Source organism: Callorhinchus milii, unplaced genomic scaffold, assembly GCF_018977255.1.
Source record: "Callorhinchus milii isolate IMCB2004 unplaced genomic scaffold, IMCB_Cmil_1.0 Scaffold12, whole genome shotgun sequence".
Taxonomy (NCBI): domain Eukaryota; kingdom Metazoa; phylum Chordata; class Chondrichthyes; order Chimaeriformes; family Callorhinchidae; genus Callorhinchus; species Callorhinchus milii.
The window spans coordinates 10,277,981-10,389,964 of NW_024704753.1; the positions used below are offsets into that span (position 1 = coordinate 10,277,981).

Sequence of the window (111,984 nt, forward strand, 5' to 3'; positions counted from 1 at the left end):
TTTCACGTCGGGAGGACGTCCCAAGGCGCTGAACAGTTGGGTCGGACCCGAGCAGGGGGAAATGGTCAGGGTGAGGGGAGGGAAGGGAGGGAGCGAGGAGCGGGTAGAGAGTTGAGAGGGGAGCTGAAGGCCCGGTCGAAGAGAAAAGTCTTGAGACCGGCCTTGAAGGGGGAAAGGGAGGAAGCAAGGCAAAGGCACTGGGGGATGGAGTTCCAGAGCCTAGGGGCTGAAAGGCTGAAGGCCCGACCACCGATGGTAGGGCGGTTGGGGCGGGGGATGTGGAGCAGACCGGAGCCAGAGGAACGGAGGATACGAGCAGGTACTTAGGGGGATAGTAGGTTCTAGAGGTAGGAGGGAGCAAGGCCCGTGAATGGTCTTGTAGGTGAGGATGAGGATCTTGAATTCGATCCTCTGGGGGATGGGGAGCCAGTGGAGGTGAGCGAGGGTGGGAGTGATGTGGTCGCGAAGCCTGGTGCGGAACAGTACATGAGCTGCAGAGTTCTGAATGACCTGCAGCTTGTGGAGGGAGGTGCCGGGAAGGCCGGCGAAGAGAGAGTTCCCGTAGTCCAGCCTTGAGGTGATAAAGGCGTGGATCAGTGTTTCAGCAGCATGAGGGGTGAGGTAGTACCATAGTCTGGCGATATTCCGGAGGTGATGGAAGGTGGTGCCAGCTGTCACAGCATGAGTTCAAGGCCACTCTGCATGCTATTGGGCAACTCAGGTACCTCCATACCTGTTCTGTGAGAAGAGCAACCTGAACAGTCACAATATTCCTCAGCTAAAATTGTAAAAATAAGTAGTTTTGAAGATCTGATGCAAAGGGTTCAAAACTTCTAACCTTCAAACATTAAATCTATCGAGTTTTTTCCCACAGGAAGTTGTGACTGAAAGGTCCATGAGAATGCCTGAGTACTTATGGTTGGATGAGTCCACACCAGAAATGCAAGGTATTACCCTTGGAAAATTGTGTAAATAATAAGTATAGGATCTGGAAAAGTAAGCAAGCAAAGAAAAGGTACATAGATAAAGGATTGAGGGGAAACAATATGAGGATCTGCACCGAATTACAGATAAGGCCGAGTAATTCGGAGAAGCGAGCCGAAGAGACTACAGGATGGAGTTCCGGAGGGTGGAGCAGAGCGGCTGAAAGCCCGTCTGCCAATGTTGGGGCGGGCGAGGTGGGGGACATGAAGTAGGCCAGAGCCCGCGGTGCGGAGGGAGGGGGAAGTGTGGTAAGGGGTTAGGAGGTCGCAGAGGTTGAGGGCGACAAGGCCATGGAGGGCTTTGAGGGTGATGACCAGGATCTTGAACTGTATCCTCTGTATGATGGGAAGCCAGTGGAGTCAGATGAGAATGATAGGTGATAGGGTCACAGAACCTGGTGTGGGAGAGGACGGGGGCTGCAAGGTTCTGGATGATCTGCAGCCTATGGAGGGAGGAGTTGGGGAGGCCGACAAGCAGGAAGTTTGCAGAGTCGAGCCTGGATGATATGAATGCGTGTATGAAGGTTTCGGCAGCCTGCAATGTTGCAGAGGTGGGAGAAGACAGTGCAAGTCATGGCACGGATATGGGGTAGAAAGATAGTTGAGGGTCAAACAAAATACCAAGGTTCCAGACTGGCTCAGTGAGGTGGATTATGCATCCTTGGATGGTGAGCCAATCAGGAGGGCCCCTGGTCTTGCTGACATTCAACTGAAGAAAGTTAAGAATGTCATTGACAGGTGTAGAAGAGAAATTGAATGTAAGCATCAATGGGGAAGATGGACTTAATCATTTAGGACCATTCCCAGTTGATGTTAGAGATGTTAGACCTCCAGTAAAGAGAGGATGGAATAGATCAGATAGACCAAGAGGAAGCAATTTGAATTATGTAAAATGAAACCTAAAAAACAATCATAAGAGAACATGAAATACTAGTGGAACATAACATAACATAGCATAACATAACATAACATAACATAACATAACATAACATAACATAACATAACATAACATGTAGGAGCAGGAGTAGGCCATTCGGCCCTTCAAGCCTGCCCCGCCATTCAATCATGGCTGATCTTCTAATCTAACTTCAGCTCATAACCCAACCCTGCCTTATCCCCATACCCCTTAATCCCTTTTGCAATAAGAAATCTATCTATCTCAGTCTTGAATATGTTCAAGGACTGAGCATCAATAGCCCTTTGGGGTAGTGAGTTCCAAACATTCACCACCCTTTGAGTGAAGAAGTTCTTCTTCAACTCAGTGCGAAAGGGCTGCCTCTGATTTTAAGGTTGTGGCCCCTGGTTTTAGTTTCTCCAACCAGGGGAAATAATCTCCCACTATCTACTCTATCATGCCCTTTGATGATCTTATAGATTTCTATAAGATCCCCTCTCATTCTTCTATACTCTAGAGAATATAGGCCCGAATTGGTCAGCCTATCCTCGTAACTCATCCCCTTCATCCCTGGTACTAACCTAATAAATCTACTCTGCACCCCCTCCAAGGCAAGTACATCCTTCCTTAAATAAGGAGACCAAAACTGCACACAGTATTCCAGGTGCGGTCTCATCAGGGCCCTGTACAGTTGCAGCAAGACTTCCCTACTCTTATACTCTAATCCTTTCATAATGAATGCTAACATACCGTTAGCCTTCCTAATTGCTTGAAGCAGGAACTGATTTGATAATGCCCATAAACTACCATAGCCCACAAAGAAAATGGTGGGGTTATTGATATAAAGGGAACAATGTAATCAAAACAATAACACAAGACAATTGTTTTAAAAAAAAACCTGTGGTATCATGTGATGTGGATTCAGATTTTCCTTTACTTTTTGGAATTTCAATATCCAGAACATTGTTGATGAACATTATAAAGGCCAAGTACAAATAGATGTCAACACATTAACACTACAAATCTCTAATGTAATTCTTGAAGATTCAGGAATATATTGCATTTTTGTACAAGCAGAACACTACCAAAACCTGGAAGTGGTACCTTATAAAATGTTACCTTTAGACTCATCAAGGGGGAACTTAGGCGTCAGGTTCAACACACAACTGTCCTTCCTTCCCCACATCCTGATCAGGTACTCCTTCCTCCACCTCTGCCACATTGCCCGCCTCCAACCGTGCCTTACCCCGGATGCAGCCGAAATACTCGACCATGCGTTCATTACTTCCTAACTTAACTTTTTAAATGCCCTCTTCGACGGTCTCCCCATCTCCACCATGCACAAGATCCAGCAATCCAAAACTCTGCTGCCCGTATATTCACCCTTTCTAATCTCTGTACCCCCATCACACCAGTTCTAGCCAGGCTCCACTGGCTCCCTATCACCGAATGGATCAATTCCAAGATCGTCACACACGTTTTCAAATCCCAGCATGCCCTGGCACCTCCCTGCCTCTTCGACCTGCCTACTCCACCAACCCACTACCTGCTGTCTTCTATCAACTGGCTCTGGCCTCCTGTAGGGGTAATAATTCCTTCCAAAAATAAACAATCATTTGGTCACTCAATCCATGACTGTTTGTGGGACACTACTGTGCGCAATTGGCTGCTGCGTTTCACCCACAAAATATACAGCCAATTCACTTTCACTTTACAGTCTGTGAAGCACTTTGAGACATCTCGAGGGGTCAAGGTGGAGGCGATTGAGGGAGAGAGTTCCAGAGTTTCAGGGCATTGTGACTGAAGACACGGCTACCAACGGTGGAGCAGAAGGGATGAGGAATGAACAGGGGGCCGTAGCCGGCTGAGTGGAGGCAGCGGGTGGGGTAGTGAGTGGGATTAGCAAATCGGATAGGTAGGGAGGTGTGAGGGCATGAAGGGATTTGAAAATCAGTGAGAGTATCTTGAAATCGATCCGTTCAGTAATTGGGAGCCAGTGGTGCATGACAAGGACTGGTTTGATGGGGGCACAGAGTTTTGTGTGGGTGAAAAACTGGGCGGTGGATTTCTGAATTAGTTGTATTTTGTGTATAGTGTAGCTGGGGTGACCAGCAAGGAGAGCATTGGAATAATAATCCTTGCATTTGATGTAGTTTTCACATCTTCTAGACGTCTCAAGTCCAGCCGGGAAGTGACGAAGGCGCGGACAAAGGTTTTGGCTGCATTCGTTGTGACGGACGGAGGCAGGCAATGTGATGGAGGTGTAAAAAAGCAGTCCTGGTCAAGGAATGCATGTGGAGTAGAAAGGAAAGTTGGGGATCAAACCTGATGCGCACAGGTTCGGTGAGTCTGAGGGAGAGACCGGAGAGGTTGAGGAGTTCAGACCCACAGGAGAGAAGACATTGATGGAAGCCAATGAGTATGGCCTTCACCTTGCCAACATTCAGCTGCAGGAAGTGTGCACTCATCCAGGCCTTGATGTCCGTCAAACAAGCTGACAGGGCATCAGTGGACTGGGAGTCGCAGCTAGAGGAGGAGAAGTAGATTTGGCTGTCATTCGTATACATGTGGAAGTTAACTGCATGTCTGCGGATAACATCGCCGAGAGGGAGTGTGTACATCAGGAAAAAAAGTGGGCCAAGGATGGGCAGATGGACCATGTGGTCCCACTAGGGTGCATAAGGGTGCATAAGGGTGGTGGAGGAGGATGGTGTGATCGACTGTGTCGAATGTGTTGGAGAGGTCGAGGAGAATGCAGAAGGCAGAGGGAGCCCCTGGTCAGAGAGAGAGAGAGAGGATGTCATTCTACTTGTCCATTTGCAACCTGGGGTCCCTCTGCCTCCTTGTCCTCCTCGATCTCTCTACTGCCTTCGACACTGTCGACCATTCTATCCTCGATCGCCTCACCTCCCAGTTCAATCTTCATGGACCTGCCCTTGCCTGGTTCAAATCCTACTTCTCCCACCATCCCCACTTTGTCTCCAGCAACGACTTCTCCTCCAACCCCTGCATCGTCAAGTGTGGCGTTCCTCAGGGCTCTGTCCTTGGTATCCTCCTTTTCAACATACTCCCTCTTGGTGACATTATCCGTAGACATAGGGTCAATTTCCACATGTATGCGGATGACACCCAACTCTACCATCACTCCGCCTAGCCCCCTCTCTTTCCTCATTCAAGACCCGTCTCAAGACCCTACTCTTCAGTCTTGGGTCACCCTCCTGCCACTACCTTCCCCGCCCTCCACCTCTCCTGATGCCAACCACAAGCTCGGGTGCGGATCCCTTACTGTCCAACAACTTGGGGTATCCTCCTGACGTGAAAGACGCTATACAAATGTAATTTGTTGTTGTTGAGAGAAATCTAGAAGAACTTGCATTAATGTAGCGCCCTCCACGCTGGGAGGCGTCTCAGAGCACTTACCAATTCTATTTGATTCTCTACTGTGTTATGAACCTGGCGTTTATCATAATCCATCTTTTTCTGTTTCATTTTAATGCCAATTTCTTTAGTCATCCAGGGAGCACTAGCCTTGGATGCCTTACTTTTCCCCTTCATGGGAATGTGTTTTTTGACTTTGTGGATGACCTGTCATTGTAGGAGGTCACAGCTACAACGGCAAATGAGCTAATGACGGGTATCTCCATAATATAGGTCTGAGACTCTTCCTCAATTCCTTTTAAGCCCATCTAAACATGAGGTTTCATGAGAGATGAACCTGTATATGTTCCCAATGACTTCTGTTTTTGTTTCAGATTTCCAGCGTCTGCAGTATATCGTGTTTTATACTGTAAAGTGAAATTGACTGTATATGTTTGTGAGCAAAACGTGGTAGCCAGTAATATAATTATAGAAGCATAGAATCATACAGCACAGAAGGAGGCCATTTGGCCCATCGTGTTTGTGGCACTAAATTGGAAGCTCTTTGAAAAGAGCTTCCAATTTAATCCCACTCCCCCACGCTTTCCCCATAGTCCTGCAAATTTGTCCTCCCCAAATAATTATTTACTTCTCTCTTAAAGGTTGTTATCAAATCATCTTCCACCACCCTTTCAGGCAATGCATTCCAGATCCGAACAACTCACTGTGTGAAAAAATTTCTCCTCATTTCCCCTGTTTCTTTTAACAACTATTTTAAATTGGTGTCCTTGTTACTGACCCACCCATCAGTGGAAATAGTTTCTCCTTGTTCACCCAATCGAATCCCCTTATAATTTTGAAAACTTCTATTAAGTTTCCTCTTAACTTTCTCTGTTCCAAGGAGAATAATCCCAGCTTCTCCAGCCTCTCCTGATAACTGGAGTCCCTCATTCCTGGTACCATCCTGGTAACTCTCTTTTGCACCTGGTTTGAAACGATTCCCACTAACCTGCCAGTACTTGGTACTCACTGGCCACTGGACAATCTTTTGCACAATTGCGCACAGCAGTGTCCCAGAAACAGTCGTTGGTATGGTCAGTGGTAGCCTTTTTTGAAATCGGAAACACCATCTTATTATATTTTCTGGAATTTATATAATTACGATTGGAGAATGGTGGAACCAAAGTCATTTGTATTTTATAATTAAAGCTTGTTTACTTAATAAGGCAAATAAGTTGTTAGTTCAATAAACATAGTTACAATAGCAACAACTTACTACCAACAATATTGGCTGTTATGCTCACATGTATAGCAATGTTGCTGTAATGACAATGTCAACGTTCATCAAACGTTCCTAAATTTATAAGATTCATAAGCAGCAGAGGGGAAATCTCAGGATTTCTTGCTTCTCTTTCTTGTGAACTGGAACTGGCAAGCACTATCTCTGGAGCTGTCACTCTGGTAATAGCAGGCAGCACATTAAAGAATCAAAAGTTCTCATCTCTCGCAGTTGTGTCTCAGCTGCAGTCCTGCCGCTTTTCTTGACTTTTACTTTTCTCTAATATCGCAGAAATCACTGGGACAATGGAGGTTGATTGGTTGATTTGCAAGGCCAGCGGACACCGGCTGGAGGTCACGGGGAGCAAGGCCAGTGGCCTGTGAGTACCGAGTACTGGTGGGTGAGTGGGAATCGGTTCGCTCCAGGTGAGGAGACAACATTTTCAAAATCTCTCACTTGAACCAATGGCCAAAACAATGACGCCATTTCCACGCCTTAGTTTAAAAAATCAGACAAAGTATAGCTTTTTTATATATTATTTTATATACATTAGAGTAACCGAAAAGCAAAGCTAGCATTCAATTAATCAGGTCACAACTATATAATAAACTAAGGGTCCACTAAATATAGGAAGTAATAGAAATAGGAATTAATAAGAGGAGGTAAATAAACAAATAAACAAAATGAATTAAACAAAGAGTAGTTCAACTTCTGGGAGTCTGGCAGGGCAGCCAATACCCGTTGCATGCCATCCTGTGCCATGTGGGAACTTCAGGACTCTTTGCGTGCCCTAGACAATCATATGTGCAAGAAGGGCCTCCGGCTACTCGAGCTCAAGCTCAGAGTTTGAGCTTGAAAGGCTGGTGTTACTACAGAGGATACGGGGAGTGGAAAGCTTCATAGATGACATGTTTCAGGAGATGGTCACCCCTCAGCCACAGGAGGAGAGTGAGTGGGTGACCACCCATTATGGTAAGAAGAGACAGGCAGTGAAGAAATCCTCTGGGAGTGAGGCACTCACAAACCAATTTTCTGTGCTGAATTCTTCTGTTAGAGGGTGACGACACCTCAGGGGAGGGCAGTTGAAAATAAATCCACAATGCGTTGGGGCAAAAAACTGCATTGGGGAGCACAGGGAAATGTAGCAATGCAGTTGTAATAGGGGATTCATTAATTAGGGGGACAGACAGGCATTTCTGTAACCACAGATATGAATCTTGCATGATGTGTTGTCTCTCTGGAGCCAGTTCAAAGGATGTCACCGAACAGATGCAGAACATTCTGTGGGGGAAGGGGAACAGCCATGTTGAAACCAATAACAACAACAACAACTTGGACTTATATAGCGCCCTCCACGCCAGACGGCATCTCAGAGCACTTCACAGTAACGGGTCCGGGGCCGAGCCAGGGGAGTGGGGGGAAGGTGACCAAAGGCGCGGTCGAAAACAAAGGCCTTCAGCCGAGACCTGAAAATAGGAAGAGAGGGCGTGAGGCGAAGGGTGTGAGGAAGGGAGTTCCAAAGCCTTGGCGTGTAGTGGTTGAAGGCACGGCCGCCGATGGTGAAGCGGAGGATTCGGGGGACAAGGAGAGGGCCAGACCCGGTGGAGCGAAAGCAACGGCCACTGTTGTGAGGAGAGAGGAGGTCAGAGAGGTCGGGGCGTGCAGAGGAGCGGAGGGATTTGAAGACAAGGGTGAGGATCTTGAATTCGATCCTCTCTGGGATAGGCAGCCAGTGCAGTCCGGCAAGGACTGGGGTTATCGGGGAGTGGAGTTTGGTGTGGATAAGAATGCGGGCGGCAGAGTTTTGGATGATCTGGATTTTATGGATGGTAGTGGAGGAGAGACCGGCGAGGAGGGCATTTGAATAGTCCAGCAGAGAGGTGACAAAGGCATGGACCAGGGTTTGGCGGCTTTTGAGGTGTTGGTGGAGACGGACGATAATAATAATAATAATAATAATCCTTGCATTTGATATAGCGCTTTTCACGTCGGGAGGACGTCCCAAAGCGCTTCACAGAACACACTGTAAAGTGAATTGACTGTATATTTGTGGGCGAACGCGGCAGCCAATTGCGCACAGCAATGTCCCACAAACAGTCATGGATTGAAAATGACCAATTTTTTTTTTTTATTTGGTTTTGGAGACGATGCGTCGGAGGAGGTGGAAGAAAGCGGTGCTGGTGAGGGACCGGATGTGGGGGAGGAAGGATAATGGGGGTCGAACTTGAAGCCTAGGTTGCGTACAGGTTTGGAGAGTTTTAGGGGGAGGTCAGGTAGTTAGAGGAGGTGAGAACCATGTGATTTTAGATGTTGACGAATGCCAAAGAGTATGGCTTCCGTCTTGTCAACATTTAGCTGAAGGAAATTCGCACTCATCCAGCTCCTGATGTCTGACAGGCAGGCTGACAGAACATCAGGGGACTGGGGGTCACAAAGTGAGGTGGAAAAATAGAGTTGGGTGTCATCCGCATACGTGTGGAAGTGTACTCCATGTCTGTGGATGACATCCCCAAGAGGGAGCATGTAGATCAGAAAGAGGAGGGGGCCAAGGATGGATCCTTGGGGTACCCCACAGGTGACTGGGTGAGAGCGGGAGGAGAAACCGTTTGTGCAGATGTACTGCTGGCGGTTTGTGAAGTAGGACTCAAACCAGGCGAGTGCGGTGCCACTGAGGTGGATGATGGACGAAAGGCGGTGGAGGAGGATGGCGTGATCGACTGTGTCAAAAGCAGTGGAGAGGTCCAGGAGGACAAAGAGGCAGAGGGAGCCCTGGTCACAGATAGAGAGGATGTCATTTAAGACTTTCACAAGCCCAGTCTCTGTACTGTGGGCGGAAACCGGACTGGAGGGGTTCAAAGAGGGAGTGGGAGGAGAGGTGCGCGTGGAGTTGATTTGCAACAACGCATTCTAGGACTTTTGCGAGGAAGGGCAGGTTAGAAATAGGGCACTACTAGTTAGGGTTTGAGGGATCTAGGGAAAATTTTTTGAGGAGGGGGCTGATGACAGCAGTTTTGAGTGGGGCAGGGACTGCTCCAGAGGAGAGGGACTGGTTGATGACGTCAGCCAGTAGTGGGCTGAAGAGGGGGAGCTGGGTGACCAGCAAGTTGGTGGGGAGGGGCTTGAGGGAGCAGGTGGTGGATTTCATTGAGGTGTCAGTGGGTGAGAGGGAGGAAGGAGAGATGGGGACGAAGGAATATAGGATGGGGGTGGTGGTAGGAGCTGATGATGGGGAGGGTGAGGGGAATGGAGAGGGGGTGGTGGTGGGTGACAAGAAGCAGGAGGATGAGGCTGCCTGGCGGATGTTATGTATTTTGGATGAAAAGAAATCCATGACCTCCTCACACTCGGCATTGGATGTGAAGATTGAGGAGGCTTGAGGGGGTCACGGAGAATGTAGTGGGTGGTGGAAAAATGGACTTTGGGATTGTTTTTTGACTCCAAGATGATGTTGGAGTAGAAGGCCATTTTTGCGCACGTCAAAGAACGGCGATAGCTATGGAGATGCTCGAGCCACAGTTGGTGATGAACTGTCAGGCCAGTTTTCTGCCATCTGTGCTCGAGCAGCCGGGTTTGGGTTTTTAGGGAGCGGAGATGATTGTTATACCAGGGGAATTGGGTGGGTTTGGAGATAGTCCTGGATTTCAGGGGGACGAGGGAGTTGAAAGTGGAGAAGAGGCGATCATGGAGCAGCTGGATGGCAGTTTCTGAATCTCTGCAGGTGGAAAACCAGAAGGAAAGGATATTTGAGGATGTGAGGGCCTTTGTGAGGGTCTCGGGGTAGCTTTTTCCACACGCGGTAAAGTATAGTTGAGGGCTTGGTGGAAGAGAGAGGGATTTAAGAGGAGAAGGAGATGAGGAAGTGGTCCGAGATGGCCTTGTCCACTATGCTATGGTTGGAAATGTCAAGGCCGTGGGTAATGAGGAGGTCGAGGGCATGACCACGAACAACCCCAGGCTACTGTTTTCTACCACATCCCGACTCCTCCGTCCCCCCCGCCACCCGCGCAGGTCATCTCCTCCAACCTTCACTGCAAGGAGATGCTGGATTTCCTTGAATCCAAAATCAAGGGAATTCGCTCCGCGGTCACTTCCCTTCCCACATCCACCCACCCCCTCCCTCCCACACTCCGACTCCTACACATCCTCCCCTACACACTTTCGTACCCGTTTCCCCACCCTCTGTCACCAAACTCATCCTATCCCTGAAAGCCACCACCTGCTCCCTTGACCCCATCCCCACTCCACTCCTTATCTCCCAGCTCCACCTCCTTGCCCCACATATCACAGACATTGTCAACCTGTCCCTCTCCTCTGGCTCTGTTCCCATTCCCTTAAAAACTGCCACCATCACTCCCACCTTGAAAAAACCTCCATTGATGCGTCGCAGCTATCAAGCTACCGGCCTATCTCCAACCTCCCCTTCCTGTCCAAGGTCCTGGAACGAGTTGTCGCCTCCCAGCTGCGCTCTTTCCTCTCCAACCATTCATTACTCGAACCCCTTCAGTCGGGTTTCCGTGCTGCCCATAGCACAGAAACTGCCCTGGTCAAGGTCACCAATGATATCCTGACCATCTGTGACCAGGGCTCCCTCTGCTTCCTCGACCTATCAGCAGCATTCGATACGGTCGTCCATGCTATCCTCCTCCACCGCTTGTCCTCCCACCTCAACCTTCAAGGCCCTGTCCTTAAATGGTTTAGGTCGTACCTCTCCCACCGTCTTCACTTTGTTTCCACGAATGGCTTTTCCTCCACCCCCCGCACTGTCTTCTGCGGTGTCCCTCAGGGCTCTGTCCTCGGTCCCCTCCTCTTCACCCTCTACATGCTCCCCCTCAGTGACATCATCCGCAGACATGGGGCTAACTTCCACATGTATGCGGATGACACCCAACTCTACCTTTCCTCCTCTACCTTCAACTCCACGACCACCGATGTCCTGACAGCTGCCTGTCCGACATCGAGTCCTGGACGAGAGACAACTTCAGCTCAACGTGCGTAAAACTGAGGCCCTCCTGATTGGCTCACGTCAGCGCCTCCGCAACTCAGGCGCTGACAGCATCAGCATCCAAGGCTGCACTCTCCACCTCTCAAAGCCAGTCAGGAACCTCGGGGTTCTGTTAGACCCCGAGCTGTCCTTTCTCCCTCATATCCGCGCCACAACTGGCACTGCCTTCCATCACCTCCGGAATGTCGCAAGACTACAGCACTACCTCACCCCTCACGCTGCTGAAACCCTGGTTCACGCCTTTATCACCTCAAGGCTGGACTATGGGAATTCTCTCCTCGCCGGCCTTCCCAGCACCTCCCTCCACAAGCTGCAGGTCATTCAGAACTCTGCAGCTCGTGTACTGTCCCGCACCAGGCTTCGCGACCACATCACTCCCACCCTCGCTCGCCTCCACTGGCTCCCCATCCCCCAGAGGATCAAATTCAAGATCCTCATCCTCACCTACAAGGCCATTCACGTCTTTGCTCCCTCCTACCTCTCTGACCTACTATCCCCCTACCTACCTGCCCGTACCCTCCGTTCCTCTGGCTCCGGTCTGCTCCACATACCCCGCCCCAACCGCCCTACTATCGGTGGCCGGGCCTTCAGCCTCTCAGCCCCGAGGCTCTGGAACTCTACCCCCCAGTGCCTTCGCCTTGCCTCCTCCCTTTTCTCCTTCAAGGCCGGTCTCAAGACCTTTCTCTTTGACCGTGCCTTCAGCTCCCCTCTCGACTCTCTACCCCTCCTCACTCCCTCCCTTCCCTCCCCTCACCCTGACCATTTCCCCCCTGCTCGGCTCCTGACCCAACTGTACAGCGCCTTGGGACGTCCTCCCGACGTGAAAGGCGCTCTATAAATGGAATCTTGTTGTTGTTGTTGTTGTTGTGGGCCAGTGAATTTATGTGAAGGGTGAGGTTTATGGAGGAGAGGAGTACAGTGAAGTCAGAAGAAGTGGTGCCAGGAGAATTTAGGTGGAGGTTGAAATCGCCCATTATGAGCAGGTGTTTGGAGCAGAGGAACATGGAAGAGAGGAGAGTAGAGATGTCAGAGAGGAAGGAGCCGGGGGACTTAGGGTTACGGTAGACCAGGAGGATATTCAGTGGGAGAGAAGGATGGAAGAGGGTGAGGCGCTCAGAGAAGTAGAAGTAAAGACCAAGGGAGGCTTTGGAAATGAAGGCCACCCCGCAGCCACGTTGGTTTGGACGGGGGGTGTGGTGGAAGGTGTAGCCTGAAGGGGAGGCTTCCACTAGGGGAAAAGGGTCATTGGGGGAGAGCCAGGTTTCTGTGAGCCCAAGAATGTCGAGGTGCTCGTACAAGATGAGGTCATGATGGTGAGGGCTTTGTTAGAGAGGGAACGGACATTTTGAAGGGAAATGCGGGTGGGTTTCCTGGTGGGAGGAGAGGGAGGAGAGAGTGATGTGGAGAGGATTTTAGGGTGTACATGGCATAGCAATGACATAGCAAGAAAAAGGGTTGAGGTCCTACAGACAGAGTTTCAGGAACTTGTGGGGAGGCTAAAGAGCAGGACCTCAAAGTTGTTATCTCTGGATTACTCTCAGTGTCACATGGTAGTGAGTGTAGGAATAACAAGATAAAGCAGGCTAATGTTGGCTGGGGAAATGGTGGAGGAGGGAGAGCTTCAGATTCCTGGGCCATTGGATCAGTTCTGAGGCAGGTAGGACCTTGACAAGGTGGACAGGTTGTACCTGAATCGCGCTGGGACCAATGTCCTCACAGGCAGGTTAACTAGAACTGTGAGGGAGAGTTTAAATTAATTTGGGTGGGTAGAATGAGGATGTAACATCAGAGAGGGAAAACAAGGTGCACAGAGTAACGGGAGAGACAAACAGCCTTGGAATAATGAGCAGTCCAGAAACAGGAGGGATCAGATGGGGAGAAAAGCAAAGCAGACTAAGGTGTGTTTAGAGTGCATGTACGTAAATGCATGGAGCGTGACAAATAAGGTTGGTGAACTGCAGGCACAGGTTGCCATATGGGGTTATGATATCGTGGCAATAATCGACATCTGGCTCAAATAAGGGCAGAAATGGGAGCTTAACATTCCTGACTACAATGTATTCAGGAGGGATAGGGAAGGAAAAAANCAAGGGAGCGGGGGAGTTGCAGTACCGATCAAAGATACGGTTACAGCCCTGGAAAGGGATAATGTGCTAGATGGTTCAAAGACAGAATCTATTTGGTTAAAGTTAAGGAGCAAAAAGGGAGCTGTTACTCTGTTAAGTGTATACTATAGACCACCACATAGTGGGAAGGAGATAGAAGAGGAAATCTGCAAGCAGATTTCAGAAAGCTGTAAAAATAATAGAGTAATAATGGGGGACTTCAATTACCCTAATGTAGACTGGGGAAAAAAAGATGCAAAGGGCAAGGAGGGAATGAATTCTTGAAATATGTACAGGAGAACTTTTTTGATCAGTACATACTGACTTCCAGCCCAACGAGAAAGGAAGCAGTGCTGGATCTAGTTCTGGGGAATGAAATGGGGCAAGTGGAGAGTGTGTCAGTGGGAGAGCATCTGGATAACAGTATCACAATATCATCAGGTAGCCATGGAAAGGTAGAAGAACAATCCAATGTGAAGAGACCCAGTTGGAAGGGGTCTAACTTCAGAGAGTTGAATAGGGATCTGGCCCATGTGGATTGGAAACAAAGATTGGCAAGTAAAACAGTAAACAAGCAATGGGAGGCCTTCAAGGAGGAGATAGTTTGGGCACAGACTAAATACAACAACAACAAATTGCACTTGTATAGCGCCGTCGTGGAGTCCTGTATCTCAGTGGTTAGAGCACTCGCGTTGCAAGCGAGAGACCTGAGTTCAATTCCAGGCAGGGCAAAACCTTGGGCAAGTTTCCTTACTCCACACGCCTAATAATAATCCCTCCAAAAAAAACCAAAAAACAATAATAAATTGGTCATTTCAATCTACGACTGTTTGTGGGACATTGCTGTGCGCAATTGGCTGCCGCGTTCACCCACAAATATACAGTCAATTCACTTTACAGTGTGTTCTCCATCCCCCAGTGCCTTCGCCTTGCTTCCTCCCTTTCCTCCTTCAAGGCCGGTCTCAAAACCTTTCTCTTTGACCGTGCCTTCAGCTCCCCTCTCGACTCTCTTCCTCCTCCTCGCTCCCTCCCTTCCCTCCCCTCACCCTGACCATTTCCCCCTACTCTCTCCCTCCCTTCCCTCCCCTCACCCTGACCATTTCCCTCCTGCTCGGGTCATGACCCAACTGTGCAGCGCCTTGGGACGTCCTCCTGACGTGAAAGGCGCTCTATAAATGGAATCTTGTTGTTGTTGTTGTTGTTGTTCTGTGAAGCGCTTTGGGACGTCCTCCCGATGTGAAAAGCGCTATATAAAAAACGAAAGGATTATTATTATTATTATTTCCATCTCGGTGCATGGATTACCTACAGATATATTTTACAAGCCCATCAACTCCTACAGTTGCCTGGACTACACCTCCTCCCACCCCACCTCCTGAAAAGACTCCATTCCATTTTCCCTGTTCCTCCGCTTCAGCCGCATCTGCTCTGACGATTCCACATTTCACACCAGAGCAGCTGAAATGTCTTCCTTTTTCCTCGACCGATGATTCCCATCTACTGTAGTAGGCAGGGTTCTTGACTGTGTCCGCCCTATTTCCCGCAACTCTGCCCTTACCCTTCTTCTTCTTCCCAGAACAGTGATAGGGTTCCTCTAGTCCTCACCTTCCACCCCACCAGCCTCAAAATCCAACAAATAATTCTCCGCTATTTCCGGCACATCCAATGTGATCCAACCACCAAACATATCTTTCTCTCCCCTCTCACCATTGTGAAGGGATCATTCCCTCCGTGAATCCCTGGTTCATTCCTCCATCACCACCAACAGTTGCTCTCCTCCCTCCAGCACCTTCCCATGTCATAACATAACATAACATGTAGGAGCAGGAGTAGGCCATTCGGCCCTTCGAGCCTGCCCCGCCATTCAATCAAGGCTGATCTTCTAATCTAACTCCAGCTAATTCCAGCTAATAACCTGACCCTGCCTTATCCCCATATCCCTTAATTCCTTTAGCAATAAGAAATCTATCTATCTCAGTCTTGAATATGTTCAAGGACTGAGCATCAACAGCCCTTTGGGGTAGCGAGTTCCATACATTCACCACCCTTTGAGTGAAGAAGTTCTTCTTCAACTCAGTGTGAAAGGGCTGCCTCTGATTTTAAGGTTGTGACCCCTGGTTTTAGTTTCTCCAACCAGGGGAGACAATCTCCCACTATCTACTCTATCATGCCCTTTGATGATCTTACAGTTCCTGTAAGATCCCCTCTAATTCTTCTATATTCTAGAGAATATAGGCCCGAATTGGTCAGCCTATCCTTGTAACTCATCCCCTTCATCCCTGGTACTAACCTAATAAATCTACGCTGCACCCCCTCCAAGGCAAGTACATCCTTCCTTAAATAAGGAGACCAAAACTGCACACAGTATTCCAGGTGCGGTCTCACCAGGGCCCTGTACAGTTGCAGCAAGACTTCCCTACTCTTATACTCTAATCCTTTCATAATGAATGCTAACATAACATTCGCCTTCCTAATTGCTGCTGCACCTGCAGACTAACTTTCTGTGATTGGTGTACAAGGACACCCAAGTCCCTCTGGACGTTAACACATTCCAATCTCTCCCCTTCTAAAAAATAACCCGCTCTATTGTTTTTGCTACCTAGGTGGATGACTTTGCCCTTCCCTACATTATACTTCATCTGCCACCTACCTGCCCAATCACCTAACCTATCTATGTCTTGCAGCATTTTTTTAATGTCATCCTCTGTGTTGACACTTCCTCCTAGTTTTGTGTCATCCGGGAATTTACATATATTAACTTCAATGTCCTCATCTAGATGTGGAGTCCTGTAGCTCAGTGGTTAGAGCACTCGCTTTGCAAGCGAGAGACCTGAGTTCAATTCCAGACAGAGGGCGAAACCTTGGGCAGGTTTCCTTACTCCACACAGAGCCTAATAATAATCCCTCCAAAAAAATGAAACAATAATAAATTGGTCATTTTCAATCTACGACTGTTTGTGGGACATTGCTGTGCGCAATTGGCTGCCGCGTTTGCCCACAAACATACAGTCAATTCACTTTACAGTCTATTCTGTGAAGCGCTTTGGGATGTCTGGAAGACGTGAAAAGCGCTATATCAAATGCAAGGATTATTATTATCGTTGATGTAGATGATAAATAGCTGAGTCCCAAGGACTGATCCTTGTGGCACTACACTTGTCACATTCCGCCAATCCGAAAAGGACCCGTTTATCCCTACGCTTTGTTTCCTACCCGTTAACCATTCCCCAATCCACGTTAATATGCTCCCCCCAATTCCATGGGCCCTTATCTTTTGGACTAACCTTTTATGCGGCACCTTATCGAATGCCTTCTGGAAGTCCAAATTGACCACATCCACTGATTCACCCTTATCCAGTTTACTGGAAATGTCCTCAAAAAACTCTATGAGATTTGTCAAACATGACTTCCCTTTTGTAAAGCCATGTTGACTTGGCCTAATTATATTGTGCTCCTCTAAATACCGCACTACCACATCCTTAATCAACAATTCTAAATTTTTTCCTATTGCTGATGTGAGACTAACTGGCCTACAGTTCTCCATCTTTTCCTTTCCACCTTTTTTAAATAGTGGTGTAACATTTGCGATCTTCCAATCCATGGGGACTGTTCCAGAATCCAAGGAATTTTGGAAGATCAGACATAAGGCCTCCACTATCTCATAAGCTACCTCTTTTAAAACCCTGGGATGCAAGCCATCCGGACCAGGGGATTTGTCACTTTTTAGTTCTAACAGTTTCCCTAGCACAAATTCTCTACTAATGAAAATTTCCCTAAGTTGCTCCCTGTCCAGGAAATGCAATACCTGGCCTTTCACCTCCTCCCGTACCACTGTCCAGGGCCCTACACACAGTTTTCAAGTGAGACGTGTACTACCACCAATATAGTTTACTGCATTCGCTGCTCATGATGTCTCCTCTAACCAAACGCAGATTGGGTGACCGATTTGCCGAACACCGCCATTCTGTCTGCAAGCACAACTTTGAGCTTCCGGCTTCTTGCCACTTCAACTCTTCCTCTCACTTGCACTCTGATCTCTCCATCCATGGTCTCCTACGCTGTTCCAATGAGCAAAAGATCAAGCTCGAGGAACAGAACCTCATTTATCTGCTAGGGACCTTACAGCCCTCTGGCCTCAATATTGATTTCAATAATTTCAGACCAAAGCAACTCAACTTTCCCCTCACCCTCTTCTGTGACCATTACCAGATACACCTTTTCTTTCTCTGGTCCACCTGTTTTGTTGCAATTCCTCTCCCCTCCCTTTGTTTTGCATTAACACCTCTTTTCCCCTGTTTTCCTGCAATCCCGCCTTTGTTTTTCATCATTAACACCTCATCAACCCTGTCCTCTACCCCGTTTTCTCCTTTATCTTCCTTGCCCTGCCTCCTCTCTGTTAGCTCTTAAAAGCCTCTTCCTCCAAACGTGCTCCAGTTCTGACAAAGGGTTGTGGACCTGAAATGTTGACTTACTTTCCTTTCTCCATAGATGCTGCCTGACCTGCTGAGTGTTCCCTGCAGCTTCTGTTTTTGCTTCACTTTACAGTATATTCTGTGAAGCACTTTGAGACATCTCAAGGTCATGATAAGGTGCTATATCAAATGCAAGGATGATTATTATATATTATTATATTACTTTCAAACCCAACAGAAGCACCAATCAGATAGACAAGTCTTCCTCTCCTGTAATGTGTCTAGGTCTGGAAGAGAAGAGAGATGCCAGAGGAACCTCCACATGTAAGGCACTATCCAAACCTTAGACAAATGGGCTGTGTAAAGGTAAGAGAAGTTGAGGAGTGACGCAATGTCTGTAAGGATAGAGAAACTGAAGCTTCTCAGAAGGTATAAGATTACCATTTGAGATCAGAGGAGATAGCAAGGCCAAGATTGGTTAAATGTAGGACCATCAAAGACAAGAAGGCAACTCTTGTTTACATTTGTGGAGATATAAAGAAACTTCACCTTGAAACCAGGATTTATATTGCCCCATTGAGAAGAAATCGAGGTTTAAGGCAAGAGATTGTGATTGATATGTTTAAAACGACGAGGGATTTTGCTGGGGTCAATAGGGAGACATTAATTCTACTGGTCCGTGAGTCAGTATATAGAGGGCATCAATTTAATCTGGTTAGTAAATGAGAAAATGGGGAATTTAAGAGAATTTTGCACGCAGAGCGGTTACAACAACAACAACAAGATTCCATTTATAAAGCGCCTTTCACATCAGGAGGACGTCCCAAGGCGCTGCACAGTTGGGTCAGGACCCGAGCAGGGGGGAAATGGTCAGGGTGAGGGGAGGGAAGGGAGGGAGCGAGGAGGGGGAAATGGTCAGGGTGAGGGGAGGGAAGGGAGGGAGCGAGGAGGGGGAAATGGTCAGGGTGAGGGGAGGGAAGGGAGGGAGCGAGGAGGGGGAAGAGAGTCGAGAGGGGAGCTGAAGGCACGGTCAAAGAGAAAGGTTTTGAGACCGGCCTTGAAGGAGGAGAGGGAGGAAGCAAGGCGAAGGCACTGGGGATGGAGTTCCAGAGCCTGGGGGCTGAGAGGCTGAAGGCCCGACCACCGATGGTAGGGCGATTGGGTCGGGGACGTGGAGCAGACCGGAGCCGGAGGAACGGAGGGTACGGGCAGGTAGGTAGGGGGATAGTAGGTCAGAGAGGTAGGAGGGAGCAAGGCCGTGGATGGCCTTATAGGTGAGGATGAGGATCTTGAAATCAATCCTCTGGGGGATGGGGAGCCAGTGGAGGTGAGCGAGGGTCGGTGTGATGTGGTCCCGAAGCCTGGTGCGGGACAGTACACGAGCTGCAGAGTTCTGAATGACCTGCAGCTTGTGGAGGGAGGTTTGGATATAGAAAGTCCTGCCAGGAGTGATGGTTGAAGCAGAATCCATACTAGTCTTCAAAAGGGAACTAGACATATCTTAAAAGGACTTAAACCACAGGAGTATGGGGAAAGGACAGGTAAACGGGACTGAAAGCAATACAGATACGATGAGCTGAATGACTTTCTATTCTAGTTCTATGGTTCTATCGTCTGTACTGCCGAGCTGTGACCTGGTAGGTGGTGGTAGACGTGGAGTGCGTTGGTGTGGACGGCAATGGAGGAGGATCAGAATGGGAGCACGGACCCAGCCCTGGGGAACCCCTGAGGGGACAGTTAGAGAATTATCGGATGAACTATTAGCCACAGGACAAATAGAAGAATATGAGAAGTGTAATAATCATGAACATAATCTTGATGGAATAGCATAACATGGTGACATCTGCCACCTTGTCAATCCTGACAGCTCTTGAGATATCTGGGTTGATAGTTGAATCCAGCAGAGTTGCAGAGGTGTGTAATAGACAAGGAGATCAGCAGTGATCAGGCCATGAGGTAAACTGGAGACTCATTCTGTAATTCACACAATGCTCCTGTAAACGCAAGCATTTCCATTTTTAACAAGTTTTTTTACCGACGTGAAATGTGCAGATATAAAAAGGAGCCACAAAGATCCATTACTCATTAATGTCAATACTCTGAGCAGTGCATAGGTTGTTCAGGATCACCCAGGGGCAACAGCAGCTTTGATGGAAACACTAATAAACTCTGGCTGCTTCACATCTAAATGAAGTGCACATTCAGACCCGACTGTTAGTCGTGGAAATCAGCTCCACAATGTTTGTTCAAGTGTCCCTAACCCTAAACCTGAGGGGACGTCCTCCCGATGTGAAATGCGCTAAACAAATGTAATTTCTTTGTTGTTGTTGTTGTTTGTGCTGGCCTGTGTACGGCAGCTCACTGATTACATGCTGGACATGACAACATGAACATTTCTCAGTGCTGCACACACAAACAACAACAATAACAAGATTACATTTGTATACGCCTTTCACGTCGGGAGGACGTCCCTCCCCACATGAAAGGTGCTGTATAAATGCAATTTGTTGTTGTCTGTTGCAATAAACAGAAAATTGCAACCTAATCTCACTGTAGTTCTAAATTTTGGGATTGCTTTGCCTACAGGCAGCCACCTACCCCCATCCCCAGGCACCTTAATAATAATAATAATAATCCTTCCATTTGATATAGCGCTTTTCACGTCTTCTAGACGTCCCAAAGCGCTTCACAGAATAGACTGTAAAGTGAATTGACTGTACGTTTGTGGGCAAACGCGGCAGCCAATTGCACACAGCAGTGTCCCACAAACAGTCGTGGATTGAAAATGACCAATTTATTATTGTTTTTTCTTTTGGAGGGATTATTATTAGGCATGTGGAGTAATGAAACGTGCCCAAGGTTTTGCTCTGCCTGAAATTGAACTCAGGTCTCTTGCTTGCAAAGCGAGTGCTCTAACCACTGAGCTACAGGACTTTGAGTCACCATCACTGTGACTCTCACCAACCCCTCAGGGGTTTCCCAGGGTTGTGTCCTCACTCCCATTCTGGTCCTCCTCCACCCCGAAGCACTCTGCGTCCATCACCGCCAGCTGGTGTAAATCCTGTGAAGCACTTTGAGATGTCTTGACAATGTGATCGGGCGCTAGATCAAATGCAAGGATTATTATAACAAATACTCCCCTGCCCTGATAACAACCTTCCAGATAAGCTGGGAAACTCTGGGCTGTCTATACCGGCTGTAGAGCTTATCTGGAGGTTCAGATGACATTGACAAACCCGCCAAAGCTTCAGTCATGTGATTGCTGATGTCTTATTAGTGTAGCCTCCGTAGTGTATCAACAGCTTGTGACAGACCTCGATGTTGGTCTTGCTCCATCCTGCAGGTTATCCTCTAAGGAACAACTCCCGTCCCCCGGACAGATCCCTCAATCCCAACCAGACGTTTTTATCCAGAAACAACCTCCTGTATATTTTGTTATATTCATTTGCTTTCCCGCTTCACTCATGAACAGGCATCATTGAGAAAATGACCCATGTTTCATTTCCTGACCAACAATAACAGCTGGGACACACAATGCCACATAACTACATAAGTGGTAATATTTAAACCAGAGTCAGCTTATTCTCAACACGCATTCAATTGTATAGTATCGACAGAGTCACACATTGTCCTCATAATAGACAATCAACTTGTCCTACAGCAGGCATAAAGTCCCTTTGACACACTCTTGATCAATGTTGGTTGACTATTTTTGGTTCTGACTCTGTGTCTTGACACCTCTCTGATCCTTTCTTCACCTCTTCCTGGTGTTTGTTCCTGGTAGGTGATTGGTACGAGAGGGAAGCTTCTACCTGGTGATGGTGGTGCAGTTAGAAGATCAGCAAAAGGAAAGGCATGTTTCTAGTTGCAGAGTCCTGACCAGCGAGATCAAAGCTTGGTCAACGAGGGTTTAAGCAGCCTGAGGGGTGAAGCAGTGGCATTGATATGGGGTAGAAAGGACAGTTGAGGGTCACATAAGATGCCAAGGTTCCGGACTGACTTGGTGAGATGGAGTGTGCATCCCTAAATGGTGACGCTGCTGTGAGCCAATCAGGAGGGTCTCGGGCTTGTGGACATTGAACTGTAGAAAGTTAGCTCTCATCCAGGACTTGATGTCTGACAGACATTCTGGAGCTGAGGGTGGAGGCAGAGAGATAGATTTGGGTGTCATCCGCATACATAAGGAAGTTGACCCCATATCTGTGGATGATGTCACCAAGAGGGAGCATGTAGATATTGAAAAGGAGGGGACCAAGGATAGAGCCCTGAGGAATGCGGCACGAGACAGTGCGGGGGCTAGAGGAGAAGCCGATTGTGCAGATGAAGTGGAGATGGTGTGAGAGGTAGGATCTGAACCACTCAGGGACAGAACCATGGAGATTGAGGTGAGAGGAGAGGCGGTGGAGGAAGATAGAGTATTCAACGGTATCAAAGGCAACAGACAGGTCAACCAGGATGATGAGGCAGAGGGAGCCCAGATTACAGATGGACAAAATGTCATTTGTCACTTTGACCAAAGCTGTTTCTGTGCTGTGGGTGGTACGGAAACCCGATTGGAGGGGTGAGTGGAGGGAGTGGCGAGAGAGGAAGGAGCAAAGCTGGGAAGCAATGACTCATTCCAGGACCTTGGAAAGGAAAGGGAGGTTGGAGATAGGGTGGTAATTTGAGAGCAATGATGGGTCCAGGGAGGGATTTTTAAGGATAGGTGTCATTCTGGCTGTTTTTAAAGGGGTGGGAATGGTGCCAGTGGATGCCTACATTTACCCACAAAGCACCAGTCACTCCACTTTATAGGGAATTCAGCAGTTATCCCAATGCACACTCTGGGGTCCACAAGCCTTCGCTCTTCTCAACCTGCATCTAATTCTCTGTGGAATTGTGTAATGTGGGTGCATCCCTCCAGATAATGCATATTCCATTCCAGACTCAGGGAATTTTCCACACCTGTGTGGAACTTTGTGTAGTTTTGTTTTGATACTCTTAAGCGGGTGTTGGATTTCCACATGTGTCAGACACCCCACTCATCCAAAATATTCAACCATCTACAAGTCATCATCTTTTAGGCATTTCATTGGTTTAATAATCCCTGTCTTTAATACCGTGCCTTACCACATTGTTGAAAATGTCTTTACAGTAACTCTCTGGAGTAGTGTATAGTGTAGTGTATTTGTATGTGAATGCTCCAGCCAATTTGCTAGAGGAAGTGAATATCTTGTTGTTGTTGTATGTGAATGCTCCAGCCAATTTGCACCCAGGAAATGAATAACTGGTTTTATTTGGAGAATTGTTGGCCAGAACACCGGGAGAGAGAAACTCCCTTCTATTTTTGAATAGTGCCATGGGATCTTTTAACATCCATCTGAACAGGATCTCAGTTCAATATCTCATCTGAGGGACAACCCCTCAGATAATCCAGAGCTCCCCCAGCACTGTACTGGAGCTTCAGCATAGACTGTATGGATTCCGAGTCCTGACATACAGATGTCAAAGCAGCAGCAGTCTGCTAGCTACCCAATCCCTCCTGGGACATTTGGTCAGGTTTCTGGTGACGAGGAGACTCCAGAAACCATCTGAAATAATGGCAATGACTTTTTCTAGGTCTTAGTTTATGTCTAGATGAAGGTAGTGACAATCCTTGCTCCCTCCTACCTCTCCGACCTACTATCCCCCTACCTACCTGCCCATACCCTCCGTTCCTCTGGCTCCGGTTTGCTCCACATCCCCCGCCCCAACCGCCCTACCATCGGTGGCCGGGCCTTCAGCCTCTCAGCCCCTAAGCCCTGGAACTCTATCCCCCAGTGCCTTCGCCTTGCCTCCTCCCTTTCCTCCTTCAAGGCCGGTCTCAAGACCTTTCTCTTTGACCGTGCCTTCAGCTCCCCTCACGACTCTCTACCGCCTCCACGCTCCATCCCTTCCCTCCCCTCACCCTGACCATTTCCCCCCTGCTCGGGTCCTGACCCAACTGTACAGCGCCTTGGGACGTCCTCCCGACGTGAAAGGCACTCTATAAATGGAATCTTGTTGTTGTTGTTGTTTTAAGATGGTGTTGTGTCTGAAACGATATCAGACCTGATTGTAACCTGATTGCTGGTCATACCAGAGGTTTCAAGAAGCTGAAGCTAAAAGGCATGGATACGTAAACGGTTAATTTAACAAACAGCCATCTTGGACAAATTCGGCAAATGAGGCCAGTGGTGATTGTGTGCTCATTGATTCATCACTGCGGTGTGGGGTGGGGGTCCTGTCTTTGAAGAGTCAAGTGAGTCAGAATTAAAGAACTAGATAATCAAAAATGGAATAAATGTTTCCCAGACAGTTTGGGCTAATGGAGGGTTAAACCAATGAAACACCAGTAGCTTCTGTCATCGCTGAAGCTCTAATGCAGTGCCAGGGGCAGTATCAGAGGTGCATGCTTTAACAGAGTTGTTAAACTGAGGTTTCCTCAGCCTGTAAGGATCATGACCCTATTCAAAAATTTACTGGATCCCATGTCCTGGCCAGCAATCTGCCAGATACAGTAGTCATTCACTCCTGGGCTGTGTGAGGGACATTGTTGTGTGCAAATTAGTTGGTATGTCTGCCTACAAAAACAGTCACTACACTTCATAGAATCATAGAATTTTACAGGACAGAAGAAGGCCATTCATTCCATCGTATCTGTGGCGGCTTTTTGAAAAGAGGTATCCAAATCAATCCCATTCCCCCACGCTCCCCTTTAGCCTGCAAACTTGTCCTCCCCAAATAATTATCTACTTCTCTCTTAAAAGTTGTTATCGAATCAGCTTCTACCACCCTTTCAGGCAATCACTTGACAATAATTACGTACTACAAAGCATTTTGAGACATTTTGAGGGAATAAGTTATTCTGTCAGCTCATTAAGGCACACTCCAGGGTACAGCAGTTGTCTGATGACAGTTTTACTTCATTCAAACTACTTGGCTTTATCAAAAAGGAAGTTGATGAATTCTTAATTTCAAAGAATTATAGAATTTTACAGCACAGAAGGAGGCCATTCAGCCCATTGTGCCTGTGCCAACTAGTCCCACTCCCCCACTCTTACCCCATAGCCCTGCAAATGTTTCTCTTTTAAGTACTTATCTAATTCCCTTTTGAAAGCTATCATCTAATCTGCTTCCACCACTCTTTCAGACAGTGCATTACAGACCATAACAACACTCTGGGGTAAAAAAAAATGTCATCACTTCCCCTCTAGTTATCAACTCACCCACCAAAAGAAACAGTTTCTCCTTATCTACTCTATCAAAACCCCTCATAATCTTGAACACCTCATTAACTCTCCTCTCAACCGTCTTTAGTGTCTCCACATAATTGTAATCTCTCATCCTTGGTATCAACAACAACAACAAAATTACATTTGTAAAGCACCTTTCACATTGGGAGGACGTCCCAAGGAGCTGGACGGACAGAGTTAAGGACCCGAGCTGGGGGTCAGGGTCGGGGAGGGTGGGGGGCAAAGAGGGAAGTGGGAGATCGAAAGCATGGTCAAAAAGAAGGGTCTTGAGATGGGTCTTGAAGATGGCGAGGGAGGGGGCAAGGCGGAGAGACTCCGGGATGGAGTTCCAGAGGGTGGGGGCAGAGTGGCGGAAAGTCCGTCTACCAATAGTGGGGCGAGCGAGGCAGGGAACGTGAAGCAGGCTGGAGCCCACTGAGCAGAAGGAGCGAGCAGGATGGTAGTGGTTTAGGAGGTCGCAGAGGTAGAGGGGAGCAAGACCATGGAGGACTTTGAAGGTGAAGACCAGGATCTTGTACTGTATCTGTGTGATGGGAAGCTAGTGGAGTCGGGCGAGGATGGGGGTGATAGGGCCGCGGAGCCTAGTGTGGGAGAGGACACTGGCTGCAGAGTTCTGGATGATCTGCAGCCTGTGGAGGGAGGAGTTCAGGAGGCCGACAAGCAATGCGTTTGCATAGTCAAGCCTCAATGTAATGAAAGCATGTATGAGGGTTTCGGCAGCCTGTGGTGTGACACAGTGGCGGAGCCGGGCAACGTTGTGGAGGTGGGGGAAGGCAGAGCGGGTCATGGCGCAGATGTGGGGTAAAAAGGATAGTTGAGGGTCAAACGAGACCCCAAGGTTCCGGACTGGCTTAGCGAGGTGGAGTGTGCAACCATGGATGCTGTCAGCGTCTGAGCCAATCAGGAGAGCCTCAGTCTTGTTGACATTCAACTGAACAAAGTTAGCTCTCATGCAGGACTTAATAATAATAATAATCCTTGCATTTGATATATGGCTTTTCACGTCGGGAGGACGTCCCAAAGCGTTTCACAGAATATACTGTAAAGTGAATTGACTGTATATTTGTGGGCGAACGCGGCAGCCAATTGCGCACAGCAATGTCCCACAAACAGTCGTGGATTGAAAATGACCAATTTATTATTGTTTTTGGTTTTGGAGGGATTATTATTAGGCTCTGTGTGGAGTAAGGAAACTTGCCCAAGGTTTCGCCCCCTGCCTGGAATTGAACTCATGTCGCTCGCTTGCAAAGCGAGTGCTCTAACCACTGAGCTACAGGACTCCACGATGTCCACTTGATGTCCGACAGACATTCAGTCAGGACAGCAGTGGTTAAGGAATCAAGAGTGGCGGCAGAGAGGTAGAGTTGGATGTCATCTGCATACATGTGGAAGTTGACCCCATGTCTGCAGATGATGTCACCAAGAGGGAGAATATAGATATTGAAGAGAAGGGGACCAAGGACAGAGCCCTGAGGAACACCGCACGAGACAATGCAGGGGCTAGAGGAGAAGCCGTTTGTGGTGATGAAGTGGGGCGGTGTGAGAGGTACGATCTGAACCAGTCAAGGACCGAGCCATGAAGGTTGACATGAGAGGAGAGGCGGTGGATGAGGATAGAGTGGTCAATGATGTCGAAAGCAGCAAAGAGGTCAAGGAGGGCGAGGAGGCAGAGGGAGCCCTAGTTGCAGATGGGCAGAATGTCATTTGTCACTTTGACCGGGGATGTTTCTGTGCTGTGGGCGGCACAGAAACCCGATTGGAGGGGTTCGAGAAGGGAGTGGCAGGAGAGGAAGGAGCGAAGCTGAGATGCAACAATTTGTTCCAGGACCTTTGAGAGGAACGGGAGGTTGGAGATGGTGCGGTAGTTAGGGAGGAGAGAAGTGTCCAGGGAGGGTTTTTTAAGGATAGGAGTGATGATGGCGGTTTTTAATGGGGTGGGAACAGGACCAGAGGACAGGGAGAGGTTTATCAATCTTGTAAAACTTCTCTGCACTCTCTCCAAGGCCCTGACATCTTTCCTAAAGTGTGGTGTCCACAATTAGACACAATACTCCAGCTGAGGCCTAACCAGTGATTTGTAAAGGTGCAACATAACATTTGTTTGTAGTGGAATCATATCAATTGTTGAGTTTAGATGCCCAAACATTAATCAGAGGTTGTACCGTGCTCTGATCAGGCCACACCTTGAACACTGCAGACAGTGTCACTGCTGCTCAGGCCCAAGAAACAGTGCAGAGGAGAGCAATGAGGCTGATCCCCAGGTAGAGGAATGAGCTGCGAGCAATGAGTAGACAAGCTAAGACAACTTAGAGGGAACCTCATGGAGAGTATAACATTCTAAATGGGATTGAAATAGTAAACTCAGATCATTACTTTAGGTTGCAATGAGACATAGAACAAGAAGACACAGTTGTAAAGGGTAATTTTAGGACAGAGTCCAGAAAGTTTTCCTTTACTCAAAAAGTAATCAACAGGTTGTCAGGAAGGACGGTTGAGGCCAGGACACTGAGCCTCATTTAAAAAGCAGGGCTGGACTACACTAACTGCCTGCTCGCTGGATTTTCCAACTCTTCCCTCCACAAGCTGCAGATTATTCAAAACTCTGCAGATTGTGTGCTCTCCCGCACCTGGCTCCGCGAATCAATCACCCGCATTCTTGCCCGGTTTTACTGGCTCCTCATCCCTCGGAGAATGGAGTACAAAATCCTCGTTCTCACATTCAAAACCCTCCACAATCTTGCTCCCCCCTACCTCTACAACCTCCTAACCCCATATCAGCCTGTCCACTTCCTCCACTTGGTGGACACTGGCCTGCTTCATGTTCTCCGCACTTCCCGCCCCACCATTGGTCGTCAGGGATTCAGCATCTCTGCCCCCACACTCTGGAACTCTATCCCGCAATCCTGCCACCTTACCTCCTCTCTTGTCTCCTCTTCAACTGTGACTTTGGCCACTCTTCCACCCCCACCTTCCCTGACCTCCACCCCTCCTGACCCAACTCCAAGCTTGGGTGCAAAAAAACCTGACTCACCAGCACCCTGGGACATCCGACGTGAAAGGTGCTATGCAAGTGTAATTTGTTGTTGTTGTTGGTAGGGTGGGTATTCTGGAGGGATGAGACTGGATGGGCCAAAGAGTCTTCATCATCCTGACTGATCTTATGATCTGGCCTTCTTGTCTTTTCCTCTCCAGCCTCGCTCTGGTGCTCTCAGGGCTGCTTTTTGAATTGTTATTGTTTTGTATGTTCCAATGTTTTCTGTGTTCAGCCACTTCCACAGTTTGATCTCATCATGGCCTAAACTCAAGTCAGTCAACAGCAACGACAACTTGCATTTATATAGCGCTCTTCACGTGGGATAGTGTCTCACAGTCGTTCACCACACAACTGTTTGTGGGACCTTCCAACATGCAAATTGACTGCTGTGTTTGCCTACAAATCCACAGTCATTACACTTGATGGCAATTACCTGGGAAGCACTTTGTGACATTTATAATCCATGTGTCAAACACAAGGTAATTATAATGGTCTCTGCACCATTTCATCCAAGTGGCTTTTGCGAGTTGTTTGGCTCATTCTGCTGCCACTGCTCTCACTTTCTCTCTTTTTCTGTATTCTCCATGTGTTTATTGAAGATTGACACTGAGACAAGCCCACAATAATACCCTCCCCCCCAACCCTGACCCTCTCCATGAGGCCGATCGTCACCTTGTGGTGACTGCTATGTTGTGGGTGGGTTCCAGAGCTTCATTCCAATTGGCTCCTCTTTTCACATTCAACTCTGACCTTTTCAGAGTCAAATTATAATTACATTTGAACAGCACCTTTCACATGAGAATGACATCTAAAACACTTCATAGGATTTACTGTAAACTGCAGTGACTGTGTATTTTGTAGTTGAATGCTGCAACCAATTTGCAACGTCTTCCAAACAGTCACAAAGTGAATAACTTGTTGGGGATTGTTGTGAGCCAGACTGGTGTGAACCCTGTGCTGTGTTACTGTTTGCTGAAGAGACAATAAGAAGTTACATTTTCTGACAACAGGAGCGAAGCCTTTATATATGTGGCCTGAAAATCAATGGTTTAAGTTTAGTTCCAACATATTATTTGTGAATCTATTCTTCTTTAGGGGAGATAAGCAAATTCTCCTTGGTAACGGAATGTAGGAATAGAGCCAACCCTCTGCGGCCGACTCAGTAGTTTGGTTCCTGAGCCAGGCAGGTCCGCAGTACTCCAGGGCACTGCTGATGACAGCACAGCCAGTCTAGTTCATCAGCACTACCTGGTAGGGCAGACCAGTCACTGGGGGCTGGGAGGCATCCAACTCAGCTTCTGTTAACCCTGCAAGCCAATGCCCTAAACATGTAGGGTAGTCCTAGCTGGACCAGCAGCAGGAAACTTGTCTGACAGTGATATCAATGGCAAGCAGTTTCAGCTGGTTAGACTCCAGCAGTTAAACTCAACACACCCTCTGGGGTCCTCTCACCTTGGCTCTTGCCAATCTGCACCTAATACTTTCTGGAATTAGGTAAGCAGAATGCGTCCCAACAGGGAGAGAGTGCATATTCCATTCCAACAATCTAGCTCTGGAATTTCCACATATAGGTGGGATGCCTTGTATTCTCAGTTTCGTCTGAATGCTAAGCATAGAATCATAGAATTATACAGCACAGAAAGAGGCCATTTGGCCCATCTTGTCTGTGCCGGCTCTTTGAAAAGAGCTATCCAATTCAATCTCACTCCCCCGCTCTCTCCCCATAGCGCTGCAAACCTGTCCTCCCCAAATAATTATCTACTTCTCTCTTAACAGTTGTTATCGAATCGGCTTTCACCACCCTTTCAGGCAATGCATTCCAGATCCAAACAACTCGCTGTGTGAAACAATTTCTCCTCACCTTCCCTCTGTTTCTTTTAATAGTTATTTAAATCGGTATACTTGGGTTACCGACCCACCCACCAGTGGAAATAGTTTCTCCTTGTTCACCCTATCAAACCTCTTCATAATTTTAAAAACTTCTATTAAATCTCCTCTTAACCTTCTCTGCTCCAAGGAGAATAATCCCAGCTTCTCCAGCCTCTCCTGATAACTGAAGTCCCTCATTCCTGGTACCATCCTGGTAAGTCTCCTTTTCACCCTCTCCAATGCTTTGACATCCTTCCTAAAGTGTGGTGCCCAGAACTGAACACAGTCTCTCGCTGAGGCCTAACCAGTGTTTTATAAAGGTTCATTAAAACTTCCTGACTTTTGTATTCCATGCCCCTATTTATAAAGTATAATATCCTGTATGTTTTTTTAACAGCTTTATCTACCTGTCCTGCCACCTTCAAAGATTTACTTATATGAACCCCCAGGTCTCTGTTCCTTCACCCCCTTTAAGATTGTACCATCAGCTTATATTGTCTCTCCTCATTCTTCCTCCCCAAATACATCACTTTGCATTTATCCACATTAAACTTCATCTGCCACGTGTCTGCCCATTTTACCAGTCTGTCTATGTCCTCTTGCAGTCTGCTACTATCCTCCTCACTGTTTACTACTTTTCCTAGCTTAGTATCATCTACAAACTTGGAAATTGTACTCCCTATACCCAAGTCCAAGTCATTTATATAGATCAAAAACAGAAGTGGTCCCAATCCCTGGGGGACACCACTGCACACTTCCCTCCAGTCAGAAAAACAACCATTCACCCATCATGGTGATGTATTTCTGCATGTATCAGACCCTCGGCTGACCAAAAAAATATTTATGCACCCCACAAATTTTCACTGCAAAAATTGTGTTCTACGTCACGTCTGCAGAATGTGACCACACAGTGAGGGCTGTGTGAAGCCCCAAGCTTCTCAGTGCCAATTAAGAAGAATGAGTCTCGGTATTGGACTCTCTCCACGTCCCCGGCACCATAGCAACCCTCATGGCCAGTCAATCACAACCAGTTAATATCACTGGCTGCAGAGATCTCAGAATGGAAATCTCAGGAGGGAGTGAACTTAGCAACAACACAACCTCAGTCTCCAAACCCCAAATTAACAATCTCCTCACATATTTACAAACACTGACAGAAAGGCTGCAACTCAGTATTTTTTCCCAAAATATATCGCTCTGACAAAATGTTGTCAATAAGCGGGGTGAAATACAGCTTGTGGTTGACACAGATACACACGTAGAGCGACACTGAGCAGGTACAAGCTACGCTCGATGTATGAGAGGCATCAACATGGCGTTCTCCACAAATCAAAGGCACGTGGATTTTCTTACAGGTTTGTCCAAGAGGGGGACGAGGCATGACGAGGGATCAATGAAACATTGTAGTGGTTAGCGCATTCGCCTGGATTCAATTCCCAGGCGGGATGAGTTAGGCAAGTTTCCTTACTCCATGCGCTTCTAATTACCTACTAGTAAGTATAAACCCGGTTGTTACTTGATTCATGGATCACTTTCTGGGGGTAATAATCTCTCAAAAAAAATCACAACTGTTTGTGGGACACTGCTGTGTATGATTGGCTGCCACATTTAGGGCCCACAAAATATACAGTGAATCCACTTTACAATATATTCTGTAAAACGCTTTGAAACGTTTCAACGATCTGATAAGGTGCTACATCAAATGCAAGGATTATTATTTTATTATTATAAGCAGATAATCATCATGGGGGAAGGGGAATTTGACATGTAGAGAAGAGATTGGTTTTGGAATATCAAAAACAAACGCTGGAGAAGGGTGGAGTCTGGAAGTGCTAAAGAATGTTCAGTGATGATCTGAGGTCAGCTATGGTTCATCCCTGGGATCAGACATCATTTCTGATTTGGGAACCATACTGCATGGGGTTTTGTGAGGAAAATATTTTTTTCTGGATCGGCTTTCACCAGGAAACCATGTGGCAGTGGGGTTGAGTTCAATTGTGTTTGAGTTGGGTTGGGGTTGGATTGAGATTGGGTTGAGTTGGGTTGAGTTAAGTTGCAGTGGACTTGGTTGGTTTGAGTGAAGTTTGGCTGGGGTTAGGGTAGGGTTGGGGCTAGGGTTGGGGTGTGGGTGTGGGTTGAGTTGGTTTGGGATAGGGGTAGGGTTGGGATTGAGTTGAGTTGGTTTGCATTGATTTGGGGTTGAGAGTTGGGTGAATTGAGTTGGGGTGCGTTGTATTAGTTTGGGTTGAGTTGGATTGTAGTTGGACTGGGGTTGGGTTTGGTTTGGGTTGAGTTGGGTTTGGGATGAGTTGGGTTTGGGATGAGTTGGGTTTGGGTTGGGCTGAGGGTTGGAGTTTGGTTGGGGGTGAGGTTGACTTGGGGTCGGGCTGTGTTGGGGCAGAATTAGATTGAGTCAAGAATGGGGTGGGCTGGGGATGAGTTAGATTGAGGTTGGGTTGAGGTGGGTTGAATTAGATGGGTTGGGTGGGCTGAATTAGTTGAGTGCGGTTTGGGGTTTAATTGGATTGGGATTACGGTGGGTTGAGTTGGGGTTAAGATGGTTTGGGGTTGGGTTTGGGATCCCTTCTAAAGGATAGAGGGATTACGGGATATGGGGATAGGGCGGATAAATGGAATTAAGTTAGAAGATCAGCCATGATCTTATTAAATGGCGGGGCAGGCCGAATGGCCTACTCCTGCTTTTACGGTCTTATGGTCTTATAGGATGGGTTGGGTTAATTTGGGGTTGAGCTGGTTTGGGGTAGAGGTTGGGATTGAGTTGAGTTGGGTTTCATTGAGTTGGGTTAAATTGGGGTTGGGCTGGGTTGAGTTTGAGTTGATGTTGGGTTAGGGTCAGGGTTGGGATTGGATTGGGGTTGGGTAGAGTTGGGTTAGATTGTGGTGGCTGGGTTTGGTTGAGTGGAGAAGGGCTTGGGTTGGGGTAGGCTTGGGGTGTGTGTTGAGTTGGGTTGAGCTAGGGGTAGGGTTGGGATTGAGTTGGGTTGTATTCACTTAGCTTGAGTTGGATTGGAGTTCAACTGTGGTTAGAGTTGGGTTTGGTTTGGGTTGAGTTGGTTTTGGGGTGAGTTGGGTTAGGGTTTGGTTGAGATTGGGGTGGGGTTGAGTTGAGGTTGTGCTGGGTTGAGGATGAGTTGGGTTGGGGTTGAGTTGATGTTGAATTGGATTGGGGTGAGGTTGGGTTGGGGTTGTGTTTGGTTGGGGTGAGATGGGGTTGATGCTGTAGTTGGGTTAGGGTTGGGATTGAGGTTGGTTTGAGTTGGGTTGGATTTAGTCGGGGTTGGGTTGGACTGAGTTGGATTGGAATTGGTTTGGGATTGAGTTGAGTTGGGTTTCGTTGGGTTGGGGTTGGGTTAGGGTTATAATAATAATCCTTCTATTTGATATAGCGCCTTATCACATCTTTGAGACGTCTCCATGGGATATATTGGAAAGTGTTGTAACTGTGTGTTTTGTGAGTGAAATGCGGCAGCCAATTGTGCACAGCAGTGTCCCACAAACAGTCATGGATTGAGTGATCCATATAAGGGATTATTATATGTTTATCTCTTTATACATTTTGTGTATAAAGAGAAACAGTCATACACAGTATAATGGAAAGAGGAGAGAGAGAGAAATTAATACGAGAATGAGAGGTCACAGAGGATAAAGAGAGATAGCCACACAGTGGAAATAAGAGTCACAGAGTAGAAAGAGAGAGAGACATTCACACAGTATAAGAGGAGTAATGGAGTATAAACACACATTAGTGTGAAGACACGCTATAATATGAAGCAGGTAAAGGGCTTCCTGTGTCTAACCCACTGGTGTTTGTCAGTCTTGGTGTGGATCCCACCCTCTTTAGCCTGTTCTCATTATCCCAGGGTGAGACTCTTAGAGCTTGAGCTCTCAGTTGGGTTGGGGTTGAGTTAGGGTTCGGTTGGGGTTAGTTGGGTTGGAAATTAGTTGGGTTGGGGTTGAGTTGGGTTGGGATTGGGCTGGGTATGAGTTGGGTTGGAGTTGAGTTGGGATTGGAGTGGGATGGGATCAGGGCTGTGGGGTGATGCTGAATTGGGTGTTGGGGTGGGGATGGGATTGGATTGATCTTTGTTGATTTGGGGGTGGGGTGGGATGGGGTGGGTTGGGTGGTGTTTGTTTGGTTTGGATTGGGTTGGGGTTGGTTTGGTTTGAGTTGGATTGTGGGTAATTTGCATTGAATTGGGATTGGGTTGGGGGTGGGGTGGGGATGGAGTTGAGGTGGGTTGGGTTGTGTTGAGCGGAGTTAGGTTGGGGTATGTTGGGTTGAAGGGGCATAAATGCTCTGTACTCCTTTCTGCCTGCAACCCCACACCTGTTATTTCACTTTACAACCAGTTGTCATCAGTCTGCAATTCATGAGTCACCAGCTATCACATTACCCACTGTGCTTCTGCACAGCTTGTAAATCAGATGCCTCTAGATATTCACTTTCACAGTTTTAAATGTATTCTTAACTTATTCTCAATACTTAAAATCAAACTGAAAGTTACTGTGAAACCAAAAACCATGCTGTGTAACACTAGCCTGTCTCAGTCCCTCGCACTGTGTCATGCACCACGTCAGAAAGTCACAGTTTAGGCTGATGTTCCAATGCATTACTTTGCCGGGGGAGTGGGGGGAATGGGGGGTGTTCGTCACTCAGGTGCATTGCTAAACATGCTGCCTGTTCAGTTGGAAGTTAAACATCCCTTAGCACTACTGGAAAAGAGAAGGCAGTTCCTCCCAGTGGCTTGCCCATGGCTGCTTGTGGAATGTTGCTGTGCTCAAATGGGCTGCTACATTTGCCTACAAATACTTAGTCACCCCACTTTAAGGTTCACCGTCCTGTAAAATGATGGCAGAGCCGGGACTAGTCCACCTGTTCCCTGTGGAAAAGGGAACAGAACGCTAGCAAGGATGTTGGGTATATAATGTATGTGTATGGATTTGTGTGTGCGAGGGAGAGTTAAGAGTTGGCTTTAGGACTGAGTTGGCAGCTGATGACAGGCTGGCAATGGAATATCACAAACGAGTCAGTCCTCTGTGCCGGTGGACGGTACCCGAGCCAGACAGGGTGGCAGTATTGACAGGCATTGTTGGGCTGACAGTCAGACTGGCTTGTCAGTGGGACATGCAGGAGCAGGGGGTAGAAAATCTTCCTCCTCAAGCCTGGAATTTAAAATGTAGTCCAAGCTGGAAAGCAGTAGGAAACTTACAAACACTCTCAATGGTTTATCTGGTAAAACTCCAGTAGCTACCTCAACACACCGGCCGGTGTTCCCAAGCCTTGGCTCTTGCCTACCTGCACCGAATACTGTCTGGGATTAACTGAGCAGAGCACATTCTTCCAGGCAGAGTCCACACCACACACACAAACCACATATATGTGAATTCTGTTATTTGGTTTGTAGACCTTTAAGCATAGTGCTGGGTTTTCACATGTGCCAGACTCTCAGCTGATCACCATGATGGGTTTCCGTGTATGTTAGACACCGGCTCGTTATGGTGATGGTTTCTGTGTTTGTCACACCCCCTGATCCCGGTGATTCTAAGTATATCAGACACTTCCCCAAATACTTGGAAAGTAGGGAAATAAAGGGAATGAAGAAAGCGGGGAAATGTGAATATAACAGTCGGAGTTGGCTGTTGTAAGTGTCCAGAGGGCGGATGGGCTGAGTGAGGCAGTGGTGGGTGTTAGTCACACTGCTCAGTGGGGGCTGTTAGCCGAGAATTCTCAGAGCAGCTCTCGACACTGCCTCCCGGCTCTGTCCTGAAGGCAGTTTGTATTGAAAAACAAGTCAGAAATAAGAAAAAACTCTTTCACTCCCATAAATGGGTGAGATTGGTGCAGGGAGGAGAGAGTGGGGATTGGTGTTTATATTTTGCTCTGTGTGAGTGTGTAAGCGGGTTTGTGTTGGTCTGCGTGTGTGTGTGTAAGCAGCTCTGTGTCGTGTGTGTGTAAAGGTTTGTTTTGTGTAGGAGTTAATGAATGATATGACTGTCCTGTGTGTGGTGACGCTGGGGGTGTGGGGGTGTGTTAGAGAGGTGTGAGTGACAGGAGCGGTGTGTGGGGGGTGGGGGGCGCTGACACGCTCACACACTCGCGCTCACCGACAGCGGCGGTGCACAGGGGACAGATCGCGATCCGCTGCCGAGCGCTCAGTTGTGAATCGTTGTTTGAGAGCACCAGAGCACAGTGTGAGGCGGCTCAGCACAGCTCAGCTCAGCACAGCTCAGCACAGCACAGCACAGCTCGGCACAGCTCGGGCTCAGCACAGCACAGCTCAGCACAGCACAGCACAGCACAGCTCGGCACAGCTCGGCTCAGCACAGCTCAGCACAGCTCGGCTCGGCACAGCACAGCACAGCTCGGGGTAAGTAAGAGGCGTTATTTATTGCTTTGCAATGCTAATGCTAAAATGCCATCAGCAAACTTGAGGGTGAAATCTGAAATGGGATGTTTTGATCCATTTATTTTTATTTTTGCGGGAATATATATAACATAGTGGGTGCCCAACCCAACACGGGGACACGGACGACGACAACAATTTGCTGAAGTTCTTTGTAAAATTCGTGTCTCTACTGAAGTATCTAAAATCAGTAACAGCCTCAACACGAGCTTTGTGTTAATGCTATTCCTGACCCAGATAAGCCCAGCAATCAGAAGAGATTAGCCGCAAATGTTAGCTAAGATGTCAGTCAGTGTGAGGAGCTCTCACCTGACCCCGGGCTCCTTATCTTGTGTGGTATGAAATTCAATATGTGAACTTAATTGAACTTTGTGTGTCAGTGTCTCTGGGTGTGTGTCCAAGACTTATCATAGCCCCTGGGCTACCCTGAGATGCTGACTGTTAGCCCACAAACCACACCACACCACTGGCTGGCTGGCAAGCCTGGCTGGCTGGCAAGGCTGGCATGCTGGCTGGCTGGCAAGGCTGGCATGCTGGCTGGCTGGCTGGCTGGCAGGCAAGGCTGGCATGCTGGCTGGCTGGCAAGGCTGGCATGCTGGCTAGCTGGCTGGCTGGCTGGCAAGGCTGGCATGCTGGCTGGCTGGCTGGCTGGCATGCTGGCTGGCTGGCTGGCAAGCCTGGCTGGCAGGCAAGGCTGGCATGCTGGCTGGCTGGCAAGGCTGGCATGCTGGCTGGCAGGCAAGGCTGGCATGCTGGCTGGCTGGCAAGGCTGGCATGCTGGCTGGTGCCACACTCTGGGCACTGTCAGTCTGTCCACGAGAAAGAGTGGCAACAAATGATCCTCAGTGGTGTGTGAGCAGCCAATGCAGAGCTTCTGAGTGACGATAGTCTGGCTGTTTTGCCCACTAATATTAATAATAATCGTTGCATTTGATGTAGCGCCTTTGAGATGTTTCAAAGTGCTTCACAGAATATTGTGGATTGACTGTATATTTTGTGGGCGAAACTGTCGCCTGTAAACTGTAAACAAGAGACGTGTGTGTGTGGGGTGGGGGGGGGAGTCTCTTGCTCATCACTTCTTGGTGGTAGGTAAGGATGGGGGTCGAAGTACAGGTACCGTTGGTGGTCTGTTGTGACATTGTGCCGCACCCCGCTGATGTCCCCCCATTACCCACCCCCACTTCCCCAGCACCCCACTCCCTCTCCCCCACTACTCCTTCCCCCCCCCCCCCCCCCCGCTCCCACTCCTCCTCCCCCCGCCCCCACCTTGCTCAGGACTGATGCTGTAGGTCGGTGCTGAGGGCAGTCAGGCTGTCATAGCTCACAGGCACCGCTTGCTCAGTTCCTCTGATCACAGCCACCCCAGTTCCCGGGACACTCTCTCTCTCCACGTCATTCTCTCCGTGTCACTCTCCCTCAGCGACTTCTCCCCTCTCCCTATCCCCACCCCCCATGACTACAGTGAGCAGTGGAGATATTTACAATGGAGTCTTTTGAGTTCAAGATCCTCAACATAATTTTTAAAGCCAGAGTCTTGCTCCACACTACTGACCTTCTAAAAGCAAGCAACCTCTCTCAACTTGGCAGCCACTGGCCTGTTCCACATCCCCCACCCTGCCAGCTCCACCATTGTGGTCAGGTCTTCTGCCTGTCTGTCCCCACAGTCTGTGAAGAGTGTAGAGGCGGCCAATTTATACACGTCATCAAAACGTCTTCTGTGAAATCACTTCACAGGACTGTTCCTGTAGAGTACTGGTGGCCAACCTTTATACATTTTCCTGATTGAATATTTCTCGATTGATGCCATAAATCCAAAAATATTCAATCAAGAAGAAACAAATACACTACCAATTGAACATGGGTTTACCTAGACTCGTGTGAATGTTCGGTGGGGGGGTAGGCGCTTCTTGACGCCTTGTGGATGACAGGTTGGCCAACACTACTGTAGACTGTAGAGGCAGCCAATTTGCACACAGCAATGCCCCACAAACAGCCATGGAATGAGTGACCAATTTTTTATTTGGGGGATTGTTGGTCAGGACACCGGAAGAGAGAAACTTCCTTCTCTTTTGGAATAGCGCCATGGGAACGTTCACCTAACAGCCAGACGGGACCTCAGTTTAATATCTCATCTGAAGTACAGCACCTTCAATAGTGTAGTGCTTCCCCCTCCAGCCCTGCACTGGAGAGCATCAGCCTAGACTGTGAGCTCAAAGTCCCAATGTGGGGCTTGAACCCACATACTTCTGACTCAGAGATGAGAGTGCGTGAGGCTGAGCTGGGCTGTGACCTTATTTATACAATGGCTTTCACGTAGATAAAAGTCGCAAAGTGTTTTGCAAAGTGCATTATAACGATGGAGTGTGAGCCTGAGCAGGCTGGGAGTTGGGGCAGGAAAGAGAGGACTGAAAGGTGCAGCATCCCAGGTTATAATGTACAGGAGAGGAGAACAACAACAACAAATTACATTTGTATAGCATCCCTCTGTGAATGACATGTTCACGAGTGACGGAGAAGTCACTCAGTAAGTGCCACAGAGCCTCAGTAATAAAAGGCTCAACATCAGAATAAAGGGAAATCTGCAGTGGGAAAAAATACTTGTGAGACTTGTGTGGCTCTGGTTTGCAGATGCTTCATGTGGCAAATCATTACTTTACAATGCACCAATGTAGCAGAACACAGGTTTAGCGTTGTAAAGGGAACTTTACACCACAAAGTTTTTCTTCACATTAGAGCATAATTAATGCCTGGAACAAGTTACACGCTTCGGGACGCTACCCTGCATGAAGGGCACTATATAAATGCAAGTTGTTGTAGTTGTTACCAGGAAGAGTGGTTGTGGCCAGAATACTGGGACTGATTTAAAAAGCACGATGCTGTGTTGGTGGGCCGGTAGGAAGGTGTCGTTGGCTGTCGCGTTCGCCCACAAATATACAGTCAATTCACTTTACAGTGTGTGTGTTCTGTGAAGCGCTTTGGGACGTCCTCCCGACGTGAAAAGCGCTATATCAAATGCAAGGATTATTATTATTATTATAAACTAAACTTGGGATCTTGTGAACAATCTGTGTGACGACTGTCTAGAGAGCCACAGGCCTGTCACCCAATCTTAGCCTACAACAACAACAACACCTTGGATTTATATAGCACCCTCCACGCTGGACGGCGTCTCAGAACGCTTTACAGTAATGGATCCCGGGACCGAGCCAGGAGGAGGGGGAGGAAGGTGACCAAAGGCGCAGAGCCTTCAAGACCATTTTGCATACAAAATTTTGGATAATAATAATCCTTTGATGCAATGCTTTTCATCGAATCATAGAATTATACTGCACAGAAGGAGGACATTTGGCCCATCATGTCTGTGCTGGCGGCATATCATATTGTGAGGACATCTCAAAGTATAGGATATACTGTAAAGTGTAGTTTCTGTCTATATTGTGGAGAAACGCGGAAGGCAATTTGTATCATGGAATCTTTAACATCTTGTTCATGCCTTCATCACCTCCAGGCTCGACTATGCAAACGCCCTGCTTGTCGGCCTTCCCAACTCCTCCCTCCACAGGCTGCAGATAATCCAGAACTCTGCAGCTCGTGCCCTCTCCCGCATCAAACTCCGTGACCCCATCTCCCCCATTCTCGCCCGACTCCACTGGCTCCCTATCCTTCAGAGGATCCAGTTCATGATCCTGGTCCTCACCTACAAAGCCCTCCATGGCCTCACCCCACCCTATCTCTGCGACCTCCTAACCGCCTACCAACCCGCCCGTTTCCTCTGCTCAGCCGACTCAGGCCTGCTCCACGTCCCCCACCCCACCATTAGCCTTCAGCCACTCTGCCCCCAACCTCTAGAATTCCATCGCCCGGTCTCTCCGCCTCGTCTCCTCCTTAGCCTCCTTCAAGTCCTGCCTCAAGACCCTCCTCTTCAACCATGCCATCGACCATCCTCCTTCCCCTCCCCTCCCTTCCTCCCCCAACCCGGGTCTGAAATGCTGTACACTATCCAGCGCCTTGGGACATCCTCCCGACATGAAAGGCGCTATACAAATGTAATCTTGTTGTTGTTGTTGTTGTACCTGAACAGGCAGACGTGACTTCAGTTTAACGTCTCAACTGAAGGACGGAGATGTTGTGAAATAATGGAAAAATTGTTATGTTGGAAACCAGATTTGCGAGTTCTTAGAACGAATCAATTGCAAAGGCAGACTGAATTTAAACATCTCACATTTGAAGACAAAATGTTCTGCCGGTGGCATGTTCACCCTGTTTAAAATCTCAGCTCAGCCATTCTGTGTCTGTTACACAGCCTATCTCAGCCCTTCCTCCCTGTATAATTTCCAGCCACCTTGGGGGCAGGTATCTCAATGGGATGCACATCACCAGGGGCTGCAGGTTTCAGCCTCACACTGTTAGCGAGCACAGAAACCTGTGAACAGTGATACTATTCAGGCAGGCTGTAAAGGCAGCTCTTTCACACCAGTAAACACAGGCATTGTGTTTATCACAGCCTCCACAATCATTAGTAACCATTCCAGCCTTCTGACCTGTCCTGCTAGGCGCCCTGAATGATACAGAACCTGAGGAGTGGGGTAGAGGAGAGCAAGGGCCCCGGTGGGGAGAGGATGGGAGTGAAGGGCGGGTAGTGGGGGGGAGAGTAAAGGGCGGGGGGGCAGGAGAGTGAAGGACTGGGTGTAGAGGTGCGATAGTGAAGCCCTGGTGGGGGGAGAGAGTGAAGGGCACAAGGCACTCTCTCCTCCAGGGAACCGTCTCCTCCAGGGCACCCTCTCTTCCAGGGCACCCTCTCCCCCCTGGGCATGCTCTCCCCCGGGCACCCTCTCCCCCAGGCACCCTTTCCTCCCCTGGGCACCCTCTCCTCCCCAGGCATCTTCTCCTCCCCGGGGCATCCTCTCCTCCCCGGGGCATCCTCTCCTCCCCGGGGCATCCTCTCCTCCTGGGGCACCCTCTCCTCCTGGGGCACCCTCTCCCTGGGCACCCTCTTTACCTTGTTTCCCCGATGGCGAGGGCGATGTGAGGAAGGTGCATGATGTTTGGAGAGAACGAAGGGCATTATGCCCGAGCCCTGGCACCAATAGTGTGATTGGGACTGGCAGCTAGAGAGGAAACCACAGGAACAAAGCCTGTGTGTAGTGTGTGGGCTCACAGTTTTGAGCTTCACAGGACCTTAGATCCTGCTGCCCTGCCCTGCCCTGTGGTGGTGGTGGTGGGGGGGGGTGGGGGTGTTGTGCGAGTGGGGCAATTCATCTGCTCTGCTAAAGGATTATATAACAGGGAGAGAAGCAGAGACAAGGGAGGACCTAATCATTCCCTTCTTTTCATTAATTAATGACGACCTTTGCACATGATTTACACATGGTCTACACATGGCCTACATACGGTGTACATAGAGCTTACGCATGGTTTACATCTGATTTAAACAAGGCTCATAATGGACCCCAATGACTCTCCAAACCCAAACTGTTCCCTGGGCTCTAATTGTTGACTAATGAAGAAGGAGTGTTTTTATTACAAGTAATGCCTCAACACAGCAATACATCTGAGCCACTAGGCAAACTTAGCAGTCCACAGCAATGTCCCACAATCAGCCTTAATGACCATTTTTTCTGGAGAATTGTTGGCCGGCACCCTGGGAGAAATTTTCTTCTCTTTTCAAGTAAATGTCCACCCAAGCAGGCAGACACAAAGTTGTTTTAACATCTCCTCTAAAGGACGGCTCCTCCAACAAGGTTCCCCAGCACTGCACTGTTGGCTTAGATTGCGATCACAAATCACAGTCTGAGATCTCCACTTTAAGCAACATGAATCTGAGAATGGCAAGTTAGAGCAGAGGTTAGGTCCCTGGCTGGTAAAATGAGCAGCTCAGTCACCAAGTGTCTTATGTTACATTGAGCTGAGCAGAGCCACCAGGTCTGTGTTACACTGAGCTGAGCAGAGTGCAGTTAATACAGGGAGCACAGCATTAATGGAAAGCAGGACCCCAGCACTGGCAACGGGGTCACAAGCAAAGTCAAGGATTTTGTTCAAGTGAAAGAAAACAACTTTGTATGAACGTGATTTACAGAGAGAGAGAGAAAAAGAGAGGAAAAAAAGAAGGTAAACAAATAGTTTGGAGGCGAGGGTTCATGAACAAGGCAGTCAGGCTCCAAAGAGAAAATGGTAGAGTTCGCAGACTCAGCATTGAACTGTTCAAATATTCATCCACAAACAGCATTCCGTTCTCCAACCAAACCTACGCACATGGGAATGGATGTGACTGACAGGCTGTCATCTGACCGAGGGCTGCAAATAAATACAATAATAATAATAATTTGGTCACTCAATCCACGACTGTTTGTGGAACATTGCTGTGCGCAATTGGCTGTCGCGTTTAGCCCACAAAATATACAGTCAATTTATTTTACAGTCCATCCTGTGAAACGTTATGAGACGTCTCAATAATGTGGTTAAGCATTATAGCAAATACAAGTATTATTATTATTATATGGTTGATATGGAAAGCAGTGAGGTGGATTTGTGGTAAACATGGGAAGCGGTTACAGGGAAGGGAGGGCTCCAACCTACCATTGAGCTCCCTGGGGGCGGAGTCATCTTTACAGTGGACACCTCTTTTTGCCAAGGCCCCTCGCACGAGAACCTGGATTAAGCAGCTGGTGCTGAGTAAGCCTGGTATGACAGTTGAGGGTCGAACAAGACGCCCAGGTTCCTGACTGGCGGTGAGGTGGAGTGTGAATCTGTGGATAGAGAGCAGATTCAGCTAATGCCATGATTTATAACAAGTTATAAATAGGAACATTTTTGGAAATTTGCTACATTGCAGAAGTCAACGGTGCTAAAGTGCAGACATTCCCCCAAATAATATCATCCATTCATTTTGTGGCTCTTTATGGGCCATTGCTGTGTACAAATTGGCTGTAGTGCTCGCCTACAAAATACACGCATTACACTTTACAGTAAATACTGTGAAGTGCTTTGAGACATCCTTCTGGCGTGAAAGGTGCTGCATCAGATATTATTATAAAGTTCTCCAAAAAATAATATTGATTTGGTACTCAATCCACAACTGTTTGTGGGGCACTGTGGGCGCAATTGGTTCCTGTGTTTCGTGCACAAAACATACAGTCAATTCACTTTACAGTATATTCTGTAAAGTGCTTTGAGACGTCTTGAAGACGTGATAAGGCGCTATATCAAATGCAAGGATTATTATTATGTCCACAGCAAGTTACACACTGGGAGATCATCCCAAAATGATTGACACTGCGGATTGAGCACTCAAGCTGGGTGGGAGCTGAAGTGGGGGCGAAGGGACAAATAGGTAGGTCCTGACAGTGATTTTGAATGAATAGAGGGAGGCAGGAAAGGAATAAGTCAGAGGGAGTCCAGGTTGGAGTTCCATGTAGCAAGGTCAAGTTAGAGTTTCTGCTTTTCCTGAATCTCATCCATTTAATTCACAAAATGCTGTGGAGTTCAAAGCAAAGTGAAGATCAGGATGTGTTAGAATCTCAATGAACATTGGGCCTGTGATTGTTTAAAGCTCTTATTATAGAATCATAGATTATACAGCACAGGAGGTCATTCAGCCTTTCGTGTCTGTGCCGGCTCTTTCAAAAGAGCCTCCCAAATCAATCCCACTCTCCCGCTCTCTCCCATAGCCCTGCAAACTTGTCCTCCTCCATAAATTATCTACTTCTCTCTTAAAAGTTGTTATCGAATTGGCTTTCACCACCCTTTCAGGCAATGCATTCCAGATCGAAACAATTCGCTGTGTGAAAAAATTTCCCCTCACCTCCCCTCTGTTTCTTTTAACATCTACTTTAAATCGGTGCCCTCGAGTTACCGACCCACCCACCAGTGGAAATAGTTTCTCCTTGTTCACCCTATCAAATCTTCTCGTAATTTTGAAAACTTCTATTAAGTCTCCTCCAAACTTCTCTGCTTCAAGGAGAATAATCCCAGCTTCTCCAGCCTCTCCTGATAACTGAAATACCTCATTCCTGGTACCATCCTGGTAAATCTCCTTTGCACCCTCTCCAATGCCTTGACATCCTTCCTAAAGTGTGGGCCCAGAACTGAATACAATAGAACTGAACTAGCTGAGGCCTAACCAGTGTTTTATAAAGAAAACAAAAACAGAAGTTGCTAGGAACTCTCAGGTGTTCCCAGCGACTTCTGTTTTTGTTTTCAGATTTCCAGCATCTGCAGTATTTTGTGTTTAGTGTTTTATAAAGGTTCATCATAACTTCATGACTTTTGTATTCTATGCCCCTATTTATAAAGCCAAGTATCCCGTATGCTGTTTAACAGGTTTACCTACCTGTGCTGCCACCTTCAAAGATTTACCTATATGAACCCTCAGGTCTCTCTGTTCCTTCACCCCTTTAAGATTGTACCATCAGTTTATATTGTCTCTCCTCATTCTTCCTCCCAAAATGCATCACTTTGCATGTTTCCACATTAATCTTCATCTGCCCCCTGTCTGCCCATGTTACCAGTCTGTCTATGCCCTGCAGTCTGCTACTGTCCTCCTCACTGTTTACTACTTTTCCTAACTTAGTATCATCTACAAACTTGGAAATTGTACTCCCTGTACCCAAGTCCAGGTCAGTTATATAGATCAAAAACAGCAGTGATCTTAATCCTGACTCTGGGGGACACCACTGGACACTTCCCTCCAGACAGAAAAATGATTGTTCACCACCACTCTCTGCTTTCTGTCTCCCAGACAGTTCTGTATCCGCTGCCACTGTCCTTTTAATACTGTGGGCTTCTATTTTGCTTACAAGTCTCTTATGTGGCACTTTATTAAATGCCTTTTGAAAATCCATATAAACTACATCAACTGCAGGACCTTCATCCACCCTCTCCGTTACTTCATCAAAAAACTCTTTCAAGTTTGTGAAACACGATTTGCATTTAACAAATCTGTATTGGCTGTCCTTTATTAACCTATATTTTTCTAAGTGAAAATTTATCTTGTCCCAGATTATATAGTCTCTAGAAGTTTCCTCAGTACTGATGTTAGGCTGACTGGCCTGTAGTTCCCAGGTTTATCCTTCTGCCCCTTTTTGTACAGGGGAGTAACATTTGCAACCCTCCAGTACTCTGGCACCAACATAGCATCCAAAGGTGATTGAAAGATTGTGGCCAGAGCCTCTGTTATTTCAACCCTTACTTCCCACAGAAATCTAGGATGCATCCGACTTATCTACCTTGATCAATGACAAGCTTTTTGGTACATCCTCTCAGCTTATTCTTATCTTATCCAATTTTTCTACCTTCTCCTCCGATACTGTGGTATTGGCTGCATGCTCTTCTTTTGTGAGGACAGATGCAAAGTACTCATTCATTACGTCAGCCATGCCCTCCACAAGAAGATTTCCTCTTTGGTTCCTAATTGGACCCACCCTACCTTTGACTAACCTTTTATTCTTTATATGCTTACAAAATACCTTAGGGTTCCTTTTATGTTACCCGGTAATCTTTTCTCATACGATCTCTTTGCCCTCTTATTTCCTTTTTCAGTTCTTCTCTGTACTTTGTACTGGGAATGTGTTTGGTCTGCTCCTGGACTATCTCCTGCTTGAAAACTTCCCATTGCTGTTTTATCTGCCAATCTTTCCTTCCAGTCCACCTTGGCTTGGTCCCTTTTTAACTCACTGAAATTAGTCCTCTTCCAGTTGAGTATCTTCACCTTTGATTGTTCCTTGTCCCTTTCCATACACACTCTAAACCTAATGATGTTGTGATCACTGTTGTCCAGCTGCTCTCCTACTGAAACCTGTTCCACTTGCCCCACATCATTCCCCAGAACTAGATCCAGCACTGTTTCCTTCCTCGTTGGACTGGAAACATTATGATCCAGAAAGTTATCCTGCACACATTTCAGGAATCCTACCCCTCCTTGCCCTTTACATTGTTATTTTGCCAGTCTATGTTAAGATAATTGAAGTCCCCCATTATCACTACTCTATTGGTTTTGCATCTTTCTGAAATCTGCTTGCAGATTTGCTCGTCTACCTCCTTCCCACTATTTGGTGGTCTATAGTATACACCGAACAGAGTAACAGTTCCTTTTCTGCTGCTTAACTCTAACCAAGTAGATTCTGGTTTTGGACCCTCCAGCACATTGTCCCTTTCCAGAGCCGTAACTGTGTCTTTAATCAATATTGCCACCCCATCTCCTTTTATTGCTTCCCTATCCCTCCCGAATACATTGTCGCCAGGAATATTTAGCTCCCATTCAACTTGATCCTGCAGCTCGCTAATCTTATTTGTCACACTCCGTGCATTTACGCACATGCACTCCAAGACTGACTGAGTCTGCATTTCTCCCCCATCTAATCCCTCCTTTTTCTGGACTACTCCTTATTTCATTGCTATTCGTCTCTCCCAACCTTCTATGTAACTTGTGATGTCCTCCCGACGTGAAAGGCGCTATACAAATGTAATCTTGTTGTTGTTGTCCTCTCTGATGCTACATCCCGATTCCCTTCCCACCTTGAAATTAGTTTAAACCGTTACCCACAGCACCAGTTAAACTCCTTGTGAGGACATTGGTCCTAGCCCTGTTCAGGTGTAACCCATCCACCTTGTACAGGTCCCACCTGTCTTGTCTTGTGAAAGACACTATAGAAATGTAATTTTGTTGTTGTTGTCTTGTCTTGACAGTGATTTGCAGCCGTGTTGAGGACACAGAGCAGACTCCCTCCACCCTACCCCTCCTCATTTCATCGCTATACGAGGTGACTGGAATGGAGTGCGTGCAGGGAGACAAGGAGCCGGATGCGGTGGAGATGATCCCAAACGGGAATCATATGGAAGATTTGACCGTTCCCATAAAAGTGCCCACGGAGCAGGAAAGGTCAGTGACTGGCAACATCTGTGGTTTAATATGTGGTGATGATTCAGCACTGAGTCAGAAGGTTGTGGGTTCAAGCCACCTTGGGGACTTTGAGCCCACAGTCAAGTCGGAGCGTTGCATTGTCAGAGCTGCGATCCTTCATATGAGATGTTAAACCAAGTATCCATCTGCCTGATCAGGTTAGAGATCCCATAATACATAAATAATAATAATCCTTGCATTTGATATAGCGCCTAATCACATTGTTGAGACGTCTCAAAGTGCAGAATAAACTGTAAAATGGATTGACTGTATATTTTGTGGGCGAAACGAGGCAGCCAGTTTCATGTAGCAATATCCCATAAACAGTCATGGACTGAGTGACCAAATAATTTTTTTTTGAAGGGATTATTTCCCCCAAAATGCGATCTGCCAATCAACTTAATTACTGGGTTCCTACTTACTGCTAGGTGTGTGGAGTAAGGAAACATGTCTCAGGGAATCAAACCCAAGTCCTCTCACTTGAGGAGTGAGTGCTCTAACCAATACGCTACAGGACTCCATATGCCATGGCACTATTCAAAAAGAGAAGGGAGTCTCTCTCTCCCAGTGTCCTGGCCAACAATCCCCCAAGTAAAACTAGTCACTCACTCCATGGCTGTTTGTGGGACATTGCTGTGCGCAAATTGGCTGCCATGTTTGCCCACAAAATACACGGTCACTACACTTCACAGTATATCCTATGAAGCGCTTTGGGACTTCCTTCTGATGTGAAAGGCTCTATTATCAAATGCAAGGAGTTTTATTATTATTACTTGTGTTGTAAGAGATTTAGATGGAGACGACCAATACAGTGGTGTAATAATCCAAGGTTTATTAAGTAATACAAATAGCTTAATTTATTCTTAAAACTGAGACCATAGATACAGTAGAATCGATATTAATTTCACTGGGAAGTGTGCTGACCCTCTACACAACTCCCAACGATTCGAACATTACCTCTTTCATTTATACCCCAATTGAGCCCATGTGACCCTTACAACCAAAAATGGAATTCAAAGGTTGTTTTGTCCAATCAGATCCAAAATTCGATTAACCAATCATATTCCCAGACTGGTCCATCCAATCCCGTTTCCTTACTCAGGGTACCCCATAGGTTATCAAGGTTTAATCTCGGGAATTTGAGAGTTGTTCTCGAAGTCTCTGTTACCAAGTGTGAAAAGTTCACTCCGGCAGTTAATGGTTTTAATTGACACCTTAAACTCATAAAATCTTCTCCCATCCAGACTGCAAAGCACCAATTTTCCAAATAAGTAGAAAGGAACTAAACCCATCCATCAAGTTTTGATCAAACTTGTCACAGAACCCAAACACACAGACCTCAACTCCCCTTTCTGGTCCACGTTTTGTAACACATTCCTTAAGATCAATCAAGATATTGTTCTCAGTCCTTATACACATCTGAGTATCAAACTTTATTCCCTGTCAAGATTTCTTCATAATAACAATAATCCTTGTATTTGGTATAGCGCCTTATTACGTCTTTGAGACTTCTCAAAGCACTTCACAGAATATACAACAACAACAAAGTTATATTTATAGAGCCCCTTTCACGTCGGGAGGACGTCCCAAAGCGCTGAACAGTCAGATGTCGGGGCCCGAGCATGGGGGAGGGGTGATGTAGAGGTGAGGGAAGGCAGAAAGGTGGGAGGGAGACCAAAGGAACGGTCGAAGAGAAAGGTCAGTGCCGGTTATGGCGCGGATTTGGGTGAGAAAGGACAGTTCATGGTCAAGTAAGACACCCAGGTTCCTGATTGGCTTAATGAGGTTGTGTGCAGCAGTGGATGCTGATGCTGCCAGCGCCCGAGGTGCAGAGGTGCTGGCGCGAGCCAATCAGGAGGGCCTCGGCCTTGCTGACGTTGAATTGGAGAAAGTTGTCCCTCGTCCAGGACTTGATGTCGGACAAGCAGTCGGTCAGGACGCCAGTAGTCCTGGAGTTAAGGGCGGAGGCTAAGAGGTAGAGTTGGGTGTCATCCGCATACATGTGGAAATTTACCCCATGTCTGCGGATGATGTCACCAAGGGGAGCATGTGAAGAGGAGGGGACTAAGGACAGAGCCCTGAGGAACACTGCATAAGACAGTGTGAGGGATGGAGGAGAAGCCATTTGCCGCGACAAAGTGGAGGCGGTGTGAAAGGTAGGACCTGAACCAGTCAAGGACAGAGCCTTGAAGGTTGAGGTGGGAGGAGAGGCCGTGGAGGAAGATTGAGTGGTCCACGGTGTCAAAGGCGGCGGAGAGGTGGAGGAGGACGAGGAGACAGAGGGAGCCCTGGTCACACATGTTCAGGTTGTCGTTTGTGACATTGACCAGAGCACTGCTCTGTGGGCAGCACGGAAACCCGATTGGAGGGTTTCATGGAGGGAGTGTGAGGAGAGGAAAGAGCGAAGCTGGGAGGCAACGGCTCTCTCAAGGACCTTGGATAGAAAAGGGAGGTTTGAGATGGGCCGGTAGCTGGATAGCTGTGATGGGTCAAGGGAAGGTTTCTTCAAGGTGGGGGTGATAGTGGCTGTTTTGAGAGGGGAAGGAACAGTGCCGGATGACATGGAGAGGTTCATGATGTTGACGAGTAGTGGGGCAAGGAGGTGGAGCTGGGATTTAAGGAGAAGGGTGGGGATGGGGTTGAGGGAGCAGGTGGTGGATTTCATGGAGGTTGCCGTGTTGAAGACAGAGGAGGGTGTGACAGGTTCAAAGGTGTGGAAGGAGGGATGGGTAAATGTCGGATGGGTAATTGTGTGGGGTGGGGGTAAGGAAGGGTTGGAAGTTGGGGGGCAGTGGCAGCTGAGCGGATTCCCTCGACTTTGGACTCAGAAGTCCAGCATTTTCTCGCAGTGAGAATCGGAGGAAAGTATCTGCGAGGTGTGGCGGGGAGGAGCCTGTTAGTGGTGGAGAACAGGAGCCTGGGATTGCCCTTCACCTCCAGGATTAACCATGGAATAGAAGGATGATTTATTTGGCTGAGGCAAGAGCAGAGCGGTAGCTCTTGATGAGGTCCAGCCAGATGTGCCGGTGGACCGTTAGGCCGGATTTGAGCCAAGTGCATTCGACAACCTTCACTTAGCCCTTAAGCGAGTGGAGGTGGCTGGTGAACCAGGGTGAGGAACGGGAATAGGAGGCAGTTTGGGAGGTGAGGGGGGCAAGGACGTTGAGTGTGGTGGAGAGGGTGCTGTGGAGAAGAGTGAGTGCAGTGAGTGGATTGTTGCGAGAGGTGGGCCAGAGGGGGATGAATTCAGAGGACTCCAGGCAGCAGAGAGGGATTGCGGGGAGATCTTCTTCCACGGGCGGTAGAAGATAGTGGTAGGTTTGGAGACAGCGGGGAGAGGGATATAGGAGTTGAGGGAGATTAAATGGTGGTCAGAGATGTCCTTGTCAGTGATGGTGACATCTGAGACGCTGAGTCCCCGGGTGATCACCAGGTCTGTAAAGTGAATTGACTGTATATTTTGTGGGCGAAACACGGCAGCCAATTCCGCACAGCAGTGTCCCACAAACAGCCGTGGATTGAGTGACAAAACTTTATTATTATTTTTGAAAGGGATCATTACTCCCAGGAAAGTGATCTACCAACCAGGTTGCTGCTTACCTTTAGGTAAACAGAGGTGTGTGGAGTAAGGAAACTTGCTTTACGTTTCGCCCTGCCAGGAATCTAACCCAGGTCTTCTCGCTTGCAAGGTGAATGCTCTAACCACCAAGCTACAGGACTTTGTATTGTTTTTATATTAACTTTAGGACCTTTGCTGCCTCCTCTGATTCTGCAGTTTCCCCAACAGACATCATACTCAGGCTGTACAATGCTTTAGTCAGATCAAACCTAGAGTACTGATTACAATTCTGGTATGTCCAGAGGCAGACACCAGGAAACTTTATTTTACCCAAAGAGTCATGTAACTCTTTTACACTGGGTCTGCAAATCTAAGTACAAGTTAGTTGTTTTCAAAATTGTCTTAAGTCCGGCTCATTGTCAGTTTCCACCATGATGTGAGCCCGGGGTGAGGGGAGAATAACAAATAACAACACCAAATTACATTTGTGTAGCACCTTTCATGTCAGAAGGACGTCCTAAGATGCTGAAGGAAGAGGGTGGGCAGCACAGAGGAGATGAACGCTTGGACGTGGCACCTTTGATTAAAGATTTGATGTTTAGCAGGAATTTCACATTTTCACAGTTTTCCTCTCGCTCTCACCTGTAGGTACGAGGAAACCGAGGGCAACACAGCGGAGTGTGATGAGTTTCTGCCTCACCCAGAGACCGGCAAGAAATCAACGCGATTCATGGATGTACGTGTCTCCGCAATGAATATTGACTTTTTTTCCATCTTTAATTGGGGGGATTTTCCCCTGGTTTTCAGTGATCTTCTTGCCTCCAAGATGACTGACCTCTGGCTCGCCACAAGGTCACTTCCTGCATGACAAGGACAGGCAACACAGCTCATGCCACTGGGCAGGAAGTTAGGCATTTGCTTTTCTCAAAACGATAAAAAAGTGAAAATCTGACCATCCAAGGGTTCAAGCAATGTGTGATTGAACAAGTCTGTCTCAATTTTGTTTCTTTCGTTGATCTCATTTGCCGATTTACCTTGACGTTCACCTGGGCAGTGTTTCGGATCGTTTAACAATGGCAGACTTTGAGCCTGAGCTGGGGAGAGAGGGTAGGTGACCGTAGGCCACGGTCAAAGAGGAAGGCTTCAGGTGTGGTCTGAAGATGGGCAAGAGAATTCCAGATTCCTGGGGTGTAGTGGCCGACAGCATAGCTACCAATGGTGGAGCGGAGGGGATGAGGGACCCCTTGTCTCTTGGTACCTAAGGGCGAGAATGAGGTTGAAACCTGTGTGACTATTTAACTATTGCATTTCTTTTGCAGTTTGAAGGGAAGACTTCATTCGGGATGTCAGTGTTTAACCTGAGCAATGCCATCATGGGCAGCGGCATCCTGGGTCTCGCTTATGCCATGGCGAACACTGGCATTATTCTCTTCCTGTAAGTACATATTTCACATCAGGTCACCTCCACCATATTTCCTGCTCTCCTCTGGTTTACAGAACCAGTCAGTAACCTATCCTTGTCTCTATGTCAGGAATTTCACACTCTTTGAGCGCCAAGTGTAATCACAGTTTAAAGTGTCGACCTGTCTCAGTTGGTAACACTTTCACCTCTGGGTCTGGAGGTTGTGGGCATAGAGCATTGAGCGCATGGTCCAGGCTGATACTGATAGGCGGTGATGAGGACATGACATTGCTGAGGATTCCTTAGTTGTTCCTCAGCTGAGGTGTTAAACACAGATCCCATCTGTCTGTTCTTCAGAAGGAACATTAAAGAGCCATTTGATATCATCAGAAAAGAGAAAGGACTTTCTCCCAAACATTCTGGCCAACAAACCTTCTGATAATTAGATGAAGAGTGGAGGGAAATGCAATGGATGCAGTGTATTTGCAATCCAGACAATGCTGCTTTCACATTTCTCCCATTTAAATTGGCTGCATCTTTCGTTTACAAACACATCTCAAAGATAAGGCGGGGATAATAATACTTTCAAAAAACAATTGGTCACTCAATCCACGACTGTTTATAGAAAACTACTTTGCGCAATTGGCTGCCGCGTTTCGCCAACAAAAATATAGTCAATTTACTTTACAGTATATTCTGTGAAGCACTTTGCGACGTCTCAAATACGTGTGCAAGGATTATTATTGTTATATCAAAATATTATAATATTACTATTATTATCTCATTTAAAATACCACTATTGGAAAATATTGGAAAAGTATTGGAAAAATGGAGTTTCTCCCGGAGTCCTGGCTGACAACCTGCTAGATAAATTGGTCACTCATATTGTTGCTGTTTGTGGGACATTGCTGTGCGTAATTCGGCCATGTTTGCCCACAAAATACAGTCACTGCACTTGACAACCACTCCCTGGAAAGCATTTTGAAATGTTTTTATTTTAAAGGGTTATTTTTAAGCGTCTGTTTGTGAGCGCCAGGGAGACAGACACTACACTCACCAGGTATACACACACAGAGGTGCTTAGACCAGTCCGAGCCAGTCATGTGTGGATCAGTCCACAAAAAGGTGCTGAGTGACAGGCTGAGTGGTGTCTTGTGCAGAACTCACTGCTGATCTGCCTTAAGTGAGTGGCCTGATCAGTGGGGTTGAAAGAGGTTGCGAGGGTGGGGTGGGGCGAGATGATGGAGGGATCTAAGGGGAGAACGAAGATCTTGAACTCGTATCCAGAGAAAAGAGAGAAATTTAGCAGCTCTCATTGGAATATGTGGAGTCCTATAGCTCAATGGTTAGAGCCCTCGCCTCGCAAGCGAGAGACTTGGGTTCGATTCCCAGCAGGGCAAATCCTTGGGCAAGTTTCCTTACATCACAAACCTGATAATAATTCCTGAAGAAAAAAAATAATAAATTTGTTACTTCAATCCACGACTGTTTATGGGACACTACTGTGCGCAATTGGCTGCCGTCTTTTGCCCACAAATATACAGTCAATTCACTTTACAGTCTAATCTGTGAAGCACTTTGAGACGTCAAGAAGACGTGAAAAGCTCTATATCAAATGCAAGGATTATAATTATTAATAATATTTCCTGTTGAATTTAAATATGTTCCTAATTTCTCAAAGTACTAATGACATATTAGCAGAGAGGTTTTACACATTGTACAGATGCTAATATTTAAGATCTAGGCTTAACATAGGCTGTCTCAGTGTCAGAGTAAAGAGCTGCCGAAGGAAAACCTCAAAGGATGACTCATCACAAAAAAAAGTCCCAATTAGTTTAAGTTGTCCATTATGTTTGCGTATATTTATTATTGTCGATGGTTCCACATCATAAACTCCCAGTCAGTGCAGACTGAAAACTTCAGTGTGCCCAGCTGGCTCAGTGTGTAGCTCTCTCACACTCAGTCAGAAGGTTGTCGGTTCAAACCCCAGGTCAAGATGTGAATCTAAATAGTCTAGGGTGACACTCCAGTGCAGTGCTGGGAGGGTGCTGATCTGTCAGAGGTTGTCTTTTGGATACAATTTTAAACCAAGGTCTCATCTGTTCAGGTGGATCCCATGGCAATGTTCAAAAAGAGAAGGGAGTTTCTCTCTCCCTGTGCCCTAGCCAACAATCACCCAGATAAAATTGGTCACTCACTCCATGGCTGTGAGCAATTGGGCTGCCGTGTTCACCCACCTAACACACAGTGGCTGTACTTTACAGTAATCCTGTGAAGCGTTTTGAAGTGTCCTCCCAACGTGAAGACACTGTAGGTAAGGATTATTTTTCAGTAATCGTGGGGATGCAGTCAGACGTTTCTCAAGCCATTGGGAGTGATCCAATCATTAGGTTAATGAATCACTGCTGATACCAGTTCCATTCACTTTATGGCTGTTTGTGGGACATGTTCTTTCTCATTCCATCTTCACCCCGAACTAATCTTTTTCTAGAATACAATTTTTGGGACTTGCTTTTAGTCTCTTTCTTCCTCAATTACTCAGAAGTGATTATACTGCAGGAGACATACGCTTCACAACAGACGTGCAACTACGCACCACTGCATGCCTTACGCACAATAATCTGCCCTCACGGCTGCCCTGGTACGCTAATGGCTCAGGATGAGCCAGGGCAGGGCGAGGAAGCCAATGTAAGTCTATGTTTTTTGTGATCTTCTTAGGACAGAAGATTAAGAAAGTAGACTTAGAGAAACATATAGGGAGATATAAGCTGCTTATTCAGAGAGTGCTTAGAATAAACAGACCCAGAAGTTAATCACAGTGGAAAACTTCAGTTATTCCTCCAGTAAGTTTATTTGGTTTGGACACACGGTACACTGAGTGGCATTCTGTGTGTGCTGTTAATGGGGTTAATGTGTTAGCACTCTCGTCTCTGGAGCAGAAGGCTTTGAGACTCACAGCCCAGGCTGATACAGAGATATTAAACCCATACAACAACTGCTTGGGGCTCAAACCTACAACCTTCAGACGCAAAGATGAGTGTGCGAATGCCTCGGCCTTGCTGGTCTCTGAGAGTATTGTGATCCAGGGAAGCTTCTCAAGGTTGGACAGGAAGTCCATTCTCATGGACGTGCTCCCTGATCACATGAGCAGCACACAGTTTGGCAAGAGCTAAGGCTTGGGGATGTTTGTTGGGATCCTACTGGAGTCTAACCAGCTAAAACTGCATAGCTTGTCATTGATATTGCTGTCTGGCAAGCTTTCCCGCTTGAACAGCTAGGACCACCCTATCCGTTAGGGCTTTGGCTTGCAGGGTTAATAGGAGCTAAGTAGGATGACTCCCTGCCCATAGTGACTGGTCTGGCCTACTAGGGCTTATGATGAGCCCTGGAAGGGGCCGTACAGCACTAAGTGCCGTGACAGCGGGTCCCCAGGGACCAACCACAAGAGCAGCCAGTCCATCTGTTCCCAGACGGCCTTTGCGTACTTGCATTCCAGGAGGAGGTGTTCCACCATCTCCTCACCTCCACAGCCTTCCTGAGGGCATCATGTGGTGGCAGCAAGGTCCCAGCGGTGCAAGAAAGACCTGACGTAGAGCACCTTTTTTATTGTCAGCTAGGCCATGTCTTGATGTTTGTTGGACTAGGCCGGTGGCGAGGCATTATGCCAGATGTCTCTGATGGTCCCCCTGGGTGGGGTACCCCTCAATTAGGTCCATCCCCTCCCCCTCTCTAACGGTCCTCACCAGCTCTCGCACGGATCACTGGGTGATTGGTCGCGGGTCTGTGATATGGTGAGATGTGAATCTCTTGATGTACAATAGGTGTTTTGGCTCCAGCTGTTTGGAGCATTCCGAGGCAGTTCTACCAAACCTATCATGTAGCAGCATTTGCTGCCAGTATAGCGGGGCTCCAGCCACAGCCTCAAGCAGCTACGCACAAAGGTGGCCATGAAGATCAGGGCAACATTGAGGACACTCTTGCTTCCCATGTCCGGGGTCTTGAGGAGTGAGGTCCTGCAGACATGCTCCACCTTGGATCCCCAGACAAAGTGGAAGATTTCTCGGGTGACCTTTGAGGCGCTGGTCGGAAGTATGAGCCAGATTTGCGCCATGTGCAGCAGCACCGAGAGTGCCTCACACCTGATCACCAGGTTTTTCCTGGTGATGGACAGTGAGCGCTGGTGCCACATTCTCAGTTTCTTCCTCACCATCTCTAGACACTCCTCCCAGTTTATGTGCTCTGCCCCTGTAGCCCCGAGCTAGATGCCAAGGACTTTGATGCCTGACCGCAAATGGGATATCTGTGCGGTCATGCCAGTTACCAAAGTATAAAACCTCGCTTTTCTGATGGTTTACTTTGGCGTCTGAAACTCTTTCAAAGTGGTTGTGATGCCCAGCAGGTTTGTGACTGAGCAAAAGATGGTGACGTCATCCAAGTACAGGGAGACCTTGGCTTGTGTGCTGTGGCTCCCCGGCATGGTGATACCTCTAATGCTTTCGTCCCTCCTGATGGCCTGAACAAATGGCTGTATGCAGCAGACAAATAGAGCCGGGGCAGGGGACAATCCTGCCTGACTCCAGACCTGATGGGAATGCTTGCATCTCAACTCCATTCACTGTGACTCCGCTACAAATGTCTCTGTACAGCAGCTGGTTCCAGTTCTAAATTCCCTCCCCAAAACCCATTTTGGAGAGCACCTCAAACATGTAGTCGTATGACACTCTGCCGAAGGCTTTCTCCTGATCAAGACTGATCAGGCAGACGTCCATCTCCCTTTCCTGCATGTAAGCAATGATATCTCTGAATAGCGCGAGGCTATCCGAAATTCTTCGGCCTGGAACCATGCAGGTTTGGTCAGGGTGGATCACCTGCCCAAGTACAGTCTTGATCCGCTCAGAAATCACCTTGGCCAGGATCTTGTTATCCAAATTGAGCAGTGTGATTGGCCGCCATTTCTTAATCTCTTCCTTTTCCCCCTTCTGCTTGTAGAGGAGGGTGACCATTGCTTTTTCTCATGGAGGCTGCCATGTTCCCTGTCAGTAGCATACTATCATACGCTCCCAGAAGGTCCGGGCCTATCACTTCCCAGAAGGCTGAGTAGAGCTCCACCGGGAGGCCATCGCCCTTGTGGGTTTTACCGGTCTGGAGGGCTTTGATGGCCCTGGTCGGCTCATCCAGAGAGCACGGGCGTTCTAGGTGCTCCCAACTCCCCTCGTCCAGCACCTTGGTGATCATGGGAAGCCGTGCACTCCATGGGCTTTTCATGGTACAGGTCGGCATAATAGGATCTTGTGATCCTTTGTATGTCTGCCTGCACCGTGTGTACGGAGCCTGTCTCATCCCTCAGCCCAGCCATCACAGAGCTGCCTCTGTTCAATTTCTGAAAGAAGAAGTGTGAACACATCTCATCCTGCTCGATGGAGCGGACTCTGGAGCAGAAGATAACTTTGGAAACCTTGGAGGCAGAAAGCGAGGCTTGTTGATCCCTCACCTCCTCGAGTTCCTCCCTGACATTGTCACTGTTGGCCTGCTGCCGGAGGAGGCCCTGTAGTCTGGTCTAGAGACGGGACACGTCCCTTTGTCTGGCTCTCGCAATCTGCACACTCTTTCGGATGAAGAACTTTTTAATCCGGGAATGAACCATGTCCCATCAGTCTGTGGAGGAGTCGTAGAAATCCCCCAAGGTTTGCCACCCTTGGTACTCCTTCCTCAACTCCTCCACATATTCAGGGGTTAGCAGTTTCACATTTAACTTCCACGTCCCCTTGCCTGTCCTGCAGTCTTCTCACAAGTGCAGGTCAGCCAGCAGGAAGTGATGGTCAGAAAAGAACACAAGCTGGGTATCTGTGCTCCTGACCTCAAGGGCCCTCGAGAGGAAGAGGAAATTGATTCGTGAGTGAACTGACCCATTTGGCGCAGAGAAGGTGTACTGCGCTTTAGGGGCTTTGCAAGGGTTGCGCAGCGTTCAGGAGAGTCCTGGATGAGCTGTTCAGTGCCCTGTCAGCCCTGTTGGATCATCCGCCTGCCTCTATGATGCAGTTGAAGTCCCCTCCCAAGATGACAGTCCTAGATGTGACCAGTAGCTATGGGAGCAGCTGAAACATATCCCTGCGCTGGGCTAGGTTTTTTGGGCCGTATACATTTATAAAGCCTGAGAGGAGAGTTGCATACATCACGTGCACCACTAGAAGTCTCCCCCCACCCACCACCTCTTTTCGATCGGTGATTGTGAATATCCCCTTGTAGCAGGACAGTCACCCCACAGCTGCGGCTTTCATTGTCCCCGGACCACACTCTTTTTGTTGGCTTTCATCTCTCACTTCTCTTCTGGCTTGTGATGTAGTTTGGGACCACTGCCACTGTCTGTGACCACCAGTGTTCGCCTGCTGCTTGCTGGGTCGGGTTAGGGCAGGGGTGGGGTCCACATGCTCTTTCTCAGACTCCTGGTCGCTGGAGTCCGGGTCTTCCTCCTCTTCCAGCTAGGAGCACATAGGGGTGTATGAGGTGCTGTCTTCCTCCTCCTTGTTTGAGGTTACCCGATATTCAGTTTCCATCTCCTCCTGGGTCTTTTACTCCTGGGCTGCTTCGATGCTGCCCCCTGCTCCCGGACCTCAGGTTGCTGTGACTCAGGCAGTTGCTGCACACTCCTCTTCAGGCATGGAGTGTAGAGGTGGCCCTCTTCCCCACACATTTTGCACTGTTTGCAGGAGGGACATTCTCTTGAAGTGTGCCCCACCTTTTTGCAGTTCCAGCAGGACACCTCGTCTCAGGTCACCACAAAATGACTGTTGCCCATAGCGAGGGCAGGTCTGGGGCTGCCCTGGGTAATACAGGGTCCCCCTCTAGACTCCAATAGAGAAACATGGGGGGGATGGACCAAGTTCCCGTCCTTGTCTCTTCAGAGTTTTAGCATCACTGACCTCTCAGAGGTCCAGAATCCCAATGCGCCCATCACCTTTGTTAAGACTCCCACCTCCATGCAGTGTCTGTGCAGAAAAATAGAAATGTCTGCAACCGGTGCGTGGGAGTTATTCCTTTATAGCAGACTTTCACCTCCTGTTTTCTTGGTTTCTTAAAGAGGGCCTGCACAGAGAAGTGTGCCATGGGTTCCTCTGCGCTGTTCCTCAGCTCCATGTCCCTGAACCTGATCACTTTTATGTATGAAATGAAGGTCACCCCGTGCCCGTTTTTGGCATAACTCCGGGTATATATGACCTTGTCCAGCTTCAGCCTGCATTGCTCCATCAGCTCTTTTCTTTCAAAATCCATGGCACTCATGTTTTTCCTTCTTCGTCCTCGCGGTGAGGCGTACTGTGTTCGTGGGGGGCTGGTTTCCCCGCTGGATGGGCTCTGTCTGAGCCGCCCAAAACTTTTGCATATCATCTTGTCTGGGGGGCTATCTTATACTTGTGTCCCCTGGTTACAGACTCCCCAACCAATGGAAACAGCCTATTTATATTAACCTTATCAATCCCTTCTATAATGTTAAACCCCTCTATTAGGTCACCATGCAGCACTCCCCAGTTACTGTGGAGACTTTGACATGGGGTTGAACTTGCAGCCTTCTGCCCGAGGTGAAATGATTGCAGCTGAGCCGGGTTGGAGCAGCATGACTTTTTTGTTTTGAACGTCAGTTCTGATGCTTTGATGTGAAATATTATGTCTTCACATGAGCCCCCGCTAACCCTCTGAATGTATGAGGTTATGTGTCAAGTGCAGAGTGACAGACACAGACTGACCTCCAGATTGGCATCACATGGCATTTGTTACTCTTAAGATTAATTTACAGGCCGGTATCTCCAGCCTTCACCCACACCAAACCAGAGGTCACCTTAGATCAAGCATTAAGTGTTTAATCAGTGTGATATTCAGTGTGTAATCATGGTTGATAAATGGTGGGGGAGATAATAATAATAATCTTGCATGTAATATAGTGCTTTATCAGGTTGTTGAGGTGTTTATACTGTAAAGTGTAGTGGCTGTGTATTTTGTGGGAGAAACGCGGCAGGCAATTGCGCACAACAGTATCCCACAAACAGCCATGGAGTGAATGAACAATTTGGGGGATTATTGGTCAGGACATCAGGAGACAGAAACGTCTTTCTCATTTTGAATAGTGCCATGGGATCTTTAACGCCACCTGAACAGGTAGATGGGACCTTGGTGGGGCGTTTTTGGGGTGGGGGCGTTTTTGGGGTGGGGGCGTTGCTGGGGTGGGGGCGTTGCTGGGGTGGGGGCGTTGCTGGGGTGGGGGCGTTGCTGGGGTGGGGGCGTTGCTGGGGTGGGGGCGTTGCTGGGGTGGGGGCGTTGCTGGGGTGGGGGCGTTGCTGGGGTGGGGGCGTTGCTGGGGTGGGGGCGTTGCTGGGGTGGGGGCGTTGCTGGGGTGGGGGCGTTGCTGGGGTGGGGGCGTTGCTGGGGTGGGGGTGTTGCTGGGGTGGGGGTGTTGCTGGCATGGGCGTGTTGCTGGGGTGGGGGTGTTGCTGGCATGGGCGTGTTGTTGAGGGGGTGTAGCTGGGGGTCGTATTGCTGGGGAGGGTGTTGCTATGGGGGGTGTTTCTGGGGATGGAGGGTGTTGCTGGGGGAGGGGGGGTGGATTCTTGCTGTGCTCTGTATCTCTTTCTCTCAGCACCACACTGAGAGCCTCTGCTAATCCCTGCTCACACGCCTGAATAATTAGTTTCCATTGCAATACATTAACAGCTGTTTGCTCAGGTTCACATGGACTGTGGCAAGTCTCTGGCTCTCTACTCTCCACAGACTGGGCTACTGTTACCATTGCAGAGATTTACAGCATAGACGTGTCCCTCCGTTAGCCTGGGACGTTTCCTGTAATGGGGAGCTCTGGGCCAAGTAATGGTATTTATGGAATCCTACAGATTTGTTAAAGCATTTGGTTCGCAAGTGAGAGGACCTGGGTTCGATTCCCGGGCAGAGCAAAACCTAATGCAAGTTTCCTTTCTCCACATGTTAGTAGATTGGTAGATCGCTTTCCAGGGTGCAATAATCCCTTAAAAAAAATAAGTTTTTAAAAAATAATTTGATCACTCAATCCGCCACTGTTTGTGGGGCATTGCTGTGCGCAATTTGATTTCACAGTTCTCCCACAAAATATAGTCAATTTACTTTACAGTATATTCTGTGAAGCATTTTGAGACATCTCAATGATGTGATAAAGTGCTATATCAAATCAAGGAGCTCCAAGAAGACCCAGCAGTATATTTTGTGGGTGAAATGAGGCAGCCAATTGTGCACAGCAGTGTTCCAAAAAGAGTTGTGGATTGAGTGACCAATTTTTTTAAACAATTGTTACCCCCAGAAAAGTGTTCCGCCAATCGACTAACAACCAGGTTCCTACTTATTGCTAAGTAAACAGAGGCGTGTGAAGAAAGGAAATTTGCCCAACATTTTGCCTGGAGCTGGAGTTTTTTGTCCCAATTGTGTGCACCACACTTCAGGAAGGATGTCAGGGTCTTGGAGAGGGTGCAAAGGAGATTTGCAAGAATGATACCAGGATTGAGGGACTTCTTAAGTAAGTAAGGGATTAGTTGGTGGCTCTTTCAAAGAGCTAGCACAGGCACGATGGGCCGAAGGTCTCCTTCTGTGCTTTAAGATTCTATGATCCTATGAAATCTGAGAATGAATTATTAATCATGTAATCACATTGCGGATCTCTCTCTCTCTCTCTCTCTATATATATATATAGATACATATATATAGTGGAAGCCGGTTAAGCCAAACACATCGAAGATGGAAATTTTGTTCAATTTAAGAGGTATCTGGGTTTAATCTATACCATTCTCGCCCAGCAGAGGAGCTGTGGCAGCGCCATAGAAAAATATGTAATAATGTTGTTTCACTGAAGCAATGTTAATTAACCAGTTAAAGTTAAAATACTCTCACAGAGTTCAATAAAATACATTTCCCTTTGTTTGGCTGGAAAATACAGCCCAGCACTTTCCTGCCCAGCAGAGCTTCCTCCCTCCCACTGCTGTTCCTGATGGACGACACTGAAGTAATTGACAGTCTGCAGCCGCTTGTGAATGGATTGGCTCCACCCATTCACAAGCGGCTCACCTGTCAATCAATCTCGATATTCCCACCCTTGTTCTGCCCCATCCCTCCTCCTCACTGATTGACAGCCCAACTCCAGCTGCACATGAACAGATTGTGCCAGTGACATCACTTTGATCATAGTGCACAGGAAGTGACATCAACAAGGCTTCCTATGCATGTACATAATGTGTCTGACAGCCCAGAAGTCAGCCTTATTTCCTGCAGGAAGCCAGTGAGTCAGTACTGGAAACCAGTGTGAATTAGTGACTACAATAATGATAGTCTGTACGTTTGATATACGGTGCCTTGCACGTCAGCAGTACATCTCAAAACACCTCACAGGCCTTGAGGTAGGGGATGGGACAAGTGGCACTGAGTTGCTTCAGGCTTACACGCTTGGCAATGGAATATCGGAATACAGTCACTCCTCATGACAGTCCGGTTCCTGAGCGAGGCACCAAGGCTCTGGATGTGACAAACCAGCCTCCCTGGCTCTTCAGCGGGAACAACAGAACACCAGTCAGCAAGGGCAGGGATTCCTCCCTCTCCACTCCTGATAACCCTGCAAGCAAAAGCCTTGGGCAGGGTGCTCCTTGCCAGACAAGCAGCTGGAGTTGAAGGGACATGGGGAGCAAGGTGGTAACTGGGAACAAGAAAAAAAGCAAAAACAGGAATAAAGACACAATGAATAGACTTGTTCGGTGCAGAAAATTGCTACGCGAATAATATTGTTCTGAAACTTCCGGAGGTTTTTTTTTACAAATGTTGTTAGCGACACCGTCAGGTGATGTCCTTCCTTTAATATTATTTCCAAATGTTTATTTGCTGCGAAGTGATGAAATCCCCACTCTGCCAGGCCAGAGAATGAACTTTGACTGATTGGCCTGCAGGCTTCAGACCTAGCCTGCACATCTGTAAATTCAGTTTTTAAGGCTAAGAGAGTCTTGGCTGATTCCAGGCCTCCCTCCCAGACACATACACTTTACAGTGTTGCCACCACAGAGACCCCCAGATGGTGGTGTTGGCCACCCCCCTGACTCCACCACCCCCCGACTCCACCATCAACAAAAAGAGTCCATGTGACCAAAAGTTTCAATCGAACGAGGTATTATTCATGGTTCATTCACATTTATGTTAGTACCTATATTGTAGCTCAGTGGTTAGTGCGCTCGCTTTGCAAGCGAGAGTCGTGGGTTTGATTCCCGGCAGGACAAAACATTGGGCAAGTTTCCTTATTCCACACACCTCTGTTTACCTAGCAGTAAGTAGGAACCAGTTGTTAGTCAATTGGCATATCGCTTTTCCGGGGTAATAATTCCTTCAAAATAATAATAAATTGGTCACTCAATCCACAACTGTTTGTGGAATACTACTGTGCACAATTGGCTGCTGCATTTTGCCCACAAAATATACAGACACTTTACAATACATTCTGTGAAGTGTTTTGAGACATGATAAGGCGCTATATCAAATACAAGGGTTATTATTTATTATTACTTGCTCCCACCGACATTGTGAGTTTCTTCCGGTTGCTCTCTCGCTCACGCTCTTGGTCAAAATCAGGCCAAGTGGCAACACTAAAACTGTCGGCCCTGAACAGAGAGAGAGCGCTGGGTGGGAGGGGTGTGGGGGGTGGAGAATGCTAGGCCCCTGGGTTCATTGAACACTGACATTCACTGGGAAGCCCCAATGAGGCCTGCTCTGAAGCCTGTGTCACAGAGCTGGGTTAGACCTGGGTCACGAGAGAGTGAGTCCAGTGCAGTCGGAGGAAATCAAATCAAATCTCATTTCCAATAGGAGTAATTGAATAGGACAAAAATACATTTATTTATGTGCCAGAGGCGAATACGAGACCATTTGCGCAGCTGGAACTTGTCTCCCTCCCTCTCTCCCCATCCTTTTAAAGAGATATCGCCACTTATTTTGAGGTTTCGACTGCATGCTTGGCTCCTGTTTGTGAATGGCTATGAATGGCACATTATTGGGCAGTGATTCAAATCAAATATTCAAGACGTCATGAGAGGTACTGAGATCCTGGTTCTACTGTCTATCAGTCTTCCTTTCAACTGCAACATCAACCAAGTCCAGCGGCACAGAGCGAGCTTACTGTGGTTTTCACAGCTTCTCACCACTAACTGTTAGGCTCAATTCTTCCCCCTTTTACACGGAATAATAATCCTTACATTTGGTATAGCGCCTTATCAGGTTGTCAAGACATCTCAAAGCCTCAGAACTCTTCAGGGCACTGTAAAGTGTAGTGACTGTGTATTTTTTGGGTGAAAGTGGCAGCCAATTTGCACACTGCAATGTCCCACATACAGCCACGGAAGGACGGCACCTCTGACAATGCAGCTGCCCCCCTGAACCCCCAAACAGCATTGCATTGGAGTGTCAGCCAAGGCGATGAGAACAATATCCCAACATGGGGCTTGAAGCCACAACCCAGTGGCTCTGTGGCTGACACACTGAGTGGAGATAAACCAAAGAGCCCGAGGACAGAGTAGATCCACTTCATGGCTGATGCGTTCATCACAACACTATTGCTTTTCTTATCCCGCCTATGATGTCTCAAAATATCTCACTGTATTGCTGCATTCAACAACAAATACACCAGCAATGGCCTATATAGATGCTAGCCAGCTCAGTCTCTCGCAATCTCACCTCTGAGTCAAAAGGTTGTGGATGCAAGCCTTACATTGGGATTTTGAGCACACAATGTAAGCTGACCTTCCAATGCAGTACTGGGGGAGCGCCATATTGTGAGAGGTGCCGACCTTCGGCTGAGATGTACTGTCTGCCTGTTCAGGTGTATGTTAATGATCCCGTGGCACTGTTGGAAAAGAGAAGGGAGTTTCTCTCTTCTGGTGTCCTGGCCAACAATCCCCAAATAAAATCGGCTGTTTGTGGGACATTGCTGTGCACAACTGGCTGTCCTGTGAAGTGCTTCGAGACATCTCCTGATGTGATAAGGAGCTGTATTAAATACAAGGATAATTATTATTATGCTATGTGAAGGGTGAAATATCAGTCTCAGTTGAGTAAGAATGTCGCTGGGTTGCAGCGAGGAGAAGCTTGGGTGGGGGCGGAGCTGACAACAACCACAAAATTACATTTGTATAGCCACGTGTGGATCCCCGTGCTGAGCGCCATATCTTGGCAATGGGGGAAAGTAAGAAGATTTTGGTAATTTCACTTGTTTAATCCTCCGCTATAAATCTCCCAGATGTTAGCATCAATCTCTCCCATTCCATCACAGACAGACTCGCCAGCTAAAGCTCCCGGTCAGTGGAGACGGGGAGGGAGCATAGGAGCTCAATCATGCACTGAGCTGTACCCTCAGTAATAATCATTGCTGTATTACTGAGATGTGAGATCAGCTGCTCAGAGCAGCCACTGCCAGGATTCTCTGTTACTGAGGGCTTCAGGCCTCCGCTGGCCTGACTGCTGTTACACAGCGAGCTGTGAAGCCGGCCACTCATTGAGAACAGCATTACACCGGGAGCCTATTCCCAATGTCAGCCTGAGGTCAGCTTGCAGGTGGGGTGGGGGGCACTGCAGTGAGTGTGTTTACCCGAGGACAGGTATGGGTACCTGCTAATTTTCGGTATGGCAACAGACACACTGTAAACGGCCGGGGTGTAGCGCAGGTTTGTGCTGAGGTTCCCCCCAGCCTGAGCTCCTGTCCTAGGTGTGAAGATAGAGGGCAGAGCCACACCTAAAGAGGGAATCCACGCAGATGGAGAGATAGAGCCATGGGATGGAGAGCAGTAGAAAGCTATGAGAGCCCACCGTTTACACAACTTCAACAACAGCAACAACTCTCATTATAGAGCTGGTGTCTGGGGGAGCGTCTCAGAGCCCGGGACAGTGGTGGAGTTTGATGCTGGGCTGGGGAGAAACAGGAGGTGACCATAGGCATGGTGGGAGAGGCTGAAGAGGATGTGATCTGAAAAGTGACAATGGGGGAGGGAAAACAACAAAGTCCTTCAGAGGAATAAAAACTGTTTCTCAACAACAAGTTGCTTTGGAAATGTGCTGACGAGTGGGATGTGGACAGAACGGTTATGGGTCAACAGGGCCTTTGTTCTGCTAACCTATTTGGCAGTGAGAAGACTAGAAGACAACGGAGGCTGATTAGTATGTGCAGCAAGAAGCATGCTGCAGCCACACGTGACCTCACCGCTCAGGAGAGATCTCATCTCCCAGGAAACATTCAGAGGCTCTTTGTAAACTGCAAACCCCAATGTATTTGGGACTAATGTGCGAGATTTGCAAAAGGCTTCGTAACTATCAGATGCAGGATGTGATCACCCTGTGATGCCACCAACTTCACACAATTATGGGATCGGTTTGGATGAAGAACCTTCAGCCCAATTGATCTCATCTTTCCAGAACACGCCACCCCAACTACCGATCCCATCTCAGCATCAAGCTGCTGGTAATCGCCAGGGCTGTCCCAGCATCCTGCCTCAACTCCCACTTCTTGGTAACCTGTTCCAGTCCTTAATTACCCTCTGGGCAAAGAACAAATCCCTGTGTTTGTCCTGAAATTTCCTTTTACAACTCTAAACCTGTGTACTCTTGTTCTACTGTCTTGGTTCATCCTAAAGTATTGATCTAGGTTTATTTTTNCAATTACATTTAACGTTTTGTACACCTCTGAGATCCCCTCTGAATCGTCTTCTCTTAATCCTCACTTGGCACTTCATGGAAGTTGGAGATGAGAACAGCGATCTAGAGGGTTGTCTGCATCGTAGCTAGGCATTGAGGTTAAAACCCTTTTGGGAATCTCACATGTTACCAGTGAAGCACTATTGAACCATTCGAATATTGTCGGCACTGTATCAAATGTAGGTTTATTAATAACACAGGGAGGAGCTGGGAATCACCAAGTGTCATGTTATTTCTATGTCACTCTGTTGTAGGTTTTTGCTGACAGCTGTCGCACTCCTCTCCACCTATTCCATTCACCTCCTGCTGAAGGCGTCCGGCGTGGTCGGTGAGTGACATGCGTAGGTGATTGGCCAGCCCCGGGGGGAACAGCCTGGGGGAGGGGGGGATCAGGCCATGGGACGACAGTCTGTGGGGGGTATACTTTTTGCTCACATTATGACCATAAACCTTCAAGTTGTCCAGATATTTGCCTGAAATCCCTCGTCCATGTTTCTCAGCTTTAATGTCCTCTCTCTCCTCTCAGGAATCCGTGCGTATGAACAACTTGGTTACAGAGCATTTGGAACTCCTGGGAAGTTAGCGGCTGCTTTAGCAATCACCCTGCAGAACATCGGAGGTAATAAGCCTAAGATCCAGGGGCAAATGCTGAGATCTGAAAGCTGACATTTTACGGAATTACAATGTGGAGGGAAAAACCCACACCAAATCCTTTAGATCTACGGAGTGAATTGAGATGTTGAAGTTCTGTGTTCTTGCCTCAAGAGGGCCACATAATTTGCATTGATTTCTGGGAACATTTGGGACATCCCTGTGATCAGATGATAGAGACCATGTCAGCAAAATTAATCTCTTTGCATTTGATATTGCAATGTCATCATGTTATCGAGATACTTTAAAGTGCTTCACAGGACTTTACAGTAAAATGTAGTGACTGTGGAGCGGCATTGAGTCTGAGTATTGGAGGCAGGGGAGAGGCCGAGCATCCTGGTGGGATTGAGGTTATCTCATTCAGGAGTTCACTCTCACCTCTAACCCTCAAGCCTTCAAGCCAATATCACATCATGGAGCTCCCAGTGGAGACTGACACCCCAGCGCTGCATTGTTGGAGGCGCCGTTCTTTGGATCAGATGTTAAATCAAGTCCTGTTGACTGGTTGATGTGCAGAAAGGAAAAGAGGGTGTCATGGCCAATATCGTTTTATAAATCACTCAGTCATTACTTTGTGACTGTCTGCAGTCCTGTGCTATATGCAAAGTGTTCACCCACAAAACACCCTGTGAAAAGATTTGAGACATTTCAATGTTTCAGTCTCTGTATAAAATAATAATATTTGATATAACACCTTATCACATCGTCGAGATGTCTCAAAGCATTTCACAGGGTTTTACTGTAAAGTGCAGTGACTGTATTTGTAGGCAAATACAGCCACTGATTTGCGCACAGCGCACTCCTCAGACATTGAGTGACTGATTTTACTTGGGGATTGTTGGCCAGGAAACTCACTTTTCAAAATATCACCCTGAACAGGCAGACGGGCACTCGGTTTAACGTCTTATCTGATGGCATCTCTAACAATACAGCGCTCCACCAGCACTGTACTGGAGTGTCAGCCTGGACAATATGAGTTCAAAGCCCTGATGTGTAGTTTGAACCCAAGACCTTCCAACTCCGAGGCGAAAGTGCAAGAAACTGAGCCAGGCTGACACCAAGTGCAGGGATTCGGAATGTTGGGTTTTGGGTTACACTTTGGACTCTGTGTAATGTTATTTCTTTGCTTCCAGCTATGTCCAGTTACCTGTATATTGTGAAGTACGAGCTTCCCCTGGTTATCCAGGCGTTCTTGAACATCCCGGAGAAAAGCGGGTAAGTAACACCTCATTCGGCTCATCACACCCGTAGCTGTGATGATTATCATTGGCTCCAGCTCTGGGATGTAGTCGCTGGGATATTGTCTGCGTCAACATCTCCTCACCAGCGGGAATATGCAATGTCATTTACATTTACAAAGCTTACTCCTCGGGAAGACATGTCAGAGTGTAGAGGCAGTGCTGGCTGGGCTCCCAGCCTGGGGTGGGAGCCTGCGGTGAGGTGGGGAAGGATGCCAAAAGGATGATCAAAATGGCAGGTCTTGAAGTGGGTTTGAATATGGGAAGGAAGGGAGTGAGCGAGTGAGGAAGCAAGCGAATCGGAGGGACTCTGAGATGGAGTTTGGAGTTCCAAAGAGCCGCCCGTTGATAGCGGGGTGGACAGGTCAGGAATGTGAAATTCGCTAAGCAGTAGGAGCAACTGGGTTGGTAGGGTGTGATGAGGTCACAGAGATAGAGGTAGAGTGAACAAGACTGTAGAGAGATTTAAGGGTTTAAATTTAAATTTGGGGGTTGGGGAGCAGGGCGAGTATGGGGTGATAGTATTGCAGAGCCAGATGTGGGAGAGGACATGAGCTGCAAAATTCTGGATGTTCTGTACCTTAAGGAGGGAAGAACTGAGGAGTTCAGTGAGCAGGGAGTTGGTGTAGTCAAGCCTGGACGTGATGAAAGTGTGTGAAGTAAATGTACGAGAGTGAGTTTGCTCCACTCTTACCTGCTGTCCGGACAGCAACAAGGTGAATTTCCACTGTAAAAAAGTGTTCCCTGGAGCGAGCAGTCAGTGTTAGACCTCTAATGTGCTCATTGGCGGAAGAGGATGGGGGTCTCCACTGTATAATTCAATGATTCATTCCAATTGTCCCAATATTTTTTATTATGAGCGCCTAGAATTGTTTCTGTACACAGGGTTTTACATGTAGTGGTCAGGTGAGACATTAAACCAAGGTCTTGTCTGTCTGTTCAGTTAAAGATGCTGCACCACTATTGGAAAAGAGGACAACAACAACAGTGTCCTGGCCAACAATCCACAAATAAAATTGGTCACTCACTCCATGCTGTGGGATATTGTGCGCAAATTGGCTGCTGCGTTCACCCACCAAACACACAGTCACTACACTTTATAGTAAATCCTGTGAAGCGCTTTGAGACGTGAAAGACACTGTGTCAGATATAAGATTATTATGTCACAAGAGTGGGACCTTTGGCCTATGTTAAATACAAAGTTGTAATTCACAAAGTTCCAAATTAAATGTTTCAGTCCACTTTACAGTAAATCCTGTGAAGCGCTTTGAGACTTCTCGGTGAAGGCAGTGTATCAAAAGCAAAGATTATTATTATTAAATTGGAAAGAATCGTAGAATCACACAATGAAGCCTATAAAATCCCCCCAGTGAGGACTGCAGATCACAGCTCACTCTAACACTGTCCTCCCTACCTCTGCGACCTATTAACCCCATAACTGTCTGCTATTGGCAGTTGGGCCTTCAGCCTTTCCATCCCCACCCTCTGGAACTCCATCCCCGAATCACTCCGCCCCCTTCCTTGCCTCCTTCAAGGCCCATCTCTTCGACTGTGCCTTTGGTCATCTTTGCCCCCCCAACCACCTTTCCCTCCACCCCTCTCTGATTCCAACCTCCAGCTAGGGTATGAATCCTTAACGCATTGGGACATCTTCCTCACATGAATGGCACTTCACAAAGATAAAATAAATGTTGTTGTTGTTGCTATCCACAAGTTCCAGAGAGCTTTTTACCCACTTACCCTGTTTGAGACGTTGACTGTCTGTGGCCTGTGGCAGTGCTGAGGTTATGTGAGGTGAGAGCTGTGAACGAGCAGCGAGCTGTGTGTGGGGGGTGTTGTCAGGGTTGGGGCCAGTGCGGGGCTGGGACAGACTGAGTGCAGAGCTGGGCGGGTGGTGGTGGGAGAGAGTGAGGCTGCTCGGTCACACAGAGCCTCACAGTTGTGGGTGTGAAGCTGTGACGCTGGCTTCAGCATGGCTTGGCTCGAGCGAGTGGGGAGTAAATATAGACGTGAAAGGGAGTCTTTGGGAATGTTTGTGTCAGCTCGCCAGCGGGAGGGTCGGAGGGGGTAGTTCATTGGCGCCATGGCAACAAGCTGAAATTCAACCCCAACTGTTAAACAGCAGGAAGTGGGATGCCCTGCCCCCTTCCTGGGGGTGGGTGGGGCCCTGTTTTGAACCATCCTCCAGTTGAATGGCATCTACTTTAGAAAGCCTATTACATCCCTCCACCACTCCTCTAATCCAGCTGCAAGAAACTGCTGGGCTGGGTCTATCTACTTCTACGTAAGTGCTCTGGGACACTAGCCGGCGTGAAGGCCGCTATGTAAGTGCAAATTATTGTTGTACCAACTGACTTCCTTTACACCGCTACTCTGCCTTTACATCACTCACTAATACTAGTTCTATACACGGGAGACCCGTCATTACACACTAATTCAGGACCATAACCCCCTGACATTGCATTATAAAGGTGCATAACATGGCAGCTACGATATCACTGACGTGACCTGGATCAAGTCTGTGAAGTATCTTTTGCTAAATACACACATAAGGGTCACGAGATTCACAACCTGCATTCATACGTTCAGGATTCAGAAATATTTCCTCCCACGGGAACTTTCCTCTGATCAAAGCTGCAGGGCTGGATTCCAGGTGAACAAGTTCCAGGGGAGTGTAGCCCGGGAGGTGCTATATCAGTGATATATATCACTGTGTCTATCTGCCCTGTGTACCTCTGTGGTTTGGTTTGATTACAGCGTGCCCTCTGGTCACAGCCCCAGACACAGTATTGACAGTCTTGTCTTATCTCCTCCTGCAGCGAGTGGTACCTGAACGGGAACTACCTGGTGATCATGGCGACGGTGGTGGTGGTATTGCCGTTGGCTCTGATGAAGCAGCTGGGTCAGTGCTGCGCTGGTTACATGACAGTTCAGGCGCGCGCGCGTCAGGACAAGCTGCGCCCGGCCACTGACTGCTCCCAAACTCCGTCATTTTTAACATCCTCCAAATTGAACCTCTCACCACCCCCCCCAGCACTGTGACAGTGGTCAGCTTCAACTGGCCTGAGGCTGGGACCTTATGAACCTGAAATCCATCCCAAATGTTACTGTCAGGTGACAAAAGCAGCCAATCTGCTGTGCCAGGCAATTGCACGGAGTGGTAAGCCTGAGGTGGCTTTGTTACATTAATGAAGAGCACTAAAACCATAAAAACCAGTCATAAAACCAGAGGAATTTACAGCACAGAAGAAAGCCATTTGGCCCATCATGTCTGTGCTGCTCCTTTAAGAGCAATCCTTTCATTCCATTTACCCTCCCTTTCCCCACACCCCTGTAGTTTACTCCTTTTAGATATCTATCGAGTTCCCTCTTGAAAACTAATATGGATTCTGCTTCAACCCTCACTCCCGGCAGGACATTCCATATCCTAACCACTGTGTGTGAAATTCTCCTAACCTCCTCATTCTCCTGACATGAAAGACCCTATACAAATTTATTGATGTTGTTTACTGCCTGTTTACTAACTTAAATTGATGCTTCTAGTTACTGATTCACCGACCAATGGAAATAATGTCTCCCTGTTGACTCTTATCAAAACCACTCATCATTTTAAAGACCTTGATCAGGACAACCTTCTTTATTCCAGCAGAAAAGGTCCCAGTTCCTCCAATCTCCACTCATAGGCCAAACCACTCTTCCCCGGGATCATCCTAGTAAATCTTCTCTGTCCCCCTCTATCACCTTGACGTCATTCCTGTCAGGAATCCAGTGTGGTTAAACCTCTCTGTTTTCAGAGGCCCTGAATAATTACATTTGTTTCAACTGATTGCTGTGGGCCCGAGTGTAGTGCCGAGGTGACCCAGTTAGAATGGGAGGGAAACAGTGGAGAGCTTGCTGACGTACTGATGCGAGCTGTGAATTGCTAACCGAGCTGGACTGGGTTAATGATTGTACTTTGTGTTTAGTTGGGCTGAGGTTTACTTGTCAGCAAAACAGCTGAAGCCGGCTCAGACTCTGAACTGGGATATTGAAATGCTTCTTTCCAGCCACAATTAATAATAATAATCTTTACATTTGATTCAATGACAAAATGTTTCAAAGCGAAGCGCTTCACAGAGTGTTTACGTAATGAGTTGTGACTGTGTATCTGTAGCTGTACTTAGCCTGTCCTGACACTGCAGTGTCCCACAAACAGCCATGAAGTGATGATCAATTTTATCTGGGTTTGAAAAGAAAAGGGAATTTTTCCCGGTGTCCTGGCGTACAACAACACTCTTGTCTCTGAATCAGAAGCTTGTGGACTTCATAGAATCATAGAATTATACAGCACAGAAGGAGGCTTGTGTCGGCTCTTTGAAAAGAGCTTCCAAATCAATCCCACTCCCCCGCTCCCTCCCCATAATCCTGCAAACTTGTCCTCCCTAAATAATTATCTACTTCTCTCTTAAAAGTTGTTATCGAATCGCCTTCCACCATCCTTTCAGCCCCTCTGTTTCTTCTAACAACCATTTTAAATTGGTGCCCTCAAGTTACCGACCCATGCGCAAGTGGAAATAGGTTCTTTTTGTTCACCCTATCGAATCCCCTCATAATTTTGAAAGCCTAACAAGTCTCCTCTTAACCTTCTCTGCTCCAAGGAGAACAATCCTAATCCTCTCCTGATAACTGAAGTCCTTCATTCCTGGTACCAACCTGGTAAATCTCTTTTGCACCTTCTCCAGTGCTTTGACATCCTTCCTAAAGTGTGGTCCCCAGAACTGAACACAGTATTCTAGCTGAGGCCTAACCAGTGTTTTATCATAACTTTCTGACCTTTGTATTCTATGCCCCGATTTATAAAGCCTAGTATTCCGTATTTTTTTTAAACAGCTTTCCTACCTGTCCTGCTACCTTCAAAGATTTACTTATATGAACCCCCAGATCTCTCTGTTCCTTCACCCCCTTTAAGATTGTACCATCAGCTTATATTGCCTCTCCTCATTCTTCCTCCCAAAATGCATCACTTCACAATTATCCACATTAAACTTCATCTGCTGCATGTCTGCCTATTTTACCAGTCTGTCTATATCCTCTTGCAGTCTGCTGCTATCCTCACCACCGTTTACTACTTTTCCTAGCTTAGTATCATCTGCAAACTTGGAAATGGTACCATTTTACCCAAGTCCAGGTCATTTATATCAAAAATCAAAAATTTTGATAAAAAATTCCCACTCTCACCAAATTCCTTAACAGACTTCTCATTCTGTTCCATCTCACTCAGTTCCCTCCTCACACTGCTGGACTCTCTGCTCAAGTGAGAGGCTTTCACAAGTCTTCTCCTGTATATAGGACTCAAAGCACCAGTTTCGTCAGTGCTAGAGCTGTTTTACATTGTTGGAGGTGCCGTCCTTCGGATGGAGATGCTAAACCGAGATCCCGTCTGCCTGTTCAGATGGATGTTAAAGATCCCATGGCGCAACTTGACAAGGCAGTTTCTTCCAATGTCCTGGACAACAATCCCCTAAACAAAAAAGTCACTCACTCCATGGCTGTTTGTGGGCCACTGCTCTGTGCATTTGGCTGCCGGGTTTCACCCACAAGTATAGTCAATCCGCTTTACAGGATATTCTGTGAAGCTCTTTGAGACATCTTGACGACGTGGTAAGGCCCTATATCAGTTGCAAGAATTGTTATTATTATTGCTAGGACACTGGGAGAAACTCTCTTTTCAAATACGTAGTGTCATGGGATTTGTCTTTAACGACCACCTGACCAGTCACAGACGGGACCTCAATTTAACATCTCATCGAATGAGATAAAAGAGGTGTGTGCTGGGTAAGGCAGCCCTATGCTCTGAACTGGGATAAACTGCACCAAGTGGGGAGCCCTTTAACTACCCTCAGCAGAGAGCGGATTGTCTGTTCCCAGGACCCCATCTCGCTTGCTGGAGATGAGCCCCACATCCTCTCAGGCTGGCCTGGCTTTGAACCTAGACCTTGAGGTGACAGGTCTAAGAGCAGAACACTAATTACCTGCATTACTCAGCCTGAAATCACATCACAGCAAATGATCCTGTCTCCTGGAGCGGAGTGCAACGGCAGACGAGCTCAACTGAATGTCAACATCCTACTACTTTCCCTCCAGCTCCCGTCCTCTGGCCCTGACTCACATACACTCACAATCTGTGCTCAGTACTGGAGTTTTGGCCATCAACTCTGATTTAAGCCCTCGACCAAATCCACTTCCCTCACCTTCCTGTTTCCCAGTGGATTTGGGATCCTCGTTATAATAATGACTCCACGCTATGGAGTCTCTGTGATCCGCAGTCTGACTTCCCCTGGCCCCCCCGCCCCCTCCCCAGCTCAGACCTGCTGCACCACTGCCAGCCCAGCTTTCAGTCACTCTGTCCGCTCTGGGACTCTTTGCCATCAGTTCGCAACTTCCACCACAGCTATTAACCTGAGCTCTCTGACTGTCTCCTCTCCCCCCAGCCCCAGCTCCCACTGGCTCAGATTCTCAGTCTGTGATGGGCTTTGTGAAACTGTAGTTGAGTTTACAGTGATCTCGCTCGGTGGGGGGTGCGGGGGAGTGGGGAGTGAGCAACAATAAAAGACCCTCTGCCCCAGCTGTGATCCCCCAGCTGGGGCTGGGATTACCACATAATCCCCAATGTTAGACCAGGGGAGAGAAGACTCCAGAGGCCGAGGAGGAGCAAGACACTGGCTGGAATTTCAGTCTGAGCTCAGTTAGGGTTAACGTTTGGGGCAACACTTAATCATTTAGTGCTCAATTGTTCCTGACCATCATCCACAGAGGAGGGGCGGGGGTTAGCGCTCCCACGAGAGAGGGCAAGTTTATGGGGAGCGGGTAGGCAGAGGGGGAGGATTGAAACCAAGGCTTGAGAAGGCGCAGGCCAGTGACGGTGGTGAGTGGTAGTATTGAGTGGCATTGGCAGGGAGGAGTGGTAGTGATGAGTGGCAGTGGTGCGTGGCAGTGATGAGTGGCAGTGGGGGGTGGTAGTGATGAGTGGCTGTGATGAGTGGCACTGGTGAGGGCTGTGTGGCAATGAGAGGACAGACAGACAGCAGCAAAGCTGGCATGGTGCGGACAAGCCAAGCGCTCACTCGTTGACCCACTATCTGACATGAGTCTTTTGCTCCCTCAGGCTATCTGGGCTACACCAGTGGCTTCTCCCTCACCTGCATGGTTTTCTTCCTCATCGTGGTGAGTGCAGCACTGGTGGGGGGCGTGGGGAGCAGACTGGGCTGGGGGCAGTGTGAGGGTCTGGGGCCAGTGTGAGGGTCTGGGGCCAGTGTGAGGGTCTGGGGCCAGTGTGAGAGTCTGGGGGCAGTGAGAGGGGCTGGGTTGGTGGCAGTGTGAGGAGTTGTGCTAGGGGCAGTGTGAGGGCCTGGGCTGGGCTCGAGGCAGTGTGTGAGAGACTGGACTGGGCTGGGGGCAGTGTGTGAGGGACTGGGCTGGGCTGGGGGCAGTATGTGAGGGACTGGGATGCGCTGTGCGCAGTGTCTGAGCGGCTGAGTTGGGGCCAGTGTGTGAAGGTACTGGGCTCGGGGCAGTGTGTGAGGGAAAGGGCTGTGGGCCGTGTAAGTGGCTAAGCTGGTCTGGGGCAGTGTGAGAGCCTGGGCTGGACTGGGAGCACTATGTGAGGGACTGAGCTGGGTAGTATGTGGTCCTGGGCTGGTGGGTGGACACTGTGTGTGGGGCTAGTCTGGTGGCACTGTGTGAGGGGCCTGGCTGGTGGCCTGGGCTGTGATCAATATCTGATGGCTCAGTGTGTGCCGTTGTGTTACTCAGGTGATCTATAAGAAGTTCGAAGTGCCCTGCATGTTACCGTCCACCGGGAATAGTTCGCTTCCAGGAGAGGCTGAACAAGAATACACTCCCAGCTACGAGGAGTACACGCATGAGGTGCTCCCAGACCAGTGTGTGCCTCACCTGTTCACAGTCAACTCCCAGGTACTCGGATCCACCAGCCGGCAAGCACGTATACACAGCTCACAAATATATCTGCCTAAGCCTAGCTCAGTCACTAGCACTATTGCCTCTGAGTCAGAGATTCTGAGTTCAAGCTCCATGTTGGAACTTGGAATCATATACTCTCGGCCTACACTCCAATGCAGTGCTGGGGATTTGCTATATTATTGCGGTGTTAAGCCGAGGTCCTGTCTGCCTGTTCAGGTGGACATCAAAGATCCTTTGACCCTATTCAAAAAGAGAAGAGAATTTATCTCTCCTGGTGTCTAGCTGCCACAAAGCAAACAGTCACTACGCTTTACAGTGAATCCTGTAAAGTCCCTTGAGATGTCCCCTACATGACAGGCGTTGCGAGGATAATCAGATGTGAGCATTATTGCTATTTTCTGATATCTTAGCAGATGTCCAAGCTGGATTTGTATGCCTCCACCCACCCATACACACACACAGACACACACACAGCTCCTGAGATAATTCAATGAATCCCCTGCTTTCTTTCCATCAGATGTTAATCTGAGGTTCTGTCTGCACATCTGGTGAAAGTTAGAGATCTCAGACAAAAAGAGTAGTCTCCCAATCTCCTTCCCTCATCCAAAGCCCCATGATAAGATTCAATCATCTTTCATTAAAGTGCAGTGTTTGGCATGTCACTGCTTTTATGGGGAATTTAGATAAATCAGTAAAAAGGAGATGTATTGGAGGATTGATGGGAATGAGAATGAACAGCTGGTTCAGAGAGCGGCACAACTGGGCACTCTGGCTCATGGCTTGTGTCTTGTTGTTAACGTGCTGTCTCTGGCTTACAGACCGCCTACACTATTCCCATCATGGCTTTCTCTTTTGTCTGTCACCCGGAGGTTCTGCCAATCTACACCGAGCTGAAAAAGTAAGTATGACCAGGACCTGTAGGGGGGGGGGGAGCTGGGTTTCATTTTGTGGGTAGATGTAACTTCAAACTGTACAGCATTTGGCAACAAAACAAGCCTGGAATTCAGAAATTATTCCAAACTTACCATCCAAATGTCATTCTGATGGCCTGTTGTAACGTGATTCACGGTGGGGCACAAATTCAGGGCCTTGACTAATGCAATTAAAGGACAGCTTAGAAAATGTGCATTTACATAGCGGGGGAACACAGGTTGTGTGTCCTGCAGCTGAGGAAGGTAACAACAACTTGAATTTGAGGGGGGTTTAGAAAATGTGGAAGAGGGTTAGATGGAATGTGGAATTCTCTGTCACAGACTATAGCTGGGCAAGGACCATTGGTTACTTACTCAGGGAATCAGGTAGAGGCTTGGAGAGAGGTATGAAAGGGTGTGGGGAGCGGGCGGACAGTGGGCATTCAACTGAGAACCCAAATGCCTTGTTTCTGGGTATAACTCTCTGTGATGTCATTTGCTGTATGTCAGGTGGGCCTGGGTTAGGGAGGGAGTGTCAGCTTGGCTCAGTTCTTAGCATGTTGTTCTGAGTCAGCAGGTTGTGGTTCGAGCCCCACGCCGGAGCTCTGAGCCCATGGTCCTGGCTAATGCCAGTGCAGTGCTTTGGGGAGCGCTACATTGTCAGAGGTGCTGTGCTTTGCGTGAGATGTTAAACCTCTTGCCTGGATTCCTTCTACCCCACTTCTCTCATCCCCCCCAACCGCCTGTGCTCACTGCACCCTGTCCCAACATTAGCTAAGCTTTCACATATCGATTCTCTGGAACTCACTCCCTCTACCCTTCACCTCCTCTCTGTCTGTCTTTAAAACCTACCTCTTCACTTGTACCTAAACCCCTTCCCCCCCCTTGCTCTGTTCCCTCACTCAGGGCCATTATGTTGTGTGATGATGCTGGATAAATACAAGCTGTCGTCATTTCCCGTGTGCTCTGAGCCGCTCGTTGCCATCACAATGAATCCTGAGCCTAAGGCCTGGGGGCACATGGAAAGGCAGAAAGGGAGTGGAGGGATAGTGGGGAAGAAGCTGCAAGGTGGCGGATGAGAGCAAAAGAGGGAAGGGAATAAAGACTCCAGGGAGTGAGGAGGAGAAAGACATTGTTTGAGGACAGGAGGAGGCTAGCTGGGCTGGTGTCTGCGCTGGATCACTCTATTCACAAAAAAAGGGAATTTTTCTCTCCTGGTGTCCTGGCCAACACTCCTCAGATAAAACTGGTCACTCACTTCATGGCTGTTTGTGGGACATTGCAGGAAACTGCTGTGTTTCGCCCAGAAATACACAGTCACTGCACTTTACAACAGTTGCCAGTGAGGTGTTGCTGGCTGGAGCACTGTGGTTTATGACTGGACGTTATATGTGATCGGTGTCTTGCATTTCAGTCCATCCAAGAAATCCATGCAACACGTCTCCAACATCTCCATCCTCTTCATGTACATCATGTACTTCTTCGCAGCACTCTTCGGTTACTTGACGTTTTACGGTGAGTGTCAAAGCAAAACGCATTTTAGCCTTTTGCTCCTTTTCTCCTTGCACCACAAGCCTGGCTCAGTCCAGCCTGGTGCTCTAGAGTAGTGCTGGGGGAGCACTGCATTGTCAGTTGCAATCCTTCGGCTGAGATGCTAAACCAAGATCCCTTCTGTGCCAGTTCTTGTGGATATTAAAGTCTCAAGATTCCATTTGCAAAGAGAAGGGAGTTTATACCCTAGACCAAAAATAAGGGGTTTAAGATTATGATTATGGCTGGCCATTGCTGTGGGCAAATTGGCTGCTGCGTTCACCCACAAACACACAGTTACTACACTTTACAAGAACTCTCAGTAGAGCACTTGTGTTTCCATATTATTAGGGCTGTGTTCTTTAACTCCTAATGGAGGGCTTAAAGATGGTGGGATACAATGGAGCAGTAAGAGAAGACACCACACACTGTGTGTCCACACCCCTCACTTCCTTCTCCCAAAGCCTGGAGGCCAGGGGAGAGAGAGGAGGCCTGGATTGAGATTCCCTGGAGACAGGCAGCAGTTGGACCTCACTCAGGTGCCAAGTTTCCTGAGTGAGTTGAGTGTTGAGCATCTATTGAGGTGATGACGTCACAGACTGATACCCAAGCTGTGCATATGTATAACTCACACAAGCAGTGGCTCGTGAACAAGAGCAGAAACCTGGCACAGAGCCTTGCCGATACTGTGCTGAACAAGCTCTTGCATTAGTCATCTTCCTCCACTTCCCCTCTCCCTTCATTTGATACAGCACCTTATCATGTCATCAAGACTTCTCAAAGTGCTTCAGGGGATTTTACTGTAAAGTGTAGTGACTGTATTTTATAGGCAATGCATTTTTGTAGCGATGTCCCACAAACAGCCATGAAGTGATTGATCAGTTTTAACTGGGGACTGGTGGCCAGGACACCAGGAGAGAGAAACTCCCTTCTCTTCTCCAATAACGCCTTGGGCTGGAAGGAAATGGAGGGCTTAAAGATGGTGGGATACAATGGAGCAGTAAGGGCAGGTTGGTGGCCGGGGAGACCTGAGGCCACTGCCACTACCACACTGTGTTTGCCCCTTTCTATGTTGTTAACTATTGGCAACACCATCCCCTGCTCCCCACACATGGCATCTGTTAATTTTGACTGTACACCACTGTACACAGAGTGTGATATTAGTGTACACAGAGATAGTCGGATGCCCCATCTCCAGCACCCATACATCTGTGGGATTTGGTGCTTACTAGCCACCTGAACTTGGCTGGCAAACAGGAGAGAGGTGAACCAAGTAGAGAGGGAGAAGTAACTATCAGTTACTCCCCAAGAAAATTGGTGAGAACTTGTTAATTATTTCAAAAAGTTCTGATGTTAATAATAATAATAATAATCCTTGCATTTGATATAGCGCTTTACACGTCAGGAGGACGTCCCAAAGCGCTTCACAGAGCACACTGTAAAGTGAATTGACTGTATATTTGTGGGCGAACGCGGCAGCCAATTGCGCACAGCAATGTCCCACAAACAGTCGTAGATTGAAAATGACCAATTTATTATTGTTTTTGGTTTTGGAGGGATTATTATTAGGCTCTGTGTGGAGTAAGGAAACTTGCCCAAGGTTTCGCCCTCTGCCTGGAATTGAACTCAGGTCTCTCACTTGCAAAGCGAGTGCTCTAACCACTGAGCTACAGGACTCCACAGAAATGTTGGACTTGTGTCTAAGTTTAAATGTTGTAACTGGGCTCATTGTCAGATACTGCCAAGCCCCCAGATCTGTGACACTTTCTACCTCTGTCTTTGTTCCAGAAAACGTGGAGCCGGAACTTCTGCACACTTACAACAGGATCGACCCCTTCAACACGCTGGTGCTGTGTGTGCGTGTGGCGGTGCTCATCGCTGTGGCGCTCACTGTGCCCATTGTACTCTTCCCGGTAAGCGCTCAGCTCTAGCAAACCTTCCCTTTCCACAGAGAACAGCCTAAGCCTCACCTAAATTAGCCTGACTGTCAGCTGAGGATCAGGTGGGAGAAAGGGTCCCACAGAAATGATCTGGCCCCAGTTGTGTATCGGCCTGGCTCAGTCGGTAGCACTCTCACTGCTGAGTCAGAAGGTTGTGTGTTTAAGACCCATGTGGAACTCATATAGTCTATGCTGACACTGCAGTGTAGTGCTGGGCTTGTGCTGCCTTGCTTTAAATGAGACTTTAAACTACTGGCTGTTCAGGTGGATGATTGAGATCCCGTGGTACTATTCGGAGAAGGGAATTTCTCTCTCCTGGTGTCCTGCCCAACAATCCCTCAAATAAAATTAGTCATTCACTTCACAGCTTTTTGTGGGACATTGTTATGTGCAAAGTGACTGCTGTTTCTGCCTTCAAAATACGCAGTCACTGTATATCACAGTAAATCCTGTGAAACAGACAAGTGAGGACTTGTGTCTGTACACATCTCAACTTACATTATATAGCGCCTTATCATGTCTTTGAGAAGTCTCAAAGTGCTTCGATTGTATATTTTGTGGGCGAAACACACAGCAGTGTCCCACAAACAGTCATGGATTGAGTATCCATTTCATATTTTTTTTCTGGAGGGATTATTATCCTCGGAACGCGATCAGCCAATCGACTAACAACCGTGTTCCTACTTACTGCTAGGTAAGCAGAGGCACGTGATACTTCCCTAAGGTTTCACCCCACCCGGGAATCAAACCCAAGTCCTCTCGCTTGCGAGGCGGATGCTCTAGCCTATACACTGTAGGACTCCACAATTATTATTAGCGATTATTATTATTATTAAGCAATATTCATCTGAATTGACCCATAGTTCCACATGAGGTCTGTACTTCAGGTGTGTTAAGGAGTGATATTATGTTTAAGACTGCACATTGTTTGGTCCCAGGTGCGCCGTGCTATCCAGCAGATGTTGTTCCCCAACAAGACCTTCAGTTGGCTGAGACACATCGTCATTGCCTCAATCCTTCTTGCCATCATTAACCTGCTCGTCATCTTTGCTCCCAACATCCTCGATATCTTTGGCATAATCGGTAAGTGAGGACCTTGTGCTGTACACAGGGAGGCAGGGAACCACAGCCACAGCAACCACACACACAGGGACCTCATGTGGGAGAATGGCTCAAACTAGGGGCAAGTCCTAGCTGGGTAGGTGATGGGGTTGGGGAGTAATAATAATAATCCTTGCATTTAATACAGCGCCTTAACAAGTCATCGAGACTCTCAAAAAGCGTTTCATAGGATATATTGTAAAGTGGATTGACTATGTATTTTGTGGACGAAATGTGGCAGCCAATTGCACAAAACAGTGTCCTACAAACAGCCATGGAGTGTGACCAATTTAATATGGGGGATTGTTGGCTAGGACACCGGGAGAGAGAAACTTCATCCCTTTTCAAATAACATCCACCTGAACAGGCAGACAGGAACTCGGTGATTAATAAAAATCCTTGCATTTGATATAGCACTTTATCACTTCCCGGAGATGTCTTAAAGCGCTTCATCAGATGCACTGTAAAGTGGATTGACGGTGTATTTTGTGGGTGAAATGGGGCAGCCAATTGCACACAGTAGTGTCCTACAAATTGAATTGAGTTGAATACAAAGTTGGATTGAGTGACCAAATTATTTATTTAATTTTTTGAGGGACTTTACCCCCGGAAAGCAATCCGCCAATCAACTAACAACCGGGTTCCTGCTTATTGTTAGGCAAACAGAGGCATGTGGAGTGAGGAAACTTACCTAAGGTTTCGCCTTGCCCAGGAATCAAATCCAGGTCCTTTCGCTCCTCTGATGTGGTTTAAGATCTCATCCAAAGAACAACGTTCCTGACAATGCAACACTCCCCCAGCACTGCATTGGAGTGTTAGATTAGACTATGTGATTCCAAGTCCAACGTAAAGCTTGAACCTTTTACTGATGAGAGTGATGCACACTGCGCCAAGCTGACACACTGGGATGGTGCAGTGCGGGTGGGGGGGTGCAATGTGGCCGAATGCATAGTTAAGACATAGATTTTTGGACAGGTTTGGAAAGCAAAGAGGGAGAAGGCATAGCAGAGGGAATTCAGAAGAGAATTGTAAACTGGGGGTGGTGCCTGAAACCTCGAGAATTGGCAGCAATGGTGGGGTTTGGAGGGAGGAGAATGAAGCAGACCGGAGTTGGCAAAGCAGAGGAAGTGGCCAGGATGACTGCCCAGGAGATCACAAGAGGGTGGGACTGGGGGCATTTGAAACTAAGGACAACAGCCTTCAAGTCCATCCTCTGGGCGACTAAAACAAAGGTAGAAAGATAGCAAAATCACATGCGTATTAGAAGCTCCTGTCATCTGGATCATCCAATACAGTCAGATTGGCATTGCTCGCACTAATACCACAAAAAGAACAACAACAAAATTACATTTGTATAGCGCCTTTCACATCGAGAGGACATCCCAAGGCGCTGGACAATCAGTGTTTCGGACCCGAGTTGGGGGTCAGGGAGGGTGGAGGAAAGAGGGAGAATGAACACACGGTCAAAGAGGAAGGCCTTCAGACGGGTCTTGAAGGAGGCAAGAGAAGGAGGGAGCGAAGCGGAGGGACTGTGGGATGGAGTTCCAGAGGGTGGGAGCAGAGTGACAGAATGCCTGCCTGCCAATGGTGGGGCAGGCGAGGCGGGGGTCATGAAGCAGGCTGGAGCCCGCTGAGCAGAGAGAGCAGGAGGTTGGTGGGGGTAGGGGGAAGCAAGACCAAGGAAGGTTTTCAAGGTGAGGACCAGGATCCTAAACTGTATCCTCTGTATGATGGGAAGCCAGTGGTGTCAGGCGAGGATGGGGATGTTTGGGTCACAGAGCCTGGTGTGGGAGTTCTGGATGATCTGCAGCCTGTGGAGAGAGGAGTTGGGGAGGCCTACAAGCAGGAATTTTGATAATCAAGCCTGGATGTTATGAATACATGTATGAAGATCTCAATGGCCTGCAGTGTGAGACAGTGGCGGAGGTGGGGGAATGCAGAGCGGGACGTGGAACAGATGTAGGGTAGAAAGGACAGTTGAGGGTCAAACAAGATGCCAAAGTTCCAGACTGACTTAGCAAGGTGAAGTGTGCATCCTTGAATGGTGATGCTGTCAGCGCCTGAGGTGTGAAGGCGCTGATGGGAGACAATCAGGAGGGCCTCGGTCTTGTTGACATTCAACTGTAGAAAGTTAGCTCTCATCTAGTTCTTGATGTCTGACAGACATTCGGTCAGGACAGCAGTGGTCCTGGAGTTGAGGGTGGAGGCAGAAAGGTAGAGTTGGGTGTCATCTGCATACATGTGGAAATTAACCCCATGTCTGCGGATGATGTCACCAAGAGAGAGCATATAGATATTGAAAAGGAGGGGACCAAGGACAGAGCTCTGAGGAACGCCTCATGAGACAGTGCGGGGGCTAGAGGAGAAGCCGTTTGTGGAGATAAAGTGGAGAAGGTGTGATAGGTAGGATCTAAAACATTCAAGTACCAAATCATGAAGGTTGAGATGAGAGGAGAGGCGGTGGAGGAGGATAGAGTGGTCAACGGTATCGAAGGCAACTGAGAGGTCAAGAAGGACATAGAAAGGCTGGTTCAGAAAATTTCTACAGCCGGAGCTCCCCTTACAGGTGTGGAGAGAGGAGGAGCTCTGCATTTTACACATTTGAGTGGTGTGTGCCTTACCAAATCATATGTTGTTCACCAGGCAACAGAGGCTCTTTAACATTGGTGCTGCCGTCCTCCCAGGCTTCAGCTATTGCCGCACCCTCCTCAAAAGTAGACTGAGGTGGGGGTGGGGGGTGATGGTGAAGAGTGGGTGTAAGGATGTGGGCTGTCTCACTCGGTGATCTTAGTGAGATATATTTCTGCAACCTGACAACCTGCGTGGACTGTGACCCTATAACTTTGCCATGTGTGTATGCGTGCTGGCGTGGCATAGTGTGTGTGTTTCACACTGTGTGCGTGACAGAGTGCATCACAATTTGTGTGTGTAAGTGTGTCAGCGTGTGTGCGCGTCACAGTCTATGTGCGTATCACAGTATGTGTGTGTGGATCACTGTGTGTGGTCACTGTATGTGTGTGGGTCACAGTGTGTGTGTGCGTGGGTCACTGTGTGTGTGGGGGTCACTGTGTGTGTGGGGGTCACACTGTGTGTGTGTGTCACAGTGTGTTTGTGTGTGTGTGGGTCACACTGTGTGTGTGTGTGGGGGGGGGTCACAGTGTGTGTGTGTGGGTCACACTGTGTGCGTGTGTGGGTCAGAGTGTGTGTGTTTGTGGGTCACAGCGTGTGTGTGCGTGGGCCACAGTGTGTGTGTGTGTAGGGGTTCACAGTGTGTGTGTGTGTGTGTGGGGGGGTCACAGTGTGTGTGTGGGGGGGGTATTCACTGTGTGCGCTTGTGTATGTGTGTGTCACAGTGTGTGTGTGTGGGTCACACTGTGTGTGTGTGGGTCACAGCGTCTGTGTGCGTGTGTCACAGTGTGTGTGTGCGTGTGTCACAGTGTGTGTGTATGTGTGTGGGTCACAGTATGTGTGTGTGTATCACAGTGTGTGTGGGGGTCACACTGTGTATGTGTGGGGGGGGTCACAGTGTGTGTGTGCCACAGTGTGTGTGTGTGAGTGTGTCACAGTGTGTGTGTGTGGGTCACAGTATGTGTGTGTGTATCACAGTGTGTGTGGGGGTCACACTGTGTATGTGTGGGGGGGGTCACAGTGTGTGTGTGTGTGCCACAGTGTGTGTGTGTGAGTGTGTCACAGTGTGTGTGTGTGGGTCACAGTGTGTGTGTGTGAGTGTCACAGTGTGTATGTGTGTCACAGTGTGTATGTGCGTGTGTCAGTGTGTGTGTTGTGTGTGGGTCACAGTGTGTGTATGCGTGTGTGCGTGTGTCACAGTGTGTGTGTGTGTGTGGGTCACAGTGTGTGTGTGTGTGTTTGTCACAGTGTGTGTGTGAGCGTATGTCACAGTGTGTGTGTGTGTGTGTGTGTCACAGTGGGTCACACTGTGTATGTGTGGGTCACACTGTGTGTGTGTGTCACAGTGTGTGAGTGTCACAGTGTGTGTGTTGTGTGTCACAGTGTGCGTGTGTGTGGTCACAGCGTGTGTGTGTGAGCGTGGAGTCCTGTAGCTCAGTGGTTAGAGCGTTCGTTTTGCAAGTGAGAGACCTGAGTTCAATTCCAGGCAGAGGGCGAAACCTTGGGCAAGTTTCCTTACTCCACACAGAGCCTAATAATAATCCCTCCAAAACAATACAATAATAAATTGGTCATTTTCAATCTACGACTGTTTATGGGACATTGCTGTGCGCAATTGGCTGCCGCGTTCGCCCACAAATATACAATCAATTCACTTTACAGTGTGTTCTGTGAAGCGCTTTGGGACGTCCTCCAGACGTGAAAAGCGCTATATCAAATGCAAGGATTATTATTATTATTATATGTCAGTGTGTGTGTGTGTCAGTGGGGAACTCTCTCCTCGCCGGCCTTCCCGCCACCTCCCTCCACACTGCAGGTCATTCAGAACTCTGCAGCTCGTGTACTGTCCCGCACCAGGCTTCGGGACCACATCACTCCCACCCTCGCTCGCCTCCACTGGCTCCCCATCCCCCAGAGGATTGATTTCAAGATCCTCATCCTCACCTACAAGGCCATTCACGGCCTTGCTCCCTCCTACCTCTCCAACCTACTATCCCCCTACCTACCTGCCCGTACCCTCCGTTCCTCTGGCTCCGGTCTGCTCCACGTCCCCCGCCCCAACCGCCCTACCATCGGTGGTCGGGCCTTCAGCCTCTCAGCCCCCAGGCTCTGGAACTCCATCCCCCAGTGCCTTCGCCGCTTCCTCCCTTTCCTCCTTCAAGGCCGGTCTCAAAACCTTTCTCTTTGACCGTGCCTTCAGCTCCCCTCTCGACTCTCTTCCCCTCCTCGCTCCCTCCCTTCCCTCCCCTCACCCTGACCATTTCCCCCCTGCTCGGGTCCTGACCCAACTGTTCAGCGCCTTGGGACATCCTCCTGACGTGAAAGGCGCTTTATAAATGGAATCTTGTTGTTGTTGTTGTTGTGTGTGAGAGTATGTCACAGTGTGTGTGTGTCACAGTGTGCGTGTATGTGGTCACAGTGTGTAGGTCACACTGTGTATGTGTGGGTCACACTGTGTGTGTGTCACAGTGTGTGTGAGTGTGTCAGCATGTGTCACAGTGTGTGTGTGTGTGAGTGTGTCACAGTGGGTGTGTGCGTATGTCACAGTATATGTGTGTGGGTGTGGATCACAGTGTGTGTGTGCATGTGTCACAGTGTGCGTGTGTGTGGTCACAGCATGTATGGGTCACACTGTGTGTGCATGTGTGTCACAGTGTGTGTGCATGTGTCACAGTGTGTGTGTGTGTGCGTGTGTCACAGTGCGTGTGCGTGTATTACTGGTTGTGTTTGTGTGTGGCCTATCATCAGCAAGGTTTATGAAGCATGTGGTGATACGTGACCAAGCATATGTCTATAATGCAGCTTAGTGATGAGCACACAGGTTATAATGCAAGTCTCTGGGATGCAGATGGAGCTCAGTGGTCTTTTCCTGCCCCATTTGCTCCTGTGCACTAATGTTCTCTTCCACAACAGCTGAGTTATTAATAATTCTTGCTGTAAAATGGCTCAAAGCATTTGACAGGGAATTGCTGGCAGACGTGATGCCTGTACATTTCGTAGGCAAATACAACAGCCAGTTTGCACACAGCAAGATCCTACCAACAGCCAGGAAGTAAACGTCAGCCAAAACACTGGGAGAACACACTAACAGGATCCCTCTTCTAACAGGATCTTTAAAGTCTATCCGTGCGGGTGGACGGGTCCTCGGTTTAAACAAGTAATTCCCCCCATCCTTTCATTTTGGGCCTGTGGCTGTGAGAGCCTGACCAAAGGAACAGCTATAAATCCCAGAGCTGGAACTGAGTTCCATGTCAGCAGGTGTAATACTAGCCAGAGAGTCCCTGAGCCGCCTGAGGAGTCAATGTCGGCCAGTGATTAGAAGATCTTTAAATTTTCTGTGCACAGCACGGTACACATGTCCATTGGCTCCATATGTGCTTCAGGTTCCCATGGAGTTATAAAATACAACTACAATTATATGTTAAGATGTGAGGGGGAGAGAAAGAGAGTCGGGTTTCCGTGCTGTCCAAAGCACAGAAACTGCCCTGGTCAAGGTCACCAATGACATCCTGACCATCTGTGACCAGGGCTCCCTCTGCCTCCTCGTCCTCCTCGACCTATCGGCAGCATTCGATACGGTCGACCACGCTATCCTCCTCCACCGCTTGTCCTCCCACCTCAACCTTCAAGGCTCTGTCCTTGAGTGGTTTAGGTTTAGGTCATACCTCTCCCACCGTCTTCACTTTGTCTCCACGAATGGTTTTTCCTCCACCCCCCGCACTGTCTCGTGCAGTGTCCCTCAAGGCTCTGTCCTCGGTCCCCTCCTCTTCACCCTCTATATGCTCCCCCTGTGGTGACATCATCCGCAGACATGGGGTTAACTTCCACATGTATGCGGATGACATTGAGTCCTGGATGAGAGATAACTTTCTCCAGCTCAACTTGCGTAAAACTGAGGCCACCTGATTGGCTCACGTCAGCGCCTCCGCACCTCAGGCGCTGACACCATCAGCATCCAAGGCTGCACTCTCCACCTCTCAAAGCCATCAGGAACCTCGGGGTTCTGTTCGACCCTGAGCTGTCCTTTCTTCCTCATATCTGCGCCACAACTGGCACCGCCTTCCATCACCTCCGGAATGTCGCAAGACTACGGCAGTACCTCACCCCTCACGCTGCTGACACCCTGGTCCACACCTTTATCACCTCAAGGCTGGACTATGGGAACTCTCTCCTCGCCGGCCTTCCCGGCACCTCCCTCCACACTGCAGGTCATTCAGAACTCTGCAGCTCATGTACTGTCCCGCACCAGGCTTCGGGAACACATCACTCTCACCCTCGCTCGCCTCCACTGGCTCCCCATCCCCCAGAGGATCGAATTCAAGATCCTCATCCTCACCTACAAGGCCATTCACGGCCTTGCTCTCTCCTACCGCTCCGACCTACTATCCCCCTACTTACCTGCCCGTACCCTCCGTTCCTCTGGCTCCAGTCTGCTCCACATCCCCCGCCCCAACCGCCCTACCGTCGGTGGCCGCGCCTTCAGCCTCTCAGCCCCCAGGCTCTGGAACTCTATCCCCCAGTGCCTTCGCCGCTTCCTCCCTTTCCTCCTTCAAGGCCGGTCTCAAGACCTTTCTCTTTGACCGTGCCTTCAGCTCCCCTCTCGACTCTCTTCCCCCTCCTCGCTCCCTCCCTTCCCTCCCCTCACCCTGACCATTTCCCCAATGCTCGGGTCCCGACCCAACTGTACAGCGCCTTGGGACGTCCTCAAGACGTGAAAGGCGCTCAATAAATGGAATGTTGTTGTTGTTGTTGTTGAAAGGTGTCAGTTACCAAATGTGGAGCTTGAACCCACAATTTCAGTCAGGAGGTGGTAGATTCAAACCCACATTTGGACTTTTTGCTCATAGTTGACAGAGACGCCGGCTGGAGGAGATGTTAAAATGAGGTCCTGTCTGCATGTTCAGGTGGACGTTAAGGATCCCCGTGTCTTGGCCAACCCTCCAGCTATATTGGTCATTCACTTCATGACTGTTGGTGGATCACTGCATTTTATAATAAAAACCCACCTATTTTCAGATATTTGACACTGTGGAAAGACACTATGTAAAATGCAAGGATTATTGTGATATTATCCCTCTTCTTTCCTTGTCTTTTTTCATTGACGTGTGCGCACATATAGCCAGTTCCTTATGTTGTGGTGTTGGCAGTGTGTTATTGCCCTTCACAGAGGGGAAATGCTAAGCGTGTCACTGCACTGTTCTCTTGTGCCACCTGCTGGCTGATTTGAGCAGAAGAGGCCTGGAAGTGGCTCTGGTTCAGAGAACCGTGTGTGCTATATAACTACAATGTAAGGAGTGGAGAAAATCAATTTGAGAGGAAAGGAGGAGCTGCTTTATCATCTCAAATTGCTAAATATTGTTTGGTATTTGACTCTATTATTGTGACTGGGAAGAGAAACTAAATCCTCTTCCTGCAAATCTTAGAACCTCTCTTTTTAGCCTTGGTTTCTTCATGTACATTGTGATCTGATCGAGGGATTTCACACCTAAAAGGATTGGATTAGGTGGATGTTGATGGGCTGGAAACTGGTTGAAGAAAATAGCATCCTCCCAGGGAAAGCTAAGATGGGGTGACATTTTAATTCCTGGAAAGGGCTGCCAGGTTAAGAGTTTGAGGCCAGGACACTTGGACTCGTTTAACAAATAGCTTGACACTGAAGTGGGAGGTTGGTGGAGCATGTACTCTGGAAAGAGATGATTGAATGGGTCCATTGTCTGCAACAAACATATGCCCTCCCCCACCCCGTCTGCGAATTTGACCAACACTGAATGCAACAACAACAGCAACAACAAGATTACATTTGTATAGCGCCTTTCACGTCGGGAGGACGTCCCAAAGCGCTGGACAGTGTACAGCATTTCAGACCCGAGCTGGGGTCGGGGGGGGGGGGGAGGGGAGGGGAAGGGGGATGGCCAATGGCATGGTTGAAAAGAAGGGTCTTGAGGCGGGACTTGAAGGAGGCTAAGGAGGGGGCGAGGCGGAGTGACTGGGGGATGGAATTCTAGAGATTAGGGGCAGAGTGGCTGAAGGCTCTCCCACCAATGATGGTGGGGGAGGGTGTCGGGGGACGTGGAGCAGCCAGAGCCGGCTGAGCAGAGCGAACGGGCGGGTTGGTAGGGGGTTAGGAGGTCACAGAAATAGGGTGGGGGGGCGAGGCCATGGAGGGCTTTGTAGGTGAGGACCAGGATCTTGAACTGGATCCTCTAATGGATAGGGAGCCAGTGGAGTCGGGCGAGAGTGGGGGAGATGGGGTCACGGAGTTTGGTGCGGACACGGGCTGCAGAGTTCTGGATTATCTGCAGCCTGTGGAGGGAGGAGTTGGGAAGGCCGACAAGCAGGGCGTTTGCATAGTCTAGCCTGGAGGTGATGAAGGCATGAACAAGATGTTAAAGATTCCATGATACAAATTGCCTTCCGCGTTTCTCCACAATATAGACAGAAACTACACTTTACAGTATATCCTATACTTTGAGATGTCCTCACAATATGATATGCCGCCAGCACAGACATGATGGGCCAAATGTCCTCCTTCTGTGCAGTATAATTCTATGATTCGATGAAAAGCATTGCATCAAAGGATTATTATTATCCAAAATTTTGTATGCAAAATGGTCTTGAAGGCTCTGCGCCTTTGGTCACCTTCCTCCCCCTCCCCCTGGCTCGGTCCCGGGATCCATTACTGTAAAGCGTTCTGAGACGCCGTCCAGCGTGGAGGGTGCTATATAAATCCAAGTCGTTGTTGTTGTAGGCTAAGATTGGGTGACAGGCCTGTGGCTCTCTAGACAGTCGTCACACAGATTGTTCACAAGATCCCAAGTTTAGTTTATAATAATAATAATAATCCTTGCATTTGATATAGCGCTTTTCACGTCGGGAGGACGTCCCAAAGCGCTTCACAGAACACACACACTGTAAAGTGAATTGACTGTATATTTGTGGGCGAACGCGACAGCCAATTGCGCACAGCAATGTCCCACAACCAGTCGTAGATTGAAAATGACCAATTTATTATTGTTTTTGTTTTTTGGAGGGATTATTATTAGGCTCTGTGTGGAGTAAGGAAACTTGCCCAAGGTTTCGCCCTCTGCCTGGAATTGAGCTCAGGTCTCTCACTTGCAAAGCGAGTGCTCTAACCACTGAGCTACAGGGCGTTTGCATAGTCGAGCCTGGAGGTGATGAAGGCGTGAACAAGAGTTTCAGCGGCCTGAGGGGTGAAGTTGTGGAGGAGTTGGGGGATATTACGGAGGTGAAGGAAGACAGAGTGGGTCATGGCTTGAATGTGGGGAAGAAAAGACAGTTGAGGGTCGAACAGGACACCTAGGTTCCTGACTGACTGGTGAGTTGAAGTGAGCAACCATGGAGGTTGATGCTGCCAGAGCCTGAGGTGCAGAGGTGCTGGTGTGAGCCAATCAGGAGGACCTCAGCCTTGTTCACATTCAACTATAGGAAATTTGCCCTCATCCAGGACTTGATGTCCGACAGGCAGTCTGTCAGGACAGCAGTGGTCCTGGAGTTGAGGGTGGAGGCAGAAAGATAGAGTTGGGTGTCATCCGCATACATATGGAAATTGACCCCATGTCTGCGGATGATGTCACCAAGGGGAGCATGTAGATATTAAAGGGCCAAGGACTGAGCCCTGGGGGACGCCAGACGTGACAGTGCGGGGGCTGGAGGAGAAACTGTTAGAGGCAATGAAGTGGAGACGGTGAGAGAGATAGGAATCGAACCAGGCAAGGGCAGGTCCGTGAAGTAAAGCGGAGAGCCGGTGTATAAGGATGGAGTGGTCCATAGTGTTCAGAGGGAGCCCTGATCACAGATGTTCATTAGTGACTTTGACTAGGGCTGTTTCCATGCTGTGGGCAGTGCGGAAGCCGGATTGGAGGGGTTCAAAGAGGGAATGGCGAGAGAGAAAGGAGCGGAGCTGGGACGCGACGACTCGTTCAGGACCTTGGAGAGGAATGGGAGGTTAGAGATGGGGCGGTAGCTGGAAAGGAGGGATGGATCCAGGGAAGTTTTTTTCAAGATGGAGGTGATGACAGCTGTTTTTAGGGGGGTGGGACCTGAACTGGTGCACAAGGAGAGGTTGATGACCTCGGACAGGAGAGGGGCCAGAAGGTGGAGCTGGGAGATGAGAGAGGTGGAGATGGGATCAAGGGAGCAGGTGGTGGGTTTGAGTTTGCGGACAGTCGTGGTGAGGGAGGAGGGAGAGATAGGGTCAAAGGAGTATAGGGGGGAATGGGTGGGGGGTGGGTCATGAGGGAGAGATAATGTGGGGGTGGCTGTGGATGGGGCTGAGGTTGCTGAATGTATCCCCTCGATTTTAGATTCGAGGAAGTCCAGCATCTCCTCACAGTTGGAGTTTGAGGAGAGAATGGGCGAGGCATGGGAAGGTGAATGGAGGAGACGGTTAGTGGTGGAAAAGAGAAGCCTGGGGTTGTCCTTTGCCTCCAAGATAACCTTGGAGTAGAAGGAGGATTTGGCAAAGGCAAGAGCGCAGTGATAGGTCTTGGTGTGGTGAAGCCAAATCTGCCGATGGACCATTAGTTTGGATTTGGTCCAGGGGCGTTCGGCAGCTCGCACTTGTGCCTTGAGGGAACAGAGATGGCTGGTGTACAAAGGGGATTTACGGGAGTATGAGGCAGTTCGGGAGGTGAGGGGGGCAAGGGAGTCCAGGATGGAGAGGAGGGAGTTGTGAAGAAAGGAAAGTGAGGAGGGGAGATCGGTCAGTGAGGGCCAGAGGTGTAGGAGTTCAGATGACTCCAGGGCAGTGGAGAGGGAGAGGAAGGATATTTTTTTCCATGGACGGTATGTAAAGGTGGAGGGTTGGGAAAGGGGAAGGGGTACTGAAGTGTTGAGAGAGATGAAGTGGTGGTCCGAGATGGCTTTATTGATGATGGTGATGTCCAAGATGGTGAATGCAGTCCATTTCACTGACAAAAAACAATGGAAGAAGTGGTGTCGCACAGAGAGAGCTAACACACATTATTTCTGCAGCTTTGTAAGTAGCCCTCAAACACTGGAGATTACCCCGAACACATGAAAATAACAAAATAATAATCCCTACATTTGACATTATGCCTTTACATGTTGGAAAGAAGTCTCAATTCGTTTTACACAATATACTGTAAAGTCCAGTGACTGTGTTTTGTGGGCAATGTGGCAGCCAATTTGCACACAGCATTGTGCCGTAAACAGCCATGAAGTGAGTGACTTATATTATTTGGGGGATTGTTGGCCAGGACACCAAAATAGAGAAACTCCCTTCTCTTTTGCATCACAGGATCTTTAACATCCACCTGAACAACCAGATGAGACCGCAGTTTAATGTCTCATTCAAAGAATAGGACCTTCAACAATGCAACATAACCCCAGAACTGCACTGTGTTAGTTTAGACTATGTGTTCAAAGAACAAACATGGAGCTGGAACCCAAAACAACCACAACAAGATTACACAACCTTCTGACTCCAAAGCGGGAGTGCTGCCACTGAGACAGGCTACCACATAAGACTGTCAGGAGAGTCACAGATGGTTTACAGACAATGTGAAGCTGTTACTAACAAAACCAGTCAAACATGAGGTTACACCTTAATGGTATTTTATGCTACCAGTTGGCTGTCAGAATATGGACCACTTCATTGTGTTGTTTACTTTGTACATGGTGTGGCATTGCTTATTGTGATTCCCTGATATCTCCCTCCCCCGCCTCGCACCCACTCAGTCTCGCTCTCTTCTCTGTAAGCAACACGAAAAGTTCTCTAAAAGTGCACATTGTGTTGGGCTGGGAGCAATTGACTGACAGCTTGTCTCCTGTGTTGCAGGTGCCACCTCTGCTCCGTGTCTGATCTTCATTTTCCCGGCCGTCTTTTACATCCGCATCGTGCCCCGGGAAGAGGAGCCCATGAGATCAATTCCCAAAATCCTGGTGAGTATTCATATCCCTTCATCTCCGAGGCTCTGAGTAATTACAGCATGTTTCTGTTGTTTACAGTCAGACATGTGATAGACCATAAACAACAGGGTCAGTCTCTGTATTTGTACCCATCCACACTGACTGTGGACGGCTTCCCAGTCAGTGGTTTCCAAATAATCCCAACCTCTGTTAGCAAGTGCCATTCCCCACCGGAGTTCTCAGTTTTAATCTGACGACCTGAAAACGCTGAAACCATGGGACCTGAGCCCATAGCTTTATAACAGGCCCGACTGTATTGTATACAAAAAATGTGTAGATCTATACTCAGTCTAATCGGAGATGTATATACAGTATACAGAGTGTATATCCGGGGCTAGGCAGTGTGTATGTACAGTTTATATGGTGGTATGTGTATGGTATATATGGTGGTATATACGGTATATGGCATATACAGTGGCATATATATACTTTATATGGTGTGAATATACGGTATATATTGAGTGTACCTATTGGCTGCTGAGTGGAGCTCACTGACTGAGTCAGGGTAGCCTGGGGGAGGTGGGGGAGGCTCTAACGCCCTCAGGTTAGATGTCAGATAGGCCTCCTGCTCCTGATGCCTATCCAGCGCCCTCTGGAGGAGGCGTGTGGCCACTGACAGAGCAGGTTTGAAGCTGATTCGTTTGGACTTCAGACAGAGGAGATCAGGGACAACATGTTTACAGGTAGGCTGAGAGTCAGCACAGGCAGCCAAAGTGTCCAGTGTTCAGGTCAGTCACAAGAAGAGGGAAATGGTATAAACTGCTTTGATTTGTGAAAAAGGAAGCAAGGACAGAGGAAGCCCACTCCTCTCTTACACTCTCTCTCACATTTTCCCTCCCTCTCACTCTCACACTCTCTCCTTCTCTCAACACTCTCTCTCTCCCACAGGCCGCCTGTTTTGCTGCTCTGGGGGTTGCCTTTATGCTCATGAGCCTGAGTTTTATCATCATTGACTGGTCCTCGGGAGGCGGACGAGCAACCGGAGGCCATTAGAGACCGAGTTCACCACTGAGCTTGCCCCGCCCCAGCCCAACCCCAACACAACACACACACGATCAGCGCTCAACATTGCTACCCTGGCCTCTCATACGCACACACCACATACACACACCCACACATTCAAATCCATCCTCATACATCCACAAGGATATACACAAACAAGCACTCACCCACACATATACCCACACACACACTAGTACTGTACAAATAGAGAGTTTGCACACATGTCCTGTTTATATAATGTAACTATATAGAGTGATAAATGGATGCAGGTAACTTTGCATTGGATTTTATAAAACTGCAACATTTCTAAGTTATTTTTATAGTGCTGCCCAGTGGTGGTGTTTCATTGTTAGAGTGTGTGCACTAACTGGTAGAGGTTAGGGCGGGGCCGGGGGGTGGGGGCGGGATATTTGGGGGATTTTGTTTTGAATAATATTGTTTCTATTCTACCCCATGACATAATTAAACACTAGAGCACAGGAACATGGCAGAGAGGCCGAGGACCAGAGCCCCACCTATCCTGCCCGCTTACAATAGAGTAATGTCAACCACCCTCACTGCCAACTGCAGCCCTCACTGCCCATTAGCAGGCTCAGAAAGTATCTGTGACCTCGCTGGTGTTGGCAGTGACCCCTTACCTCCTGAGCCGTACAGGCCCGGCCTGGTAATGTGTGAGCTTAGCTGGTCTCAGCCTGTGGTTAGTGGGTTTGGTCAGAGAGTTGCCCTGCCTGACCCTAGGAAGAGGCTGATCAAAATAATAATAATTGGGTCGCTCAATCCACTATTTGTGAGACAATGCTTTGTGCAACTGGCAGCCGTGTTTCGCCCACAAAATATACAGTCAATTCACTTTACAGTATATTCTGTGAAGCGCTTTGAGACGTGTTGAAGACGTGATAAGGCGCTCTCTCAAATACGAGGATTATTGCTATTTCCCCTCGGTTAGTGAGAAACCACGAGATTGGTATCCTGTCATCCCTGTTCAATAGCCAGTGATCTCTGGCCCAGACGACAGGCTGGGAAACTATCCAGTGAGTAAAGGCACCACAAGGCCGAGGCTCAGGTTTACTGATCTCAGTTGGGACAGCGGAGTAGGGGCTACCTCCCCATGCACCCACCCCCCTCCAAGGCGGGCAGATCAGCCCTGATTTCTGCTGCTGGTTATGAAATGACTGTTGGGATGGGATGGGTGGGCAGGACCAGATGGCAAATGTAACCCAGTAGAAGCGAGGCTAAGAGCTGAGGAGACGTTTGGCAGCCTGACCTCTGGGCACAAAATCATGTTATAGTACAACAACAGCTGTCTGCTCGTGTCTCAGTGTTGCTGCTCCCACAATACCATCACAAGGTCAGCTAACATGACCGGGTCTGCGATGCCATGTGTCACGGGGATGAGAATATTGGTTGAGTTTCCTTCGTCTCTATCCCAAGCATATCCAAGTCTTTGTGTCCAGTCACCTTCGCTCCAAAATTTCAATGATCTTCGAGTAGAGACTCTGCTTATCTCTAGTTAGATGTGATGGTCGTTTGTCCTTCCATCCATCAGGCTTCTTTTCACGATATTTATATTTTATTAAGTGTGTTAATTAATTTGTAATTTTAAAAGAGCAAATTGGATTAAAGAATATTAATATTTTATCTGCATAGCAGTGCTAAAAAAAAAGCCTTATCCAATTGTTACCAGAGTGTGTGAAATCACATTAATATATAAATGTGCATGTGTACTGTGGACTGTCTGTATGTACAGCAATACAGCAGGGGCTTCAGGATACATCTTCCAATTGACCTGTCTCACCAGTGAGCTTCATTCCACTTGAAAGAGATAACAAAAGTCCCTTAAATTCCTCCCAAGTTTTTGCTTCAGAATCTTAAATCCCATCCTCACTTGGTGGCTGATTTTCCAGCTTCCAAATTCAGACTGAATTCAATTCTGCGCCACCTTAAATTGTAACACCAAATGGTGCCACAGGCTCAGCGAATCCTTCAGCCTAGGGACGCATTTTATGTTATAATTTAAGGTGGGGCAGAATTGTGTTCAATTTCAGACCAAGTGACGTTAAGTCTTGGTCTCTCAATGCCCTGCCCAGTACGAGGTGGTCAGATTGATCAGAGGTGGAGGCTACGATGCGAGACAGAGTCTTATCAGTCTCTGTGTTTCTATTCCTTTGTGGCAAATCCATCTTCATCTCTCACCTTAATATTCTGACTCCCTCCTAGTCTTCACTGTCACCATCCCTCTTTCCCATCAGTCATTGTCTCCATCCCGGTACTCCATCGCTCTATCCACCTCCGATCCTCATACTTTCTCTGTGACTGACTGGGTTCTATGTACATTGTCCTGGCTCCGCATGTGCTCCAGGCTGGGCTTCCTTCCCCCCTGACCTTCATTACCGCTACATGTGAACAAACGCCTCAAACATCCCCAAGTTACTTTATTTGTCATTTCCTTCTCTTCCGCCTCAGACCAAGTGCCCCAATCGCCCCACTCACCTTCCCTATGAGTGTGAACCACATAGTTCTGAGATTGTCCTCCTTACACCCAAGCGGGCGGTGTGGGCTGCCCAGTGCAGCAACAGCTTTCAAGGGGATATGGGCAGGAGAGAGCTGCCCAGGGCTGGTGGTAGACAGAGGAGGAATTTGTTTGAATTAGAGCAATATTTTTGACACACTGTTAGTCCCACCATTGTTAATGGAAAATTGCGGGTTTTATTGGAGAATGACGTCCTGTATTATTCACAGTTATCTGTTGGTTGAAGCCTTTGTTCTTGACCTTGTTTCTGCCCCCTTCCCCTTCTCCCCTTCAGACCTGATAACCTGTAACCATCTCAAGCAGTTTATTATTTGTGGATCCTAATTCTGTGTAAATGAGAAACGATTAAATAATTTTAAAATGGTTTTGGTGTTGTGATGATCGGTGTTTAAGAAAGAAGCTGTGCCTGTCAGGGTCTGTGCCAAACACGGACAAGTGGCTGATCACTAGCAAGAGGTCTGTATCCAATTCTCACTAAAACCAGGAACAAAAGCATCCAGCCTAGACTGAGATGTTAAACTGAGATCCCATCTGCCTTTCAGGTGGATGTTAAAGATCCCATGGCACCACTCGAAAAGAGAAGTGAGTTTCTCTCTCCTCGTGTCCTGCCAACAATCTCCCAGATAGAGTTAGTCATGCACTTCATGGCTGTTCGTGCGACATTGCTGTGCGCAAATTGGTTGGTGAGTTCACCTACAAAACACACAGTCACTACACCGAACAGAAGCTGTGTGAAGGACTTTGAGATGATCTGCACGTTATTGATGCTGTATCAAATGCCAGGATTAGAATTCTCACCGATGGTATCTCAAGCTGGTCTAAAAGCTTCTCTCAGTGACCAGTTTCCGCTATTGCTAACATTCTTTGGGAAATGCTCGAAACCACGATAGCCAAGAGAATGTTCTCGATGAGAACATTGACACTATGGCCCTCACTGAAACCTGGATCACCCCAGCTGACACCTTCCCCCTCACTGAGGCCACACCACCCATCTACGCTGACCACCATGCCCCACGCCCCAACTGTCGTGGCGGTGGTGTGGCCCTCATATCCAGGGCATCACTTGCCCTATCCCCCTACTCCACCGGCTCATTCCCCTCTTTCGAACAAGTTACCCTCTGCCATCCCTCCCACCTCTCTCTAAAAATCCTCTTATCCCCAAAATCCTCCCCCACCTTCATCTCTGATATCTCCACCCTCCTAGCTTCCCTCTGCCTCTGCTCTGACTGCCTCATCATCCTGGGCGACTTCAACCTCCACTTCACCCCCTCCTGCTCCACCTCCTCAGACTTCTCCTCTTTCTTCTCCTCTCTCAAGCTCTCCCTCCGCATCAACTCTGCTAACCATACCCATGGCCACCCGCTCGACCTGGTTATCACCCGGGGCCTCAGCATCTCAGATGTCACCATCTCTGACAAGGTCATCTCTGACCACCATTTCATCTCTCTCAACTCCCATATCCCTCTCCACACTATAATAATAATAATAATCCTTGCATTTGATATAGCGCTTTTCACGTCGGAAGGACGTCCCAAAGCGCTTCACAGAACACACTGTAAAGTGAATTGACTGTAAATTTGTGGGCGAACGCGGCAGCCAATTGCGCACAGCAATGTCCCACAAACAGTCGTAGATTGAAAATGCCAATTTTTTTTATTATTGTTTTTGGTTTTGGAGGGATTATTACTAGGCGTGTGGAGTAAGGAAACTTGCCCAAGGTTTCGCCCTGCCTGGAATTGAACTCACTTGCAAAGCGAGTGCTCTAACCACTGAGCTACAGGACTCCACAACCTGCCTCCAAACCTACCACCATCTTCTACCGCACATGGAAGAAGATCTCCCCGCAGTCCCTCTCCGCTGCCCTGGAATCCTCTGAACTCCTCCCCCTGTGGCCCATCTCGCGCACCAACCCACTCGCTGAGCTTACTCTTCTCCACAGCACCCTCTCCACCACACTCAACGCCCTTGCCCCCCTCACCTCCCGAATTGTCTCCTACTCCCGATGCTCACCATGGTTCACCAGCCACCTCCGCTCACTTAAGGTTCGGTCTGCCGAAAAATGGAAACTGCTCTGGTCAAGGTCACAAACGACATCCTGATCATGTGTGACCAGAGCTCCCTCTGCCTCCTCGTCCTCCTTAACCTCTCTGCCGCCTTTGACACCGTGGACCACTCAATCTTTCCTCCACCGCCTCTCGTCCCACCTCAACCTTCCAGGTTCTGTCCTTGACTAGTTCAGGTCCTACTTTTCACGCCGCCTCCACTTCATCATGGCAAACGGCTTCTCCTCCAGCCTCCACACTATCTTGTGTGGTGTTCCTCAGGGCTCTGTCCTCAGTCCCCTCCTCTTCACCCTCTACATGCTCCCCTTGTTGACATCATCTGCAGACATGGGGTAAATTTCCACATGTATGCGGATGACACCCAACTCTACCTCTCTGCCTCCACCCTCAACTTCAGGACTACTGGTGTCCTGAGAGAATGTCTGTCAGACATCAAGACCTGGATGAGAGCTAACATTCTACAGTTGAATGTCAACAAGACCGAGGCTCTCCTGATTGGCTCGCACCAGCACCTCCGCATCTCTGGCACTGGCAGCATCAGCCTCCCTCATAGAATCATAGACTCGTACAGCACAAAAAGAGGTCATTCGGCCCATCGAGTCTGTGCCGGTTCTTTGAATAGAGTAATTAATGTCAGTCCCACTCCCCAGCCCTTTCCCCATAACCCTGCAAATCCGTCCTCAAATACCCGTCCACCGCGTTTTAAAAGTAGTTATCGATCGGCCTCGACCACCCTTTCAGGCAATGCGTTCCAGATTCGAACAACTCGCTGGTGAAAAAATGTCTTCTCGCCTCCCCTCTGCATCTCTTAGAGACTATTTTGAATCTGTGACCTCAAGTCACCGACACACCCACCAATGGAAACAGTTTTTCCCTTTCTAACCTATCAAATCCCCTCATGATTTTGAAGACCTCTATTAGGTCTCCTCGTAACCTTCTCTGCTCCAATGAGAATAATCCTCGCCTCACTGGCCTTTGCTCATAATCAAGGTCCCTCATTCCTGGTACCATTCTTGTAAATCTCCTCTGCACTCTTTCCAATGCCTTAACATCCTTCCTATAGTGCGGTGCCCAGAACTGGGTGCAGTATTCTAACTGAGGCCTAACCAGTGTTTTATATCGGTTAATCATAACCTCCTGACTCTTGTACTCTATGCCCCTATTTATAAAGCCTAGAATCCCATTTGCCCTTTTTACAGCCTTATCTACCTGTCCTGCCACCTTCAAGGATTCATTTACCTGCACCCCCAGGTCTCTCTGTTCCTTCACCCCCCTTAAGATTGTATTACCAGCCTGTATTGCCTCCCCTCATTCTTTCTACCAAAATGCATTACCTCGCATTTCTCCACATTGAAATTCATCTGCCATGTGTCGCCCATTTTACCATTCTGTCTATGTCTTCCTGCAGTCGGCTCCTATCCTTCTCACTGTTTACTACCCTACCTAACTTTGTGTCGTCCGCAAACTTGGAAGTGGTACTTGCTATACCCAAGTCCAGATCATTTATGTATATTAAGAAGAGAAGTGGTCCCAATACCGATCCTTGGGGAACGCCACTGTACACTTTCCTCCAGTCAGAAAAGCAGCCGTTCACCACAACTCTCTGCTTTCTGTCTCCCAGCCAGTTCTGGATCCGCTGCCACTGTCCCTTTTATACCATGGGCTTCTATCTTTCTTACAAGTCTTTCATGTGGCACTTTGTCAAATGCCTTTTGAAAGTCCATATAAACTACATCAACTGCACTACCTTTATCCACCCTCTCCGTTACCTCATCAAAAAATTCTATTAGATTTGTTAGACAAGATTTGCCTTTAACAAATCCGTGTTGGCTGTCCCTAATTAACCCATATTCTTCTAAGTGAAGATTTATTCTGTCCCGGATTATAGTCTCCAGGAGTTTCCCCACTACTGATGTTAGGCTGACTGGCCTGTAGTTCCCAGGTTTGTCCTTCTGTCCCTTTTTGTACAGGGGAGTCACATTGGCCACTCTCCAGTCCTCTGGCACCACTCCTGTGTCCAACGAAGATTGAAAAATTGTAGCCAAAGCCTCCGCTATTTGTACCCGTGCCTCCCATAGTAACGTTGGCTGCATCCTGTCCGGACCGGGGGAATTATCTACCCTCAGCGCAGTCAACCTTTCCAGTACTTCCTCTCTGTTTATACTTATCCTATCCATTTCCTCTACCCTCTCCTCCGATACTGCGGCATTTGGTGCATCCACTTCTTTTGTGAAGACAGATGCAAAGTACTCATTCAGCACATCAGCCATGCCCTCTGCTCCACAATAAGATTTCCCCCTTGGTCCTTAATTGGCCCCACCCTACCTTTGACTAACCTTTTTTTCTTGATATGTTTGTAAAATATTTTAGAATTTCCTTTAATGTTACCCACTAACTTTTTTTGTATAATTTTTTAGCCCCACTTATTTCCTTTTTCAGTTCTCTTCTGCACTTCCTATATTCTATTTGGTTGTCTCCTGTATCTTGGGTTTGACATTTGTCATACGCCTCCTTTTTCTGCTTCATTCTAGATACAATTACCTTCGTCATCCAGGGAGGTTTGGATGCCCTACTTTTCCCTTTTGTGGGAATGTATTCTGTCCCTGAGCTATCTCATCCTTGAAGACTTCCCACTGCTCTTTAGTTGTTTTACCTGCCAATCTTTCTTTCCAGTCCACCTTGGCTAGGTCCGTTTGTAACTCACTGAAATTTGCCCTCTTCCAGTTGAATATTTTCACCTTAGATGGTTCCTTGTCTCTTTTCATATGCACTCTGAATCTAATGATGTTGTGATCACTATTGCCCAGATCCTCTCCCACTGAAACCTGCTCCACTTGCCCTACTTCATTCCCCAGAACTAGATCCAGCACTGCTTCCTTCCTCGTTGGGCTGGAAACGTACTGATCAAGAAAGTTGTCCTGTATGCATTTTAGGAATCTTTCCCCGCCCTTGCCCTTTGCGCTGTTGTTTTGCCAGTCTATGTTGGGATAATTAAAGTCCCCCATTATCACGACTCTATTGGCCTTGCATCTGTCTGAGATCTGCTTGCAGATCTGCTCATCTATTTCCTTCCCACTATTTGATGGTCTATAGTATACCCCTACCAGCGTAACAGCTCCGTTTTTGTTCCTCAACTCTTAACCAGATAGATTCCGTTTTGGGGCCCTCCAGCACCTTCACCCTTTCCACGGCTATAACCATATCCTTGATTAACATTGCCACATCCCCTGCTTTTTTTCCTTCCCTATCCCTCCTGAATACATTATAGCCAGGAATATTCAGCTCCCATTCCTGTCCTTGCTTGAGCCAAGTCTCTGTTACTGCTACTACATCTTATCCCCCTATGACCACTTGAGCCTGCAGCTCACCACTCTTGTTTGCTTAACTCCGTGCATTTAGGCACATGCACTCCAAGACCGACTTGACCTGTTCTGCACTTCCCCCCTGTTTTATTTCTCCATTTTCTAGCTCTTCGTTTTTTCATTCCCTTCCCCCTTCAAAACTGGTTTAAACCCTCCGAACAGCATTAGTTAGCCTGTCTGCAAGGACATTCGCCCCAGCTCTGTTTAGTTGCAACCCATCCATATGATACAGGTCCCAGACCTGGTCCCAATGATCCAGAAACCTGAAGCCCTCTTTTCTGGACCATTTCTCCAGCCAAACATTCGTATGCTTGATCCTGCCATGATAGTACTTATTTGCCCGAGGCACAGCCACAACAACAACAACAAGATTCCATTTATTGAGCGCCTTTCACGTCAGGAGGACGTCCCAAGGCGCTGTACAGTTAGGTCAGGACCCGAGCAGGGGGGAAATGGTCAGGGTGAGGGAAGGGAGGGAGCGAGGAGGGGGTAGAGAGTCGAGAGGGGAGCTGAAGGCACGGTCAAAGAGAAAGGTCTTGGGACCGGCCTTGAAGGAGGAAAGGGAGGAAGCGGCGAAGGCACTGGGAGATAGAGTTCCAGAGCCTCGGGGCTGAGAGGCTGAAGGCCCGGCCACCGATGGTAGGGCGGTTGGGGCGGGGATGTGGAGCAGACCGGAGCCAGAGCAACGGAGGGTATGGGCAGGTAGGTAGGGGGATAGTAGGTCGGAGAGGTAGGAGGGAGCAAGGCCGTGAATGGCCTTGTAGGTGAGGATGAGGATCTTGAATTCGATCCTCTGGGGGATGGGGAGCCAGTGGAGGCGAGCGAGGGTGGGAGTGATGTGTTCCCGAAGCCTGGTGCGGGACAGTACACGAGCTGCAGAGTTCTGAATGACCTGCAGTGTGGAGGGAGGTGCCGGGAAGGCCGGCGAGGAGAGAATTCCCATAGTCCAGCCTTGAGGTGATAAAGGCGTGGACCAGGGTTTCAGCAGCGTGAGGGGTGAGGTAGTGCCGTAGTCTGGCGACAATCCGGAGGTGATGGAAAGCGGTGCCAGTTGTGGCGCGGATATGAGGGAGAAAGGACAGCTCAGGGTCGAACAGAACGCCGAGGTTCCTGACTGGCTTTGAGAGGTGGAGAGTGCAGCCTTGGATGCTGATGCTGTCAGCGCCTGAGGTGCGGAGGCGCTGACGTGAGCCAATCAGGAGGGCCTCAGTTTTGCGCACGTTGAGCTGAAGAAAGTTACCTCTCGTCCAGGACTCGATGTCGGACAGGCAGCTGTCAGGACATCGGTGGTCGTGGAGTTGAGGGTAGAGGAGGAAAGGTAGAGTTGGGTGTCATCTGCATACATGTGGAAGTTAACCCCATGTCTGCGGATGATGTCACCAAGGGGGAGCATGTAGAGGGTGAAGAGGAGTGGACCGAGGACAGAGCCCTGATGGACACCGCACAAGACAGTGCGGGGGCCGGAGGAAAAACCATTTGTGGAAACAAAGTGAAGATGGTGGGAGAGGTACGACCTAAACCACTCAAGGACAGGGCCTTGAAGGTTTAGGTGGGAGGACAAGCAGTGGAGGAGGATAGCGTGGTCGACCGTAGGGAGTAATCCAGAGATCACCACCTTGGATGTTCTATTCTTTAGTATGTTCCCCAGCTTTTGATATTCACTCTGTCGATTCTCAGCCCTTTTTTTNAAACCAATATCATGGATCCCAACCTTGACCACCACTTCTGGATGTTCTCCTTCCCCCTGAAGAATTTTATCCACTCGTTCTGTGATGTCTAAGACTGTTGCACCAGGGAGGCAACGCACCATCCTTGACTCCCGTCTTCTGTTACAGAAACGTCGGTCTATAACTCTCGTCGTTGAATCCCCTATGACAACAGCATTGCTCCAGTTACTTATGTCCCCTGTTCAACCAATCATTATTTTACTGTCCTCCCTGGAGATATCAACACTCTCAATGTTCAGTACAGAGTACCGGTTTGAGAGAGCTACACTATAGGGGGCATTCTGCCCAGCCCGTCCCCTCTTCCTACCATGCCGGACAGTCACCCAGTCATTTTCAGACTGAACCCTCGGTGGCTGTGGGGTGGGGTGACAACCTCCTGAAGTGTCAATGCCTTGACATTCTTCCTAAAGTGTGGTGCCCAGAACTGAACACAGTACTCTAGCTGAGGTCTAATAAGTATTTTATAAAGGTTCATCATAACTTATTGACTTTTGTATTCCATGCCCATATTTATAGAGCCTAGTATCCTGTATGTGGAGTCCTGTAGCTCAGTGGTTAGAGCATTCGCCTTGCAAGTGAAACACCTGGGTTCAATTCCAGTCAGGGCGAAACCTTGGACAAGTTTCCTTATTCCACACGCCTAATAATAATCCCTCCAAAATAATAAATTGGTCATTTTCAATCTACGACTGTTTGTGGGACATTGCTGTGTGCAATTCGCTGCTGCATTTCGCCCACAAATATACGGTCAATTCACTTTACAGTCTATTCTGTGAAGCGCTTTGAGACGTCGAGAAGACGTGAAAAGCTCTATATCAAATGCACGGATTATGTTATTATTATGCTTTTTTAACAGCTTTATCTCCTCCTTGCCATCTTCAAAGATTTACTTATGTGAAACCCAAGGTCTCTCTGTTCCTTCACCCTCTTTAAGATTGTACCATCAGCTTATATTGCCTCCACTCATCGTTCCTCCCAAAATACATCACTTTGCATTTCTCCACATCAAACTTCATCTGCCCATTTTACCAGTCTGTCTATGTCCTCTTGCAGTCTGCTACTATCCTCCTCAATGTTTACTTCTTTTTCCAGCTTAGTCTGCAAACTTGGAAATTGTACTCCCTGTACCCAAGTCCAGGTCATTTATATAGATCAAAAACAGCAGTGGCCCCAATCCTGACCCTGGGGGACACCACTGCTCACTTCCCTCATCAGAAAAACAACCGTTCACCACCACTCTCTGCTTTCTGTCTTCCAGACAGTTCTGTATCCGCTACCACTGTCCCTTTAATATCGTGGGCTTCTATTTTGCTCACAAGTCTCAAATTCGAACGATTCACTGTGACTCTTGACTTTTCTCAATTGTTTGAGGCCATTGGCAGTATGAAAGATGTCAGTTACAAGGTAAACCCTGGGCATATATATATATATATATAGATATATATATCTCTGACCTGTTAGATCTGCAAGCCAAAGCCCCAATAGGTAGGATGGTCCTAATAATAATAATCCTTGCATTTGATATAGCTCCTTATCACATCTTCTAGATGTCTTGAAGCGATTCACAGAATATACCGTAAAGTGAAGTAACTATATATTTTGTGGGAGAAACACAGGAGCCAATTGCGCACAGCAGTGTCCCACGAACAGTCACGAGTAACCAAATTACTACTTTTTTTTAATTCTTTGAAGGGATTATTACCCCCAGAAAAGCGATCCGCCAGTCAACTAACCGGGTTCCTACTTACTGTTAAGTAAATCGAGGAGTGTGGAGTAAGGAAAGTTTCCTAACGTTTCACCCTGACTGGGAATTGATCCAGGTCCTCTCGCTTGTGTTCTATCCACTATGCTGCAGGACTCCACAAGAGAAAAAAGAGAAAAAGCTCCTAGCAGGGAAAAAAGAAAAGGAATAGGAGAGAGGGTATTAGGAGAGGTGGAGACTGGTGTGGAGTATAAACAAGAACTAGTTGGCCCGAATGGCCTGTTTCTGTTTCTGGCCTGTATAGTATTAATTGGGTAGTTTAGGTGTCATTCTGGCTCAGTCGTTAGCATTCTTATCTCTAAGTCAAAAGGTTGTGGGTTCAAGCTCCATGTTAGGACTTTGAACTCACAGTCTAGGCTGATGGTGGGGGGTGGGTTGCACTGTTCTGGAGGTGCTGACTTCAGATGGGATGTTCAACCAAGGTCCAATCTGTCTGTTCAAGTGGAAGTTAAAGATCCACAGCACTGTTCGAAAAAAGGGGTCAATGAGTGTTGGGAAGGTGGGCGTGGCCTTGGATGACCATGGTGGTTGCCATGGAGAGATGGCGGGAGCTGCAGTCCATCACCAATAATGCATTTGACTGCAAATGTGATCAACCAACTGGTGTGGAGGGAGCAGTTGCCATCACTGTACTAAACACAATGCTTCAGGATCATTGGCATTGAGAATACTAATATAATAATAATCCTTTTATGTTAAAATGAATGGGGGGAAGCACAAGTGGTCGTTCCCATCACGTGGGAAGCAGAGCTACAAGAACGCACCAGTTCTGAAATCGAGCACATTCAACTTTGGTGATTATAAATAGCTGCTAAACTGTCTTACTCTTATAAAACTGACATCATCACTAGCTCAAAGTTTGATGGGATCGTAGATTGCGGGTGACCTTTGGGATAAGCTTTAGGCCACTTTTTATTTGCTTTAACGTCCCTGGACACTGGGCACAAAGTGAATGAACAACAATAGCTTGCATTTATATAGCGCCTGTCACGGAGGATAGCGTCACAGAGTGTTTGCCAGTGGCATAGCATGACGCTGAGGGGGAGGGGGAAAACAGCATGTTTCAATCCACGACTGTTTGTGGGACATTGCTGTGCACAATTGGCTGCCGCGTTCGCCCACAAATATACAGTCAATTTACTTTACAGTGTGTTCTGTGAAGCGCTTTAGGACGTCCTCCCGACGTGAAAAGCGCTATATCAAATGCAAGGATTATTATTATTATTATATCAAATGCAAAGATTATTATTAGCTTTGTTATGTTCCTGGCCCCCACTTCATTTGGCTTTTTACTCCTCTCCCAGGCTTGGGGTCCCACCTCTGGCCTCCCCCAAACAATCATGTAGGTTCAAAAATATAGGTTAGCAGTAAAATGTGCCTCTCAATAATACCAATCAACTTTTACAGTACATTCTGTGAAGCTCTTTGAGATATTCTCCTGATATAAAATACAGAGATTATTATTTTATGTAATTCTATGTGTTTGTAACAGCAAGCAGTGCATTTTAGACAGTTAAACTCCTTGAGGACCCGGTGTGCTCTGGTTAAACTCCTAGAGTACTCACTGTTCACTCTGGGATGCCCAAGCCTTGGCTCTGCAATGAGCTGATGCGATGAGGTGAGCAGAGTGCGTCATACCAGAGAAACAGATTCCATTTACACGGTGAATCTCAGCAGTTTGCTTTTTGCAGACTTGGCAAGGATGTTTCTGTGTGGGTCAGACACCCCGCTGACCAAACGCAAATAACACTCCCTCTGCTGTATTCAGACTGAAGCAACGTGCTCCACTAACCCCTGGGACACAGTCCTGAGAGTTCCCTCCAGCAACACCTGAGTGAATTCACCAACATACAATATCATGTGCTTCTGCTTGACAGCCCGAGGGAGGGAGCTTTCCTGACGTCTCACACTGGACGTTACATTATTGGGTCACTTCAAAATAATATAGAGAAACTGATCACATCATCACAAGATTAGTTCTCTGGAACGCTCACCCTCAATCCCTCCGCCTTGCCCCTTCTCTCCCTTCTTTGAAGTTCCGCTTGAAAACTTTCCTCGTCGAACATGCTTACGGACACCTCCCCCCTCCCCCAGGCTCGGAGTGAGGCTCCGGCACTGTTAAGCGCTCTGAGATGCTATCTTGCGTGGAGTAAGTGCAAGTTGTTGTTGTAGTTCGGATGAAGAAGGCCATCTCTCCATATTCCATTTACTTCCAGTGTCCTGGCCACCCGTCCTGGTAACTCTGTTCCAGTCTATGAGTCAGATATACTGCGGTATTAGGAAGGAAAACAGGGAGAATTATTGTGAAGAGTTAAAACAAAGTGTGCGTAAAAGATTAGGAGAGATGTGTATGTGAGAAAGAGACTGAAAGCTATTAAATGATTGCTCCCAAGGTCAGGGTTAATGATGTAATGACTGTCACACTTAACTTATACATTTGTTTGATATTCTTCACACTTGGGGCAGCAGTGAGGGCCGTTTATGCTACAATAAAGATCAGAAAAGTCTTAGAATCCACTCAGGGAGGGTGCTGAATAGAGACTTATCACTCCCCTTCCACTGTGCACTCAGAATATTCTGACTTCAATACTGACAGTGCATTAAGAAACAAGTTGCTGGTAAATTTCTGAGGGGAATTTTAGGTCGCGTTCACCTACAAACACAACATCAAGTTGGACTTTTTTTAGAGCTTTCCACGCAGGGTAGTGTCTCAGAGCACTTAACAGTAACGGAGCCTGATTCTGAGCTGGGCAGAGGAGCGGAGGTGTCCGTAAGCACAGTTGAAGAGGAAATTTTTCAGGCAGGACTTGATGAAGGGGAGAGAGGGGGCAAGGTGCAGGGATTGAGGGAGAGTGATGGGGAGTCAGTAGAGCCTGGCTAGAACTGGTGAGATGTGGGTATGGAGTTTGGTCCGGGTAAGTATGAGGGCGGCAGAGTTCTGAACGAGCTGGATCTTTTGAATGGTGGTCACAATAGACACTATACTCTTCAGAAAATCCTGTGAGACATTTCGATGATGTGAGAAGGTGCTGTGCCAAATGAAATATTCATGTTGTGAATTGGCCTCAGTGATCCTCTGCTTTGGGGCAATAATTAGTCCCGGCTCCTGCTTCCTGTTCAGAAGCTCAGCCCACAAGTTAGCAAAGGGTTTTTATATGAAAGAAATGTGGAAAATGCACTAAGTAATTGACAGCTAATAAAATACAATTTACACTTATCACATTCTGCGGTGTGAGCAAAGTTACAAAGGAAATGGTTGCTATAAAGATTGATATCGAAACCATGTTTGATATCATTATCTTTCATAATTTTAACCCCAAACAAAGTTTTTAAAGATGTTTTAAGGATTTTTCAAACATGCACATTTAAAGATATTTAACACCTAAAAATAAACTCGCCCGAGGGAAAATTTAAAGCAAAACAGATACCTGCTGTAGCACACACCTTCCCTTCCCACAGGCACACGTGTGTGATCCTGACTCAGAAGGTGGTGGGTTCAAGCCTAAAGTCGAGAACTCAGTTTAAGATGACACTTCAATGCAGGGCTGGGCGTGTGCTGTATTGTTCACATGTTACATCTGACTATTCAGGTGCACAATAAAGGTACAACTCGAAAAGAAAAGGAAGTTTCTCTCTCCCAGTGTCCTGGCCAACAGTCCCCCAAATAAAATTGGTCACTCATTCCACAGTGTTAGACACTGCTGTGTGCAAATTGGCTGAAACTTTTGCCTACAAATGCACTTAAAATCCTGTGAGACGATTTGAGATGGCCTCCTGATGTGAAAGACGCTGTATAAATGCAAAGTCTGTTATCAGTGCAACCTTCATGGACCTGCCCTTGCTGGGTTCAAATCCTACCTCTTCCATTGTCTCCACTTTGTCTCTACTAACAGCTTCTCCTCCAGGCCCCGCTCCATCATGTGTGGCGTCCCTCAGGGCTCTGTCCTTGTTTCTCTCCTTTTCAACATCTACATGCTCCTCCTTGGTGACATCATCCGTAGAAATGGTGTCAACTTCCACATGTATGCGCACGACACCCAACTCTATCTCTCTGCCTTTAACCATGACTTCAGGACCCCTGCTGTCTTCACAGACTGCCCGTTGGACATCAAATACTGAATGAGAGCTAACTTTCTCCAGTTGAATGTCAATAAGGTCGAGTCCCTCCTGCTTGGTTCCCGTCAGCACCTTCATACCTTGGGCACTGACAGCATCACCCTTCATGGATGCACTCCACACCTCAGGGGGTCAATACGGAATGGCTACGTCCTTTTTGATCTTCAACCATCTTTCGACCCTCACATCTATGCCATGACCCACTCCACCTTTCCCCACCTCCGTAACATTGCCCTGCTTTGCCAAGGACTCTCACTGCAGGCCGCCGAGACTCTCATTTACGGGTTTATCACATCTCGGCTAGACTAAGCAAACTC

The 111,984-nt window shown here is 48.0% G+C and overlaps 1 protein-coding gene across 1 annotated transcript; it reads left to right on the plus strand.

The window, feature by feature from the left end:
- The first annotated feature begins 47,297 nt into the window (after positions 1 to 47,297).
- slc38a3b (solute carrier family 38 member 3b) lies at positions 47,298 to 96,903 on the plus strand. Its single transcript, XM_007890230.2, has 15 exons — positions 47,298 to 47,490; positions 51,719 to 51,806; positions 52,390 to 52,505; positions 67,451 to 67,524; positions 67,723 to 67,815; positions 68,981 to 69,062; positions 71,905 to 71,987; positions 76,230 to 76,288; positions 76,877 to 77,038; positions 77,863 to 77,942; positions 79,370 to 79,470; positions 81,274 to 81,398; positions 82,364 to 82,508; positions 94,975 to 95,078; positions 95,994 to 96,903. The coding sequence occupies exons 1-15, from the start codon at positions 47,381 to 47,383 to the stop codon at positions 96,096 to 96,098; spliced, it is 1,527 nt and encodes a 508-aa protein (XP_007888421.1). The 5' UTR covers positions 47,298 to 47,380; the 3' UTR covers positions 96,099 to 96,903.
- The last annotated feature ends 15,081 nt before the right edge of the window (positions 96,904 to 111,984 follow it).

Excerpts from the sequence above, each read along its gene's own strand:
- slc38a3b (XM_007890230.2), top strand. The coding sequence starts at position 47,381 with ATGGAGTGCGTGCAGGGAGACAAGGAGCCGGATGCGGTGGAGATGATC. Across the intron at positions 52,506-67,450 it reads ACTGGCATTATTCTCTTCCT|GTTTTTGCTGACAGCTGTCG; the intron begins GTAAGTACATAT and ends ACTCTGTTGTAG. Across the intron at positions 67,525-67,722 it reads GAAGGCGTCCGGCGTGGTCG|GAATCCGTGCGTATGAACAA; the intron begins GTGAGTGACATG and ends CTCTCCTCTCAG.